This window comes from Eulemur rufifrons, chromosome 15, assembly GCF_041146395.1.
Source record: "Eulemur rufifrons isolate Redbay chromosome 15, OSU_ERuf_1, whole genome shotgun sequence".
NCBI lineage: Eukaryota > Metazoa > Chordata > Mammalia > Primates > Lemuridae > Eulemur > Eulemur rufifrons.
This window is the reverse complement of record NC_090997.1, coordinates 81,267,136-81,411,314: the sequence shown is the minus strand read 5'-3', so window position 1 is coordinate 81,411,314 and position 144,179 is coordinate 81,267,136. Positions and strand designations below refer to the sequence as shown.

Genomic DNA, 144,179 nt, shown 5'->3' with positions numbered 1-144,179 from the left:
CTGCTGGGCTTTGTCATCATGCCGTACAGCATGGTGCGCTCAGTGGAGAGCTGCTGGTATTTCGGGGATGGCTTTTGTAAATTCCACGCAAGCTTTGACATGATGCTGAGCCTGACCTCCATCTTCCACCTCTGCTCCATTGCTATTGATAGATTTTACGCAGTGTGTTACCCTTTGCATTACACGACCACAATGACGACCTCCACTATAAAGCGACTGCTGGCATTTTGCTGGTCGGCCCCAGCCCTTTTTTCTTTTGGTTTAGTTCTATCCGAGGCCAATGTTTCTGGCATGCAGAGCTATGAGATACTTGTGGCTTGCTTCAATTTCTGTGCTCTTACCTTCAACAAATTTTGGGGGACAATATTGTTCACTACATGTTTCTTTACTCCGGGCTCCATCATGGTTGGTATTTATGGCAAGATCTTTATCGTTTCCAAACGACATGCTAGAGTCATCAGTAATATGCCTGAAAACACACAGGGGGAAGAGAAAAAAAACCTTTCTAAGAAAAAGGACAGAAAAGCAGCTAAGACTCTGGGTATAGTAATGGGGGCATTTCTGGCTTGCTGGTTGCCTTGTTTTCTTGCTGTTTTGATCGATCCATATTTAGGCTATTCCACTCCCATAATAATACTTGATCTTTTAGTATGGCTTGGATACTTCAACTCTACTTGCAACCCTCTTATTCATGGCTTTTTTTATCCATGGTTTCGGAAAGCTCTCAAGTACATAGTGTCAGGAAAAATATTTAGCTCTCGTTCAGAAACTGCGAATCTATTTCCTGAAGCACATTAATAAAAAGCCATTATGAAAATGAATAGAATATTGAAAATGAGATTGTTGTTATTTTGACCTGCAGAATATATCTTAAACCCCCAGATCACTGCAAACCTTATACTATCAAATTTCAGTAATCTAGGTAAGTGTTCTATAATCTGCACAAAAGCTATGTTCAGTAGCTTTGACTGGTCAATAAATAAACCCATCATTTATTAATTTTTAGCTATGTTCCAATCCATATTCACCTCTGACTGATATGGAAAAATGTACAAAAGAAATATAAAACATAGTTTAGAATAAGTTGGTCTAGATTTCTAGATTTACATACATGAGTCAATTGAAGACCAGTATAAGAATTTTAAAAATAAAGTGTGTATGGTTTTCATTGCTATTTGATTCCACTCTAGGAATTCAGAAAAGGGAAGGTCATTGTGAGCTGCAGATCTATGAAGGAAGATGTCTTAAGGTTGATCTTTATTATCAACTAAAGGGCCACCTTATCATTTGGCTTGGGGGAATCATTACCCATCATTATATAAATTATTCAGTTATTTCCTGAAACCCTTAGGCTGACTACCAAGAGTTACCCACAGGAGAAGCAGATTGATTACAAATCATTATGAGAAATTCGAGCTTTTACCCTTGTGATTTTTCTCTTTATCATTTATATTTGAAATGACTTTCTGTTTCCTGTGTCTCTAGCATCTTAATCGGCGTGGTATGTCTACATGATCAGCCAGCAATCACAAGGCCTCTCCTTGTACTTGTTCCAACCACTTTCTCTGAAAGTCTCCCCAGGGCCCCGCCAAAAAAGTTTTGCCCACACCCCAATTCCTATTACATAAGTCAGATTGTTAACATTTGGTGAAAATCCTTCCAGTGATTTTTTGGTGAAACATTAAGAGACAAACAGAGCCAGCCTTCCTTTTCTTTCTTTTTTTTTCATATATATATTTCTGTGTATATATATATATATATATATATTCATTTTTATTTCAGCATATTATGGGAGTACAAATGTTTAAGTTATGTATATTGCCCTTGCCCCCCCCAGTCAGAGCTTCAAGCATGTCCATCCCCCAGATGGTGCGCATCGCACTTATTATGTATGTATACACCCATCCCTCCCTCCCCCTCCCATCTGCCTGACGCCCGATGAATGTTATTCCTGTATGTGCACTTAGGTGATGATCAGTGAAACTAATCTGATGGTGAGACCATGTGGTGCTTATTTTTCCATTCTTGGGATACTTCACTTAGTAGAATGGGTTCCAGCTCTATCCAGGATAATACAAGAGGTGCTAGATCACCATTGTTTCTTACAGCTGAGTAGAACTCCATGGTATACATACACCACATTTTATTAATCCAGTCGTGTATTGATGGGCACTTGGGTTGTTTCCACATCTTAGCAATTGTGAATTGTGCTGCTATAAACATTCGAGTGCAGATGTCTTTTTTATAGAATGTCTTTTGTTCTTTTGGGTAGATGCCCAGCCTTCCTTTTATTTCATCGATTGGAATGTGTATGATCCCACCTGCGGTCATGTCCACATCCTCTCCTACCTGGGATTATGGTGTGGGAAGGAGAACGAGGAGCAGAAGGAGGGTAGACTGTTCCTCCTTTCCGGAATCCAAGTTCAGCCTTAGGCCAAACTTTGAAATAGGTTAATTAATTTTGGCTTTTCTTGTCTTTCTTGTCTTTTCTTTGTCTTTCTTCTAAGTCTTTCTCTCTCAATACTCAGACGATCTTTGTCCTAGACCCAGCCATGGGAAATTGATTCAGTAAGCAATATGATTCAGTGAGGGCTACCTCCCTGTCACTGTCTTTATAGTTTTCGTTGCCTAATAAATGCATAACTGATAGCAGTGAAATGTTTGCTTACTAAAAGATGTTCCTGTCTAACTGCTCATCTCGAGGTGAACAATTTAGTCTCTGTCTAGGAAGAGACTTTAGTACGAGAAACACTGCCAGACTCCTTCTTCCTAAGAGTCTCGCAGGACAGTAGACATCGCCCAGACACGCCTTCCCTTCAGGGGCTGAGATCATTAACATTGACCTGCCCCCCTTCAGCAGTCACAGTCAGCTTGTGTCCAGTGATTCTTCTACTTTTGGCTTCCTCTCAATTTCTGCTTTTAGAATTCTCATCTATTTCTCTACTTCTGACCTATTTCTCCACTCTAAAACTTCTGTGTGTGTGTATGCGCATGTGTGTGTCCCTGTGCTTCTCATGGCAGCAGCACTGGAGGGTTTAAAGAGGGAAGAAAGCATATAGGGGACATTGGTGCATGGTTGTTAGACTGAGGACTGTCTGTAGATGTAAACCTATCTAGGTATAAATGGGATAACATATTTGGATAGACCTAGCTGACAAGCTGCATAAAACATGTCGCTATACAGCTGTCTGGAGCCTGTTTATATTCATTGAAACACACCTTGAGTACTCAGTGAAGGATATAAAAGGATTTATTTAGAGATTCATCTGCAACACATGCCTCCCCTCCCACCCATGTTAACTAGTCTTCCTGCCTCCAGGTCCACTGCTTTCCAATCTACTTCGCCCAGTTTTCAGACATTGACACTTTTCTCTTAAATATCTCGTACAGTTTCTACGCTAGATGCTTTTTTCTCCCCTCTCTAGACTTCTCCACTCACTTTGTACAGGAAGCTGACCTACTAGACTGGCTGAGGGATTCCCTTGCCTAGAGTTTAAGATGGCAATTCACCTACGGGAGCACCTCCAGGAGATCAGCGGGTGGAAGGAGGGTGAGATCAGGCAGCCTTTCTGCCAACTTGCCCCAGGCTGGCTGTGTTCCTCCAGGAAAGGCCATCTGCAGTCCCCCTCCACACAGCCATCCTCTTGGAATTCCTGTGACTGCTCCCTTCCCCTGCCACTTCCAGTCTAGCTAGGGCCATGCTTCCCTGCTGTTGCTGCCCCTGGGTACTAGGCTGTTTCTTGTTGTTTTCTTCAAACACTATCCACGCCCTTGTAAATAGTTAACAGTAGCTTTATGAAACTCTCCTCAATCACCCAGGTTGATTGTGCCATCTGTTTCCTGTTAGACAACTGATGAATGTAGCTTTTCATTGCTTTGAGATTGTGTTTTGAAATTCCTCCCAAAGGCGTCAAGCTCTGTACATGCCCAACTTGGTCTTTCTTTGAACTTCTGCATTTAATCCCTCCTCCCAGCCCCACACCCCTCTGAAGGAATTTTGGCCTCCCAGTTGCTCATTCACCCCTGTTTTCCCTACCTGGGGGGCTACTCACCCTCCTCCTCCACTTGGCTGACTTCTTTTTTATTTTTAAGATCAGTCTGTCCGTTTGAGATTTCTAGTGTCCTTTTGTGTATAGAAAAGGTTTTTCAAGATAATTTTGGCTTTTTAAATTAATATTTTATTTATCAAATAATATTGAAAACATAGTTCTTGCTTAAATTTTAACTTGTAACTTTCATCTAACTTACATTTATAAACTTTATTTAACTCATATTTATAACATATAAATAGAAGTTATTCTGTTTATACATTTGGCAACTTTTCGTCACTAGAAATCCAATGTGCTATCCATTATACCACAGAGCCACCTACATGGCAACTTCTAAGGGCAACTACAGCCTAGTTAATTGAATCCCCTTTATATTTTATTTGTATTTATTAATTAAAATGTTCAAGTTCCCTTTTTGATAATTTAATTGTCAGACACATAAAACCTTCTCTACTATTTAAATAACTCCTATAAATTTAATGACTTCCTTAAAAATATGGTGATTTTGAAGATTCTTAAATATTATAATGCCATTTATAAACTTAGCAAACTTCTCTTGTGCCTTTCAACTTAAAAATCACATCTAGATCAATTATTTTAAAACTTCTAGTTGGTAATCACAAAGCTATTGTGGTAAATACTGCAACATGCTAAATTCTCTTAAACATCACCAATATTTAAAATGACAAATGTAGAAAGATAATTTCTAAACTGAACACAAACCATATTAATACTATGGGTTTGATTTACCTTATGATTCCTTTTTTTAGAGAAATTTATTGCTCATGCACACACAATATATTCCTACTAATGCAGACATCCTTAGATTTATGCTTGAAGAAAAATGGTTTTGATTGACCATATATTCTTTGTATTAAATTACAGTACCAATTTTCCATCATCAGCTTTGTCCCTGATGGTTGCTTTTCTGTGTTCAGCTGATGGTTTTCTTAACTCTCGTTGCTGCTGGACTGGAGCAGGGCCCTGTTTCTTGCTGAAATGTCATCGGAAACGTCTCCATGAAGTTGACTGCTTGCAGCTTCAGGGCCTCTTTAGTGTACATATACTCTGCTGTTCATCTTAACCTTATGAAAATAAAACAAAACATGTTTTTTCATTCATAGCCCTAACACGTTCTTTGCAGTACTTACCTTTTTGGTGGTTTTTTTTTTTTTTTTTTTGCTTTCTAATTCTACAGGTTTTAGAACTCCGGATGTTCTGTACATATTTTTACTTGTACTTTGTCATTGCTATATGTAATTCTGAGCCTACACAAACATAAAGATAAGCGTTCTTAGATCTTCCCTGTGGCTAAAATAAAGTTTTAATTAAATTATGTTAAATTAAACAGTTTGGTAAAAATAAGTAAAAATAAAAATTAAATAAATTAAAACTTATATTTTAAAAAAGCTGACACGTGCATATCAAAAAATGCAAAAGGAACCAAAGTCTATACACTGAAAAGTCTTTTAATCTTGGTTCCCTGGTCTTCCAGACATCTTCCTCAGAGGCAAACACTTCTTAAAGATATACAGAAACACAGGCATAGCCATAATCATACGTATATACATATTGCTCCCACACACTTTATAAAAATGGCAAAATATTGTACATGCTGTCCTGCATCATGGTTGCTTCACATAATCTTATATCTTGGAGATTCATTTCATATCAGTAATATATATGCCTAATTTTTTGAAAAGTCTGCAGAACGTTCCATTATTTGGAAGTATCATAATTTATTTAACTAGATCCCTACTGTTTCTGATCTTTTGCTATAACAAATAACGTTGCAATAAATATTCACATACATGTTTCTTCATGGGAACTTATCAGTAGATACCTTGGTTGTCTGATTTTTGAAATTTATTTTACCGCATTTCAATGATTATATCACTGCTCTTTCTGGGATTGAATACAACACATGTTTCTTGATGCCAGCCAGTGGGGGATATAGTGCAGAACACAACAATAAACTAGAACTAAACTCTGTCCTCCAGCAATTTGCAGCCTGGTAGGAGAAAATAAAACAGGCGGACAGATGAACACATATTTTATAAGACTTTGACCAATAAAGTATATAAATCTGATATGAATCATTTGAATTTTGTACTTAATCCAAATTTATTTGTTATTTGGTACATGAGAAAAAAATCTATTACAAATTCAAGTGTTCAGTTTATGAGTATCTGTTGGTCTGGTGTGTTCTTTCCTTCCTAACTCTTCATTTATTTTATGTTTTTACCTTTATTTTACATTACTTTATTCTTCTTGGGGGATAAGCATTTGTGAGTGGTTTACTGATATGGTAATGTCAAGGAAAGACATTATCTTTTTAATGTCCAAAGCATGTAATTATCTTTTCTTTTGCAAATTAAACTTTGTAGCCCCTACTTTTAGAAATAATTAAGCCCTGGGACTCTAAAAGTCATTTTATTCTCCATAGAGCCCCAGCAGAGAGCTGTCAGAGCAGCTCCTTGCAGTGATGGGTTTGCAGAGGTCCCCAAACTTTTTGGCACCAGGGAGGGGTTTCATGGGGCGGTGGTGGGGGGAGGGGAAAGGGCAGAGAGGTGGAGCTCAGGCAGCCGGTTCCTAACAGGCCCAGGGGTTGGGAATCATAGGGTTAGAGAATTCAGAGCCTGTGCATTATGTTTTGTCAGGTTGGAAGTTCACTGAGGAGCTTTCTCTGGGCTAAATCATTTTATTCAGCTGAACACCAGTGAAACATTTGTGTCCTTCTCTGGGCCTGAACTTGGTCAAATTCCTAAAGCCATTAATAGATCCACTCCCTCAAGTAAGACTTGTAAATGTTTAAATCATTGTTAAACTGTAAAAATAATGAACCAGCCCTTTTGGTAAAATAATTTATACCGAAATAATAATAATGACAATTCACCTCCATAAGAGGACTCTTTCCAGGCTCCTGAGGAACCAGCTGTAGCGTCCCCCTCTCAGAGGTCTGAGAAGCCATTGTGAGGGCCCCTGCTCTGTGCTTCCAGGTTCTGGCCTCACCACTGCGTTGGTCCCCCACCCTAGGGGGTAGATGCTTCCTACAGTTACTGTTAGTGTTAACGTGTTTGTTGTTTTGTTTTTATTTGTATGTTTTGTCTTTTTAGTTCTCTAATATCTCTTAAAACAATTTCCCAAATTAATTTCTTTCTAATTTTCCTGACTGGACCCTAACTGAAGCAATTAAAATTTATAAAAATATGCTGTAAAGTAATTAGTTCTCCATCTGGGAAGAAGTTTGGAAAGAGAAATTTTGTAAACGCAGGTGAACATAAAAAGGAAACCCAACATCTTCCAGTCATCACCATTCACCAAGGCATTTAATTTTATGAAGAAAGTCCTCAGAGAATGTAATGCAGTTAGATTTTACCAGTTGATTTAAATGTGAATAATGTGATTCTATTTTTACAAATATTTAAATTCTGATGTTCTCTCAAGTGTTGTGTATTTTATTTTATTTTACTTTTTTGAGACAGAGTCTCACTCTGTTGCCCGGGCTAGAGTAAGTGCCGTGGCGACAGCCTAGCTCACAGCAACCTCAAACTCCTGGGCTCAGGCAATCCTCCTGCCTCAGCCTCCCGAGTAGCTGGGACTACACGCATGTGCCACCATGCTAATTTTTTCTCTATATATTTGTAGTTGTCCAGCTAATTTCTTTCTATTTTTAGTAGAGATGGGGTCTCGCTCTTGCTCAGGCTGGTCTCCAACTCCTGAGCTCAAGCAATCCTCCTACCTCGGCCTCCTAGAGTGCTAGGATTATAGGCGTGAGCCACCGTGCCCGGTCTAAGTTTTGTGTATTTAAATGTGATGATTTTGTGGTCTTGATGGCTGATAAAATTATCAATGGAAACTACCTGAAGCTTAGTGTCTGGAACTATGGCACATTGATAGAAATGCCTTTCCCAGTGATCATAAAAATACCCAGGTGGTGATTGAAGATTTCAATTTTCATCCTGGTTGTTTCAAAACATTGCTGTTTTTGCTTTTTACTTGGGCTAGGACCTTTATTTGAAAAACTGTAGATTTAAGGAACTGCCGTATGAAGGAATATCACTGACTTGTGCATCATAGCAAAAGGAAAAGACAGAAATTGAGTCAAACTTTCACTGGAGATTAAAGAATTAGCTAGCCAATGAGCTTGTGTTAGATTTGAATTAAATTTTCTCCTTCCTCCCTCCCTCCTTCCCTTCTTCTCTCCCTCTCACTCTCTCTCCTTCCCTCTTTTATGTTCTTCCCTACCTTTGACCTTGTGTGAGGCTAATCCATGTCAGCTGTCTGAGGCCATAACAATGATAAGGCAAAACTGATTCCCCCTCCCGGAGCCAATTCTCTGGTGACTTACTGTAATCTCTTGCTGGCAGCACACTGAAGGTTGTGAAAGGACACCTGTCAAAAGCAGGACACAAGGTACTGCTGCCTCAAGAGGCATATTTTGTGCATAAATACTGATGACAGCACAGTCTGCAAGGAGCCTACCTACAGCAGTGTGGGCCTAAGTGCATTTACTGGAGGGAAATGAGCAGGGAGGAGAGCGAGGGAGCACAGTGCTCATTTGCCTGGTAAGAAACCTTGGAACAGCAGATAATTCACCTTTCAATGACGTTAACTCCAAATGACCTAATTAGCCAAATTTTAATCAACCAAAGGAGACTCTATTAGGAGAGAAACAAGTCAGCTAGATTTATTTTTTGTTTGTTTACTTGCCATTTTGAAAGAAACCACACTTAAAATACTGACTTATAAAAATGTCTGGATCTTTTTTTTAAAAAAATCACTGAGATTCTAAAGGGCAATGACAGGAAGACCCACAGCAGGTCTTTCTTAAATCTTATTCACAAATAATCTCCTTTTCCTTTTTAGGAACTATTGTATGAGTGAGATATACCAAAGTAAGATAAAAATTATTAGTTTTGCCGAAATGGCCCCAGAAGTGGAGTGTTTGGGCTATGAAACCATTAAGAAAAGAAAAAATCATGCCCGATAAAACAGGTGTTTAATCTCTCTCCTAATTTTTTTCATTTATTTACAATGCATTATTGTACTTGTTATATATTTCTCCTTCTTATTTGAGGGAAATACATATTTCCTCATATGATTTTAGGCATTTAGTACTTAAGGGAAAAATTATTGCCTAATTTCTTTTTTTCTTGAAATTCTGAAAAGTTTTTACATTTTCATAATCATTATTTCAGAGGCCTTTGTCTGTTTCATTAGTCTGCAATCTTTTCCCTTAAAGAACTAAATTTGAACTAAAAAACTACACAGTTCTTGTTCTTTTCCTCTACAGAATTGTTAGCAAATGTGTCTTTCTGCCTTCTAGAAGAAATAACTAATAATTTCCTATGCTTTCTGATTGTTTGCAATGTAATAATTAATTTTGTCCTTTGTTGCTGACTCTAGGGGAAATGTTATTGGTAAAGAAAGAAAAAGATAAAACAATGTCCAATGATAAAAGTGAGATATCATACACGGGTTAACTTTATTTTATTAAAAAATTGTTATGTATATCTTTTTTGAAGATGACTCTCCAAAGAAAAGGAATCTCTATTCTGTTAGGTTTTTTTTAATTTTTATTTTTTTTTTTTATTATTTTTTTTTTTGAGACAGAGTCTCACTCTGTTGCCCGGGCTAGAGTGAGTGCCGTGGCGTCAGTCTAGCTCACAGCAACCTCAAACTCCTGGGCTTAAGCGATCCTACTGCCTCAGCCTCCCAAGTAGCTGGGACTACAGGCATGCGCCACCATGCCCGGCTAATTTTTTGTATATATATATTTTAGTTGTCCATATAATTTCTTTCTATTTTTAGTAGAGACGGGGTCTCACTCTTGCTCAGGCTGGTCTCGAACTCCTGACCTCGAGCGATCCACCCGCCTCGGCCTCCCAGAGTGTTAGGATTACAGGCGTGAGCCACCGCGCCCGGCCTCTGTTAGGTTTTTATGTAACAAACAAAACTCTAACTCAATTTGATTTCCTAACAATTCCCTTTTAATAAAGTAGTAGTGTAGCAGTCATATTTGTGTTTGGTTGCTTGCTTTTTTAATTTTAATTTTTGGCCAAGAGCTTAAGATATGGATTTAAAATTATTCTTATGTTTGACATTACCTTAACAATTCACCTATGTAGTAATTTTTAAAATAAACATGTGTGTCTATCTTCTTGTCTTAATCTAACACTTAGATGTTTAAATATTCTTCTGTATATTGAACTATACAACAGGAATATAAGAGAATACTGTTCATTTCTAGAAGTTGTTTCATTTCATGTTTTTTTTTTTTAAAGAAATTCACTATATAAACTTAGGATTAGGTTTTTAAAAATGAAATTTAAAACTTAAAAAACTACATAACGAAGTATACTATTTTGCATGGGGAATGCTATATCTATGGATATATAGTGACAAATTTTTAATTAATTTTGTGGTGGTTGTTAGCTATGTTTAGAAATAATTTTAAAAAGAACTTTAAAGTTGATTTAATTAGGTGTTTAAGTTTTCATTACTTTCAGCCTCTTAGAGCTTAGGAACCAAAGTGGAAAGTGATCAAATAATTTGTGCTGTGTGTTCTGATTCATAATCTGTACTTTATGAAGGAGCTGAATGATTCTTTGTCCTTCTTACCTGTTACTTCCCTATGGTTTGATTCCTCAAGTTCAACTCAATTGCATAACATTTAATTGGTACAATTAAAAAATATCTAAAGAAAAGTGTAATCTGAGAAATTAAATTACTGTATCCAGAGCAAATAAATGTGCCATAATCTTAAGATTTCAAATAATATAAAGGCATTGGAAATAACTGCTGGGGTACTCTAACAAATAATGGAAATACTATTTTCAAAGGTGCTTGTATTCTCACTAATATCTTTTTCAAGCAAATCTGGTGAGGATGTGCTCCTTGTGGTCCATTTCCCCGATAGACCAGTGAGTTTTAGTCTATTCTCAGGCCAAAGTCCACTTTGGCCTTAGATCACACAAATGCTTGCCATTGGTCAGTAGAATTACACGTCCAGCTCTGACTGGAAAAACAAATGAAAACCCATGTCATACTCTGGGTGAGTCAGTCTCATTATTTTCACATTATAAAGGCAATAACATAAATGATTCGAAATGACAGATTTAACAATAAGCCGTCATGTATTTTACATTTGTTACCAAAGGTGAAACTTGAAATATGAGGACAAGGGGACCTCAACCTGAATTTGGATTCATGAATGCATCTGCTAAGTGAAAGGAGATAACCCCCGAGATTTACAGAATCTATTATTTGAGGTATTTTTCCTCCTTTTTTTTTCATGTATAATCTTATCATCTTTTGCATGTATTTAGTTTGCCATAATATTGCTCTAAGTTCTAAAAACTGCTCTTCACCTTGGAAAGAGAAATGTTTCCCTAATCGAATAGCACATAGTAAGTGACAGGATCAAAAGCACTGGCAAAACAAATGCCCACAGAGAAATTTTTTTAAAAAAGAAGCAGCATAATTTTCAGATCATAATTATTGCTTAAGCTGAACATTGAATAATAGTTCCACAGTTCTTGAGGGGATTTTATCCAAAAAAATCTGGCTAATATAAATGAGACGGGAAAAATTCTTGATCTGCCGTGAATTTGGAATTCGAGTAAGGGCTACATATTAGCGCAACTGGAACATGCATTCACTTATGTTACTTACACATTGGATGATTGAATACGAATTCCATTTTCTTTAACCTTTTCCTATTCAAGGAGCAGTCCTGGGACTAATAGCATTGGCATCTCCTGAGAGCTTGTGAGAAATGCAGACTCTCAGCCCTACCCCAGAATCAAAATCTGTGCTTGGAAACGATCTCTAGGTGATTTTTGTACATATGAAGTTTCGGGAAGCAATACTCCTGGTCGGTAGGGAATTCAAACTTGGTTTGGAAATGCAGGCTAGCTGGGCCTCTCTAAAACATTGTCTTGCCCGTGAATGCTATTGTTTTTGTTTTTTCTTACACATAAAGGAGAGGAAATACCCACTGGACAAAGATGATGTATCCACCTGACCTCCGGAAACCCCCGGAAGTACAGTTTTGCTTTGCTTTGGTTAACAATTCGTGCCCTAAAAATGTGAGGTCTGTGCCGAGTGTCTGGGCCATGTACATGGTCATGATCGGGGCTATAGTGATGACCATGCTGGGCAACGTGGTCGTGATCATTTCTATCGCTCACTTCAAGCAGCTCCACTCCCCGACCAATTTCCTGATCCTCTCCATGGCCACCACTGACTTTTTGCTGAGCTGCGTGGTCATGCCCTTCAGTATGATCCGGTCCATCGAGTCTTGCTGGTACTTTGGAGACCTCTTTTGCAAAGTCCACAGCTGCTGCGACATCATGCTCTGCACCACCTCCATCTTTCACCTCTGCTTCATCTCAGTGGACCGCTACTATGCTGTTTGTGACCCTCTGCATTATGTCACCAAAATTACCATTCCTGTTATAGAGGTCTTTCTACTCATCAGTTGGTCCATTCCCCTCGTTTTTGCCTTTGGCCTGGTGTTCTCGGAATTAAACACAATTGGTACAGAAGATTTTGTTGCAGCCATTGACTGCACAGGTTTGTGTGTGTTGATATTTAACAAGCTCTGGGGGGTACTGGCCTCTTTCATAGCTTTCTTTCTCCCTGGGACAGTCATGGTGGGGATTTACATACACATTTTCACAGTGGCCAGGAAGCATGCTAAGCAAATTGGCATAGGTCCAAAACAGGCTGGGGCAGAAAGCAAAATGAAGGTATCATCCAAAAGAGAAAGCAAGGCCACCAAGACCCTCAGCATAGTCATGGGAGTGTTCGTGCTGTGCTGGCTGCCCTTCTTTGTCTTGACCATCACGGACCCTTTTGTTAATTTCACAACCCCGGAGGATTTGTACAATGTCTTCCTCTGGCTGGGTTATTTCAACTCCACTTTCAATCCCATTATATATGGCATGTTTTATCCTTGGTTTCGCAAGGCATTGAGGATGATTGTCACAGGGATGATCTTCCTGCCTGACTCTTCCACCCTAAGCCTGTTTCCTGCACGTGCCTAGGCTGTGCACCTCATTCACTGAGATTCCTTTCTGGCTGAGAATCCTAGATGCCCTCTCTCCACAAAAGTAGGAACATGGCTTGACTAGACAAGGAGGTTCTTCCAGTTGGTGTAAAGGACCCCTAAGCAGGAGCAATGGGTCTAGCCTTCTGGGCATACCAGAGCTACAAAGGTGGTCAGTCCATTTCTGGGCTTCTGGGGAAGGCACCTCCAACAACAACAACAACAACAACAACAAAGCTTTCTCCCAAAGCTTACTGATTCCTGAAATTCCAAAGTTAGGGATTTAGATTTTCACTTCTTTGGCTTAAATTGAATAAGAATTTTCTCCCTTTAACTTGTAAACATTAGACATGGAGACACAGTCTTTCCAATGATTGATGGCCGTATATAACTGAGTTTATCTAAATCTTTCTTGAGGTTATCACTACTTATTAGGGGAGTGGGAGAGAGCCTGAGAACACTGGAAGCTTGAGTTATGGAGCATGGGAGTGACATGGAAGAGGAGAAGGAAGCAGACAGTTGTAGTTACTTCCAATTCTGTCTTAAACCTCTTCTCAGAAAGAATCGATGTGAGATTTGCAAATATTTGATAAAATTAGACTGTCTTCCTAAATGAGAAGAACAAATAAAGAAAGAGTTTAGGAAAATATTCTTTCTCCCAATATATACTTTTGATCTATGCATGCATGCATCTTGTGTGTTTACATACAGGGGACATGCCCATTGTCTTTGGATGTGTGTGTACACATGTTTATTATTCACCCAGATTGAACTTCATTCACAAAACTGAAGCCCTTTCCTTCCCCTAGAGTTTTAGGATAGTATCTGTAGACTCAATGAACATATCTTTTCTGTGTCTTTTTTGTTCTTCTCTTCTTCCTCTTACCCTATGAACTTATTTCAGCAAATTTTGTCCTTTATAATCTTCTTTTCATCTTTTACACCATCTCTTTGTCTTTCTAATCCAGTGGTTCTCAGCCAGGGCCAATTTTGCCCCTTGAAGACATTTGGCAATGTCTGGAGACATTTTGGGTTGTCACCTAAACATGCTATGATGCACAGGACAGCCCCCCACAATGAAGACTTATCTGAAAAAAATTTCAGTAGTGCCATGGTTGAGAAATCCTGTTCTAATCTAATTTCATAGCTTCAGTCACCACCTCATATAGATTACTCTCAAATGCATTTATTTTCAGCCCTATCATTTCCTTCAAATTCAAGCCCCTCATTGCTTACTATCAGTGGAGTATCTTTTTGCATGTTCCACCAAGATCTCAAACTCAACTTATCCAACATCTTTCTTCTATGCTCATCCCCACAAGCCCTAAAACCATCTACTTTGTAACAGAGTTGGTTGTACACAGGTATGTTGGTTCCTCATTTAGACTATAAGCTTCTTGTGTGAGAGACTATGTCCTGATACTATTCACTTCTGTAGCCAATAGTGTCTGACATAGTACCTTTCCCATAAAAATCTCTTAATACATTCATGGAATAAAGGAAACAACATTTTGAAAAAAACAGAAGAAAGAAATTCAAATTCACAGAAATAAACAGCAATTAGAAAACAAACATGGCGGGGAAGTGAGGGCTCCTCTTGGGAGAGAAGACGGAGGAAAGATCCTATTTGTAAATAAAATATTAAACTGAATTTATTTATTTATTTATTTATTTATTTTTGAGACAGAGTCTCACTCTGTTGACCAGGCTAGAGTGAGTGCCGTGGCGTCAGCCTAGCTCACAGCAACCTCAAACTCCTGAGCTCAAGGGATCCTCCTGTCTCAGCCTCCCGAGTAGCTGGGACTACAGGCATGCACCACCATGCCCGGCTAATTTTTTCTATGTATATTTTTAGCTGTCCATATAATTTCTTTCTATTTTTAGTAGAGATGGGGTCTCGCTCTTGCTCAGGCTGGTCTCGAACTCCTGAGCTCAAATGATCCGCCCACCTCGGCCTCCCAGAGTGCTAGGATTACAGGCGTGAGCCACCGCGCCCGGCCTTAAACTGAATTTAATTTCTGTTTTCATGGGCTTTGGTCACATGTGCCCTTTGTTGCACTGGGGACTTTCAGGACAGGGCTAGAGGGGCACACAGTGGAAAATGACTAACCAACCCAAGAATATTTGCCACACCCAGCATGAAATTATCATGCCCACATAGTGAGCTTCCCAAAGATAGAAACTAAGTTTTCCCTTCCCTTTCCTAATGCCTCAATAGTGCAAGTGGTTTACGGAAAAGTTTGGTCATGTGGAAATAATGTTGACTATTCTATGGATTGATAGATTCTTTGGGAACTTTCTTAAATGAAGTTGTTAGCTAGAAGGACACTTTCCATCCAATAGAACATACCCATAAACTTAGGATCTGTTTATATGGATCTGGAGCAATTTATTTGTCAACTTTTCCCTATTTTGCAGGAAGCAATGTTGATTTTTATGATAATAACTTTAAGACACTGGTAGGTTGCAAAGAGAAAACATATTACCATTACTACAGGTTTAATGTTAGGGATATTTTATTGCATATTAATTCTTGTAGTAATATAAGAACATTTAGTTAATCAAACTCTCTTCATCCTCTGACCTGATCAAATGACAGCACATCTCTGTGTAGGACATCTTGTCCTTAAAGTTTCTAATGTTCATGTACCTCAATCCTAAATGCTTTTATGAACCATTTGCTTTTTTGAATCTACCCTTGCTCCTGTATCTATTTGGAAACTACTTTTTACTCCAAAATACCTTTAATAACATCTTTAATCAGTGGAGAATTCCCAGTACTCTCTTGATCTATGTGTTCTTTAGAACATCTGTGGATTTCTGAGGTCAGTACTCGTAATTTGATAACCTGAATACAACATTTTAGGAGCTGAGATGTTTCAGTAAATTGCTATAATTATCACAGGATAGTATTGGAGATAAAAATTGGATTTTGAGATGCTTAGCAGAATGCTGGTTTATTCTCTTCTGATTATAGTAATTTAATCCTTTAGGAGATTTCCTTTGCTCCTAATCCTGAAGGCAATTCAGAGGCTAATGTACTCCTCCTTTTGAGGAGTCAAAGGAACAGAGTTCCTCAGGCTTCAGGCCCAGTTAGACCTCATCCTAGGTCCTGATGGGACAGTAGAGGACCCTATGATGACAGGAGCATTTTATAATTCCCTTTCCACGATCAGCTTCCTTTCCTCTTTGGGAGTTAAACAAGGATTTAAACTACTGAATCTGAGGGACTGAGTAGGAAGAACAGCCATTCATTCAACACATACTCATTTTCTTATTTGATCTTCAGAATAACAACACAAAATGTGTGACTTAGTATCAAGGAACTGGGGTCTGAGGTCATAGCATGGTACTACTTATACACCAGCATTCTCTTTTGCCCAGTAGTAACAGAGCTAAACAGAGGAGAAATGAAGGAGCAGGTGGAAGCTTCTGCTGCGGTCATAATCATTTCATAACTTACAAAGGACCTTTGCAATTAGCAAGGGTGTCCATGAACATTAGCTCAATTGTTTCTCATAACAGCTGCACATGCTCTTCCTCGGCTAGTTGAAGGCGAAGCAGCCCATCATTATTCCTTATCCAACACCTCTCTTTCCAGGACTCACCTAGGTTGAACAGAGCAGCCAGTATCTCAGAAGGATGGTGACTACCACAGACACTTTGCCATCTGTATTAAAAGCCACTCAGTTATTGAGCACCACTAGATGCCAAGTGTTGCACTGAGTTCTTATGGTTCAGAGATGTATAAAACTCAAACCTTGGCCTCTGAGGACTTATGGCCTAATAAAAGAGACCATAGCCATTCAGTTACAATGCAGGGTAATATGTGTTACCATAGAGCCAAGCACAGGAAGCCACGAGAGCATGGGGAAAATAATTTAGCCTGGCTTGGGGTTTCAGAGAGACTTCCTGCATTATAGGCCAAAGGAATGTGTCATCAGGTTGAGTAAGTGAACCAGAGCTTCTATTAGAGTTGGGAGAAAAATTGGGGAAGTGGAGTTGCACATCAGAGAAGTCACTAAGCCAACTTCCTGAAGATTATTAGCCCGAGGGAGCAAGTTGGAGGAAGCACTGCCAACCACTGAGATGGGACTATAAAGATGGACCTTGGTGGGGAGTCTGTGGTGAGCTATTTCCTCTGGTTATGTACTGCTCTGTGATCCTTATCCACGAATTTGGTGGTAGACCTGAGTCCACTGTCGCTCAGCAATACCAGCAGTCAGGAAAGGTGCAGAGTGGAGAGGAGTGAAGCCAGGCTGGAACCTGTTGGGTACCTCTGTCTGTCTGTCCGTCATAGTCTCTGCCTGCAAACACCTTCAGAAGAATGGCCACAGCTTCATGTCTGCTTTCCAAATCTCACACATGTTCCTCTAGCCTGGAATCTTGCCCATTTTTAATTGGATTATTTATTTGCTTTTTTGCTGTTGAGTTGTTTGAGTTCTTTGTGCATTCTAGACATTAAGCCCTTGTCAGATATATAGTTTGCAAATATGTTCTCCCATTCTGTAAGTTATCTCTTCACTATGTTGATTATTTCCTTTACTGTGCAGAAGCTTTTTAGCTTAATATAGTCCCATTTATATATTTTGCTTTTGTTGCCTATGCTTTTGGGTTCTTCTCCAAAAAATCCTTGCCCAAATCAATGCCATGAAGGTTTTCCCCTGTTTTCTTCTAGTAGTTTTATAGTTTCATGTCTTAGATTTAAGTCTTTAATCCATTTTGAGCTGATTTTTTGTATATGGAAAGAGACAAGGGTCTAGTTTTATTCTTTTGCATCCAGTTTTCCCAGCACCTTTTATTGAAGACTGTCCTTTCTCCAGTGTGTGTTCTTGGCACCTTTGTCTAAAGTTAATTGGCTGTAAGTGCATGGATTTATTTCTATGTTCTCTATTCTGTTCCATTGGTCTATGTGTCTGTTTTTATGGCAATACCATGGTGTTTTGGTTACTATAGCTTTGTAGTATATTTTGAAGTCAGGTAGTGTGATGCCTCCAGCTTTGTACTTTTTGATCGAGATTCCTTTGGCTATTCTTTCTTTCTTTGTTTTTGTGTCTGGTTCCACATAAATTTTAGGATTGCTTTTTCTATTTCTGTGAGGAATGCCATTGGTATTTTGATATAGATTGTATTGAATCTGTAGATGCTTTGGATAGTATGGACATTAATTCTTTTAGTCCACGGACATGAAATATCTTTCCATATATTTGTGTCCTCTTTATTTTTTCATTTTTTCATATTTAGTCTTATTTCATTTTTAGAGATCTTTCACTTCCTTGGTTAAATGTATTTCTAGATATTTCATTTGTTGGTAGCTTTTGTAAATAAAATTGCTTTCTTGATTTCTTTTTCTGATAGTTTGCAATTACTATATAGGAATGCTACTGATTTTTGTATGTTGATTTTTTGTCCTTCAATTTTACTGTATTTGTTTATTAGTTCTAACAAGTTTTTTTGTGAACTATTTAGGGTTTTCTAGACACATGATCATGTCATAGTAGCACAACTTCTACATTGGGTTGATCCTCATGTCTCGTAACAGATTTGGTATCTGGGTGGTAGGAGAAAAGCTGCTGATTAAAGCCATACTATTGAGTGATTTATTGATAGCATTCATACAATGTTAGCTTATTCAGGGCATAATCAATTACCTGTTTTTTGTGTGACTAATATGTGCCAGGCACTGTGAGAGGCATCAGGCTATACTGGTAAATAAGACATAGTACCTCTTGCCATAAAGATTATGCTTGATGGGGGACCAGAAGTAAATGGTAACTTACAATCCAGTGCCTTAAGGGCTGCTATAAAAGAATGAAGTGCAGAGTGTTAAAGAAGCACATGGATGGAACACATCTGGAAATCAGGAATTAATTATTACAACATGTAAGTGCAGTGCAGAGGAAGCTATGTAAGATGCAGTGGGTAGATTTGAAAGGGATCAAAAAGTTCCTGTATTCAAGACCTTTACCAACACACTGGGATAAAACATGAATTCCTTAAGAACTATTAAAAAAACAACATAAAAAAGAAAATCAAATGGGTGATATAGAGTATAACTTCAGAAAAAACGCAAAATAAAGAATGTAGAAGAAATTAATATTTATTGATTTCCTACTATACTACAGGTGAGTAGTATAATTTGTTTTATTTAATCTTCTTAACATTTTAGTACCCCCTATATACCTCTTATTATTAATAGAACACCTAATCCTTAGGGAGGTTAAGTAACTTTTCTAAGATCACATAGCTAATACGTTAGAAGCAGGAATCAAAACCAGGTCTATCTTTCTGTAAAGCCTGTGCTCTTTGCATTTTGTCTAATGTTTACCAGGGTTTCCCCTTTATGTACATTTAGTTTATCTTATTGGATTGCAGAGGCAATACTAAAAGCAAGTATTCTTGTACTCCATAAACAAGTTTTGGAATTGCTTCTTAATTTGTATATCTAAGAGAGTTGCTTTTACTATTTTTTTCTGTTAAAAATAAACCCTCACTCCATCAGCCCTTTGTAATGGTAATTGCTATTTAGATCACAAATATGATTAGAGGCAGTTCTTGAAAACTCACTAACTGCCTGTCCCAAATACTGCTGAACAAGTATGGGTTTCATGAGGGGCCTCAGCTAGAATTTTCTTCCCTCTAGATATTTCATATCAGCCTTTCTCTCCCCCTTACCAACATTTAGAGCTTATTTCAGGGGAGCTTGACACTTCCTTTTATTAGAAAAACAACATTCCTGTCCTGCAGCCTAGCCTAGTAGTTTTAGTGTTATTTAAATAGCAAGTATACTGTTAAAATAAAATCCTAAATCTAAACAATATTTTGACTATCTTGTAAATATCTTCCTTCTCCCTCATTTCCCATTTCTAAAATACACAACTTCTTTGATAAAAGCTTTTCACTGGAGAATCAGTGAATCCCTTAGGTAAGCAAGAAAGCTTAGAAGATCCAGAATCCAATTACTTTTCCTTTTGATTGTGAAGTAACTGCAATGTATTTCTAAAAGTCAGGGTAAGAGCGGGTAAGAGCCCTAACTTGAAAAAGTTAATGGTGGATCTCAACTAGATTTCCATTCATAGTCTTGCCTGCCTAATTCAACTTACTACAACTTACTATATAACAGAGACTATTCTTAGCACATTATGAATTTTAGTTCATTAATTTCCACAAGGTGAAATTTAATTGTATTATATTCAATTGGTAGATGAGAAAGTTGGGCACAGAAGGGTTAAGTAATCTCTGACATAGAGATCATACAACTGGAAACTGTCTATAAAATTCTACATTTCCAAATACATTTGTGATTACATACTGAATTTAAGTAGGTTTGATGTAACCTATCCCAGAACCAAAAGCCTTTGTAGAAGTTCCCTTCTTCAACCCTATTCCAGTTATAAGACATTTGCTTGTGTTTTTCACAGTTCTTAGTCAAATGAAATATATAGGGCCACAGAACTCCCTGGCAGATTATATGTAGATCATGATTTTTAAGCTAAGGGGGTATCATGGTACATAGTACTGCAGGATCCTTTCTTGGTTTGATTATGTGCTGGAATCATAAATCTATTTATAAACACATAAAGTTTTATGTGTTTTATATGTGAAACAATAAAGTTTTATATGAGAAACAAGGCAAGTTGCCAGCAGCCACCAGGCCACAGGGAGCTTTGCTCTGGAACATACTGGGCTGAGCCAGGGCTTTGTAGAGAAGGGAGAGGTGTAGGCCAACCCCCTCCCTCCCCCCGCCCCAACACACACACACACACACACACACACATACACATGCACTCACACACACACTCTTTTTGACCTGCCCCAACTGCTCCTGTAAGTCCCTCTGGTAGATGTAATCTGGCATCACTTTAGAATTCTGTAATTTTCACAACATCAGTTGGACATATATTGTGAAATGATTTCTCCCTGACCATAAAGAAGCGTGCCAGCTTCTAGGATACCAAGAAACAGAGACAGCAGAATATTATGGAACCTGTTATTTTCAGCAACAATATCCCTGTAAGATAGACATATGAGTATAATCGTATGCTCTCTTACCAGTGGGGAAACCAAGGGAGAGGTTAGGTGATGGTACAGGAAATCACAAAACAGGATTTTACTATTCTGCCTCCAGGTGAACTGTTTCATGTACCATGCTTGCTTTCACTATGACAAAACATAGAACTCAAAAAGAACACCATGATGCAGCCCACATGGGGGTCACTAATCTCCCCTTCACGAACCGAAGGACTTGCGATCAATTATTCTCAACTATTTCTCATGTTGAAAGAAATGTACACAATAATTCAAAAGCAAAAAGGACATATGGAATTTACTAAAAATGAAATTAAATGAAAGAATATATAGTAGTCATCAGCAGGTAGGAATATCTTCATAAATATCCCAAAACTTGGGAGTTTAAAATATACATATATATGTATATATGTCTCCAGTGTCTTCAAATTTCATCTCTAATTAACAGTCAGGGTAAATGATCTTATATTGAGAAGGAAGCTTAAATAACTGAGACTTGTGAATAGTGCAAACTAGGTCCCTTGGTACCCCTTCACTCCTTATTTGTATCACCCCACATTAAGGGGTAGTTTCCATTGAGAGTATATAATCATTAACTGATCGCACACCTACCATCTTCGTTGATAGAAGAGGACTCTACGTTTCTCATGTCCACCTGCTACAAGAGAGACTTCTTCCCATGAAGTGATTCCTATTCGTACCTGTGTAAGTAGCTTAGAAACGCTGAATTCAATTTATTAGAATTTGTTTATTAGTGCACAAGCTAGTGTTGATAGATAAAATTCTACTTTATATCAGATAGTTCTCTCAAAACGGGTAAACACTGTGTATTATCTTCAGAAAATGTGCAGCATTCAAAACTAAAATAAGGCCATTTTCTATTTTTTTTAGTTATTTGCATGCTGCATTCTTCTCTTGGAAACAGTTGACATGTAATTAAAACCTTAATCTGATTATTTTGTTGTCAATTTATTTAATTCTTGAAGGGAGGAGCTAGAAGTCACTCCTTCCTTAAGTAATAATTTAGTAACAAGAATTAATTCATCACTTGATTCAGATCCTTTAAACCTCACTTTACATTTGACAACAAGTACCTTATCAAAATGGAAGAGACATCCTCTCAATACTTTTATGCTACCTACCATAACATAATCAGTTTTTCTTAGGGAAACATTTAGCTTATATCATTCTTTTTCCTTAAGGATATTGTCTACACTGGTTTCAAAGTGCCTGGTCATATGAACCAGGGCTACCATAAGTAATTCAGGAAACCTTGACTTCCATGCTGCCTTTGATTTTCAGGGCGCATTTGATTTGGTACCCAGGGAAATTGTACTAGATTCCAAATTGCCCTTTAGTGTCCTCCTCTTGATCTCACTTTCTGCTTGTTTAGCAGATAAGGAATTTTTTTCTAGTGGAGAAGGTGGCCGGTTCCCAGACAGAAGGGAAGAAGAGAGACCATAAATGAGAGCTGTCCTCATCCAAGCTGTTGAAGAACACCCTACAGCTTTCTGCTACCAGGTGAATGGGTCTTGCCCCAGGACAGTCCATCCTCCGGGCATCCAGCTGGTCATCTACCTGGCCTGTGCAGCAGGCATGCTGACTACAGTGCTAGGGAATTTGTTTGTGGTGTTTGCTGTGTCCTACTTCAAAGCACTTCACACCCCCACCAACTTCTTGCTGCTTTCCCTGGCCCTGGCGGACATGCTTCTTGGTCTGCTCGTGCTGCCCTTCAGCACCGTTCGCTCCGTGGAGAGCTGTTGGTTCTTCGGGGACTTCCTCTGCCGCCTGCACACCTACCTGGACACCCTCTTCTGCCTCACCTCCATCTTCCACCTCTGTTTCATTTCCGTTGACCGCCACTGCGCCATCTGCGACCCCCTGCGCTATCCCTCCAAGTTCACAGTGAGGGTGGCCCTCGGGTACATCCTGGCGGGGTGGGGGCTGCCCGCGGCTTACACTGCCTTCTTCCTCTACATGGATGTGGCAGAGGCAGGGCTCAGCCAGTGGCTGGAAGAGATGCCTTGCGTGGGCAGTTGCCAGCTACTGTTCAATAAGTTTTGGGGCTGGTTAAACTTCCCCGTGTTCTTTTTCCCCTGCCTCATCATGATCAGCTTGTACGTAAAGATCTTTGTGGTTGCGACCAGGCAGGCTCAGCAGATCAGCACGTTGAGCAAAAGCTTGGCTGGGGCTGCCAAGCGCGAGAGAAAAGCTGCCAAGACCCTGGGCATTGCTGTGGGCGTATACCTCTTGTGCTGGCTGCCCTTCACCGTGGACACCATGGTCGACAGCCTCCTTCACTTTGCCACACCGCCACTGGTCTTTGACATCTTTATCTGGTTTGCTTACTTCAACTCAGCCTGCAACCCCATCATCTACGTCTTTTCCTACCGGTGGTTCAGGAAGGCACTGAAACTCACCGTGAGTCGAGAGGTCTTCTCGCCGCAGACACCCACTATTGATCTGTACCAAGAATGACTCCTGCCACTAACTGCAGGCAAGGGGGAGAGTCTCAGAGGATGAGTGGTGTTGCAGCCTGGGCTGGGTGGTGTCATGAGTTTGTGAGACTGCTTCCGGGGCAGCATGCTTTGAGTGGAGGAGGACAACAAACTTCCTAATTTGGAAAGAGGTAGAGCACTCCTCTCGTTCAATGTTTCTATAGTCAAATGCAGGAAAAGGAGAACAAGAAGTCCTTTTATCCGCTGGATAAGCCAAAATGCTGCAGATGTTTGGCTCCTGATTTGTTGCTTCCTTGAAACAACTAGGAGGCAGGGATGGGAGGAAAAGAGCACTGATTTCTGAGTTCTCACTGTGTGTGGTGCTGCCACATGGCAGTGGGCGGGTTAGACTTTGAGTCTTTGTATAATCCCCCCTCCTGCCACAGAGTTTTCTCATCTAGAAAATTAGGAGTTTGTACTGTTTCCTTTCTAAAATGTCCTTAAGTGAAAGTGTTGCATAAGGTAACTTTGGGAAACCTTGTTGGAACCATAATTTCACTTCATATTTCATAATCATAGTCAAGTGTTTGGAATGTCTCATTTTCAAAATGTTCATTTTAGAATCCCTGTGTCCTTGGAACCCAACCACTAAACAGATCTGTAAGCCAGGTTGTCCGTTTTAATGCTCACGGAGTAAATGTATTATATTCTTAAAGAGATATTTTCATCTTTTAAAAAATTAATTGAAAATTAAAATCTTTTCAGTTTTAATTATTCATATTTTGGCATTTTAATATTTCCTCCTTTTAATTTTTATCACACAAGTTAGACCTACTATCTTTCTAGGAACACCAGTACATGGTTTTCTTTAGAAAACCAGGTGCTTGTGCCACATGCTCGCTCAGAATTGAGCTAAGGGTTCCTCAGCAGCGATTACTAGTAGAGGTACTGGCATCTTCTATGTTCATCCTCCCTGTCTTCGTCCTGAATATTTTCCTAAAGACTTTTAGTTACCCTGCTTCCATATTTCTTACTGATTTTTTTTTTCAAATTAATAATTGCTTATTTGTAAAACTACTTTGTAAATTGGTTTGAAGCCTCCAGAGTAGAGATACATAGATAGGTGTGATAAAGAGATACATAGATAGGATACAGATACAGATACAGATATATCAATCTCAATAAATAAACTTGGACAGGGAATGAGTGAATGTGTTTCAAAAACAATTCATATGTCAACACTTATAGAGAGTGATTAAACAAATTGCTTAAAACAATCATTTGCATGTCAGTAATAATCTTTGAAGAAATAAAAGTCTTATTTTGTCAATAAAGTTTGCTGAAATGGGTTTATTTTGTTATATATCTACATATATAAATATATAGAGAGAAATAATTATATATAGAGAGGGAGAAGTAATTATATCTATTTATTTGCTAGAGAGATACCCTCTATTGACCCCAAATTTTCTTTTTATTTTTTTAAACTATTATAAAAATATTTTTTTCTTTGTATTTTTTAATGCTTAATTTTTCTTTGGAACTAACTATTCTTTCTTTTTCATTAACTCTTAAGCATCATTAAATAATTAAATTATGAATGGATTATGAATTAAAACTTATCCCAGTATATACAATTTTGAGACATTAAGAAGCTAGGAATACTGCACCTTAGATATAACAATAAATATAATTTGCAACATACATGTCAGTCGTCACTTTAAAAAGCATACCTTCTTCTTTTTAGAAATGTCACCCCCATTCCCAATCCACTGGACATGGCAGTCTCTATCCCGGAAGTGAAAGCACCCGGCTGGTTCACGAGGTGGAACCCTGTGGACTAGTCACTTTCACAGAAGCAGGAACTGAGTCTGCTTCTTGCATATCTTATCATCTTCTGTTAGATGGGGAAGACTATCTTTGCCAGATAGGCCTCCATGATGGAGAAAAGGGAAGGATGAACAGGGAAGGCACTAACATTTACTGAGAACCTATACTGTTTTGCATCCCACTTAATGACCATGCACCCTGCAAGGTGGATATTATGAACCTTATGTTGTGGACGAGACACAGAGATTCAGTAGTTTACCTTGGTCTCCTTACTTGAAAAATTTTAACTCATTTTTTATTTCTCTTAGATATTAAAGGAAATTGGACAGCTAATAAATCTGTGAGTTGTACTAACATTTAAAAGCAGGCAGGGGACTTTAGTTTGTTATGAATTGTAGAAACATGAAGACATGAGCATGTGTTGTGAGGTGCAATGCCAATCATCCTGGAATAGTTTGAATCCACAGGGAAGGCTTTCTTTAAAACACATGTTTTCCTATATGCCTATTCAATTCTTCCCACCTAGTGCGGCTGAGACTCCCCTGTGGGCTTGGGTTCTGATCGGAAAGCCCAGGAATGCTGAAGGCCTTGTGTATGTTGCCAAAGGTCCAAAGTATATGACTCTGGCTTGCTTCAAATGCTGCAAATATGATACTTTTTTCAGCTTCTCAATTAATGTTTATTAGAACTTACTATGTGCAGAGCATGATGCTAAACTCTGTTGGATCCCAAATTCCTGAAATGTCAACACAGCACTTAAAAACTTTAGCCCAAAGGAACAGAAATAACTACAAATTTAGAAAAAAAGGGTAACACAAAATCAGGTCTCAATAAAGGCACAACAAAGAGCTACAGTAATCAGAAGAAAGAGTGGTCTTTTATTTCCAGAGGGGACAGTATTTAAGAGCAAGGGCCAAGGAGTCAGACGGGCCTGGCCAATATCTGATCTAACTCTCCTTTTCCTATAATCTTGGAGGAGTAACTTACCTCCCTTCAGCCTTGGTTTTCTCATCTGTAAAATGAGAATAATATTACCTACCCCACTGTGTTGTGAAAATGAGGTGAGATAATCATGTAAATTAAATGAGTTTCATAGCACTTGGCACATAGTAAGCGCTCTGTAAATTGGCACAATCACAAACACTTAAAAGAGGAATGGCATTTGAACCAGGTTTTGAAGATAGGTAGCTTCCTAACAGGTAGAAAAAGTAGAGAAATATTTAAATTTTTAACATATATAAATTTTTGATATAAAAATTTTAAACGGAAGGGGTAGTAAAAAAAGTAGCTCCTTAAAAAAAAAAAAAAATAGAAAAACAAAACCAGCTTTACTGAACTTGAATACTTACACTCGAAAAATCTCTGCAAAGGAGCAAGGTTCAGGTAGGTTAAGAATGTTGTCCTGATCCACACAGTCAACAAGGAATAGAGCTGAGGCTTGGTCTATCTGTGCCCTCCTGCAGTGCCTATGACTTCTAGGACACAGCTTGCCTTTTTTCGAGGAGCAAAATGTAAAGGACTCACTTAGCTTGGGTCTTGTTGGACATAGTTAAAGTTTAGAGAGCTGAGTAATTTAATATATATGCAACAGTACAGATGGTGTGTTTTTGCTTTTTTATTTTTCTTTTTTTTTTTTTTTTTTGAGACAGAGTCTCACTCTGTTGCCCAGGCTAGAGTGAGTGCCGTGGCGTCAGCCTAGCTCACAGCAACCTCAGACTCCTGAGCTCAAACGATCCTCCTGTCTCAGCCTCCCGAGTAGCTGGGACTACAGGCATGCACCACCATGCCCGGCTAATTTTTTCTATATATATATTTAGCTGTCCATATAATTTCTTTCTATTTTTAGTAGAGATGGGGTCTCGCTCTTGCTCAGGCTCTTCTCGAACTCCTGAGCTCAAACGATCCGCCCACCTCGGCCTCCCAGAGTGCTAGGATTACAGGCGTGAGCCACCGCGCCCGGCCTATTTTTCTTTTTAAAATAAGTTCTTTTGTTTTTAAACATTACAATTCATTGCATATATGTGTAATTTGTTTAAAATGAAACAAATGTGTTATTACACTGTTCTTGAGGTTAGAAGTCAGCAATGGGTTTTATAGCGCTAAAACCAAGGTGTCATCTGGGCTCTGTTCCTCCTAGAGGATAGAGTGGTAAGGGGAGGCTATTTCTTGCCTTTTCCAGCCTCTGCCTGCATTCCTTGGCTTGTGGCCACATCACTCTGACCTCTACTTCTGTCATCACATCTCCTCTGACTCTAACTCTCCTGCCTCCCTCTTTTCCTTACAAGAGTATTCTATTAAGTGCATGTTGATAACCCAGGGTAATCTTTACGTCTCAAGATCCTTAACTCAATTATACCAGCAAAGTCCCTTTAGCCATGTAAGGTAATATAGTAACAGCTTTTTGGGATTAGGACATGGGCATCTTTGTGTGGGCCATTGTTCTGCCTACCTAAGGAATCTAGGATTCTCTTCTCTTGTATTTAATCTAAGATCTTATATGTTCATTATTAGTAACATTGAAGGCTGTACTGTTGAGGCCACACATTCCCACAAGCTCCTGACTTAATAATGACTGAGTTCTCTGGACTTCTGGTTACACACCTTCAATTCTAGCTTCAAAAAATGTGGGTTTAGCCTGAAAGCACAGCACATCTACCAAAAAGCACTAAAGAAAGCAAAATTTCAAGCAGGGAGACATTTCAGTGGTTGGGTGCATAAGTCCAGCTTTCTAGATAACACCAGTCTGAGAAATAACCAGTAGCTTAGACAACAATTACAGATGGGTTTGACTTTACTACCATGCAGTTAAGTAAAGGGAATCCATTGGCCTGTCACACCCCCCAACTCTATCCAAGGACTATTTCTGCATGTTCCTTTGTTTTAGGAAATAGGCTAAAAACTCCCCAGGTCTCATCACTCCTCTTTCCCATGGATCCAGGTAGTTCATATTCTGCTCCTGCCACAGCACTGGCCAGGCTGGCCTCCAACACCAATTTCTACTCAGTCTTCACTAGTCTCCTTTTCTGTCTTCCAATTTTCAAATGACTCTTTTCTGTATTACAGGAGGCTCTCCTGCAAAGTGTGACAGACAGCTCATGCAGGCAAACTTAGATCATCTGCTTTCTGATTTACTATCTCTGGATAATAAATGTAGAATGGCATTTGCAAGTTTATGTATTAAACTCTCAGGGGATAGAACTCTAAAATTCTACTTTCTGTTACATTCTGACACTTCTAGATACCCCTTAACTTAGTTCTTTGGTGCACTCTGGACTTGTCACTCATCCATGCTTACAGATGAATTCCTTGCCTTGTTGGAGCTCATTTTCCATTACTTCTTCCCCTGCCAGGGCTTAGGGTAACCTTTTCTCCTCTTTTTGTTTTTGTCTGTTTGTTTTAATCTTAACCCTGTTGATCAAAGCTGTGATCCCAAAGTTGGCCTGACCACCTACCATCTTTCAAGAAACTTGGGTTATCATCAAAATGGGCTCCTCAAGGCTAGTCTTGGCATCCCAGACTCCCACTGTGGGCACACAGGAAAGCCCTGCTATGTGACTCACATGTACTCGGTATTAGAATTTTTAGAACTGGAAAGAAATTCAGAGGCCATCTATTTACATCCTATTATTTCACACTGGGATCCATTAAGGTGAACTGACTTGTCCAGAGTCCTGCAAACTGTGAGTAGTAGAGCCAGAATTTAAAACCCAGAAACCTAAGGTCCCTACAGCATGCTTTCCATCACCCCAATCCTCCTTCAAAAGAGCATTACACAATGATTAAAGTAGGGCCTTTATAGTTGATGGAGCTGGCTCCAAATCCCAGTCTGCCCCTCACCAGCACCATGGTCTGGGCCATGCTGCTTGGACTGTGTAGGCTTTGGTACCTTGTAAGAGTACAAGATGGTAAACATCTGAGAGGTTTCTCTGAAAATGATGAACAAGCAAAAGTAGTTTAGTAGTAATGAAAATAAACTCATGAGTGATTCAGGTCTCAAATAGTTTCTCATAAACTCTTTAGAAAGATTTTTTATGTTGGACAGTGAGTCTTTTGAAATAATTTTCTATGACCTATATTGATTGAGTCCTAGGAATGACAAGGCTTGCTGAACACTACATGTTGAAAGATTTAATGACACATTCAACAATCATCTTCAGATAAGGCCAACCTAGCTAGTTTATTTTTTTAAAAAAATGCATCTAATGCACCCTCTTAATGCTGAGGCATGGATTTCTATATTATTTATTCACTCAACTAACCAACGTAAACAACAACAAAGAAACAAGACAAACCAACAATAATCTGATTTACTCACAGCAGTACTTAGGAAAGTGCTTGACCTCATGGAGCTTACATGCCGTTGGGAGAGACAGACAGATAAAACACAAGAAAATAAACAGATAAATAAGATTGTAACAAATTCTGATATGTACAATTAAGGAAATAAGAAACAAGCAAGGTGAATAAAAGAATTAAAGAGAGATACCAACATTAGCTGAGACACTGATTTTTCTGAGGGAGTGATGTTAAATCTGAGATCTGAAGGACTGACAAGGAGTCAGCTCTGTGAAGATCTGGGGAATGAGTGATCTTGTAGAGGAGATAGACTGTGCAAAGCTTCTCAGTGATCCTGTAGAGGGGGTAGCCTGTGCAAAGCTCTTCAGTGATCCTGTAGAGGGGATAGCCTGTGCAGAGCTCCTCAGTGATCCTGTAGAGGGGATAGCCTGTGAAAATCTCCTCAGTGATCCTGTAGAGGGGATAGCCTGTGCAGAGCTCCTCAGTGATCCTGTAGAGGGGATTGCCTGTGCAAAGCTCCTCAGTGATCCTGTAGAGCGGATAGCCTGTGCAAAGCTCCTCAGTGATCCTGTAGAGGGGATAGCCTGTGCAAAGCTCCTCAGTGATCCTGTAGAGGGGATAGCCTGTGCGAAGCTCCTGAGGCATCCTGTGGGGGTGGCTGAGGGGCTGGGAGTGGGCAAGCATGGCTGGAGCATAATGAGCCAGGGGAGAACAGAATAGGTAGCGGGTAGAGAGTTTTGCAAGGGTAGGACTGTATGAGGCCTCACAGGCCATAGTCACCATTAGAATTTGATTCTAAACACAATAGGAATCAGGTGTTGGACTTCGAATTATGAACTCGTTACAGACCACAGAAACCAAGCTCTGATGCTGGGGCTGATCAGGAGTCTACAGGACCAGGTATCTTTTTTGTGTGTGCTGTTGTGGCTGAAACTCCACAGCCTCCCCTGCCCTCCATCTCCTAGCTCTGCATGGTGACTCTCATTGGCCACTGGGCACAGGGTGGCCCTACCCATGAAATTTTCATTGTTCTTGGATAGGCTGGTGGACTTTAGGTAGTTTCTGCTGATTGCTCAGACATTGCAACCTACCTGGCCATTGCAAATTCTGGGAGCTCTGTCCCTGGTGCTGAGCCCTTGTGTGAGCTCCAGCAAGATGTCTTTGTCCCCAAATAAGACTGGCTGTCTTGGCTATGTTTGTCACCACAACCTTTTGGGGAATATCAAAGTGTGTGGGGAATATCTATTGAAGTGGCCAGGACTCATTCACCCTCATGTCTTCTGCATTGCCAACAGAGTGTTTTCGACATAGCACATATCTAATAAATGTTCATTGGTTTAAAAAAAAGTACTAAGTAATACCAAAGGAGAAGTTTAAGAAAAAGATGGCAGAGAGGCCTTTGAGAAACCCTCAGTTATTTTTTCTCACTCTCTTTTTCTCAGATGACTTTCTTGTGGATTTATAGAGCAAACACCTTTGGGAGGGTTTGGCAAGAAGTTTTATTTTCACTTGTTAGATTTCATTTCCCAGATTACTTCATGTGGCAGAAATGCTTATTTATCACCTGATAACCATTTTCTTCTTCCTCCATAGCTTCAGAACCTTCCCTCCTTCAAAGAAGCTGAAGTTGTTGAGTGGGACTCCAGGAAAGCCCCTCTTCCTGGTTCTTCCTCCTCCCTGCTTCCAGAACATGTGTGACTTGGCTGCAACTTCAGTGGCCATTTTGAAATCATTAAAAAAATATCAGGAAAATCACAGCATCCTTGACTGTAACATACTTAAGTCACCCGGCCAAAGCCAGCAACTACCTAATTGAGGCTTAGTATTACCTAACTAAAAATAAACCTTAAAGAGTTTAAAACATTTTCTGCCGAGTTTGAGCCCTGGGAGATACAGCATACCACACAGTGTGACATTCCTTTCACTAACGCAGTGTTTGGCAGAGGTAGCATTGTGCGGCAAGCACTCCACTTGCTCCCCTACATTTCCCCAGCCATTAGATGAGCTGTCTGCTTGGTTTTGGCTAATAGGCTGAAATGCTAATGTGTCCTTTCAGGCTGAAGCATAGAAGAGGTCTCTTGTTAAAAAGATGGAACTAGCACTGATTTCAGTACAATGTAGCAATGGGTCTCATGTTTGCTAAATGGAAAAAGAAAATTGATGAATACCTGAATGCCTCTTATTGATATATATTCCACATGGCTTCTCAAACTTGCAAATTCTCTGTTACAATTAAGTTTTTCTATAGAAAAAGATAGAAAACTAGACACTGCACTCGAAAGACATTTCTTCCTAAAGGAACAATATTCAGTATATATAAACTGAATAATGAAATATAGAGTGCTATCCATACCAGCTCTTTACACTATTTTGTGCAATTGCAAGAACAGCAGCCAAATAATCACTGTAACATCATTCTGGAGAGTACAATGGCTTCTGCTTCCTACTTTGGGGAAGAAAACAATGCCATAGGATGATAGCAACTTGTCTGACCATCACAACAGCCTGGTTAAGATAATGTCTACATTGCAGATTGTCTCCCCACATTCAGCTCTCTTGCAAGACTGAATAGATTTAATTGCTACCTAAGGGCCACCATTTGGAAAATAAGCAAAGCAAAAAAGCAAGAATTTGGTGAAGGCTAGTCACAGATGAAATTTTTGGCAGGCTTGGAGAGAGTAGAAAACTTGGTTAAAAAAAAAAAAAGAGGAAAGGGAATAAAAGGAAAACAAAGATATTTTCAGGAGACATACTAGAACTAAGGAAAGAGTCAATGCATTAAAGAAGGAAAGAAAGGAAAAAAGTATCTGCAGGAGTTGGGTATGCTGTGCTCTGAAGCAGTTAACAAATAGGGATTTAACATTTATTAGTCAAGTAAATATTTTTAGAGAAGTGACAGAGAAGTGCACATCTTAAAAAGATTGGAAAACATTGATTTATCCTATTTAATTTGAAGAACAATTTATTTGATCTTCATTAATAGTCTTGCTTAATTTTTTAAAATTCATTTTGAAGCTATCTTCAACTTCTTCAATGCAATTGCTTACATATGTTCAGAGAACAAACTCATAGTGGCTGAACTGTTCTTTAAAACCTGACCACTCACAATAACTTTTATGGCTTTCCTAAACCATGGGTAAAATAAAGCATAAATCAAAGGATTCATGGCTGAGTTATAATAAGCACACCAACAGCAAATCTCATATATATAGGCAGGGGTGATAAAGCCCATAAAGGCATCAATTAACGAATCAATACTATATGGTAACCATGAAATAGTAAATGCTACCACCGTGACCCCCAGGGTTTTAGCTGCTTTTCTCTCTCTCTTGGCCACTCTGGCTTTGTAACTCTCTGAGGACGATTCTGCTTTGCCAGCAGTATTTTCAATCTTTTTAGCCTGTTGTCTAGCCACAAGAAATATATTACTATAGAGAATTATCATAACAAGCGTAGGTATAAAGAAGGATAGGAAATCTATCAACACCCAATTTTGATTTACAACTGTCTGACAGCCTCCTATACAGTTGACAGCACTGGACAATTCCTCCAGCCCATCGTCATAGGCACCTGTGTAGAACACAGCACCGCTGTACACGACGGGCAGGAGCCAGGAGACGCTGATGCAAATTCCTGACACTGACACCGTGAACTTGGTAGGATAGACCAGAGGGTCAGTAACAGCAATGTACCTGTCGATGGAGATGAAGCACAAGTGGAAGAGAGAGGAGTAACAAAATGCCACATCACAGCATGTGTGGAAAGTACAAAAACCTCTCCCAAAGTACCAGCAGCTCTCCACGGACCTGACCATGCTGAAGGGCATCACGGTCACACCCACTAAAAAGTCAGCACAGGCCAGAGAGGCGATGAGAAAGTTGGTTGGAGAGTGCAGCTGCTTGAAGTGGAGGATTGAAATCATCACCAGGAGGTTTCCAAACACAGCCAGCGTAGCCCCTAAGCCGAACACAGAGTACAGAATCACCCGCGAGCCAGGCGAGTAGGGAGTTTTCACACAGGACCCGTTCAGGTTGGCATAGCACAGCTGCACAGCTGCAGGCACGGACGAGCTGCCACTCATGATGCTGTTATTTACCTGTGGGGAAGTTTTGTACTTCTTGGTTCTCACAGAAAGTATAGGATTCTGAATTTCAGTACTCCTGGAGGAAAAAACATATTCATATGTTATTTTGAATATAATTTTCCATTTTTATTATAAATTATGAATGTTTTCTCTAACAAAATAAAATTTAACAAAAAGTACATTGTGCAAGATTACCAGAGATGGATGTCAACTAACAGACACCCCATTTCCTTAACTTGATAAGATTCCTTTTCAGTCTTAAATATCTTTTTATATCTTATTTTTACCTCTCAATTTCCTCTGTGCAAAAGTCACTAACATGGGATGTAATTATGGAGTTGAAGATTGCCTCTCGTTAGCTTTATCTCTAAGTTGTCTGTACTGCATTAGTGCCTCAAGATGCAGGCCTTCTGCTAAATAAATAAATGCTATCAATGGGAAAATCCCTCGATGGAATCCCTGTAGTGCAAGGTGTGAACTAGTAAGATTATTTTCAGCAGTGATTACGAGGAAAGTTATTCTACAAAACAACTCTCTACATTAAATTCAATTATCATTATGTATTTTAAGCTAAAGATTTCTTTTTCCTTAGTATACTGATGAACATTCCCCTTTTCTCAATCATGACTTAGCTACCTTATTGGATTTTTGTTTCAAAGGTACGTAGGGTGCAAACAGTAAGAGTCAACATTTGGTTCTGTTACGAAACATTTTTGCATCTGCATTGGCTATCAACAAGCAGAAGATGTAATGTGCAGTGAAGGCAACTTGAGATTGGTGACATATATTGCATAAAAGCTTAAAGAACTACATGGTGTTTAGATGCACCAGCCTTTCTGAGGTCCTGGTAGAAAGGAGATCAGTTCTCCTCTGAAGACATTGTCACTGGCAGCACATCTGTGACATCTCTCTGTCCATGTGACACGTGGGCAGTAAACACTCTGACTACACGTCTATTTGTAGTTCCTTGTGCTTGGTCCTTCTACTCGAAATGCTAAGTCAAAAAAGGAATAACGAGCATGAAGCTGGAAAATAGGAACAGATTCTTTGGTCACATTCCCAACCCTGGAATGTAGGAACACTGTCAAATAAGGAAAAGCATTATTCAGCTTTCCTGAAGAAGGATTCAAGCCTCTTTGCAATGCAGGGCTGTAACTTTAGAGATATCTGCAAACTTGTTTTTCCAGTTATCAAGAGTGATAGGTATTAATATTAATCCATCTGGCCACCTGATCCTTAATCAATAAAATTAATGCTCCTAGTCAAATATTGTTTTCAGATTCTTCCCAGTATTTTTTTGAGTGTCTGATTTTGTGAAATAATGTCAATTGCTTATGCAGGCAAAACCCTATGCCAGGATTTCTCAATTTGGGCACTACTGACATTTGACTTCAGATAACTCTTTGAAATGAGCAGTTGTCCTGTATATCACATGGCATTTGGCAACATCCCTGCTCCTAGATGCCAGTAAAATTCTTCCAGTTGTGATACCAAAAATGTTACCAGAACATTGCCAAATGTCCTCTGGGGGCAAAATCAGCACCCCCCCCCCCCATTGAGATCATTGTTCTAGTCAATAAAAAAGTATCAAGTGATACATGCCATTTGGAGTGGAAATAATATCTCCCTTCACCATTCTGAGATTCACTAATTAATTGATTCGTCTAAGCAGCATAGATTTATTAAAGGCCAGTAGCTGGGAATAAAGTAATGAACAAAACAGATATGATCTCTATCCTCATGGAGCTTGTAGTCTTGAGAGGGAAACAAATTTTAAACAAGTAAATAGAGGTGGATTTATGATTCCAAATTATGGTAAGTCCCATACAGGTGAAAGACAATAGCTTCTAAGTAAGCACAATGACAGGCAGGTGAGACAAAGGGGTCCCTAAAAACAGGGTAGAACAAAACTGCTCCTTCAATATTTGTAGAATTTTAAATATTCTATTTTTTATTATACTATCTAAACTTATTAAGGATTCTATTTTAGTTTATACTTTCATGTTTGGGATTAGTCAACAAAGAGCACTTAGGGCAGTGCCGTGATGACATGTTTTTTTTTTTTTTTTTTTTGCGACAGAGTGTCACTTTGTTGCCCTGGCTAGAATGAGTGCCGTGGCATCAGCCTCGCTCACAGCAACCTCAAACTCCTGGGCTTAAGCGATCCTACTGCCTCAGCCTCCCGAGTAGTTGGGACTACAGGCATGCGCCACCATGCCCGGCTAATTTTTATATTTTTAGTTGGCCAGATAATTTCTTTCTATTTTTAGTAGAGACGGGGTCTCGCTCTTGCTCAGGCTGGTCTCGAACTCCTGACCTCGAGCGATCCACCCGCCTCGGCCTCCCAGAGTGCTAGGATTACAGGCGTGAGCCACCAGCACCCGGCCGATGACATGTTAATTGGAGGGCATTCCCAAGGACTCCAAAATTATTGCACATATACAACTCTTTTGATCTTGCTCATAAAACCGTCATAACTAAATGGATTTGTTTCAGATAAGATTAAGAATAGGTGGAAGTCCTGTTTCCCAGGGGTTTGTGATTTTAACACCCAGGACAGGACTTGGAGCAAACTTTTGATTGTCTTGCATCAGCTAAAGTTTTCGGACTCATTTCTACACTTGATCTTTACTTTTCAGGTTGTAAATTCCTCAAAGACATTCTTAAAATAAAAGTCCACTAAGTAAACTATCTCCCCAATGACCAAGAGTGTGAAACATTCCCCATTATGACCAAGGTAGAAGAACGATGTGATAATGATGCCCTGTGGCCATTGCAATACCCAAACTCAGGAGTTTGTTAATGAGAAGAAGGGGAGAGAAATGTTTTGTAATCTTGTCTCTTTGGATTAGAGGCTGAAAGCAACCAGACACAAAGTAGGGTCAACGTGTTAAACTGTAAATGAGGAGCAGAGGGCATTGATTAAATGCAATCAATTGATCTAAGTAATGGTCTAAGCAATTCTTCAAATTAGTGTATAATTGAGTCACTTCTTAACCTGATACATTACATAACCATTTGCATTTGACAAGTATTTCTTAGAAATATAGATTAACTGGTTATGGAATACTTTAAGTAGGGAGAGAAACAATACAAAATTACTTTTCTTCCAATTATAGCCTCTAAATACGCTCTAGCAAATCTTTCTTTTTTATCCCTTTGTTGCATCTCCAACAGAACTCATACTATGCAGTCATGTTTAGTGTTGAAAATTTTAATTTTGGTCTACTCCTGTGTAAAACTGTAATTCATATCTACTTGACTATCCCTGTCCTCCCTGCCTGCAGTGCTACTCAGGTATAAGCTTAAAAGGCTGATTTTGAGAAAGGGCCATATTTGCTTTTTTATTCCTCATCCTATCCTCCTTTTCTGCTTCTCTATCACGGAGAGTAGAAGAAAGCAGAAGAAAAAGAACAAAATCATTTTATGCCAAATTTGATCTGCTTGTAGCTTTCTCTTGGTGATCATGACCTTTGTGTAGTGACCTCCAAATCATGTCTGGCCCATGCAGGGCAAACTTTAATTCTTCAGTGGTCTCTACAGGAGGCATCCCCATTCTCCAGTTCCCTGATGCTTGTGATCAGTGCTTGTTTGACCTCTTTTAACATCTCCAACTCCTGTGTGATGTGTCACAGAGTCTAGGTGCACCCTGAATGGGACACCTGCAAGAAGAGCCAAGCCTAACTAACTATCTTCCACATGTTCTGCAGACACATGAAACTCGCCCACCTTTGCACCTGAATCAGTGACATGTAGGCTTCTCCCCCTACTGGTCTATTTCTTCTCCCAACCATCTCTCTCCAACTCTACTTTCCCTCTGCTTAACATGAACACAAGACGCATCAGCAGAATACTGAATAAGCATCTCTAAACAGGGACTAAATTTTGAAACATCGTACCAGTACCTTCTTCAATGGAGTGGTTTCCTGGACAAAGTGAGCCCAGAAACAACGGCCTATACAGTTTCCTCTGCTGGACAGACTCTAAAGAGGAGGCGAAAGAGGTCCACTGCACTGACTTGCCCACAACAGGGAACTGTACTTTTTTTGTGTTTGTGATGCACCAAGTTCAGATTGTCCCGTAACTAGTGACATGTTCAGTGAGTCAGGCTTCACAATACAACTAGAGGGAAGGGTGAATCTGATGACTAGAGTTTCATTCCTTATGCTTGTCTTGAATAATTTGAGAAGTACTTCTCACCATTCTACCATACACTTTGAGATATCTTATTCATTTATTAGAAAGAAAATAATAAATCATCTTTTGGTAATTTTGAATTCATACTTAATTTTTTTCTTCTTTGAGCTAGACTATCAAAAAATAAATTTGTTGTTGGTAAAGTCTTCAAATTGTGACCAAATGATTTTTGGGCCAATATTCAGATTTCACATTCAAACACTAAAATGCTGGCATGGCAAGATGTGAGCAATGACTGATCAGAAGAATGCTATTCTGAGAGGCAGAGCAAGCCCTTGAGTTGCCCTCCTTTGTTTTGCATTGATCTTTCAGTCTCTGCATTATGAGGTGGCTTGGCTGGTATGTGAGAAGGAGCGGGGGGAAAGGTTGCATGTGGACTTAGGGCAACAGATATTTACTGGCAAGATTTAAGCATTTCAACATTTTAATAATTGGAATGGTTGAATCAGTACATATTATCTGAACATCAGCCCTGTCAAGTTAACTGAGCACATAATTTTAATTATCTTACTCCTAAAATCCTATTGAAATCCCCTAAAAAGTATATCTGAAAGATAAAAAGCAGATGGGAACAAATTAAAGAATGGAGTAGAGAAAAACATGACCCAAAACACACACGATAGGAGGTTGCCAGAGAGGTAAGAGCTGTCCTTTCACGAGAGCTGGAAAGAGCTCTATTGAAATAGAGCTACGTCCCAAGAAGACCAAACAGAGAGAGTGAAGAAAAGAAAATAATAAAAGCAATTTATTGCTTTTGCTAGAGAAAGTTTCTTCTAGGATAAAGAAATATCTAAGGCTTCAAATCCAAAGTGTCTTCCAACTGAAAAGAAGACAAATGAAAAAAATTAGACACTAAATTTAGCAGAGTATAAAAAAATAATTTTAAAAGCTCCCAAGAACAGGGGTCAGAGAAATCTAGCTTAAGACGAAAGAATGAACATCATACTAGCGTCAAACTTCTCATCAGTATGCTTTGTCATAGAAGGCAACGGAGAAATGCTTTTATTTATTTATGTATTTATTTTTGCAGCCCACGGGAGAAATGCTTTTAAAGTCTGAGGATTTCTTTTTGAACCAGAATTCTAAATCTAGTTAAAATTAAAGTATAACTGAAATCCTATTAAAACCTTCAAAGCTAATTGAAAATTAAAATATATTATAAAATATACATATATATTTTATTATATAGCAGGGAATAGCCATGAATCGGTAGAATCAGGCAAGCCAGATCTAAGGAGGGAAATTGAGGAAATGCTCAGGAAAGAGAGGTTGCACTTTGACCAGATGTTGGAGCAGATGAGGGTGAACCTCTGGGCTGTCCCTGCAGGGCCCAATCCCAGCCTGCGGACAGCCAGACACTGCTGGAGTATGGCCAGCCTCCTACCTGTACTTACAAGACTTGCTCAGGTTACTTAAGCTGTGTCCTGAACTAAAAAAAGGATGGTTTAAATCAGATCATTTTACAGATAGTTTCAGTCCCAATATTTTGTGTCTCTTATCACAGTTTAATGATTTGGTGGTAAGGGAAATGTGAGAAAATACAACATTCTTGGTTTGCAAATTTTTCTATCCCTTGAATTCAATAACCAACGTCCTACAGTTAGAGAAGGCAGCTGTTTCCAGAAGACAATTCAAGTCAAACTTATTTCCATGAATGGTCACACTCACATGCCACAAAATTAACATGTATAGTGCCTGCAACTTTGATAAGATAACCACCTTGATGCATAAAAAGATCCATTCAGAATCATATTTACTTAATGTAACTATGAACATTCTTACATAAACTCATTAAAATATTTCTATATTTAAAGGAAATTCACACTTATTTAGCAAACATATGTTTATTGACTATATATTATGTTCTAAGTATGGTGGAAGGTCCATGCTGGAGGTATAAAGATGAGCAAGAAGGGACATTATCCTGAGAAACACAGTTTTTTGGGGAAAATAAATATACACAACAGATCAGTAGAATGCAGAAATAATGTGATATTCAGAATGAACATAGTGGTTCCCAAAAAGGCAGAGGCCACATGGAAATGCACCCATAATCATTTTTGTTTAAAACTCTTGGGCCAGCAGCAGTGGATCACACCTGTAGTCTCAGCTACTCAGGAGGCTGAGGCAGAAGGATCGCTTGAGCCCATGACTTTGAGGTTGCAGTGAGCTATGGGTGTGCCACCACTATACTCCAGGCTGGGTGACAGAGTGAGAGTCTGTCTCTAAAAAATAAAAAAAGAAATGATCTTCGCCTTGAGTATATGACTTCATCTCTTTATGTCTCAGTTTCCTCATTTATAAAGTAGAAGTAATAATATTACCTTACCTCATAGTGTTATTTTTGAAGATGAAATGAGTTAGTACTATTAATGCAGTCCCAGGCACAAAATGAGTGTTTCATAAATTTAGATATAATCATTATTAGATTTAAATTGTTTCATCTTAAGGTTAATGAAATAATTATGGGACATATACATCTTGTAATTTGTTTCTACAACAGGGAAAGAGTTGTTGATGTCTGGAACTAGTTCTCAATGGTAACAAGGAGGAATTAGATGAATATATTTTTAGTCATATCATTTGCAAATAATATTTTAACTTTCTATTTTTAATTTCTATATCTATTTTTTCTCTCATCTAGTTGTATTAACTAGTATTTCTAAAACAATATTTATATGTTGTGAAAATATTGGAACATCTTATCTTTATCTGGATCCTAAAGAGAATGCTTCTAACGTTTCATATCTAAGTATGTGTTGAACTTTGGTGATAAATATATTTTTTATCATATTAATGAAGAAAACAATAAAATAGATCTTAAGTAATATCCAAGGACCTTCATTCTAATGCTCAGTATTAACATGATTTGGTGTCTTAGTTCATAATCTCTTGAGTGATAATGTGATGGACTTAACTAAGCCTATTGATGAGTTTCCTGGAATCCTGTGTCCAACTCTAATTTGATCATCTATGGCCATGGAGGTTATTGTGTAATAACAACAAAGGCACTATATGCTTGTATAATCAGAAAGCCATGATCAGCACATCTGGGATAGTCATATTTAAGATTAACAAATGTTCATCTCTTATCTTTTCTCTCCTTTGTGAAGTTCCACATACCTACTACACATTCAAAAGAAACTTCATAGTTAGAATTGTTTTAGAGGTTTTGGCATCATTTATAGCAAAATAATGTTTTGCTTGCCCACAGAATGAATTTCAATGATTTTTAATTTACCTTTGAGTTTTGATCACTTTCATTATCTATAATTTAATTTAGCAACAGTGCAAGTCTATAGGATATTTATTGAATAGAACTATTATCCAACTCTTTCCTTTAATTTTTTCTATGTTTGTCCTCTATACTCTAAAAATAGGGAGCATTGTATCCTTTTTTAAATCTGCCACAGGCTGATCTGTTGAGTATAGTTAAATGATAGCATGAAACTTTATTTATTGATTGTTATCACGCTACTAATCTACTCATTGCCTTCCAATTTGCCAAGCCCAATCCTCCTGTTAATTATGGAAATTAATCCTTCTATTAAAAAGAGGTTTCCACACTCCTGTCTACTTGTTGCATGTCCAAACATGCTTGAAGACCAATCAAAAGTGCTTTCTACTCAAAAAATAAGGTCTCCTTTAACTCCTTTTTATAATCCCTCAGGTTATGAGTGAGAAGACAATGTTATAGGAAAGACCAGCACCAAGAACTAGTCTTGTACTGGTAATTGGTCCTCTGTTCACAGAACTTAGCACCCCCAACACTTTTTTTGGCCTCCATAAAGTAATTTAAAATATGTTGTTCATATTACCCTCAAAATTATTTTCCTTGAGGCAAATAATATATATAATACAATTTTTTCCTTAGCCATTCCCAACGCAAGTACTTATACATAATTAATACTAAAAATTTATTTGAAAAGAATTAAAAGCCTCATTGGAAACCAATGAGAAAAAAGTACTTTGATAATCTTAATTCAATAAACATAAGAAAAAAGAAAAAGGTTTATACCCCACTACTCAACTACAATTTAGTTTCTTTATACAAAATACCCTAGACATGCATTCCAAAATGACTTTCACTGAATGAAGAGTGTAAAATATTCCAGAAAGCAAAATATAAAATTGTAGTATGCAGCGTTTATCCTCTTTGTAACATACTTTTTTTGCCTTATTATCATAGAATTTTTGACACTGAAATATCTGAGGAGATGAGAAACACTGTTGAGAAAAGTAGTGGAAATGAATTATACACTATTGTCAAGTGATAAAAGTCGGTGTTGAAATGACAATTGCTAGTGATAATTGATTATTCTTTTGCAGAGTTTCCATTTGCTAAGGACCATTGTCCCAGGCTTTCTGTGGTAGATTTTTTTCACTTGCAAAATTTCTGGGTAACATGTGTAGTTACTACCAGCTCCCAAGGCTGAATTATTGTCCCCACAATATTGTGGATGGAAATTCCAAGGTTCTGCCCAGCCATGAAGCAAGAGAGGCTTATCTGCTGCTCCTAAAACTCCTGGAAGGTACAAACATTAAGACACAGCAAGGAATAGTTACAGAAAGAGCAGCAAATAAACAGACCCTTTGGTAGTGTCATCTCACCTGGACTGTGTCTGTTATGGGCTGAATTGTGTCACTCAACATTCATATGTTGAATTTCTAACCCCTATACTCCAGTCTTTAAAATGAAGTCATTAGGGTGGGTCCTAATCCAACATGACTGGTGTCCCTATAAGAAGAGGAGTTCAGGACACAGAAACACACAGAGAGAAGCATGTGAGGGCACAGAAAGAAGACAGCCATCTGCAAGTCAGGGAGAGAGGGCCTCAAGAGAAACCAACCCGGATGACAACTTGATCTTGCACTTCCAGCTGCTAGAATCATGAGAAAATAAATCTGTGTTGTTTTAAGCCACCCAGTCTGTGATATTTTGTTAAGGCTGCCCTAATAAACTAATACAGTGTTGCAAAAGACTCTTAAACAAGGGCCACTTGTAGATAAATGAGAGTTGAGCATAAAAGAAAAGATGATTTGAAATTTCACATCCGAAAATGAGATTTGGGTTCATCAAATTGGGAAATACATGTGGCAAGGATGTGTATAAAACATTGAGTCAGGGGACATGTGTAAACCACTTTATTATTTATTATTTAATGCAGTAAATATCTTTTGGAGCATTTAATGGTTTAACCATCCTGTGACTTTTTTCCTGGCTAATTTGAGAAAGTAATATATTTCCCTAATTTTGAAATGTTTTATTTATTTCTTATATTTAAAATCATTGTAAATTCATAATTTTGAAAATATCCTTAATTTTCTCAACCTAGTGCTAACACTTATTCTGCAAATAAACTAATGGTTGATGAGTTATCCTTTAAAACTTCCCCACTTAAAATAAGTTTTATGGCTTTCCTAAACCAAGGATAAAATAAAGCATAAATCAAAGGATTCATGGCTGAGTTATAATAAGCACACCAACAACAAATTTCATAGATATAGGCAGGGGTTATGAAGCCCATAAAAGCATCAATTAGTGTCTCGATTGTATATGGTAACCATGAAATCATAAATGCTACCACTGTCACCCCCAGAGTTTTAGCTGCTTTTCTCTCCCTCTTGGCCACTCTGGCTTTGTAACTCTCTGAGGATGATTCTGCTTTGCTACTAGTAGCTTCAATTTTTATAGCTTGTTTTTTCACTATAAGAAAAATCTTACTGTAAAGAGTTATCATGACAAGGGTAGGGATGAAGAATAACAGAAAATCTATCAAAACCCAGTCTTGATTGACAGCAATTTGACAGCCACCTACACAGCTGAGAGCACTTACTAAGTCCTCCAGCCCATCGTCGCTGGCACCTGTGTAGAACACAGCACTGCTGTACACGAGGGGCAGGATCCAGGAGATGCTGATGCAAATGCCTGACACCGACACCGTGAACTTGGTAGGATAGACCAGAGGGTCAGTAACAGCAATGTACCTGTCGATGGAGATGAAGCACAAGTGGAAGAGAGAGGAGTAACAAAATGTCACATCACAGCAACTGTGAAGGGTACAAAATTTGGCTCCAAAGTACCAGCAGCTCTCCACGGACCTGACCATGCTGAAGGGCATCACGGTCACACCCACTAAAAAGTCAGCACAGGCCAGAGAGGCGACGAGAAAGTTGGCTGGAGAGTGCAGCTGCTTGAAATGAAGAACTGAAGTCATCACCAAGAGGTTTCCAAACACAGCCAGCGAAGACCCAAAGCCAAACACCGTGTACAGAATCACCCGAGACCCAGGCGAATAGGAAGTTTTCAGACAAGATCCGTTCACATTCTCATAGCAAAGCTGCACAACAGGTTGGGAAAAATTGCCGGTCATGGTTCTGCTGTCCGATGCTTGCTGTTTCTGTCCTTCCTTGTGGTAGGGAATGATACTTTTGAATTCTGAAATTTAAAAAAAAAAAATCAAACTGCATATCTGAGTAACTGCTTTCAAATATTGTGTTCTATATTCTTTTTCAATTTTAATTATAAAGAAAAAAGAAATTCAAAAACTCAAAAATCATTCTGTCTTCAATCACATAACTATTTCTATGTCTAAACCTCATAGCTAACCCCAAGCAAATCTACTATTAATTTTCGCTAGCCCAGAAATCACATTATCTGAATAATTGAAGAAATTTAATTTACATACCTTGTTCTTTACACCCATGAAGCTCTTACTTGCAAAAGATAATCACATAATATAATTATATATTTGAGAACTCACCTTTTAATAGGCTTTTACCCCTAAGATGTTTTAGGAAGCCAGCCAATCAACCTCACCCATTATAAATTCTTCACAAGGAATCCCTACAGTGTAAGGTGTGAATCATGAAAGAAACCTACTTTTGATAAATATAATTAAAAAGTTCTTCTACAAAATATGTTTCTCTATGATGTACTACTTTGTAGAAATAATTATAATTTCTATAACCAAGAGATTTGTTTAAGTTCAACTGTCCTGAAATAGCCTAGGCCAGGATTTGACAATAATATCACCTATTCTTTATTGATATGATAAGTCTGTTTACATAATTTGCGTGGCCTAGCAAAATAAAAAACGCAGACTTCAAAGATATGAGAAAAAATTGTCATTAAAGGTACTGAAGTATGCTGACTCGGGAAAGGGGGGGTGGGGAAAAAATATGAAACTATTGTTTTTAACTTGCACTGTTCACTTAATAATTTATCATGAATATTTCCCATATTATTTCATATCATTGTACAAGAAATAATGTATACATTATGAGGACATACTGTATCTAACAAGATATACTGTTAGACTCTTTGATTCTGTAAAATTAAATAAAAAAAAAAAATAAAAATAAAAATAAATAAATAAATAAAAAAAACAAAAAAAAAGATTAGTCATGGGTTGATAATTGTTGAGCTGGTTGAGTTGATGAGTCCATGGGGGTTAATTATAATATTCTGGCTACCTTTGTACATGTCTGCAACTTACCAAAATTAAATTTTTAAAAATTCAGAAGATCACATGGCATTATTTACGTAGGATACCATAAAAAATGTATAACCTAGATCTAATGATGAGGAAACACCAGATCAACTCAAAATGAGGGACATCTTACAAAACAACTGGCCTGTATTTTTCAAAAAACGTCAGTGTCATGAAGGACAAAGAATGACTGAGGAACCACTCCAGAATAAATATGCCAAAGAAACAAAAAAAAAAAAAAAAAGGTACTGAAGTAGAAGGCTTTTTCTTTTCTTTTATGGTTTCTCTTGATCTGCCATGATGTTTGATATTTGCTATGTAATGTCCCACCCCTTTGGGCGCAGAGATATTAGCACGGCAAGTATATGCACATGAGCCACCCACTGCCGAGTTCCCCCTCCTGCCAGCCACTGAACTAATATGACACGGCCAGGGTTGGGTAAAGGAAACTGAGCTAGGCATCTCACGGGCCTGTCACCGCCACCACAGGCAGACAGGTGCCGCCCCCCCACCCCCAAGGGATTGCAAACTTCATACCAGAAAGCACTTGATGCTTGAATTAGAGATGGTGAGAGGCTTGGCCCTGCCTAGTAGCGCTTGAAGTGTGCTATGGCCCTACCAGCCCGGGATGGGGACAACAGCCTATGCTTTGCCCTGACACTGTAGGAGGGCGTGCCTGACTGCAACTCTCCCTGTGCTGCATCCAGCCCTCTGCAGGGGTGGAAGGAGGATGGCAGTGGTCACTGGTCAGGGTCGGGAGGGACAGGTTGGACAGGGGCCAAAGGTGCCAGAGGGCAGGGAGAAGGGATGAGGTGTAATGCAGGATTGCAGATGATTTGAGGTTCCAAGCACCCAGCACATGCTCCATTGTCCCTTCACTTAACAAAATACAAACTGAAAGATGAAATTATGAAGAAATTCAAGATAACAACTACAGGCATGAAACTCCAATAGCAGGGCTCTGTGCCACTGCTCCAGTCACAAGCCGTTAGAACTACCTGCCTATTTCATTTCAGATTTTAAATTACCTCTCTGTAACCTCAGCTCAATGATGAAGCAAAGACTGCTCCACGTGGAGGTAACTGCAAAACTTCCCAACTGGCAGGTGTGGTGGCTGAAAACGACAGCCTTTCCTGACACAGAGCTCTGCCCTTGCAGTATTAACAGGAACTTAGAGAATTAGGGAGGGAGATTAAGGACTGAAGCTCCATCAGAAGGATTTCAGGTCTGGGAAAAGTAGCTATCTTTGATTCTATACAGCATCTATTAAGTAGGAAGTGATAAAGACTTTTGTCCTTCACAATAGCATATGAAGGACTTGAAAACATAAATATGATCTGCCATTTAGGATGAAGATATTAAAAATATGTTGGAATAAATGTAGGAGAACATAAAGGTGTGACATGAAAACAATTGTTCAGCTGATCATCTGCCAAATTCTTCTTGGTAATGCTACCTTACCTTCTCTTTAAATTCTCAAACCTAACTTGATCTCACCCCACCCTTATTCAGTAATCTTACCTCCCTATTTTCTGAAATATGAAATACACGATTTACAGACCAAAAGGATGTAAGGGCTCAGGGGTGCATGATGGACGCAGGAGTCAAGATGATTCCCAGGTTTTTAACTTGCCAACAAGTAAGACACGGTGTACAGGAGAAAGAGCACATTTGGGAGGTAAAGATGATGAGTTAGGTTTGGACTGGTCAGAGGGACATAAAACTGGAGTTCTTCAGTGGGGAGTTTGGCCTATAAATTTTCAGCTCAGGAAAGAAATTCTGCCAGAGACAATCATTTGGGATTCCTCACATTCTGGTATTTTTGAAATCATAGAAGTAAATGTAATTGCCTGGTGCACAATAGCCAAAGTGCCTAGGATGTATCAGATACTTAGTATTTGTTGATGGATTAGAGTGTGCACAGCAAAAACGGAAGGAACCAGAGGAGTGCCAGCCTCAAAGTTATTCCTGCAAAAGAAAGCATAGCCAGAAATACAGATGGAAAACAGGAAAAAGTGGTTCCGTAGACACCACGGATGAAAGAAGTTCAGGAAGAAGGGCATAACCAGGAGTGTCTGGTGGTATAGATGTGTCAATTTAAATCAAGACTGAGAATTGTTTGCTGGCATTAACTAATAGACTGATGATGAGCATGATTGAACTTCTTCTGGTGGAATGTTGGAGACAGAACCTAGATGGCAGTGAATTGAGAATGAACGGGAATGGGGGGTGGGAAAGCAAGTGAGATCATTAACAATGACTGATATTGCTCAACCGTAAAGAGGAAGAGAGATAACATAATAAATAGCAAGAGACAAGGATTCAGAGAACATCGTGTTGCTAATTTTGTTTTGTTTTGATTTTATTTATTTGTTATTGTATTCCGGATGTTAAATAAAAACTAACGAAGAGATGAGACCAAAGATTGGGCTCTAACTGAAAAAGTTTTACTGCCAAGCAGGGAACCAATCAAGCACAGATTTAGACTCAGAAAAACTGGATTCAAAGGAGTAGAAATAGGGCAGATTTCTTAAAGCCAAAAGACCATGAACTGCCTCTATCCTACGTTAGGAAAGTAAATTCTGTGAGTGCTGCTGAGTGGCCAGTGATACCCAGGCTCATTGGTTAGGTAAGCACCTGACACACTCAAGGTGTCTGCAGAATGCATGGGGTCACCTGCTTTGGGATTATGGCATTGTATTGGTTTCCTATTGCTGCTGCAATAAATTACCAAAAATGTAGTGGCTTATTGCAACACAGATTTCTTATCTTATAGTCTTACAGGACTGGAATTCTGGAGGTTAGAAATTTGAAATGAGGTTCACTGAACTAAAATCAAGATACAGGCAGTGCTGCATTCCTTCTGGAGACTAGGGGAGAATCTGTTTCCTGCCTTTTCACACTTCTTAGTATTCCTTAGCTTGTTGTCCCTTCCTCCATCTGTAAAACCAGCAGCTTAGCATCTTCAAATCTCTTTCTGACCCTGACAGCGACTCTCTTCTCTCTCGAGTACATTTCTAATGACTTGTGATTACAATGAGCCCACATGATAATCTCCCCATCTTGAGATTTTTTTATTTAATCACATCTGCAAAGTCCCTTTTGCCACATACAGTCACATACTCACAGGTTCCAGGGATTTGCATGTGAACACATGGGGGAGGGAGCATTTTCTGCCTACCATGAGCATACACCTGCTTCTGCTGCCGACACCAAGTGCAGTCTGTGGATGAGAGACACTGCTGCCGCCATCTCTGTGAGATACCTGTCTCCGGATTTCTGCATCCCGTGAGATACAGAAGTTAGAAGTTAGAAAGTTATAAAGAAGAGCACCTTTTGTCAGGATAGATAGAAACCAAAACCTCCAAGTATTTACCTTTTAAGACCAAAGACCTAGTTCTAGTAAAAAAGTAGATCAGAAAATATATGCAATCGCATAAAACAGGTTTTTCCTCATCCACCTTTACTTCCCAGACAAGACAAAGATTTCATTAGGACTTTCTGCCAAGATGCCTCAATTAGTTCATTCATCAACCCCTGTGCACCAAATGTATAGAAGAGCAGGCATATAAAAAAGAAGAAAATATAAAGTTCAAAGATAAGATAATCTCAGTGTGTGATAAAAGAAACAAGCGCAACATGTGAGCAGAGCAGAAAATGAGGACCTATTGGTTTTCAGGTTCAGAAACAACAATGGAACCCAGGACTTTGATTACTTTAAAGAGATCTAAAAATGCCCCAGGCAGACAGGAAACAAGACATGTTCGCCCCTTAAAGTTAGGGGCTGGAATGAGGCTTCTCACTGTACAGCACGTACAGCACATGTGAAAGGATGCTAAAGCAATGTGACTTTGCCCCAATTCCACCTAGGACTTTGGCTTTTGGAAAGCAGTTAGTCTAGGGATCTATAAGGACACAGACATAGATTCACAACCAGGAACTGGGCTGAGCTGCCCAGTGGCTGATTTCCTGGATCTGTGTTTTTTCCAATATGACAGCAGAATAGGAACCCAAAGCACCATTGTAGAGCAAGATTGTGTTTTGGGAACCTTCAGGGATGGATGGAGACAACTTCAAAACTACCGGGCGCTAATAAATGTGTAAAAAAAAAAAAAACCTATCAAACTTATGCAGCAAATATCTTTTCCTACCATATGGTTTAAACTTTCAGTCTTTATGTTGACTTTTGGTAAACAAGTTTTTTTATTTTAATGTGGTTGAATTTATCAATAATTTCTATACTTTTAGTGCTTTTGTGTCTTATTATATTTCATTTTAGGTACTTTCTATTTGTACTGCTTATTCTATATTTCTGATGGCTTCAATCCCTGAAACTTTCCATAGTTATGGAGCACTAATTTTCACCTGCTTACTCTGATAAGTAAAAGCTGTCTGAATGGAAGCTGCTCATGATCAGATTTTTATGGTTTTTAACCTGTTTCCTCATAGGCTAGTAATCTTTGTTATCCTGTTAGACATTAGTATATTTTTAGTAAATTTTTTCATGTGCAAAATGTTTTAGTGTGACAGTTTGTCTGAACCACTTAGTCCTAAGCTCAAAACAACTTTGTGCTTCTGCAATAAACTTAACTTGATCACAATATTTTATCTTTTAAGATATATTGCAGGATTCAGTTTTGATACATTTTGCTTAAAATTTTGGAATGTATGTTTATGAGTGCTATAAACCAATTAACTTTCTTGTTAAAAAAAAAAAAAAAAAAAAAACAACTACCAGGCACTAAATGTGTGCTTTGGGTGGGGGGTAAATAAAAGAAAAATAAAAACAAAAACTAAAAAAACCCACCCATTCAAAATAAAAAAGCACAACAAAAACCCAAATGACATGAAGCAATATAATGCTAAAATACAGCGAATAAAATCAACTACCAAAACATAAAACTTTCCAAAAGAAATTAATTTTATAGAATAGTTTGACAAAGCACAACTTCTTAGCTGTTTCCATACACATCTCCTGCTCAAATGAAGAGTTCTTTGTAGATGATGATCAGAAGGTCTTCAGTGAAGCTTGAGAGCTACATTTTTAAGAAGCACCTGCAGGTGATTCAGATGCTAATAACAGCAAACGATATTACGAGAGGTAAACTTTCTTTTGCGTTTGATATTAGAATATTAAATTCAGTGCAAAATGCATGGTAGGCCATACATAAACATTTATTGGGTTAGGATCCAGTGTATGATCTATAACTTCATTTTCCTTTTTTGGAAGGCAGCTATGCACACCACTATACCACCAACGCCATTTTCCTTTTTTGTATTATTTACTGTCTTTGGTCTAAATCACCCACTAATACATCTCCTGATTGTTTTTTCTATTTCTTGTTATTAATTGTAGCCAGAAATGAGTCAGGAACAAGGAAAGAAGAAGAGATTTGCTCTCATGAGAAGCTCAGTGAGAAAATGGCAGCCATTGATTGCTGAAGCTCAGGTAAACTCTACTCCCAGCCTCACCAGGTAATGGAGAGGATAAGCCTTTGAATCACCATGGAATGTGTGGACACCTCCATACCCAGAGCCTGTCTCCTTCTGAAAAATAATTTATTCGTACCTGGGTTTGAGTCTATGCTGTCCAATCTTTTTCACTTATTGTACATGGTAACATAAGTACCTCACAACTGGTGGGGATTTGGAGTATCAGTACAAGACACCTGTGAAAATGATACATTTGCTTTATATTATATAATTATTACTATTGACTAAAACATCCAACCATGATGTTCCCCTCAGCTTAACACAGGTTTCTTCCTGACTCTAGGACCCTGACACCCCCCCCCCTTTTCTCAGAGAATTTATTTTAGGAAATTTTTATTTATAAATTCCTTCTCTGCCCCTTGGAGATTTAAGTCTTTTAAAAAAGTTTCTTGCCAGTTTTACAACCCAGGAATGTCTTCCTCAAGGACCTGGGAGCAATCCCTTTGAAATGCGATCATCAAGGAAGACAGATTCCCTGTCTCCCAGTTTCTGTAGGAGGGTCGTAGCCTAATCTGGAGAGGTCATTTCTGCAATTTAGAAGACTGTCAGGAAGATATAAGAAAATTCACTTTTCCTTTTGGTAAGGCCAATTAGCAAACACAGGTGGCCTACAACTTCCCCTCCCTTAACTCTCAGAATCTCTCCAGCCCTTTGTTTCAGTGGAGTTGAGTTCAGACTGAGTTCTGGCCTCTCTCCCCTATGGCATGCAATAGTCTTGAATAAAGTCTTCCTTGACTTTAACTGTGGTGCAATTTTTTGCTTTGGCATAATAAAAATATAGCACAGTGTTCGTCAGTTGGACTACTGCATGTAACAAACAACCACAAATTCTCAATCACATGTAACATTAAGCATTTATTTCTCACCTATCTAAGGTTCATGTGAGTTGACCCTACTTCAAGCTGGGACAACTGGGGGAGAGGAGGTGGGGGCTCTGGTTAATAGTAAAGTAATGCTTCATGTATCTCGTATTCTCCTTGGATCTGTGGGCTACCCATGCATGTTCTCATGGCAATGCATAGGTTCAAGAGAAGAAACAGAAACAAGACCTCAGAAGGCCTGGGCTCAGAACAGGCACACTGTCTCTTCTGCTCTCACCCTGCCTCCTGTGGGTAGAACCGCAAAGTTACACAGCAAAGGTCATGATTACAGTGAGGGGTGAAGAATTAAGTATTTTCTATTTTAGAAGATCAAATAAAGAAGAAGGTAGCAATTGTTTTTTTAAATATAAAAGACCAGTGTTAGACTACTAAGTAACTGATGGGTGAAAATAAAGAAGAATTGATCATTCATTTATTTAAAAATATCTTTATGAACTTAATGAGTATACAACACTGTGCTAGATATGGAAATAATGTGGACAAAACTTATCAGTAAATAAAAAGTACTTAGTAAACATCAAATTACTTGATTTATAAAGCATAGGAATATATCTAAAAGTGGAAAATATCTAAAAATTATTGCTGACATACTGTAACAGACTTAATTTTTAAAACAGAATACATTTTCTGTTTGTCAAAGGGCATATCTGTTGCTTTTAATGCTCACTTCAAAACAATGTGATTTTTAAATTAATATTACTAGTATATTTCTGTTTTTTTCAAATACACAAACAATGCTGAAATGTCATTCTTTAAGACTGACCTTTAAACGGGTTGCAATGTGTTCAAATGAAGAGTGAAAACATAACTGAGTGTTATAACTGAAGAAAATAAACACAGTATCTTAAAAGCTTGTAAACACATGAAGAGTTCATGACATCCAGTTAAGTATTAATTACATCAGTAATAAATGAAGAAACTCTGTTGGAGTAATACACAGTTATATTGGTAGCTCTCTGAGAGGCCCTAGGTGTTAACAGTGGCCTATTCTGTCTTTATGATGTGTTATTGATGGAGTATTCATAGCCCTACCAATAGATAACTGACAAAGTTGCTCTAATCCTGACCAACACTGGGACTAACTACAGCAATTGTTCTAATAACTTCCTATGCATGAGCACTCCATTTCAATATTTAAAAAAAAATACACAGAGCTTCACATAATATAGCAGTTATCCTTTTAATATCAGCTAATGGAGGAAAAAACATGTAGACAAAAGCTATTATGAATTCAGCAATGCTTATAAATGTGTACTTTATTAATAAAAATAAGCATATATTTTTAATAATAGTACATACATATGAGGGACACAGTATTTATATAGCTACCACCTGGGGCATAAGTGGATTAATTACTTCTTTGAAATAGTTCTGCAACCTTCCATTGGCTGAAGCAGACAGTTTGGAGCCAAAGCTCACCAGGATTAAGAGACCAAGCTCAGCAATGTGTTCCAAGGTTGGATTTTACTTTGCAGACAGTCTTGTAGAGTGAAGCCTACTTCCATCCTCTGTCTGTCTTGTTTCAAATATAACCATGGCTCTCCAGCAACTTAGTAGGCAGCTGGCAAAGAAGTTTATAGCTTATTTGTATAAATAAATGAGGAGAGAGGAGTGGTGTTGCACTAATAGTCTAGTTAGTTTGGGGGAAAATAAACAAGTAATTTTTGATCGAAAGACTTTCTTTATGCAGGGCTACAAGAAGAGTGGAAAAACAAGAAAGAGTAGATTAAAAGTGTATTTTCCACTGTGATGTGAGTAAGAGCTTGAAATCATCACTGGATACCACTTAGTTTTGTAAACAGTTCATCTAAAGATTATACTCTAATAGTACAAGTGAAGGGTGGTATATATTTGTAAAGTCTCCCAAACTGTTTTCCTTATTTTTTATGAGTATCAAGGTAAGTTCACACTTGCAATTGAGGAATGGAACACACATTTCCATGAAGACACTACTGACTCCCAAGCTGTGAGCTCCTTCTTAAGGAATGAGAATAAAAGGCCTTAATTGTGAGCATTTGAAAGGTGGTCAATAAACCCGTTCCTCGACTGTTTGGCCTGAAACACAAACAGATACTCTGCTACAAAGATTTTCATATTTCTTTTGTCTTCTTTTACATTTAACCTTTTTCGCCTCCTAATTACTCTCAGCTCTGTTTGAAAAGTATTAACAGACAAATGAGACAGCTTAATCTTCTATAAAGTATTTCCAAACTGGTTCATCTATTAAATATATAACACACAATTTTATGTAACTTTTTACTTATTTACCTTTTCTTTTCATTTCACAAAACAAACATATTACAGAATAGCCTGAAAATCAGCTACGTAAACAAAGATTTAAGGCAGATTCCAGGACTTGAGAAGGCAAACCACCCTATTATTACTTTTTTTTCAAATTTTTGCTGTATCTTGCAAAACTGAAAACATAATTAAAATGAATTAAAACTTATGTTGATTGAGAAATATATGTCAGATGAGAAAACTAAAGCTATTCCTTAAGTGTATAATACAAATTTGGGTATTTGCTATTTTGAAATAATCCTTAATTAGATTTGGATCACTCAGCTTTATACATTTGCAATGCCAAATACAGTGTCTGGTATAAAGTAAGAACTTAAAAGTAAAAAAATGTTAATTTGAATTGGCTTTTTAAAGTAAAATTCTTAATTTACCTCAAATTACTAAAAAAGTACAGAAACCATCTTTTTGTTCACATTCTTATTCTACAATAAATTATGTCTCCAAAAGTAAGAAAGATGTAGTATATAATCATATAATCACCAAATATGTTCTTTGTAAACACACTGTTTGTAAAAGGGAGGGGAAGAATTACTGGGTTGAAAAAACAAGAGGTCAAGTGTTTTTCAGATGATCTCAGTCACTAGAAAGTTTCACATTCCAGCTCTCTATAATGTCTTTTTAGATTCAAAAAGTTTCAAGAATTGATCTCGTGTTTACATCTCAAGCAAGATATACTTTAAAGAAGATTTTTATCTCCAAAGAACCTAACTTACAAGTTAGCAGGATCTTTATTTTCCCTTCTGTGTGTTTTGGACAAGACAACACTGATCATGAGTGTGGGAGAAACTACAAAGCTTCAAATTATTTGAAGAAACAAGTAAAAATATCAGAGGAGAAAGTAGAGAATCAGAAAACTATAAGAGAATACAAGAAAAGAAGGAATCAGCAAATCTTACTCACTTATAAATTCTAAAAAGTACCCAAATTTATGAAGACAATAAATGCTTTAGAACAACTGTTGAATGTAATGTCCTCCTACTTGGCAAATACTACTCTTTCTTCTCCAGATTCAAGTGTTTATTTTTGCACTTGAACTTAAGTCCAAGTTAGTTTTGAAATCCCTGAAGTAATCTTTTTAATCTGTATCTACTTCTTCAGAAAATAAATTAATTGTTGATGAATCACTCCTTAAGACTTTGCCGCTTACAATAAGTTTTATTGCCTTCCGAAACCATGGGTAAAAGAAAGCATATATCAAGGGGTTCATAGCTGAATTATAATAAACACACCACACTAAAATCTCATAAACATAAGGAGGAGTTATGAAGTTCATATAAGCATCAATCACAGCATCAATAATGTACGGTAGCCAGGAGACAAGAAATGCTGCCATAGCAATACCCAAGGTTTTGGCAGCCTTTCTCTCTCTTTTTGCTACTCTTTCCTTGTAGCTCTCTGAGGAGGACTGTGCCTGGCTGGCTGTGCTTTCTATCTTCCTAGCCTGATGCTTAGCCACCAAAAATATCTTCCCGTATATAAACACCATGGCAACAGTGGGTACAAAGAATAGAAGAAAACAAAGTAGAACCCAATTTTGATTCAATGGAGCCTGGCAGCCTCCTACACAGGTGAGAGCAACTACTAATTCCTCAATTCCTTCTTCATTGGCCCCTGTATAAAAGATAGAAAAGCTATATGTGACCGAAAAAAACCAAGAGAGAACAATGCATATTCCCGAAACCGACACAGTAAACTTGGTTGGATAGGTCAGAGGATCAGTAACAGCGATGTATCTGTCGATTGAGATAAAGCACAGATGAAATAAAGAAGCAAAACAGAAGGATGTATCAAAACACGTGTGGAATTTACAGTAACTCTCCCCAAAGTACCAGCAGCTCTCCACAGACCTCACTGTGCTGAAGGGCATCACGGTGACGCCCACCAGGAAGTCGGCACAGGCCAGGGACGCGATCAGAAAGTTTGTAGGTGTGTGCAGCTGTCTGAAGTGAAGGATAGCAATGATGACCAGTAAGTTCCCAAACACTGCCAGCACAGCCCCCAAGCCGAGGACAGCATACAGGATTGCTCGGGGACCCGGCAAGTAAGGGGTTTTAATGCAGGATCCATTCACGTTCTCATAACAGAGCTCCACGGTGTCCGCTTGGGAGAAATTGTTCACCATTGCCTTGTTGTTTGGATTAAAGTTCTCAAATTCTTGATTTCAGCAATTCTTATGAAGGAAATGGCAATTTTAAAGTCTTCTGGGGAAAAAAAATCTCTAGTTAAAATGATAAAAGTTTATGATTTTCTACCTCTTAATCTTTCCAAAAAGTATTCCCACATTTTTAATATATTAATATTTAGAGTGGGAATATGTTGCAGAAAGCCATTAAAAACATTGTCAAATATATTGCTAAATAAGTGGTTGCCAATACACTTAGTCCAATGATATCTATTGCATAATATAATCTGCTAATCACTAGAAAAACCCTTTTTTGTGTCTTACTTTACCTTTTGACAATATCATCTGTAACCACTTGAGTTAAGAAATAAATAGGCTACAAAAGGCTGAGTTTTATTTTCTAAGTTATCTCCCCAGAGTAGCTACTTAAGCAGTAATGACAAGCTATATTTCATTTTTTTCAAGAAGGAAGAAATAAATTACATCTCCTTTACAAATATAACTCCAAAATCCCTATAGTATTGAGTGTGAAGACCGAGGAAAAGTTTACTCATAATTGCTTCAAACTTACTTTATGAATACATTTTTCCTATTGCTTATATTTGCACAGTTTGTGGTTTTTTTTCTTTTTGTATTCATTCCTGGTTCAGACAGCTTGAGTTGATTTGGAGAACGCTTCTTATTAAATTGATACTAAAATAATCAGTGTGAAAGTATTTTTCAGACTAATAGTTTTAGGTGTCTAAAATCAATAAGAATTTGTTAAAATAAGCAATAACTCCCCTAGAACCTCACCTTCCCATTTTTAGAAAAACAGTATCATTTTAAACCTATCACAGAAGAGTAGGCAACAAATGGACTGAACTGGAGTGGTATTTTTAGGTAACCTGAGTCCCTGGAAGAATGGATTCATGCTAAGTCATCCAAGGTTCAAATAGAGACCAAGTTGGTTTGTCCACGTGTTTGAGTTTGTTCTTATGGTGAGGCTATGGTCTTAAGAGGGATTGCAGAGTTCACCTAACAACAGGGAAGAATTATTTTTTACTTGAATAAGTGCAACCTTGCATCTGGATCTTAATCTTTGAGCTAATAACTGGATTACTTTTATTGTCATTTACCCCATGCTATAGGTCTGGGCTCTGTTGAAAATACAGGATCCTAGAAACACATACGCATACACATATGTGTGTGCATTTTTTTAAAATCTATATAGCTACACTTTTAGGTAATAGGCTTCACAAGACTGTGAGTTTTAAATGGCATATCCATGGTATTTTCAGTGTTTTCAGGCTTCACTATTCTGTGAGTTTTAAATAAATTCATTTTTACTTTTATTTCCCAGTTCATACTTACTTGAGCTTTCACTGGTTTGATGGGACAAAATTAAATCTCTTCCTTCTCCTAGGACTCCCCAGATGGGTGCATCTATGTGCTCACAAATCAGTCTACCCAATAAAATCACATTTGACTTCCCATATTCTCCTCTTCTGCCCCAGATTTCCTGATAAGGCTCACCACATCTCTTGTTTTGTTCTCAAGATGGCTAAAGGAATTTCATTATTGACGCATAGTTGGTGCCCTGCCTGAGAGTTTAGAGTCTATGTAAAGGATGCTGTATCCCTAAGCTTTAAAAATCCTCACTTCACTAGTGCCCAAGTAATGCTGCTTTTGTGCAAAAGGAGAATGACACCTTTTCTCAGTTTTTATACTCAAGCCCTAAAAGAGCAGCCTTCAATCTCACAGAGTGTCTTAAAACTTACCATTTTGTAGAAGCCAAGACACTTGAGTAGCAATAAGCATGTCTAAGACCCACATCTTGGTGTTTAATACTTTTAATCAGTAAGAGGAACTAAGGTTTCTCAAAGAAATCATTCATTCCAGCATGGGATCAGTAAGGAGGTACAGGAAGAACCTGGAACACATTTTTACGCCAGAAATTAAGGAAGAGATTTTTTTTTAAATGTTGGAACAGTTCATAAGGGCAATGTTGTCAGCATGAATGGGTTCCTACTGCCCGAATCCAGGACAATTTGAGTTCTTAAATAATCAGGAAAAATAAAAAAAAAAAAAAAACAAGCCTTTGAAAAAATGGGAATCAAAGAGGCTGTATTAATTATATATAGATAGATCAATAGATCCATAGATAGAAAGACAGATAGATCGACAGATGAAAAAGGAGGGATGCCCTTCCTTACAATAGACTGCAAAGTGCCAACTGATACATATGGAGAGTGATGGATTTGGAACCATCACATTAATATTGGTTTTGGCAATGGATGATTCTTGGGGGAAGAGGAGAAAATTTTAATAAGAATCCAGTGGTATCTGCATAGTTAAAAGTGTTTTCCAGGGATTTCTTATTATTTGTAAAAGAAAAAACAGTAGCTATACAGTGGAGAAATCAAACAAGATCTTGACCAGATGATCAAAATTAGCATCACCGATGAAGGTCAGATGGCCAAATATGCCTCTGGGTAGGACACCCTGAGAAACACACAGTATACTGCATGCAGTATCCCAGTCAGGAATGCACAACATGGATCTAATCAGGAAGAAATTTCAGACAAACCCAAGGTGAGAAACATCCTATTTTTAAAAGGTAGAGGGTTTGGGAGGCAAGGTTATATTCTGTAAAAAATGTCAATGTCATAAAATGCTGAAGAACTTTTCCAGAATAAAGGGGACTAAATGGCAAGACAGTTAAAAGAAATATATGATCCTAGAATGGAGTACATTACTGGGTCAATTGACGAAATTGGAATAGGGATAGTAGTTGGCAAAGGTATCATATCAATGTTAAATTACTGAAATATGTAGGGCTCAACTCATTCTCAGATGTTCTGTCAGCACCACCATCTGTCAGCCTAGTGAATATCTGATGCACCATCGTGGTACCCACACAATTTTGCTTCTGATCCAGAGAGGTACTGTATGTTGACAGAGTGAAATAGTAGGCTGACACTGTGGGATGCGTGCTTGTATACTCAAAGACCCAGCATCAGCTCACCTTACGGACTGCTGGGATGGTCTATTGAAGACTTTAATGTAGTGCTAGTTGAAAACGTTTTTGGGGAGGGTAGGATATTATCCTAGGGAAGTGGTCTATGCTCTTACTAGCTAGCAGCACACAGCGCTTTTTATCCCGTTGCCAGACTGTGAGTCTTAAAAGTCAAGAGTAGAAATGGTGGTGATATTTCTCCTAAATACCCACTTGAAATTTTTGTCTTCCCATAATAACAACTGTGGTCTCTGAGGGGTTTAGAGATTTATCAACCAATGGAGGAATGCTTGCACATTAATATCAATAAATTCAACCAATAGTTTCATTGAATTTGGAGCTGAGATTGCCATGTGGCCATTTGGGTTTCTAATGTCACCGGGCAAATCATTATAAAAGGGGGTTAGGATATTTGCTGTGGCCCCAATAATCCTGGGTTGCTGCTATGCAGTGAATACAGTAAACTGTATGGCTGGTACCCATGAATGTTAAAGAAATGGTAAATGTTAAAGAACGGAATAACTTCATTACCCAATAAAGGTAGGATTCCTGAAGGCTCAATTTTCTCAGAAATGAAGCACCACCACTGATTAGAGAAATCTGACAGCTGAGCTGCTGATGGAAGATGGAAAAGATAGAGGGAAAGAAAAGACAACTTAAACTACAACCCCATGACCGATCATAGAAAAGAGGATTGTTCGTTTAACATAATTTTTACAATTTTCCAAATTTTTAAAATCATATAGTATGATGACTTTTATAACTTTATAATTTCTTTTACCTCCCTTGATTTTACTACTTTTTATAGGGTATATTAACAGATTGAGTATCCCTTATCCAAAATGTTTGGAACCAGAATGTTTTAGATTTCCAATTATTTTGAATTTTGGAATATTTGCACTATACTTGCTGGTAGAGCATCCATAATCTGAAAATTCAAAATCTGAAATGCCCCAATGAGCTCTTCCTTTGAGTGTCATGTCAGCACTCAGAAAGTTTTGGATTTGGGAGCATTTTGAGTTCATATTTTAACATTTGGGATGCCCAACATGTAGTGGTATTTAAGTGCATAATTTAGTCCGTAAAGTATTGAATATTGAGAGAGGATTGTAACTGAACTAAAGGAGCAATGTATGCCACCCAGAAATCATGAACTTGAAGCCAGAAGCAATAATTTGGAGAACTGAGTTGCCACTTGGGTAAGAAGTGCGTGTGTTATGGGTAATATAAGGGATTATTTATTACAAGAAGTGGAAGAGAAGCATGTTTAAATGTAAGTATGGAGAAAAAAAGGTGTGTGGATTGTAGGGGACATGCATTAATTTGAGTGCCCAATATTCAAATATTCTTCCTATTGGCAAGAAATACAAGAGAGGGGAAATTGGGCCCCGAATTATACTATCGGCCCCCTCTCTGCACCATTCCTCCCCAGTGTCTGCAGTGTTCATGCAAGTGCCACTCAGAATTGAGAGTGTGACGCAAGCACAGTGTCAGTGAGAGACTCTTCACAGCATTTGCAGTGACACCGTCCCACAGTCATGGTGACAGAGTTTAACTAAGATTGAAAGTTTGTGTGGTGGCTTTCTAAGTAGATCACTCGGTGGAATCTTCACTTGGTTCTTCTCTGAACCTGGTTCACTTGCCTTCCTGTAGATTTTGGAATCTTCCCTAAACCTTTCTAATGTGTTAAATTTTTGCCTAAAACAACCTGAAAATAGATTCAATGTTGTGGATAAGAAAGAATGAAAATTACAGGATGATTCCTTGCATTCTGGCCTAGATAATCTGGTTGGTGGAGGAGAAAGTTTGGGTAGAGGGTGAGGAGGGGAGAGGATTTCCAGTTGGGATGTGTGTTGAAGCCGAGATGACTTTGGACAATCAATGGAGATATGTCCAATAAATAAATGGATAGATATGTACAGAGCTCAAAAGACTAAAGAGATTTACTTGGGGGCCATCATCTTATATGTCATAATTAATCACCTGGAATGTTAAGGGAATGGTTATTTAGTATGAATCTACTGTGTGTCAGGCATCTACTAAATGTCACTATAAAATAATGAAACACACCAAGGTGTGGTGGCTCATTCCTGTAATCCCAGTACTTTGGGAAGCTGAGGTGAGAAGATCTCTTGAGGCCAGAGGTTCAAGACCAGCCTGGACAACATAGTGAGACCCCATCTCTACAAAAAATTTTTAAAAATTAGCCAGATGTGGTGGCGCCTGTCTGTAGTCCCAGCTACTCAAGAGGCTGAGGCAGGAAGATTGCTTGAGCCCAAGAATTTGAGGCTACAGTGAGTTATGATCATGCTACTGCACTCCAGCCTGGACAACAGAGTAGAGACTCTGTCTCTTAAAAAAAAATAGAAGAAATCAAAACAAAAAACCCCACTTTTTCTCAGGTCACATGCAAGTCAATTAACAACTTTACAATTCCATACTGTGATCTGAATAAAATTGTTCAAGATGTTGGATTTTTATTTTATAAAGCATGGGACAAGTTAGGTGTAATAATGTTTCTGAAATTTCCATTATTAGATTCTTTCTTGACCAAAATCTAATTGATAGAATATTCTCCATCACATATTTCAAATGATATAATGGGTTTTTTCAAGCAATTAAAAAAATTTCCACTTCTTGATCAGAAGATATCTTTAGTTAGGATAATTCCCCCGACTTAAAAAGTTTCCAAACACTTGTTTTGGTTTTAAGGGAATTTTATCCACGATTTAGAAATAATTTACCTAAAAAAAATATAAATTATGATGCTTGAAAATAAGACCCTCAAAAAATTAGGTAAAAGTATGAAAAGGATTGGGCCATATTACTCATTTCTTGGCATTTCTTTATTATTAAACTATTTCAAAGGTAATAGTTCCATTCTATTGTAGGTCCCTCTTATTTTTCCCATACTCTGCTGCCCCTTTGTGGCCAAACTAAGCAATGGTGGGCTGATCAAACTGAGAACTCAAAAGCTAAACAAGTAAATGCCCAGAGGGAAGTGTCTGTTTAAAATAAGCCCCACACCAAACACTTTAAAAGCATGCCAGTTAGGAGGCTATCCACTTTCTCCCTCCCAAGCCACCTCTTCATAAAAATCACTCAAAGAAAAACTTTTGAATTGTTATCTTCATTAGAATCCCATGAAATTCTCGTTTAAGATTTCTAGGTCCTACTCAGAAGTTACTCAGGAATAATCTCTAGGTCTGAAGTGAAACCCAAAATATGCTTTCTAAATCAAGCACCCCAAATGATTCTAGCATTCCACAGACCGCTTGATGAGAAACACTGCTACTTCCGGGAGACGTAGCACTATTATAAAGGAAAGAGCTCTAAACAGGGAATTAGAAAAATCAGGTGCGTTCATTTCCATTCACTCTTGCTAATTACCTTCTGATGCTAGGTATCTATACCAGGTACTAAGAATGCAGATAAAAGGCACAGTTCCTGGCCTGAACAAGTTCATAGTCTAGTCTGGGAGAGGCCAAGTAAACAATTACAAAGCCTTGAGATAAATACTCTGGAAAGAGAGAGAGGAACACTCCTGGGAGGCGGGGGAGGGCCTTGGGGAGAGCCACGTTGAAGGCATTCCTTATGGAAAGTTCTCCAGTCAAAGGGACTCTGAATTGAGTTAGTAAGGGACAAGTGGCATTCAAGTTTCTAATATGTATGACCCTGCACACACTCCCAAACTCTCTGAGCTTCAATTTGTTATTCATATGAGAAGAAAACAGGTTATATACATGTGGATTTATAATTGTTTGGCTGCTTCTGGGGATTTTCACTTTCACTTGGCAGTGCATTTACAGTTTACAGTCATTACAGTGTGTTTGTAATAGGTAAAAAACCCTAAGATGCCATTCACTGACGCCAAAGTGCTGACCCAGTGCTTTTTGATGTCATTTATATACATGATTCACATGTTTTAGGAAGAGAAGTTTGCTATTCTTCCAACTAAAACAGGTAAGATCCTAACTGCTCATCAATTTTCATTGTTAATTTCACAACAAACTACCCAACTGATAGTCTTGCCATTGATCATAGAACTTCAATTGAATCTCCTTAAGGTCCAAATGAAAAATAAGACGAGATGATGATGTGAGATGAGCAGAGAGTGGATCCACAGATGAGATGGGGTGAAAAGAAAAGGATAGAAAGACAAAGAAAGGGACAGAGGGAACTGGAGCAGTGAGTCCCACCACACCCATCTCCACATTCCAGTAATTCTTCCTCCTTCTAAGCCCAGCAACACCAATGCCTTCCTCCTTCCTGCAGTCCTTCCTGAAGCAACATCACCATCCATGAATGGTGTTTATGTCTTGCCTATGACTCTTATAGTAATGAGAGCTAACACCTGTTAAGTGCGTACCTGATGCTAGATACTCTTACAAATGTTTTACATTGTGAACTCATTGAATGGTCAAAACTGTGTGATGTAATATTATAATCTCTACTTGACATATGAAAACCAAGGTGCACAGACTTTAAGTAATGTACTCAAATTCAGAGAGTAAATGGCAGAACTAGAATTTGAACCTGTGTTCTTTCTTCTACCCCTACTGTGAGCTACTTGAAGGCAAGAGTCATAACTAGGAATATTCAAGGCCAAGGCTTGGCTGGTTTTCACTGAACCTTTAAATTGTGAATTAGCAGATTAACTATTATAGGAAGTGCTTCAATATTCTTAATAATTATGCTTTTAGAGACTGCACACTAATCTGCCACAAAATGAATCTATAGAAATCATTCTTTCTTTAACCATAGTGACCAGAGAATTATTACCTCAGAGCCCACTACTGTATGGGCCTGACCTATGGGGTATCCCATCCACCCTACTTCCTGATTATCTGCATATCTTTTATTTATCTCCAAATAGAAGATGATTTTATTTATTTCCTTTATGTGTTTTATTAAAACAAAAAATTGGACAGTTCAGAAGTATATGTAGCAAAAAGTTATAGTTTGCATGTGTATTCTTCCAGATATTGCTTTTTCTATATATATTTTTTTCTAAAAATGCTTCCATAACACATATTTCATTTTGTAACTGGATTTTTATATTTAATATATGGCACACACCTTTGGATGTCAATAATATAAATCTAATACTGGCTATTCTACGACGTTTATATTGCAGTGCATGCAATATTACATGTATTAACTCATTTAATCCTCCCATTGAGCCTAGGGGGTATATACATCTCTGTTTCATAGGGGAGAAAACAGAGGCCCAGAGAGATTAAGTGAATTGCACAAAATCACACATCTCCAAGTGCTAGTGCTGGAGTTTGAACCTAGGCAGTCTGACTCCAGAGAACACACTCTTAATCACCATGCTTTCTGTTATCTTGGTTAAGGGTCACATAATATTTCATTGTTATGTGTGTGCAAATGTCCTTAATGAATCCCACTAGCAGATATTTATATTGTTCCCATATGTTTGATATTTAAAACAACACTGTGATATGTCATTTCAGCATACTTGTCTGAGCATTTCCTTAGTATAAATTTCTATAGGTGAGGTTAATGGGCTGAAGAGTTAGTACGTTACATTTAAAAATGGCAGAAAGTCTGCAGCAATTTCCAGAGCTGCCACACTGTAAGAGAGTATCCATTCCACACACACCTGTCTTTTAACAACACCAGGTATTGTCATTCTTTCTTATATTGCCTGTGTCTTAGGTCTGACCGTGCTGAATTTAATGTGAGCCCTGTGATCCTGGAAGACAGTGATGATTAAAGAAATCCCATGTTTTGTGACCTGGGAAATGACAATAGCAAAGAAGCACCTTCCTGCATGTGACTTAGATAAGACTCATGGATGCCCCTTTGTATTCCTATGGCATGGCCAGACATTAACCCTCCAAATTCCTTGCCTCATAAATGATTAGCTGAACGTCTGATCTCCACCGATCAATAAGAACAAAATGCTCATTAACAAAATTTCAGTTAAGATTCTCTCCTTTCCCCAGGTCCCTGAACTTTGGTCCACCCCCAGCCTGAGCCAGCACACAGCCAGCTCCTCCTTAATAGCCGCCCCAATAGGCTGGATCTATGTTTGATCTTGTCATTCCCATTCACCCCACTTCCCCACACCCAATTCTTCCTAGTCTTGTTTACTATTCTCTATAAAAGCCCTTTTACCTAACTCCTGAGACACTTGCAGATCTTATGGTCAAAATGTTTTCACTTTCATAATAGCTCCTTCCCCTCATTGCAGTAACTTTTCAGCCTCTTCTTACTAAGTCCAGATTTATTTGTTTTTTTTGTTTTTTTTTTCCAAGCCTAGAACCTTCAGGATTTTTTTTTTTCAGATTTGTTTTTTATTTGACAAGTCAGAGCAACAACAAAAAAACAGCTTGTTTTCTTTTTCTTGCACTCTTCTCTGTGTACCTTTGTTTGCTATTCATATGTGATTATTGGCTACTTTGGTTCCTTCCCACACAGTTTATAGACCTCCCCTGATTGATTTAGCCCCAGGTGACTCCAGAACTTCAGCCATTTGTTCCCAGGAGATCCCCCTTACCAGAGCCATTGTCTTTGTTGACTTAAAAGGGAGAAGTTGAGGCATAATTAATATACAGAGTTTATTTGGGCCAAGGTTGAGGACTGCAGCCGGGACACACTTCTATGTGGCCTTGCGGAGTGCTCTAGAGGCTCAAGTTTTTAAACATAAAAGGACAAATCAGGAGAGGGGGCTATTACAAAAGTTGTTCATCAGGAATTGTCAGTGTAATTGTCAGTTACAGAAATAACATTGGTTAGTGATTTACTATGCATTGTTGAACTATAGATAAGGGTTATGGTGTCCAGCTAATGACATTTTATGGCTATTTGGTGTCAGTTAGAGCCTACATAGCAAGTGGCTCTAAGAGGTAACTATTTAACTCAAGGAGAAGTGAGATGTGACTGCTGTTTCATTTAGAATGCCTCTCTGGGCCTGATAATTTAAAGGGGTTTGCATTTCTCAGATTAAAGATTTTTTTTTTTCCCTTCTCGCCTTATTAACCCCGCTGGGTCTCTGCAGCTCCCCTGCACTGAGGCGGGGTTTCCGCAAAGCCTCTGTTGTGCTGTGAGCGTGAGCCACAGCAGCACCAGCGCACAGTTTCCAACCAGTCCAATCCACAGAGGCTGTGGCTTCTCCCCGACTCCCTGCCTCGAGCAATGCACAGTTCTCTGCTTTGGATCTGACTTTCCACAAAGCCTGGGTAACACAACCCGGAAGTACAGGGGGCTTAATGTGCCACAGGGTGAACTTTGATCATGAGAATCAAGGGAAGGAAAAAAAGCAGCAGTAAATTCCTGTCCCTCTCCCCTATCCCTCACAACCTTCCACATTTTGTTGCATGGAACAGTGGTTCTATAAGGCTTGCCTGGAAGATATCCCAAGCCACTGGTCTTAAGTGGCAAAGCCATGATACCTTCAAGATGCATCACTGTGTATTTGCTGTTCCTCCCGTCCAGCCTTGCTTCCCTTTTACCTTGCTCTTGCTGCCCTAGCATTACTGTAAAACTTAAGCAAGTCAAGTTTTGCCTTAGGCTCTATTTTTTAAGAAATTTGAACCAAGACTTCTATGAACTGTGTATTCTGAGCTAATTTTTCTAGTGTGGTATCTTAAGTTGGTTTGTCTAGTAGCAGAGACCGAGGTGAAGAACAGGAGAATTCGGGAAGTATGTTCACAGGAGAAGGGGAGTAAGGAAAGTTGGATGGTCAGCAGAAAAGAGCAAAGAATGTGGTCTCAGCTGGAGACTAGCTTAGGTCGGATCCCACAGGGAAGTTCTGGAGCACAAGTTGCACCACAGAATTAGTTCTGCCCTAAGTCCAGGGACCAATGCCAATTTGTCATTGGCTGAGGTCTGGGGGGATTAGAGGATATTGACTGTGGGTGGAGCAGCTCCCCTTGGGCCAAGGGCAGTTTTCCAGAGAAGGCAGCTGGTTGGGGAGTCTAGCACGTGAGGCTTGTCTTTCTTATGATTTATAAGAGGATGTAAACCATTTGGTATTAGAGGTTGCAAATATTTTCTCTTCATTTGTCATTCTCTTTCACTTTGTTTATGACTTTAATAAGAAAATGTAAAGTTTTATGTCATAAGTACAAATCATCCTCTTGAAGGTGTCTGCTTTTCTTGCCCTTTTACTTACCCTTTTCATTCCAAAGGAAAAAAATGGGTAGAAAGAATATGATGTAGGTTATAAACTTAGGTCTACAAAAAGAATTGGAGAGATTCAGAAACGGAATATTTAAAGGTAAACTTTATTTTCATTTGAAATTTTGCTAAAAACTGAATGACTGTAGCAAAAATAGAAAAATATGTTGTGTTTTTCAAGTATATATGAAAGTGAAATGTATGACAACAATAATACAAGGAGAGGGAGGACTTGGGAAAAATACTGTCAGAATGTCCTTACATTATCAAAGGCAGATTCAGATTTATTTGAAAAAGAGGTATACATTTTTTTAAACAGTGGTACACATAAGAAGTCAATAGGCCGGGCATGGTGGCTCACGCCTGTAATCCTAGCACTCTGGGAGGCCGAGGCGGGTGGATCGCTCAAGGTCAGGAGTTCGAGACCAGCCTGAGCAAGAGTGAGACCCCGTCTCTACTAAAAATAGAAAGAAATTATATGGACAACTAAAAATATATATAGAAAAAATGAGCCGGGCATGGTGGCACATGCCTGTAGTCCCAGCTACTCGGGAGGCTGAGGCAGAAGGATTGCTTGAGCCCAGGAGTTTGAGGTTGCTGTGAGCTAGGCTGACGCCATGGCACTCACTCTAGCCTGGGCAACAGAGCAAGACTCTGTCTCAAAAAAAAAAAAAAAAAAAAAGAAGTCAATAGAAGAGATAAAATAGAATCATTTAAAAATTCTTAATTAAACCCGGGAAAGAAAGAAAAGGAAGAAAAATAGTCAAAACAAATAGACAATAACTAGAAATATTTTGATTCAAACTTGTCAATAACTTTAAATGTGAATGATCTAGACATACCAGTTAAAAGACAAAGAATTTGTTATAATAAAAAGCAAGACATAACTGTATGCTGTCTATAAAATACTCACTTTTAATGTAAAGACATAGGGTAAATACAAAAAGGTAGAGAAAGATATACCATGTAAACCCTAATCAAATGAAATCGGAGGTAGCTGTAATAACTTCAGACAAAGTAGATGTCAAAATAAAGATTATTATCAGACAGGAGAGGCACTGTATGATGACCAAGGAGTCAGTTCACCAAGAAGATATAACAATCCTAAATATGTATACACGTAACAAAAGAACTTCAAAACACATGAGGAAAATCCTGATAGATCTGAAAGGAAAAGTGTCAGGGACAGGTGCAGGTTGGCAGCACTTACCACAGGAAAAGAGAAAGGGCCAAAAACGAGGAGGCCAATGAGCATGTAGGACCAAACCCGCAACAGCCCAAGCAGGGAGCCAAAGAACTGAAACAACATCCCTCAGAAATCAACCGTGACAAAAAGTAGAGAAATCGACAGTTACAGTTAGTGACTTCAACCCTCCTCTCTTAGTATCCGATGAAACAAGGAGGCAGAATATCAGTCAAGTCCCCCCAAACACTAGCAACTAAGTTGAACCAACTGACATTTGTGAAATACTTCACCTAAAAGCAGCATTACACATTCCCTTCTCGTGCACTTGAAATAATCATAGATTATATTGCAGGCCATAAAACAGACCTCAACAAATTTAAAAGGTAGGAATCATACAAAGTTGATTCTCTCACCATAAAGAAATTAATAGAAGAAAAATATCAGAAACACCACAAATATTTGGAAATTAAATAACACATTTCTTAAAGAAAACACCATTGGTGAAAGAGGATGTCTCAAGGGATATTTTTAAAATATTTTGAAATATTTATTAATATTTTATTAAAAGTAAAACTACAACACATCAAAATATGTGTGCTATAGCTAAACCAATGCTTAGATGGAAATTTATACCAGTAAATGCTTACATAAGAAGAGAAGAAAAAGACCTCAAATAAGAAACTTAAGCTTCCAGCTTAAGAAACCCGAGAAAAAAAGGAACAAATTAAATTCAAAGCAAGTAGAAGGAAAGAAATAATAGAGATTAGAACAGAAATCAATAAAATTGAGAACAGAAAAATAATTTTAAAAATCAATGGAATCAAAAGCTTAAAATAAAAGATCACTAGTATTGATAAACCTCTATTCAGGCTGACCAAGAAAAAAAAGAGAAGATGCAAATTACAATATCAAGAATGAAAGAAGAGGCCAGGCTTGGTGGCTCACGTATGTAATCCTAGCACTCTGGGAGGCTGAGGTGGGCGGATCGCTTGAGGTCAGGAGTTCGAGACCAGCCTGAGCAAGAGCAAGACCCCATCTCCACTAAAAATAGAAAGAAATGACCTGGACAGCTAAAAATATATATAGAAAAAAATTAGCCAGGCATGGTGGCACACGCCTGTAGTCCCAGCTACTCAGGAGGCTGAGGCAGGAGGATTGCTTAAGCCCAGGAGTTTGAGGTTGCTGTGAGCTAGGCTGATGCCACGGCACTCTAGCCCAGGCAACAGAGAGAGACTCTGTCTCAAAAAAAAAAAAAAAAGGAATATTTAGGAAGTAAAGTGAGAAACGACTCTACCAATAGTCATGCTACAATTGTCCACGTAAGAGTTTCATCAGATGAGATGCCTATTTATTACCTCCATGCCGGAGCAAAATCTATTCTGTGTTTGACATATGACTGGGCACTTGTGTGGTCTTGAATAGAAACAAAGTAGACTGTAGAGAGACAAGAAAGGTGCTTAAAAATAAAGCACAACTAAACTAACTCTTGATTATTAAAATATTAGTTTAAGCTAGCACAGATTTCTTAAAACAGCTATGGTTTTTCCATTGTATTCTAAATCAAAAACAAACTTTCGTAAGTCAACGTGTCCCTCACATTTACTAATAAGTTCCTATGGCTATATTTACCTTTCTGTGTCTTTTACTTCTTTGGCTTTCCCAGCAGATCCCATAGTGTCCATTTAAAAAATATTTTTAGTTCAGTGACTATTAAATGAACAGGTAATTATCTCCTATTCACTGGATTGCTATTCTGGACACTGGAGATTCAGTAACAGGTAGTTCTCTGTCCTACATGGCAGAGGTTATATAGGTGGTATTTATGTTAATATGAACACAACAAGTATGCAGATAACATTTTGCATTAAAGAACTTCTGATTGCCCTTCAGTATTTCTATAAGAAGGCCCAAATCCCCAAAATTATTAGCTCTGAAAAATCCCAATTACAAGCCTTCAGCCATAGGTAACCTCTGCACATGTAAAGGATTTGTTTTGGGAGAAGTGACATTATCACAAGTCTAATCAGGAGACTTTTTAAGCCCTACCAGTTTCCAGGCATCTGGCTGAATTTCACTTGGTAGGAGGCAGATGCTTAGATGGAATACTATAAATGTCAGGGACTCTTTTATAACTCATTTATCTCTAAATGTTGCAAGATTATTTTAGACTATACTTATTTTTTTCCACACAAAAGGGTGAAATCTTATTTTTAGGTTTTCAAAACATCTGGACGGAATCCTCTCATATTTTAATTGAGACACATTGGAATGAGCCCAGGAGGAGGATTCAACCAGCTAAGCTTTGGTCCTAGTGCAGTGAGTAACCAGTAGGGCAGTTAACCTAAGGTTCTTCTTCTGTAGTGTATTATTGTACCTTCCCCTCCCATAGCCCAGGTTCTACCAAAGGTAACATGAATGGATGTTTGGAAAGTCCACTAAACCTCATGCAGATGTAAGGTCTTTTCATGAGAGTTCCTTTGATGGTTGAAATGCCTCTTCCTTAATTTCACCAATCACTTCCTAATTCTCAAGCCTAATGCTCAACTTTCAGTTCTGTATTTACTTGAACTTTCTGTGCCAAATTATATCATAGACCATTCCTTCTTTTTGAAAAATTTTCCTTCATTATCTAATTTAACTTTTCCTTGTTCATTTCCTGTCTCACAGATTATTCCTTTTCAGGATTTTTCTTTCCCTGTCCATTGCTTAAATACATAACATTCCACACTTAGTGCACTCATCTCTTTCCATAGCTCCATTCGGAATTCTATCCTGAACTCCAGCTCATATTTTCAAGTACCTATAGGACACTACACATCTCAAATTGGAAATCACTTTCCCAGAATCTTAAATATGACAAATCCAAAGCTAAATTCATTGTCGCTTTGCTCTATCACTTTACCACCTGCATCCTCAAACTGCCTTTTCTGTATTAGCAATCTTAGATCTCACGGAGTGAAATCATGTTCAGCTCAGTTTCATGTGTCTTAAGAGTAGGAGTCATTTCTTTCATACTCCATATCTAGTTGATTTCCAAGTCTACTTAAACATTGCTGAAGCCAGTTTTTACCTCTTCTCCAGTGTATTTTCCTGTACAGTCCTTTAATATCTCCGATATTGGGGAGACTCTTGCTGGGGACATGCTATTACTGCAACAGCTTCTTCCATGGTCTCTCTCTCTCTCTGCCTTCAGTCTCAGTGTTGTTTCCTTATAATTTCCCCTACTTCCCCAGAGTTTTCTTCATTGCATGGAATTATGAGCACATCACACCCTTGCTTAAAATCTTTTAATGGTTTAACGCCTATTCGATAGTCGCTTAACATGACATAGAGGCATTTCATTATAAGAACTCCACCTGCCTTTCCAGTCTCATGTCCCTGCAATCCATTCACTATGCTTTATCTAAATCACCTTATATACAGATCCCTAAAAGTCTGCACTTGCCTATGATAGTATGAATTTGTGTGTGCTCTTCTTTTTGCCTGGATTGTCCTTTTCCACCTTGTCTTACTGGTGAATTCTTATACATCTTTCAAGATTCTGTTAACACTTCTTCTTTGGAATTGTTCCCAACCTCACAATAAGCCACCCTGGTCACTGAGCTTTCATGGTGCTTTGTATAAATCTATATCATAGCACCTCCTACAGTGTCCTGGGAAGGATCCCACTTTTTGAGCTCCTTGAGGGAAATTCTATACCCTACTCATCTTGGTATCTACAGCATCTGGCACAGTACCTGGCACGTGGCAGCCTCTCAATGAACATTTGCTGAATGAATAGTATGGGAGAAAAACCTCCAGATTCTGAATTAGGATATCTGGACCTGTGATACTTACAATTACTTATGTGACTTCGATTAAGTTTCTTTAATCTGTGAAATGAGGAAGTAGAGCTAGATTTTCTGCAAGAGCCTCTCCAGCTTTAATGGTTGACACTATCGCTCACCATAGAGGTTGAAACACATTTTGGCTGATCACAGAATGTTTTATAGAAATGTAAGAATATTAAAAAAGGGAGAGATTTCACATAAAAATATGGATTTCCACTACATCTTGAAAAAGCAGATATTATAATTTGACTATATTGGGCCAATATTCCTTTAAAAGTCCACGATGGCTCTCGCTGAATCGCACTGCCCCTTTAGATGGGTGTGTGTGCCTTCTGCTTGGTCGGCACACTCACCTCTCTCTATGGCCCCCATTTCAGGAGGCAGAGCAAAAAGGTTGTTACTGATCATCACACTTGTGCTTGTAGTTTTTGTCAGTATAGAAAAGATACAGGAAATATTTCTTGTAACCATTGTTCTGTCAAAAGTAGAAAAACAGACTGAGAAGCCCTTGTCTTTCTTAGCCCTGGCAGACATCACTCATTTATGTACATATGTATGTAGAATATAAAACATCCTAGAATTTGCTCAGGTAGTACCAGTTCAAAATATTTTGGCTTTTGTTCCCCGCCCCCCCCCCCACCGCCAAGTGCATCTGGACTTTTGATATCACATGTCTTGATGATCCATCCTTTCAGAAAATAGTGTTGCCTTACTATATAGGCAAAGGCTAAGCCAATCTATCTTCTAATTAATTTGGTGAGGTGTTTCTTTCACTTGAAGCAACTGATGCTTTTCGTCTAATAATTGCGTTGTTTGAATATTTATCACTGGAACCGTCTCTACTTGTTTCAAACCCTGTGAAAACTACGCCCTGCCTTTCAAGGATGCTTAGAAAGACTTGTATGTGCTTGGAAAACTTGTCGACTAAGTGAGCACTCGGAGGTGACTCTTCATTTATCCTTTCATTGTTCCTGCTAGGATTGCGTATTTGCGTTTGCGTTTTTAAATGGAGCTGAGAATACGGTCTACTGCAGAGTTAAAGGTTAGGAAACAAAATAGGCATGAGCTGATGGGGCGGGGTGAAGACCCGGGTCCGGGGAGGCTGGCTTCACCCGATAAAGAAGACAACTGCCCTCCATCCCCTCTTCTGTTTTGCACTCCGCCTAAGGCGTTCACCATCTGTACGTCAGGCTTCAGTGAACCGCTCCGTTGCAATTTTGCTGATACCCCCATTCCTTAGCTTGGAACTAGAGGGGGCGGGAGAGGGTCGCCGTCACTCAGCCCCACGGGCCAATGGGAGAGGTGATAGCCCCGCCTCCTAACCTGGGCTGAGCTGCGGGCATGCGCACTGGGCGTCCCAGCGCCACCGCCCATCAGCTGAGAATTGGCCCTGGGGGCTCCGGGGCCCGCGGGTTACCGTGGCTGGAGGAGGAGGACGTGGAAGCCGAGGAGGTCGGGGTAAGAGAAGCCTGGGGAAGGGGTCCCTGGCCCAGCGCCTCGGAGGCGCGGTGCCACTGCGGCTGCTGCGCCTGATTCGTGCGCGTTGTCAGGTGGCCGCCGCCCTGCGCCCTGCGGCAGGCGCTCGGGAGGCGAAGGGCCGGCGCTGCCTGGGCTCCCGAGCGCCCGCTGCGCCGCATGCCCCCCGGCCCGGTGCGGGTGATCACCGCGTTCCGCATTCCTGACGCGGGGTTATGGTCAGGCGGCGCCCCGGGCCGCGCTCCCGAGGCGCCCTGGCCAGTGGCGCGCACCCGGCCGGACGGGCTCCGGAGCCGGCTCGGGCCCAGCTCAGGAATCCAGGTTCTGCCTGGAGCAAGACACGACCAGTTGACCTCTTCCTCTTTTTAACTCTCGGGTTGAAAAACACACTTTAGATTTCTCTTCCCGAATAGAGAGGAACTGAAAAATACATGGCCATAGCAAACGAACCGTATACGTTTAAACAAATGTTTTACATCTGCTTGGCTCTTATTTGTAAATAAATTAATTTTTCTTTACTTCAGGTCATTGCTTTCTGACTGTAATTATATATAATTTAAAACTTGCCCCAAATCTGGAAGAAAGGTAGTAGTGATGAAATGCTGTGCTGTTCAGTGATGTTGGAGGTGGTCGGTTCTTCTGAGGTGCCCTGAGCCGCACCTGGACAGAGGCTGGGAAGTGTGTCTTGTGATGTGAACGAGCCTCTGCTTTGCAAGTCACTTTGAGAAGTTGACCTCAGACTTGTGACTCGTTAAGAATTGTGGTCTAGTTTCAACCTTTCTGTAGAAGTTAATACGATAACATATTAACTCATTAACGTCTACATCATTTTTCTTCTGATGTTTGACTTTTGCTGCTCCTCATAATAAATCCATTTTGGTTATGATCTCAAACTTGAGCCAAAGTTCTGGTGGTAACAAATTAAATTGTAGAAAACATCCACAGTAAGCCTGGGTAAAGTTTGCTACGATTCCATTTAGCTTGAAAGTTTAGTGTGTGAAAGGGTGAAAAAAAATCCTTGGTATTGTGAACCAAAAGCAAATAGTGTAAATAGTTCTTTAGCTGAGCTAAAGAATACAGTTATAGTTTGTATAGAGAATACTCATGTTGTAGACTGAGCACCCTCACATTCAGTTACCGTCTATGTTCTGGGCACTGTAGACGCCACAAGATGACAAGGTTGTCTCTCTCCTGTTCCAAAAGTAGGAATTGATAACAAACAGTATACTGATTAGATCTATTATGCTGTTAGACCTAATTATACTATTTATTCTCATTAATTAGTGATGAGAGTTATGAAGTAGTAAGTTAGAGAAGAGATTGACAGAGAGTGGCGGGGTGGTGAGTTCTCACTTCAGATCAGAGGGGTCACTGGAGGCTTCTCAAGCATGTGATGAGATCTTGCTGGGGAGAAGGAGCCAGTCACATGGAGATCATGGGAAGAGCCTTCTAGAGATAGGAAATGGCACCCAGCAAAGGCTCAAGACAGCAAGAAGCGTGGGACATATAGGATCTGAAAGAAGGCACTGGAATTCAATGTTTCAGAAATGGCAGTATTTACTATAAACTAGGTGTGTGTTCTTAGGAAGCAGGTATATTTATTTAGTCATTCTTCAAATATTCCCAGGTACTGAGAATAGAGCAGTCCACAAAATAAACAAAAAACTGCCCCCTCTCCCCCAGTAACTTGACATTTTGGGGCACAGGGTGGAGGGAAGTCCAGTTGTTTATGCTGATGCTCATGATTAAGAAAGTGATAAGGACCGTTTCTTTGTGCAGTCTAAATTTATAAAGCATGAGATTTATATTTAATAGAAATCTTAAGCATTCCACAATATATCCAATAGTAAACGAGGGGAGTGTTTGACACTTTAAGAATCCATTTTAAAATTTCCTTTGTTCATTCTTTTGTGTTCTTTAGACTCAGTCTTGAGAAGAATCTCATTATGAGCGTTACACTTTGATCCTCCCTTCCCCTCTTTCTTTTTATAGTGTTTATATCTCTTCATAGAAAGATAATTATTGAGATGTTGTGATGAGCACTGTGCAATAGAACATTCTGTGATGACAGAAATGGTCTATACGTGATCTGTCCAAGTTGCTGGCCACTAGCCACATACAATTTTTTCAGCATTTGAGAGGTGTCTAGTGTGACTATGGAACTGAAATTTTTATTTAGCTTAATTTTAATTTTTAATTTTAAGATAAAATAGGTGCAATGTAACAAGTGATACACAATATAAAAAGAGGTAAATTGTGACATCAAAAACATGAAATGTGGGAGGGGGCAGAGGAAAAAAATGTGATTTTTTAATTTAATCAAAGTTAAGTTGTTCGCAGCTTAAAGTAGCCTTTTATAAGATTTTTTTTGCTTTTATTATTTCTAATTGACACATAATTATACATATTTATGGGGCACATGTGATATTTCAATACATGTGTACAGTGTGTAGTGATCAGAGTAGTTAGCACATTCATCAGCTCAAACATTTATCATTTCTTTGTGTTGAGAACATTCAAAGTCTGCTCTTTTAGCTATTCGAAAATATGCAAAAAATGTTTATTATAGACACCCTTTAGTGCTATAGAACACCAGAGCTGATTCCTCCTGTCTAGCTGTACCTGTGTCTGTTAACCAATCTTTTCTTATCTCCCTTCTGCCCTCCCCTCCCCTACCTTTAGTGACCACTATAATTTTAATAGCCCATTTAGTTAGTGGCTACTTTATCAGACAGTGCAGTTCTAGATAGTGAGTTATATAATTATTATTCTGAGCAGTGAAACTAGGAATTCTGAATGTGCTTTCACAAATATTTGATAAGAGCATTTTTTGTATATAGCAGCTCTGGACTAGGTACTCCAGACTGATGTGGAAAGCAAACATCTAAATAACGGGGCATTTACGTAGCCTGTATGCAAAGATCATAAACTTTTAAGTCAGTTTATAGTTGACTATGTATGTATTTGTATATATTTTTTTTTTTACAATAAAGGTAGCCATTTGGCCCCCTTTATTTCTCACGTCTTATCATCAGAAGAGACAACCATTGTGGCCTTTTGGGTTTCCCTTTATTAGCAGAATAATAGAGAAAAGGAGAAAGCTAGTCTGCTATGTTAACTTGATCAACTGATGTAGCTATCCCAAACCTGCTTCTTCATCTTAGGAGTGGGGATAGCAAAACTTCATATGGGGCTGCAGAAAGGTGGTAAATTTGGTTTTTGTAATTGAATGAGTTCACTTGACCTTAATTTTGTTATGCAAGAAAGCATTATGGTTTAGTGTTTTAAAAATATGGGCTCTAAAATTTAGTTTCAAGTTTTAGCTCTTTTGCTTATCTTAAGTTACTTATTCTCATTATGCCTCAGTTTCTTCATGTAAAAACATCACAATAATAATTATACTTATCTCATAGGCTCGTGGTAAGAATTAACTGAGAAAATAAATGTAAAAGTCCTAATTGCAATGCTTCAGAAATAGTAAGTTCTGAGTAAGTGTTGGCCAGTGTTAATCTTGTTTTATTTTTACATATCATTCTTCTCCATCATTAGCAAATTATTTTACATTATTCACACAAGACTGAGCTGGTCACCTTTGTGTCCTTTCTCTAAGGAAATTCCAGACAATCCAAAAGTAGCAGCTCTTTGGGTGAATGAAGCTCAATTATCTCACCAGCAGGAACTTTCTTAAATTTAGTTGTTTGAGTAAAAGGGTTGAGAAAAACTGATTGTGTTCGTGACTAAATAGTAGATTCTCTGGAGAGGAAAAAAGGTGGCCCTAAAAGAAAACAGGAAGAAGACTTAGCTAGACTGGCATGAGTTTTGAGGGTTAAGGAAAATGCTACAATACTATGCTTGAATTGACAGGACTGTGATTATACCCTCTCTTTGGGGGAGAGAGTAGGCCTCAGGTGATTGTGTGGTTGTGTGGTTCTGAGGCAAGTGAGGTTGTCATAGTCTCGTGCTGATGCTGGTCCTGCAGATGCAAGAGCAGATCATACCTTTCCTCTGTGTAGGGTGGAAAAGCACTTGGTCCCTGGATGTGCATTATCTCTTCTTGATCCCAGCAGCAGACCCAAATGCTAAGTGTCTCACCTAAGGTCGAGATTTCTGGTTGCCAGTTCCACTGACAGCTGAACAGGCAGTTGGTGATTTCTTGTAGCTTCAAAGACATGTAGACATTAAGAGAGAGTTAAGAATATGACTTAGAGAGACATAGTCTCCTTGTTAGACTCATTCATGTATAGTAAAATGGAACCACGAGGGTGGGGGAGCTCCCCAAGGAGAGTACATTAATAAGAAACAAGCATTTTTCTTATATAATATTTTTCTGTTGCCTGTAAGCCAATTTTTCCAGAGATCTAGTTGATAGAGAGGAAGAAGAAAGGAAGATATCATCGAGCAAGAGAAAGTCATCTTTATCCATACGGTGGACTATTACTTGGCAATAAAAAGGAATAAAGTCCTGATACATGCTACAATACAGATGGACCTTGAAAACATGCTAAGAGAAAGAAGTCAGTCACAAAGGACCCATACAGTACGATTCTATTCATATAAAATGTCCAGAATAGGCAAACTTACAAGGACATAAAATAGATGAGCAGTTACCTCTGGAGGGGGAGAAGTGAGGAGTGACTGCTAATGGGGATGGACTTTCTTTTTAGAGTAATGAAGGTGTTCTAAAAGTGATGCGGTGATAGATGTATAACTTGGAATATATTTAAAAAAAAACCCGACAGTCGGGATTGTGGTGGTGCTGGCAGCACAAGAACCAGTGGCAGGGACTCCAACAGTGTCTGCCTGGCCCTCTCCATGATGTCCAAGGCCAAGGAGGCCAAGAAGCTGGCAGGCCACATGGTTGTGGAGAACCACGTGAGGAATAACCAAGTGCTGGGAATTGGGAGTGGTTCCACAGTTGTCCATGCTTTGCAGCGAATAGCTGAAAGAGTGAAGCAAGAGAATCAGAACCTCGCCTGTATTCTCACTTCCTTCCAGGCCTGTCAGCTCATCCTGCACTATGGCTTAAACCTCAGTGACCTGGATTGACACCCAGAGATTGACCTTGCCATTAATGGTGCTGATAAAGTAGATGCTGATCTCAATCTCATCAAGGATGGTGGAAGCAGCCTGACCCAGGAAAAGGTTGTGGCTGGCTATGCTAATTGTTTCATCATGATTGCTGATTTCAGGAAATATTCAAAGAACCTTGGGGATCAGTAGCGCAAGAATCCCCATTGAGGTCATCCCAGTTGCCTATGTCCCAGTGAGCTGAGCTGTGAGCCAGAAGTTTGGGGGCATGGTTGAACGCCAAATGGTTGTTAACAAGGCAGGTCCCGTGGTGACAGGTAATGGGAATTTTATGTTGGATGGGATGTTTGACCGGGTATACAAATGGAGTGAAGTGAGCATAGCTATCAGAATGATCTCAGGTATGGTGGACATAGGCCTGTTCAACAACATGACTAAGAGAGTCTACTTTGGGATGCAGGATGGCTCGGTGAACATAAGAGAGAAGCCTTTCTGTTGACCCTGCAAGGAGTGGAGTGTGTTTGCCTTGAGTCTCCAGCCCACAGCCAAGGTGGATGGATCTCTCTAGGAGCCTTTGCCTTAATGTATCTGTGCCAGGGTGAATAACTGGCAGGGTGGGTGGTAGGGGGGTGGTATTTAAATCTAGTCTTCTGAAGTATTGTTATTAAATGTCTTTTTAAGAAGGGAAATATAAGCATATATTTTTACTAATAAAATATTCAGTTTTCTTAATGAGTAGAGCTTGATTTCATGTTTTATATGAAACATTCCCCTCCCCCCCAAAAAAGGGGAGATGAGGGGACTGTCTTTAAAACCTTTGACTTGAGCCTGTTGGTTAAGCTTCTGAATATTGGATTTACTGAGAAATGAAAATGAAAACTTTTCTTTAAGCCAGTAAAATGAAGGGCCCAGCCAGCAGTGATATCCTGATGCTTTACTGGACACTTTGTTTACTTGTCTGCCACTCTCTTTTTTGTTTTTAGTTAGTTTTCATTGTGAGCATGCACAACACCTAGTTACATCTTCAGATGAGGTTTACAAAAGTCTGTTGGGTAGAGCAGTGTGGTGTAGAGTGACTTGGAGTATAAGCTGTCAGGGAGAAAATGTGGTTGCATTTTGCTAAGATCAGGGGGTTTCTACAGCTCCCTGCTATTGGAAGCCTTCACCAGAAATGCTTGCCAGTACTGCAGAAGCACTGCTGGGAAATGTGAAATATCTGTTTCTTTAATGATTTTATTGTTAATTTTCTTTTTCGGTTTCTTTATTACTACTTGCATGGTTTGGCATCAGAAGTCATCATCTTTTTATATTGTTTGCAGATTGAAATAAAACAGTGTGGTGCCAAAAAAAATAAAAAAATAGGATTGTATACTTTAAATGGGTGAATTGTGTGGTATGTGAGCTCAATAAAACCATTTTTTTTTTTTTAATGCAGAATTTAGAGATCCAGTTGGTGGTTTGTAGTGCTCAGTTAGTGTTGGCCACATTGAATCCCCCAGTCTGGTCTTGTTCTGTCTGAGTCCGAGTCCAAGGCTATCTGGAAGAAAGTTTATTTCTGCTGCCCCACTGCAATGGTCCAGCTGTCTGACTTGAAGTTTGAATTTATCCTTTTACGAAATTGGTTTTGGGTTTATCTCTAGGGTTTGGTGGGAGCCAAAGTAGATAAACTGGACATGCAGATGAACTGGACATGTAGAATGATGAAGGAGATTGGAGAGCATCTTAAAGCTCTCAAGACTTTCAGGGTGGCCAGGCACATACCGTGATACACCAGAGTTCCAGGCATGGAACCTGTACTGTTCTTCTACTGATCTCAACAGTTCAGTTATTGTACTTCCTGCCAATACTATCTGTTAGAACAAAACACATACTTCTTTGTGACCTCCTTTCCCCTACCAGAAATCTCTAGTAGTTTCTTCTTGAAACATATTTAAACTAAACCTAGCATGCAGGGCCCTCTCTCTTCTGTGGCATTAGTTCTGTGTGGTAGCAAGCCTGGGTAGCTTGGGAATCAGACCCCTGGGGTTGAATCCCACCTCTACCGGTGGGTTGTATTACCTTGGACCAGTTACTTAGTCTTTATAAGCCACAGTTTGCTCATCACTAAAGCGGGAATAATGCTGCCTACTTTAAGGGGGAGGTTGTGAAAATTAAATTAGTCTATGTGAAATACTTTTCATTTCACAGATGTGTGATAAATGTTAAGTCATTCCTCGCTTTCCTTTTCTGTGTAGTCTCCCACTTGCCCCAGCCATGAATCATCTGATCCAGGGTTGGTCAGGAACCTCCCCTTCCTTTGGTAAATACCCGACTGTGTGCGCCCTTTCCATATGTTCTGGGTCTATCCACCCCAGTCTTCATGTCCTTGTCTTTGTTTTTCTCCATACCTGTCATACCCAAGCATCCAGATCTTACCTTTCTGTTTCATAAATTCTTTCTAGGCAAGAGCGATAGTGATATTTCATATTTGTAGTCTCTCTCACTTTTGCCTAGCATGTAACCTTATATTGACTTGAATTTTTTTGTTGGTTTACATTATTAACTTTATGCTAAACTTTTCTTCTACATGACAAACTTGATTTGCATAGATACTTTATCTTTGTTTTTTGTTTGTTTTGTTTTGCTTTGTTTGTGTCTCCTAAGTGCTTACTAGAAAGCTGGGTGTGTAGCAGGCCCTTAGTAGTGAGTTGGCTTACAAACTAACCACCAATAACTCAGCAGTATTACAGCGCACACTCAGTGAAAGATGGGGTAGGAGTAATTGCAGTTCTTTGCTGTGCACAGTTCTGTAAGCGGGGACATCCCTTTTCAACCTTCTTTCCAAACCCTGAGTGGTGTGTTGTGGATTGAAGAAGGAAAGAGCGTCATCTTACCTCCTTCCTGTAGCGGTATCCCAGTATCCCTTTTATCCTGAGATGCTGGCTGCTGGAAGAGGGAGGAGAGTCCTTCGTTCTCCTTGCTCTGCCAGGAATGTGTGATGAGCATTTTATAGGACATTTTTTCTCTTCCCAGTAGTTGGCTCTGCTATTTCAAATTTAACCTTTCCTGTTAAAATTAGAGACCTGTTAGTCATATGTTCCTGAGCTGTTCCTGTGTGTGTTAACTTAGATATAATGAAATTTCTAGGGATAGCCTGAAGTCTGTGTTCCGTTTAATAAATATTTAAATGCCTGTTCGATGCTAAGAGTTGTTTTAAATGTCGCAGAAAGATAAATAGCATGTGGGCCCTGACTTATAATTGTCCGTACTTTAGTTAAGGAAAAAATTTATAAATAATTAAAATTATACACAGAACAGGGACTTAATAATTCTTCCTTAGAGAGATCGAAGAAATTTTCAAACGGAATGTATAATTTGAACCTATTTTAATGGCTTAACATGTAACATGACTCTCCATTTTTTTTTTCATAGACATGAGAGTTTTGCTATCTGATGTGCTAGTTGGCCAGATTTCAACCTTGTTGGGTTAATCAGGTTTGTTCTTGTAACCTCCCAGATTGATAATTTGGAAAATATAAGCCAATGACTTTAAAAATATAATTATGTGTTTTTTCTTTTATATTATTTAGGTGACTGCTTAAGAAAACTGCACAGACCGCCAACATCTGATGAAATTAGTGAATAAGCAAATCAGTCATGTCCTACACTCCAGGAATTGGTGGTGATCCGGCCCAGCTGGCACAGCGTATCTCTTCCAACATCCAGAAGATCACACAATGTTGTGAGTTGAGTTTTAAATTGATTTTACTGATTGTTTAAATTCTTATCTAGACTTAGTGGAGGTTCATAAAAGGACAACTCTAGTGAATGAGAGGGCGAGGAGCATTCGCCTAAGAACAGATTTTAAAAAGTGATAACTGTTTAGAGTAAATAGAAGAGAATTATATTAGAGATAATACTTCTTGCATTTTTCTGTAGAGAGCCAGGGGCAGGCACATAATACATTATTTCACCAGTGAACTAAAGATTTAAAAGAATAATAAATACTTATATTTGCTTTAAAATCATCTGGTTCTAGATGAGATGATGAGACTGTTGACTCAGTCCCATAGGTTTGGAACTGAGGAGCGCTATGCCACCAAGAGCTTTAGGAACATATGTTCATTAAAAATAAAATCTAATCAGATATTGATTAGGTTGATTTTGTAAAGGGCAAATACATGGCACATTATTAAGGAGCAGGGAAGAACTAAGGAGGTGATGTTTTAATCTATTGAGGCAGGTATGATAGAAGATCACAAGCTCCATTGCCCACAAATTATCTTTTGCTACGCTTGTCAGAGGCAGAATACCCTAGACTGATCTAATGTGGCACTTTGTTAGAAAGTATTCCTTCTCAAAATATGTATAAACATTAAAAAATCCACTATAGCAGATTTGAGCCCATAGGTTTTTTTTTTACTTTGTTTTTCTTTCTAAATTATAGCTAATCAAATACCATGGATTATTCTAGTCATCTTGCTGTCGGTATTTGACCCTCTTGGCATTACCTGAACTCTTTCAGAGAACGTTAATAAAGTTTAATCTGCAGCCTGCTTCCTTAAGGCTACTGTCTTTACACGGATGGTAAATTGGATTTTACAAGCGTGGCCTCATCTCCATATTCCAAATGTAAATGGAGTAATAGAGGGAGACAGAGCTACTCTTAACCTTTTAAAGAAACTTTCCAGAATCCTACTCATTTCTGTTGTGTTACTGACCAGGTACATGGCCACACTTAGCTGCTAGGGAGGCCGAAAAAGTCTTTGAGCTGGATTTCAGTATGCTCACTAAAACTGGGCCATTTGAGAAAAAAAAACACGAGAATCAATATGTATTAATAGTAGGCAACTAGCAAACTCTACCATGGAAGGAGAAAGGGGGTCAAAGAGAGGGTTGCATTTTCCACCACAAAAGGGAGAGACTAGTGAGAATATAATTGCAAAAGAAACATCTTTGAGGGTGAGAGGCAAGAACCACTAGGAAGTGGTTTACCTTTCATCAGCCATAGAGAGGCCACAGCAGTGTGTTGCAGATGAAGGTCTGGTGGGCAAAGGCGGAGGAGATCCTGTCTGTGTGGGTCTGTTTTTACATGAAATATGAAGCAGAGTCGTCAGATAGAGAATGGGAGGGAAAGCTGTTGGAAGTTTATGGAAAGAAGAGAAAGTGGACAATTGAGAGAGGAGAAATAGAAAGAAGAGAAGGTTTTGACACTTGAGAGAATGAACCTCCTAGGGAAGTAGAGAAGGAGGTTTGGCAGGCAGAGTACACATTTGAGATTTGGGATTGTGAATTTGATGAAACCAGTCATCAAGGTGTATTTTTCTAATTCTGAGATTCAATGTCTAAATGAAGGGGAGTTTAGATTTATCTAGAGTAAGTTATTGTTAAAAATGTAACCTACCATCCAGTAGGCATTACTGATAAGGGCTATGCGAAAATCACGTGAAAGGCAGAAGTGTGAAATTTCAGTTCACTTTTTTCCCCACCATCTGGTAATGCTAATAATACTAAATGTGAGAATAAAGTGGTACTTTGCACCACATTTAGGTTCTTCTCTTCACAGTACATTTGCATCTTTTGAAATTGTGTCAGTACAAATTATCTGATTTTACAAGACAAATCTAAAGAGAGGATCCTGTAAGTAAGGTAATATGTAGTTAGATTATGGGCTTCTGTTCAACTAAAGTTAAAGTCTTCCTGAGTATTGCAGTGGGAAAGTTTATTTTCACATTGGTTTTGATAGGTAAATGAAAACTTATAAAATATTGAGTTTTGTGGTTTAATGTGTACCAAAATGGAAAATAGCAATTAAAAATTTTTTTCATTCTGAGAGGAGCCCAAGAATAACAAATAATAAGATTGGAATTTTGTGTTCTTTTACTAGTATTATATTCTAGCAGTTCTGTTTTGCAAATAATAGGAGAGATGAAACAAAATGTTTTTAAACTTAAATGTTGTGCGTTTCTTTGTTAATCACTTTTTGTTAGAAATAATGTGTAGTTTTATGCATTTGCTTCACTAGTAAAGCATTCAGTAGTAAACCATATTATAATGATACAATTTATGTTAAACATAAAATATGTAAATATTATAAATGCTTACATATAAAATATATTAGAAATATAATTATATTAAAATAATGCAACTTTTAAAGAATAAGTTAAATAGGTATAATACACTAGAACTTTATTACAGATTTCTCTGTAGAGAATTTAAAATGATTAAGAAAATATTTTTCTCCTATAGGAGAAACTGTTCTGTTAACTCTGTCGGTAAGGAGAGTCGGTAAGGCCTTTGTGCTACCCATGCTCCATCCTTTGCCCATGGCGTAGACAGTGTTCTCTGCTGCTGGCCTGGCATGGCATCTAGTCTTTTTCAACCCAGTGCTCCAGGCAGCCATTCCCTGTAGACTGGAGTTAGCATGCAAATAAAGCCATTTGTTATCCCGGATCTAGAAGATCGTCATGTATCTAAGAAATGCTTAGATTTAATTCTCAAACTTTGGATTGAGATGTTCAAAAGTAACATTTTTATTAGCAACATCTGGAGATGATATATGTGTGTACCCGTTTACCTTCTCTCATCCCTCTGTGTTTTCTTTGTGACAAACTCCTGTGATATATGGTATGAGAATAAATAAGCCTTTGTGGGTTGAAAGGGCTGAGCCTATTATATAGGTAAGGCAGAGTAGCATATTTTCACAGGGGCTATTCATTCTTGCCCAAAGACAAACAATATAGAAGAATGTCTTCAGAACACACAGAACTCACATTTTTAAAAGAGGCAGAATAAATATATTGAAATTCATCACATAGATAAAGATGGGTTTTTTAGGTCAAACTTTTTAAAAATATCAGTATTATGTATATATTGAGTAGTACCCAAATTATTAGTGTATAGCTCAATGAATTATCTCTTACAGTGCCACAAATGTTAAGGAATAGAAATTATCAGCCCTGTGAAGCCCTTCTCATGTCTATGCCCCCTCCGTGCTCTTTAAAGATAACCAGTATCCTGACTTTTAACATTACTGGTTAATTTTCATGTTTTTTTGTAACTTTAATAGGAACAATGATTGTGTTTTATTTTGTGTTGGGCTTCTTTATCTCATTATGTTTCTCTCATTATATTTGTGGAGTTCATCCGTGTAGCTGCAGGTCATTTGTTTTCCTTACTCTATGGTATTCAATATTTAAACATGCTTCAGTTCGTTTATTCATTCTACCGTAGATATCTGTAGAGTTTTAGATATTTTGTTTTGTTTTGTTTTTTGCTGTTATGAACAGTGCTTCTCTGAACATTCTTGTATGTTCTTTTGTTGCATGTATAGGAATTGGGTTGCTGGCTCATAGATATGTGTATGTTTAGCTTTCATAGATAAAGCTAAACAGTTTCCTAAAGTGATTCTACCAGGTTATACTCCTACCAGACAGTGTATCACAATTCATATTGCACAAAATCCTTACCAACGTTTGGCATTTACAGCCTTTTAAATTTTACCCATTTAGCAACAGTTTTATCTCATTGTGATTTAATTTGCAATTGTCTGATTAGAATCAGATTTTTTTTTTTTTTTGAGACAGAGTCTCACTCTGTTGCCCAGGCTAGAGTGCCATGGCGTCAGCCTAGTTCACAGCAACCTCAAACTCCCAGGCTCAAGCAATCCTTCTGCCTCAGCCTCCCGGGTAGCTGGGACTACAGGCATGCACCACCATGCCCAGCTAATTTTTTTATATATATTTTTAGTTGTCCAGATAATTTCTTTCTACTTTTAGTAGAGACGGGGATCTTGCTCTTGCTCAGGCTGGTCTCGAACTCCTGACCTTGAGCAATCCTCCCACCTCAGCCTCTCAGAGTGCTAGGATTATAGGCAAATGTAGCTGAGTTAGGAAATCAGTGAGACAATAGGAAAAGTTTCTAATCAGGCAAGCAATATGTGCGTGTAAGTCCATTCCTGAAATCAGATCCAAATGGCAGTGTGGCCTTGAGTGAGCTGTCAACTTTCCAGGACGTGATTTTCTTGTGCATATTTTTGTGGGCTAGATTATGGTATCTTCCAGCTTTAACAGGCTATAATTCTAATTCTAACCAAAGTTTTAAAGAGTCCTGAACACTCTTCTAACATATGCAGGATTATTCTTTTTGCTATTAAGAGGCCACTTGCCATATCTGGATCCATAATGCTTGCTCACAAAACCCCCTAACAGAAGCAGCCATTCACAAAACCAGCTAGAGTTCCATCAAGACTCCCCGAGACTTATTATTTCTAAGTGTTAGGAGATGGAGAGTTGTAGCACAGAGGTTTCTGGTGTGAGTCTTGGGAGAATTAACAAAATTATGTATTGAAGGAGATTGAAAAATAGAAATGAGAATAGCTGACCATGAAACATTGTCCTTGAGATAAAATATTCCCATATATAACATAGTATAGTAAGTTTTACCACTAGTCCTAATGAGAATTCTAGTATTTGAGTAAGTATTGTTTTAAACAATAATATGCAATAGGAATTAGCTACTAGAAAGTGAACAAAACAGGTACATTGGATATGTAAAATCTCATCAGAATTTATGAGTGCAGAAGTTTCTGCTGAAATATATATCATTCTTTGCATGTGTTTGTCTGTTTGTTTTCCAGAAAATTTGGGAAGACAGGGCTTTCTAGGGGATCATAAAGTATAAACTTAAGCCCATGTTATAAATGATAAGAGCATGTGACTGAAAAATATTTTTGTTAAATCTTCATTTATTTCTTTTTTGTCATGTATCTCCTGCAGATTAAAGTTGCTCAACAGTATTGTTTAGAGTTGAAAAAATACTTTTGATTTCTGTGTTGTAATTAGCTTGTCATGCTATGCGTGTACTGCTTGTTTATTAAGGAGGATCATTCTATGGCTCTTGTCCTCATAAGGTTCTTATGCCTTTGAGATGAAATAAAGTCTATATAAACATGTGAACTCTTTTGTTACTTTTGAGAATGAACACAGTTCTTTCAATTAGGGTGTGGTGAAGGGGACACCTGTTTTTGCACCTTAACACATAACTGCACAAAAGGGAAGCTAATATCATCAGCTTCTCTTTTTAAGGGTGCCAGGGCAAGCTTTTGCTTATAAAGGAGCTGCAGTCCTCAGAAGTTAATGAATTTATTGGAACTGTATGTTTACTTGGAAATTGAGAATGTTTCTTTTTTTTCTGGGGTAGTGTCTTGGTAGGATGGGAAGGCAGTTTATAGAGGAAAAGGAATTGAAAACTTACTCCTTCCCACTCCCTTAAAATGCTGTTGGAGATACTTACTTTTAAGGTCACACATCTGAAAATACTCGGTTAGAGGTTTTTTTTTCCCCCTTGAGGAGAAAAACCTCAGTAACTTTGATTTTGTTGTGATTTTCTTCATGCCTAAGGCATTGACATAAAACAGGTGTGAAAATTAATGTCTTATCCATGGGAATTTTAACAGAGCGTGACAACTTTTTCTTCTCTCCAGTGACTTTTCCTATGTGAACATGAGTGGTGTTTATGACCAAATGGGAATGAACTCTTTTTTGTTTGTTTTATGAACTAAATCTTTCAGATGTGGCCCCAGGGTGCTTCAGGGAGCTTTATCCCTCACTGCTCTTGTCTGTGAACCATCCACATTCCTCTGCCTTGAACATGAACTTTCTGAACCCTTGGTTCCAACCCCAAACCATGATAGTGGGTGTCTTCACTCCCTATATTCAATCCAAGCGCAAATTCTATTGGTTCTACTTGCCAAATTTGGCTGTTTCTATCTCTGCCATTACTGCTGAGGTCCAAGCCACTGCTATTTCTTTGGATTACCGCAGCCTCCAAATTGTTCTCCCTGCTCCCATTCCTGTGTATTTCAGTCTTCTCCACATAGTAGCCAAGGCCAACTTTTAAAACTATAAATCATATCATGTCATCCTACAGCTTAAAACACAACAGTGACTTCTGTGGTTCTTATAATCAAATCTCGACCATGCCCACACCATCCCCCAAGATCTGACCCCTGTCCCCATTCGTCATCTACCACTCTCCCCCGTGGTGCTGCCACATTCCAGCCACATAGCCCTTCTTTCTGCTTCTTGAACAGCCCGGCTCATTCTGACCTCAGGGCCTTTGCACTTGCTACTCCTGTGCTTCAAGTATCTTCCCAGACATCATATAACTGGTTCCTTCTTGACATTTGGGTCTTAACGCATGAAGCCCACTTCCTTAGGGATGTCTTCCTGACCTGTCATGTTGCTTCCTCCAGTCATTCTTCTTCTCATTAACCTGTTTTGTTTTTATATTTTCTTTTTACCAGTAAATTCAAGTACTGTTATTGTTTACTTATTTTCTGTGTTTCCTATTAGACTCTTGGCTCCCTGACAGAAAGGGCTTAATATGTCTTAGCTGCAGAAGTATTTACACCTTGTTGTAGTCTTTCATTTTTTTTAATGAAAATGAGATCACCCTATGTATATTTTTTTGCTGCTTGGTTTTTTCCTCTTATATATTAGCTGCATAATTTTCCATTATATGGATATGTGACACATTATTTAATCAATCATCTGTTAATGGACATTTTATCAGAAGATTATCTGTTTAAAAGTTGGGGAACTTATCATTTATGCTGTTTCCACAAATGAATCCTCTGAATTCTATATAGATTAAAACAAAGTACAATGCTGACCATGTAAAAATCCTCATATGTATGTTTTTACACTGCATTTATTTAAAAATTATTATAATTATTAGTTTTTTCACCATAAATATAGTCAATACTCAGTAATTGTGTTGAAGTGTAGCTTCTCTTTGATTAAAATATAGTTCATGGTTAGTTGTGTAACAGCCACTCAGCTGCCCTGTGAGGCTGCTCCCTGTACATTTTAGTTGGCTCAGTGCTGATACGGGAGTTGAACAGTAGAAGTTAGGTATGGCTGGTTAGTTTTGGTTTCCCACAATAGTTTTGACAATTCTTGTCCTCATCTCTTTGATCCCTTTTTGTTGTTTTTACTAATTACTGAGCAGTATTTTTCTTTTCTTTTTTTTTTTTTTTTTTTTTTTTTTGAGACAGAGTCTCACTCTGTTGCCCGGGCTAGAGTGAGTGCCGTGGCTTCAGCCTAGCTCACAGCAACCTCAAACTCCTGGGCTCAAGCGATCCTCCTGCCTCAGCCTCCCGAGTAGCTGGGACTACAGGCATGCGCCACCATGCCCGGCTAATTTTTTTTTTGTATATATATATTTTAGTTGTCCATATAATTTCTTTCTATTTTTAGTAGAGACGGGGTCTCACTCTTGCTCAGGCTGGTCTCGAACTCCTGACCTCGAGTGATCCACCCGCCTCGGCCTCCCAGAGTGCTAGGAATGAGCAGTATTTTTCATTAAACAATAGTTGCCTTTTATATTTATTCCAAACTAGGTTTTTTTCTTAAAGCATTTATTAATTGGTTTGCCTGTTAGTTGCTTAGGAAGAACCCAAATATCATACAAAACAGTGTTCTGCAAGTCTGGGTACATTTATTTTTTCCCAGTCTTCCTTCTTGTTATAGTGTCATTACCATGATCATTATTTGAAGAACCTACCAGTGCAGTAGTGTATCAATAATACTGAATATGACCACCTACTTCTCTGTGATAGTTTGCTGTTCATCCCGTGTAAAGTTAAGAGAATGCCCACACACATCACCGAGATCCCCTCCAAATCTGAGGAGTATTATTCTCCTATTTGGGAGAATGGAAGCCTTCAGCTAAAATCCAGCCACAGCCAGAGGATTTGGGAGAAGAGTGGGGCAGGGTGGCCTGAATACATCCAGTGATTTTAGTTGTATAGTGTTACCTATACACCCTGCTTTATTCAACAGTCTCTTTCTGGAAGATATTAAGCTAGTATTTTTTTTTTACTATTTCTTTTATTAATTGTTTACTTTGAGCCTTGGACTAGGTATTTTGTATCCCTTTTTTCTCCGTTGTTATTTGATCTTTCAGTCAACCCTGTCAGATGAGAAAATTTAAGTTTGGAGTGGTTAAGTCACTTGCTCAAGTTCATAAGACAGTGAAGTGGGAGGGCTAATATTGACAGGACAATCTGGTTCATAGACTGTGCATTTGGATCATGTCTGATTATATGTTATACCACGGAATTGTGCATTTATATTCATTCACTCCATGTGTATTTATTAAACACCTGTGATGTGTTTGGGACTGTCTGGATGCTGGAGACAGGCAGGTATTTTTTGCCTTCATGGAGTGAACCTTAGTGAAAGCAGATAGACATAAAATAAATAAGTAAATTATATAGTATGTTAGAAGGAGATATTAAGTGTTATGATATGGAGCAATGACAACATGCTGGTGGGGCTCCAGTGTACTAGAGAGGGGATTGCATTGATAGGGTGCACCGGGAGTCGGGATGGGCCTTACTGAGTTGATTGTTGGGCACATATTTGAAGGAAAGAAGGGAATGTGTCCTGTAGTACCTGGGGAGTGTTTTAGATGAGGGAACAGCATGTACAAGGGCCCTCAGATGGGAGCATGCCTGGTGTTGGAAGAGTGGCGAGGAGGAGGGAGCGTCAGAGCTGGGCCAGGTTGGGTAGGGTCTTGCAGGCCGAGGACTCAGGCTTTTGCTCTGGGTGGGGCAGGGGCTTTCAGCAGAGGAGTGCAGTGCTGGTGAAGAGAGGCACATTGTTGGGCTCCACCAGGGTTTTAGGTTTGTCAAGTGGTTAGAATGAAGGGAGAGAGGGCCTAGAGGATGTACCCAAGGACCTGGATATGGAGCTTAAATTGGGTTGGGAGGCAGGTGGGGAAACGTGTAGTGGCAGCAGGACCAAGAGATGTAGGTTGGAGGCTCCTTGGAGTTGGGGCCAGAGGAGGGAGGTGGACACACAGAAGCTGGTGATCTGTAAGTGGAAGTATGAAACCAAGATTACAGAAGTATGACAGTTATTGGCAGTGAGAAGGCATTTGATGTGATTATAGAGTGTGTGGCTGAGGTGGGGGGAAGATAGAATCATTCAGGGAGAAGAGTGCAAAGAATTGAAGCCAGGAGGGCGGAAGGTCCATTGATGTGTGTATTAAAATCGCAAAAATTAAGACAGGCAGTCCTGTTGGACAGAATGACAGTGAGGCAGGAGCTACAACCATAAGAAAGTGAGGAGGCAGCCAGAGATGAGGTCTGGTGCTTTCTGTATGTCTGTTCTTTCTTGTGCTTCTTGGCATTTAGCCTTTATTTCTGAATTTGTCTGTTTCTTTCCTGAGTTCTGTTAGTCTCTACTTTGTCACTACACATTATCTGGCCATCTTTTCTAGGAGTTTTTTTTTTTTTTTGGTCTTCCTTTAACTGCAGTTGTCCCATTGCGTTTTTATTTTTTTTAATTCTTTGGGTATTTTGGGTTATAATTTTTACCTTATTCATTTTGTGGCAACATTTTTTCCTGCTGCGTGTTCTTTGGAGGAAGTTTCACTGTTCTTTTCCATATTTTTAAATAGTCTTGTGTGTGGTTGTTGTACCTATTTTTTTTGTTACTCAGTGGCATGAGTTTGATTTTCCTGGCGTGAGATTCCTGTGAAGGGAGAGGGAAGTGCCCAGTTTCTCTGCTCGGGGTCCTTTTCCCTCCTCTGTATTGCTCTGAGGGACTCTCTGCCCTTTGCTGCCCCCAGCACCTAGCATGGTATGGGAGGGCCTTCCCCTCCTGGTCATGACTTTTTTGCCAGTGACAATTTGGAGCTCTTCCTCCCCTACTTTCCTGTGCAACCCCCATATTCCCTGTCCCAGCCATGTGGCTTCCTGCTCAGGATCAGCTCTTTTCTGTTGCTTTTGGCCATATTTACACATTTTTGAGGATTTGTCTGTATTTACATGTTTTATGATAATTTCTCTGAAAATGTAATTTTTTTGGGGGGGAGGGGGGGACAGAGTCTCACTCTCTTGCCTGGGCTAGACTGCCCTGGTGTCAGCCTAGCTCACAGCAACCTCAAACTCCTGGGCTCAAGCAATCCTCCTGCCTCAGCCTCCTGGGTAGCTGGGACTATAGGCACACGCCACCATGCCCGGCTAATTTTTTCTATTTTTAGTTGTTTGGCTAATTTCTTTCTATTTTTGATAGAGACGAGGTCTCGCTCTTGCTCAGGCTGGTCTCGAACTCCCGAGCTCAAGCAATCCTCCTGCCTTAGCCTCCCAGAGTGCTAGGATTACAGGCGTGAGCCACTGTGCCCAGCCTGAAAATGTAATTTCTATGTTTTTTTCCCTCCTTTCTGTTTTATATGTCTTGAGGAGGGAAGAGTCGGAAACAAGCTTCTACCAGGTTCCTATAGGAAGCAGAAATCCATTTTCAGTGCTTTAGAAACATCTGAGTAGGCATAATATATATTGGCAGTTAGAACTGATCAGAAATGAGGACTGAAGGTTTGGGAATCACTGCCAGAGTAACTGGAGGTGAACTCCTGACATGGCTAATCCTCAGCTGCTTTTGGAGTATAAGGAGAATTATTGGGCCATCTAGAGGGTGACAGGAAACAAGTGTATTGAGGACACGGCAAAAGGGGCCTCAGGAAGATTGGAGAACTGGAAGGCGCAGGGCCTCACCACTGCCGGGTCAAGTCCTTGCCTCTTTGCTTCTTTACACTAATGACATTCACAAGGAGCCGCTGTTACTCTTGATTCCAGACTTCCTCAGAGCAGGTAAACTGGGCAGGTGTATGTGATAAATGATGTTAGGACTTACCTTTGCTAAAAGAGACAGCTTGTCATGTTCCAGCCATCTAGAAATCCAGATTATTGTTTACATACAATTTTTAAATGACTTGTTTTTGTATTTTATTTTTAAGAATGGTACCCACAGTTTTAACCTTTTATTAATCTACAGTAGCTTTGAAGTGCCCTAAATTTCCACTTACTTAGTTAACCTCTATTCCTTTCTACCTTTAAAGTATCTGGGAAGAAAACCAATGAAAACTTTAAAATTAAATGTGTTCTAAATTAAGTTTTCTTCCTGGAGGTAGGATATGCCTGCAGAAGTTCTGTGCTGGAAAGGAGAGCACAGTAAACTTGGACTTGGCCCCGAGGGTAGAGGCTGTCCCTTCAGAAGATCCTTCTCCACCTCCCTTCTTCTCTCTGCAGTTCGCATTAGTGCTTTTACCCACAAAGAAGATAAGCTTTCTGTTTGAGTCATAAGACAGAGCGTATTGAAAAGAAAGCCACAATTATTTTAGTAGTTGTCTTTCAGATTCTCCAGGAAGTTCTTCCAGTTGTGATGTGCTTTTGAGAATTATAATATACTTTTCTTGGTTTTCCTTGATTTAGGAAATAGGTAGACTAAGTTCACTTGATTTCTTTTTCTTAGAACTTTTTGTGTTGATAATTTACTTATTTGCAACTAGCTGATATAGATATTTCAAATGATGTATTTCCTCTGCACCTTACACTCTATAGTGAACCTGGATTCTAACTCTAACCATAGTAAACTTACTAGTAGTAGCATCTTGTATTCTTATAGAAATCTATGCCATTTCCAAAATGTTTTCACATATATCATCTTGTTTAATACTCTCTCAACCACCCCTTAACACAGGTAGAGGGTTTGACAGATGAGGAAAGATTGGAGTCTAAAACAGTTTGTTTCTTTTAATATTTAGGGTTTTTTAAAGATCTTTTCCAAGTATATCACTTATGTAACTGCTAGATCCGTGCCACTGTCAGAGAGGAGCTGACTTTTCCCTCTTAATTATGGGATATAACTATTTTGTATCAATTGATATTTATAATTATCTCTACAATTCTAGTAATTATGTCACAGATTATTAAGTTTTAGTACTCTTCAAGCATTATTTATGTTAGTTTAGGTATATTAATAAGAAGCTGAATTCTTAAAAAAAATACTTGATAGAACTGTCTAGTAAGAAAGCTCCAAAATACATGGAACAAAAACTAATAGAACTGCAAGGAAAAATACCCAAGGCCACAATTATAATTTTCAATTCCCCCTCTGAATAATTGATAGAACCAGTAGATGGAAAATCAGGAGAGAGAAGATTCAAACTGTTAATCACCTTGATGTGATAAGCCATTTATAGAACACTCTACTCAGCCACAGTAGAGCACACATTTTTCTCAAGTGCACATGGAACGTTTACTAAGATAAAATGGACCATATTTCTGGCATTAAGCGACTGTTTCAACAAATTTTAAAAGATTCAGGTCATACAGGGTATGTTCTCTGACTACGATGAAATTAGATTAGTAATCAATAACAGAAAGATCCCTAGAAAATCCCCAAATGTGCTAAAAGTAAACATACTTCTAAATAAGCCATGTGTTAAAATCAAAAAGGGAAATTGGAAAATATTCTGAACTGAATCAAAATGAGAACACAACATATCAGAAGTTTTTGGATGATAATAACTCAGTACTTGGGGGGACACTAAGCACCTATATTAGAAGAGAAGAAAGGTCTCAAATTAATGCCTTCAGCTTCCATCTTAAGAAACTAGAAAAAAAGCAGATAAAATGCAAAGTTAGCAGAAAAAAGAAAATACAAATCATACTGGAAATCAAAGAAAACAAAACAAAAAAGTAGAAAAAAAAATCATTGACACCAAAAGCCAGTTCTTTGAGATCAGTACAACTAATAAACCTCTAACCTTACTGAACATAAAAAAAAAAAAGAAGCAAATTACTAATATCAGGAATGAGAGGGGTCATGTCATTACAGATTCTACAAATATTGAAAGGATAATAAGGGAATATTATGAACAACTTTATAACAGTAAAGTTGACAACTTATATGAACTGGATAAATTCCTTGACAGACACAATTATTAAAGCTCACTCAAAAATCAATAACCTGCCTAAATATGTATCTATTAAAGAAATTGAAATTGTAGTTTAAAACCTTCTCACAAAGAAAACTTCAGACTCAAATATCTTCACTAGTGTAATCTACCAAATAATTCACTAATTGTACACAAACTGTTCGAAAAAAATTGAAGAATTCATTTTATGATGTCGGTATAATCCTAATATCAAAACAAGATAAAGATATTTAAAAAAGAATATTATATATCAATATCACCTCATGACATAAATGCAAGCAATATAAACAAAATCTTAGTCAAATCCAACAATATTTTAAAAGGATAATATATAATAAGAAAAAGCATTTGGCAAATCTTACTTCCATTCCTGACAAAATTTCTCAGCAAACTAGGAATAGAAGTGAACTCCTCAACCTGATAACGGGCACCTGTGAAACTGACAGGTCACATCATACTTGATGGTGAAAGACAGAATGCTTTCCTCCATAAGACCAGGAACAAGGCAAGGATGTCTTCTCTTCCCAGTTCTATTCAAAACTATGTTGGAGGTTCCAGCCAGTGCAGGTGAGCAAGAGAAACAAATAAAAGGTCTCCAGATTGAGAAAAAAGAATTAAAATAGTTTGTATTCATGGATATGATTGTCTATGTAGAAAATCTCATGGAAGTACCAAAAAATGCCAAAAGCCTACAAGAACTAAAAGGTCAGTTTAGCAAGGTTGCAGGATACAAAATCAATGCACAAAAATAAATTTTATTTCTCTATACTGGCAATGAGCAATCAAAATCAAAATTTGAAATTTAAAAAGAAGGCGTTCACAGTAATATCAAACATTATGAAATACTTAGGGGAAAATGTGACAAAATAAGTGAAAAACCTATATACTGAACAGTACTAAGTATTGCTGAAATTAAAGAAGGCCTAAACGTTTGGAAAGATATACCTTGTTCATGGATTAGAAGACTCAGTATTTTTATTTGAAGAGACATTTCACCAGAGAAGATATACAGATAGCAAATAGCACATAAAAAGATGTTCAACATCAGTAGTTATTAGGAAAATACAAATTAAAAGCACAAGACACCATTATACACCTATTAGAATTGCAAAATTTAAAAGACTGACCATACGAAGTGCCAGAGAGGATGTGGAGGAATAGGAGCTTTCATGTACTGCTGGTGGGAATGTAAAATGGTACCACTTTGTAAAACTGTTTGTTTCGTAAAAAGCTAAATGTACACCTACCATACTGTCCAACCTTTACACTCCTATTTATCCACAAAAAAAGGAAACATATGCCCATATATAAAGATTTGTGCATAGATATTCATAGGAGCTGTATTTGTAATGTGTAAAAACTGTAAACAACCCAAATGTCCATTGCAATATATCATACAGTGGAATACTTCTCAGCAATAAAAGGAATGAACTATTGGTATATACAGGAGGGACGAATCACAAAACAGTTATGCTGACTTAAAGAGGCCAAACACCACGCTCTCCAAAAAAGAAAGAGAGTAAATACTATATGATTACATTTATATAAAACTAGAAAATGCAAGCTAATGTAAGAGAACAGTACATTAGTGGTTGTTTGGGGGTGGAGGGAGGAAGAAACAGAGATGTATAGGAGGGAAGAAATTACCAAGTACAAATAAGAAACTTTTGAGGGTAAAGGATATATTTGCTATCTTGATTGTGATGATGGTTCTGTAGGTGTATACATATGTCCCAACTTACAAAACTATACAGTTTGTATATAGGAACTTTATATGTCAATTTTATCTCAATAATGTTTTTTAAATATAAAAGATATGTTAATATTATTATTGTTCATTTCCGACCTTCAAGAGAAAAACATAAACCACTTCATAGTGTTAGCTCTCATTTATTGAGCTGTTACTCTATGTGGTAGAAGGTGTTTACCTGCATTGTTCTCAGTTAAAGTTTATGACAACTGAGAAAGAGGTGATTGCTCTTCATTTGGCTGTTGAAGCAGTTGTAGCTTGAAGAGCTGCCCAAGGTCATCAGCCAGGAGGAAGTGAGATCGAGTTTCCAAATCAGGCTGTCAGGCTCCAAGTCTACTTGCTGGTCAGCATTAAATTCTACTTTTTCCTCATGGCACAGTGTGATGTGTGTACACAGTGTGATGTGTGTGACACTGAATCAGAATCTCGAAATCACCTGCCCAAGGTTTTACTAACCATTATTTATTTCTGTGATGGGCTATTACAAGCTCGGTTATTTGGGGTTGAGCAACAGAGATGTTTTCTGCTAAACGAGAAGGTAGCCGTAATCTGTTTTTAGGTATTTGGAGACAGTTATTTGAAGGCACTCTGTGTGCGTGTTAGGGCGGCCTGTGTGGTAGCCTTGCAGCCTGGCCACTCATTGTCAGACAGCATCCTCAAGAGTTCCGTTCCCTCGTTGCCTCTGACAGGTTGTAGTATTATGTAGCCCCTGATACCAACTTCTGTTTACAATTGCTATAAAGCTTCTTTCCTTAAGTAATCCACTAGATGGCAGCAGACCCACGTGGAACAGAATGGATCTTCTGTGCTAAAAATGATGAAGAGCCAAAAATGGGACTCTTTGTTTGTGATGAAACAAGGTGTCTTTTTTGGATATGTAGGAAATACTATACTCTTTCTGTTATAAAAAATATAATATATTCTTTAAAGTCACCTCTCTGGAAGCGAGTAATGGTACAAATAATCCAAAATTGTAGATAATGCAAAAATAATTTGTTCATTGTATTCTCATAGAGGTACATCTTGATTTAATCCTACCTCTATTAGATATATTTTTATTCAAGAAACTTTATGCTTAAAGAATTTTTTTATACTTGGAAAAATTGTTTCTTAATTTTCATGTTTTATGAGTTCTTTTCTTTTTTGGTTGGACTTTATGCCAATTAAAATACAGTGTGACTATCCTATAAACTCACAGCACCCTAGAGTAGATAATGAAATGGAATCATAAAGGCTGGACTTGGAAGAAACTCAGAAGATTATCAGTGTTTCCATCCTGATCACCATCCTGCTTGTCATCTGCCTAGAAACCTCTTGTCTCTCTCTTTCTAAGCTTATTTTTCTCAAGGATTTTTGAACATGGTCAATGAGGGTGTGGCAAAAGATCCTATGAACCACTATCCTACTATTTTTACTTTCCAGAAGAAAAAGAACTTAGGAGATAGCCAAAAACTAGAGAGTAGTAAAATAATAAAGGGGTAGTAATATAGCAATTATGCTACAAAAATGCTTTTCCAATACAATGAAAAAGTAACTGTAATTCTTTTTCTAAATTAAGAGCAGTAGATAGAAATAACCTTCTCAAGCCAACACCTATGATACACTGATAACATATTCTTTCTGAAAATTTCAGAAATTTAACTCAGTATACATACATGTTCAATGGAAATTTTGCAATATTGTTAAATATTTTACCAGGTAGACTTAGTAACCTAATGAATATAGTCACCCCTCCATATCTATGGGTTCCTTATCTATGGATGCAATCAATTGTGGATTGAAAACATTCAGAACAAAATAAAAATAACATAGCAATAAAAAATACAAATAAAAATAATACAGTATAACAACTATGTACATGGCATTTACATTAGATATTAGAAGTAATCTAGAGATGATTTGAAGTATACAAGAGAATGTGCATAGGCTATATGCAAATACTGTGCCATTTTACGTAAGGGACATGAGCATCCGTGGATTTTGGTATTCATGGGAGGTGGGGGGATGCTGGAACCAATCCCCCAGGGATACTGAGGGATGACTCTACGTGGTACATTGAAATTAACATGCTGAGTTGAGTTTGTGAATACAAAGTTTTAGCAATTTTTAATAATTAAGGATAAGGATCAGCCAACATTTATGTAAAGGGCCAATTATTTTAGGCTTTGCAAGCCACCTGTGGTCCCTTGCATAGTCTTCTTTTTTGGTTTGTTTTATTTATTTTTTTTAACCCTTTAAAACAGTAACAGCTATTCTTAGCTTGCAGTGCTGTACAAAACCAGGTTGCAGGCCCCTGCAGGCCATAATTTGCTGACCTTGGTGTAGGAGGTAATGCTAGTCATGTAAAAGAAGTCTCTGGAATCTTGGCAGTTCATAAAACCTGAAGAAAGGGCAGCCCTTTATTTCTTGATCATTTTCAGCTGGGAAGAAGGACCCTTGTAATTGGTGGGACCATAAACCTTACTATAAGCACTGGTGGAAACATCTAAGCATCTCAGCTCAACTCCTTTAAATTACTTCTTGAAGCTAGACACACTAATTTTTTGTTTTTTTGTTTTGGCAACTGTCACACACCTGGAATATGAAATAGTCTTTTTAAAAGTCTTTTACTTTCAGTCCTTTCAGCACACTGAAAAGTATTTTTTGAAAATCCAGAAATCTACATTCTAACTATAGTTCTGAGACAAGTTACCTATTGTCTCTGATTCTCAACTTCTTTGTTTGCAAAATAGAATTGAACTAATACCATATGATATTTTTTCCAAATTTGATTTGGTAATTTTTGATTTATGTTTTCGTAGGCCCTTTTTCACCTGGTCAGATGATGCCTTTAATTGATCCTCAAGTGTAGACATATTCAAGTTAGAAGAACGCCACCAAATTAATGTTGATGTCCAAAAAACCCTCCTACTTTGTGTGCTTGGCATATAGTAGATGCCCAGTAAATGTTTGTTGAATGAGTGAATGAATTTATTAATGAGCATAACTACCTTCTTAACTTTCCTCTTGTTTATGCCTTATGTTTTAGAAATATATATCATTTCTTACATAAGTCTCAATCTTGCCAATGCTCTTTTATGGTTCAGTTATGAAAATATTCATTGAAGGGTCAACAGTATAGTAAATTCTGGAAATACAAAAATGAATAAAACTTATCTTTCCCTTTAAGGGGTTTACCTTCTAGTTGGGGAGACTAATAGGTAATCCTATCATGTTAATTTATGTCTAAGTATGGTACTAGAGGTTTGAATCTCCAAAATAAAGTGTCCTGTTTCTTACCCTGCAAAACCAATACAAACGCCACCTTCATTAAAGCTTTTTGTATTGTCCTCCAATAGAACACCTATATTTCAAACAATGAGACAATTTTATGGCATTTATTGCTACTGCTGCCTCTTGGGGTTTATATGGTGTTTGTACTTTTTTTCCCCTTTTCTAGATTGTATAGCTACATAAGTGTAGGGGGCCTTATTTTCCATTTGTCTTCATGAGAGGAAACTAGCACTCATTAATTAAATGCATTCTATTAGGCAATAACATAATGACTACATTCCAAAGAAATTTCATTTTATATAACATTGTGTTATTTAAAAAATTGTTTCCGAGTGAAAAGAAGGTTGTTAGCCAAAGTACTTGATTTGTAAGACATTTCAGTATCTATAAAAACTAACACTGAGTAAATCTAGCTTTTGATTATAACTAGCTTAAGAATCTAGCCTTTCTTTTGTGATAATTACTAGTACTTTCATTGTTAATCACCTGTATTATTCATAATGAAAGTAAGCAAAGCCCACCTCAAAACAGTTTTGTTGCTTTAACAACCAGTTCTTTTCCCTCTCCAAAGACTAGTTCAGTGGTGCTACTTCCCAGTCCATGGTCATGATATGACCAAAAAGATCCCAGTGTAATAAAAATTTGGGGTATTAGGTGGCCAAAAATAAATTTCTATTACAGGTCATCCCTTTTGTTTCCTACAATGAATATATTTCCCTTTTTTTTTTTTTTTTTTTGTACTTAAGCTTTTTTAAAAAACAAAAAAACAAAAAAAAAAACACCCCTGCCTAATAGGCTGCTACTTTCCCACATACAACCAGAACTCCTCTTCCATTTAAGGGTGAAACTGGCCTATTCAGTTTCTGCATCCAGTGCCAAATCTAGTGGGTGATTTCCAGTCCATTCCTCCTCTCTTTGAGCAAAACCAAGCGGCAGGATTCATTAGCCTGTGGAACAAAGTCTGAGTGTAACCACTAACAATACACCCTATATAAAACAGTGGGGGAAATGAATAGGGAAGGAGACAAATAGTTAAAATATCTAAATATATACATTGATGAGCAAGAAAAAAATATTGGCAGGTGCTATAGTTGCCACTCTGTTGCTGCTCACAGGCTGCAGTTTGCATGAATACTTTGCTCCTGTAGGAACCATTTCATGTTCCTTTTGCTTTCCTTCAGCACCTCAGCTGTTGGGGATAACCAGGACTTTCAGTCCTGAGTCCTTGTTCCTGCTCACATGCTATGTCGTACTAACTTTTATGATTGGAGGTGATAGCGTTATCAGGTTCCCTCCAGTTCATCTCCAGAGGTTTATTTACACCCTTCCATCTTACTTTTGTATGGGCATACCCTTACTTCCCCTAAATAGTAACCTCAATCGACATTATACTACTTTGGCCCCAATGACCAGATGTAGTCTCAGCTTTATGAAAATATGGTTGTATTCCTCACTTGAATATTGTCTCTGAATCACCTTGAGGAATGGCAGAAATTTTGCAAATGGATAATTAGGTGTAATTGTGAAATATTTCAGTTTTACCCCTTACTTCCCAAATCTAAGTTTCTTTCTGGCTGTGGGTGAAACAGTACCCTGGAGTGGTTGTTCTTTGAGACCATAAAGATCCTATAGGACAGCACTTCAACTTCCCAAGTTATGGTCTCCCAGGTGACACCATAATTGAGTCTTCAGCAGGCCATTAAACATTCTAGAAGTCTAGCAGCTTCTGGATAATGGAGCATGTGGCAGAGCAGTGACCATTATTCCTTGGGACATCTGTTAATTTTTTTCTCTGTAAAGTAATTTCTTGACCTGAAGCAGTGGTGTGTGGAATACCACAGTTGTGACTAACACATGGTTTAGGACTCTGGTAGAAGCGTGACAGGGGTAAGGGCAGAGGAAGCATAACAGAATCCAGAGTGCTACTGCTTCAGTGAATGTAACATTCTGCCTCCTCCAAGATACAAGCATCATAATTATTTTGCCACTGGCCAGGTGGCTGATACTCTCAAGAGTGGCACTGTATCACCAGTTTTTGATGGCTGTTGCAAATTAGTATATGGCAGCGCCAGTCATCGTGTCAATCTAAGTAAGGGGAAGTGCATGTTAGTGACCCTATATGTGGCTTTTATTCCTATAGCCATTGCTAGTTTCTTATCCCATTGATCAAGTTCTATAGGAGGTAGAGTGAGGGACAGGCTGACTGACAGAGCAAAACATAGAGAGGGTATAACAGCAAGGTAACATAACACCCAATTCATGGTGGACAGCTCAAGTCACTTGGTTCCTGGTGTATCATTGTTTACTCTTTATCCGGGGCTCAGTAACAAGGCCAGAACAAGTCCTCAAAAGGATCACATTGTTTGCCAAGAGAGCATGGTTTTGCTCCAAGATTCTAGGGACTGTTGTGTTTTTCCTATTGTTACTTGCCAGTAATTTTCTGTAGTGCCCTGATACTGCACAGGCTTGTTACCACTGGATCAGCTCGGTCATTAAAAGCAATTTGTAAAGCTTCTTATACTGCCACTTGAATTAACTGGATAGGCTTTTCTTTTGGGGGGTTAAAGCTAAAGCCAGTAACCTTTTGAGTCATTCAGTAAAGAGTGGGAGCTACATAAAAGGTCTCACCAAGCACTTTCCTCCATTTGTGCTTGAGGCTGCAAAGAAAAGCACTCTGCAGAATTATGTCAACCATCCATGCAGATTAATTGACCAAAATTCTTCACTGAGAAAACAATACCCTGTATTTCCATGGAATTTGTTTTCTACCTGCTGGTATACTTATCCTTCCTTCCCAGGGATCTAAGAATACAAGTCACTTCCTGCTTTTCAGGCCATAAAAGCAGATGTAACGAGTGTATTGGAGTAGTGTAGTGTCCTGTAGAAAGGGGAAAACTAAATTGTAGTATAGAGATAGAGAGTATACATAACCCTGAGATATGATTGTAAACACTCGCTGCTGTCCCGTCCGACTCATAGCAGATCCCTTCTCATGTTCTCTATTTTTTAGGACTGAACAAAAAATATTTGCCATTTCAGCAGGTGTGTACAAAGTGCCAGAGATTGCAATGATCAGTTGTAGTAGATGGATCACAGTTTGAGGACCATTGCAGTTGGAGTCACCATCTGAATAAGCTTCTGCTAGTTGTCCTGTTGCTGAGTATATCTGTTCAGAAACTGGGGAGTTACCACGGGCTGGATTTAGGCTCCCACTGGCTCTGTTAGAAGTCGTTCTATTTAATTCTTTTTAATGGTTAAATAATTTTATGTAGCGTTCATATAGTATAATTGTTTATTCCAAGATTGACATGCATTTCAGTCTTTTTTTTTGTTGTTATTCAGTTTATTCATGAATATTATTAAAGTTCCTCTTCTTTATCCATTTTTCTACTGGATTGCCTGACATTTTCTCAGTTATTTCTAGTTCTTCATATATTATGGATATTGCTCCCTTTTTTTTTATAGTCCCTACCTTTTGATTATAATATATTTTCACCTATTTTTCTTAATTTTTACCAACCTGAAATGTGAAAAGTGATCAGCAAAGTTGAAATTTTGTCATATTTATTTGCTTTTTGTAAATTGCAAGATTATAACCTTTGTCCATTTTTTATTGGGCTGTTTTTCTATTACCAATTTATAGAAGTTTTATGTTTTTTTCCTGTATTAGGGATATTAACCCTTTTTCTCATTGTATACTGGTTATTTAATTTCTCTCATGTATACACTATACACACATACACACACTTAAATGTATTTGTATATAAGTACATATTTTTTATGTAACACTTAACAAACTTTTGTTATGTAGTTAATTTGTCAGTGTTTTTTTTTTTCTCCATGGTTTTTAGTTTTGTATCATGCTTAGCTAATATTTTATCCCTTTCTCCAAGATCATATATAATATCATTTAACAAATATTTATATTTTCATATAGCAGTTTAATGTTTTACATTTTAAATTAATAATTTATTACAAATTTATTTTGCTATATGATGTGAGAGTAGAGTTCTATTTTTTCCCCCAAAATGGTTAGTTTTCCTGCTGTCATTTATTGAATAATCTATTTTTTCTCACTTAATGTGACTTTTTTAAAAACAAGAACGCTTAGAGTTGAGATAAATACATGCCTTTATTCTATAGAGGCCCACACTATAGTTTGCATCATCAACATGCTTTTTTTTTTTTTGATAAAAGCTTTAATCCCCTATATAAGGCAGTCCAAGAAAATATGTTCAGGTTGAGATGGAAATACATAACTCATTGCAAGCAGTTGTAAAAACAGCAAACAAAATTTCTTCATTCTACAAAAGGAAAATTGGCACAAAAAAAGCAAAAAGAAATTCATTTGAAATTAGCCAAATGGTAACAGTTGTTAATACGTGGTATATGATTCCTCTTTAGTCTTTCTGTTTTTCAGCCTTGACTTGAAAGCAATGTTTATTACATTATCCTCAATAAAAAAAGTTATCCTGCTTTTTGGAATACTTTATCATTCCCTTGAGCCCATAAATAAATAATTGAGTATTTAAAAAGTGTTTAAGAGCCAGAGATAGGTGTGGTGGCTCACGCCTGAAATCCCAGCTACTCAGGAGGCTGAGGCAGGAGGATCACAAGTTGGAGGCTGCAGTGAGCTATGATCCAGCCAGTGCACTTTAGCCTGGGCAACAGAGCAAGACCCTGTCTCTTAAAATATAAATAAATAAATTAAAATAAAAAAGCATTTAAGCTGTATAAATAAACCAGTCATTAAAATAAAAAGAATGGGTAGGTTGGAATGTTTTTCTCTAATTCTTGGACATGAACTAGAGAGAGTTCTTTGAGACTAATTTTCAACTTATTTCTACTTTACTTTTTATTTATATACCCACATAACATAAAACTTCGCCCTTCCCTTTTTGTGAAGAGCCTTTTTTACCTTTCATTGCAATGGTCATAGATTCCTGGATTGTGAGCTTAGCATTACTTTTAACCCTGCGGTTTTTCATTTTAAAATCTTTTAAATATTCTAAACATCAAAAAAATTAAAAGTATAGTATGACGAACCATTTACCTGGGTTCACCAATTGTTGACATTTTTCTACTTTTGTTTAATATATTTCTCTCTCCATATTCAAATTTCTGTAATTGTTCCTATAGGTTTTTTTTTTTTTTTAACAGTGCTTGCTTTTTCCTGATTCAGAATCCAGTCAAATATCATACAGTGCCTTTTGGGTGTATTATTGTTTTGAGTACTTTAGTTATTTAATTTAGAAAACTCCCATGCCTTTGTCATATTTTTTTTTCTTTTGTGACATTGATGTTTCTACTGTTCTAGGCCACTTGTCTTGTAGATTATCCCACAGTCTAGATGGGTCTGATTTCTTCCTCATGGTAAGATTCAGGTTAAACATTTTGGCAAGAAATGTACATAGGTCATATTGTAACTTTCTCATTCCATCATGTCAAGAGGTTGATAATGTCAGTTTTTTCCATTGTTGGTGCTAAATTTGATCGTTTGTTTTTAGAAAATAGATTTATCTATTATGAAGTTATCTCCTTTATAATTAATGACATCTCTGTGGTGGTAATTGGAATTGTGTGAATGTCCTGTGGTTTTAGCATTCTTCCATGGTCTTTGCCTGAATCAGTTATTATATAGATAATTGAAAAATGACTTTTTAAATTCTATAATTCCTTCCTCATTTATTAACTATAATCTATTTACTTTATTTTCTAATGAAATATGTAATTGTTACAGTTATTTTCAAGACAATTTTCATGCCTGTAAAGTGATAGTCTGTGTGCCACTGTATTTATTTAATGTCCTGATGGAATAGGGAAGAAGATAATAGTTTTGGATCATAAGTACAGTTTCACAAATGTTCCCATACAATTTCCTCTTGAAAATTAATCCATTTTTGTTACCAATTAGATATGAATAAACCATTTAGTTATTTTTTCTCAATTAATGTTTGCTATTTTTATCTGTTTATTTTTCCATCTATTTTAACTGCCCAATTGTTTGTAGGTATTAATTTATAACTTATTATTTCTATTGCCCTAACATTTGTAGCAATCAATATGTTAATTTTCTATTATAATAGCTGTGGAAATACAAAGAGCTCTGAATCAGCTTGGAACCCCTCAGGATTCACCTGAATTGAGGCAACAGCTGTAAGTATTTAATTAAACAAGCAAAAGTGAAAGAAAAAATAAAACGTTTTGTAATTATTATGTTGTTTTGACAGGGTACTGTATAGTATTTATTTACTCGAGGAAACAATGGAAAATTAATGAAATTTTTCTTCTACCATATCCATACGTTTGCACCAAACTTTTGTGTAGGTTTTTCCCTGTTCAGGGTAGGCAGGTATTTTTCTTTGTTTTAAAGATCTTGCTTGCTCTATCAAAGCAGAATTTCTTTAGTTGCCTTTTTTATACCTCTTATACTGGTTGTTTCTGACAGCCTTTGAAAAATTATCCTCTAGCATCTGAATGTATGTGATTTACTTTTCCAATTAGCAATCCCTGCAGTGACCAGATTTTTATTTGGTTTAGCTCCAATACATATCCAGTTATGCGAACTATCTCCCCAAAAGTTTATACCTACTTCCTTGAATTTTAGGAAGCAATAGCTTCTGTTAGGAAAAAAAAAGTTATAATGAAGTTATATAATACATATTCCAGTAAATTAATATGATATTAGTAGAACAGCCATAATATTTTATCTATGGTATGTTAAAGATTTTACAGAATGTTTTTACATATTTTCTCATGTACTATATGAAATTGGAGTGGGATAGATGATCAAAAGAACTATTTCCATTTTGTTCATAAGGAAAATATGTCTCTTGTAGGTTTGATGATTTGTCTAATATCACTTAAGACCTATTAAATCTTATTTATTTTGGTGCTGTTATGGCTATAAATTTAAAGTAATGTATATCTAGGAAGTGATATTTCCGAACAGTATTAACTATAGAAGGAAAATTGCAAAGAGGAAGAAATTAGAAGACAGGTAATAGGAACTCATATTTTTATGAAATACAAGGTGAAGAATTTACAATCATCTCTAATTTATGTTGCATTTTTTTAGGTTGATAGGTGTCAGGGTGGTAAAAATGCTCCAAATCTAAATAGTAAACCATCATTTATTAAAATAAAGTAAAATGGAATAGAAATATATGATTCTTAACAGTTATAATGTTTTGGTAGAGTTAATAGTGAGGATTCTGAATATGTAGACATGATCATTAAGATCTTCTTTTTAAAACTTTGACTATATTACTATTTCCAAAGATTTAACAAAAACATATTAAAGATAAGATATTTGGTAAACAGAGATATAAATAGATAATTATTTTCCCTTATCAGTCAAATATAGATATCTATACTTAACCATATTCTTATGTAGTATCTCCTTATTTTAGAGGATTCTAAGTGTGGCCAATCCACATTTAAAATGAGAGGTAATATATATGAGAGGTACTGATGTTGTAATTTGTAAAACAGCACATTAATGCAGCTTATTTTTTAGTGTAATGTTTTTTTAATTAGAAATCTCACTTTTTACTTTATAAGCTAGATAAAGTATGGTATACAGTTGGCCCTCCGTATCCACTCTTTATGCATCCTCAAATTCAATCAACTGTGGATCAAAAATATTCAAGGAAAAAACCATAAAAAATAATACAAATTAAGCAATATAATATAATAACTATTTCCATAGCCTTTACATTGTATTAGGCATTATAAGTAATGTAGAGATAATTTAAAGGATATGGGAGGATGTGCTTAAGTTATCAGCAAATACTATGCCATTTTATGTCAGGGACTTGAGTATCTGTGGATTTTGATATCCACAGGAGTCCTGGAACCAAGCCCTCATAGATACCAAGGGGTGACTGTAATTTACTTCTTTTATTGTGTTTTGTTCCCTTTACAAGAAAATGCTATTATTTTTTCCACAGCAAATTTAAATAATAGTAAACTTGTACTATTATTAGCTTTTTCTCTCCCCTTTTAAAAAAAGTATCTATAGCATATAAATGTCCACTTAGAAATATAAAGTCTAGGTATACCTAAGTCCTGTGAGCTGAATAGAGTCTAAGGCAACAAATCTTTACTTGCTCAACTGACCTCCCAGGTGTGGGATGCAGATAAAAGGCACCCATACCCCCCAATCTCTCAAGCGTAAAGGATGAGACGTCCACTGATCTCTCAGTTAAGTTTCCTTCTGACTTATGTGTGTCTCTAAATGGCTGCTGATGTTTATTTCTCTAAACTCAGTTACCCTGTGTGAGTGAACAACCTGCCATGTAATATTTGCTCAATATTTATCAAAGAATAGGACCTGAAAATTTTGTTTTGATAGAGAAAGTTTAGTGCTAGTCTATGAAAAAGCAATTTTTCTAACATCAGGGTTGATTCAAGTGGCAGAGTTGTAGCTTAAAGAAGTATGTTAGTTCTTTGGCTGTAATGTGTGTTTTCTCACCTTAGGCAACAGAAGCAGCAGTATACTAACCAACTTGCCAAAGAAACAGATAAGTACATTAAAGAGTTTGGATCTCTGCCCACCACCCCCAGTGAACAGGTATCAAGCTTTAAGACACATTTTTGATGTATTGAATGTGAAAGAAATCAAATGCATTGTAGGATCTTTGAACTATTATGCTAGAAAGGAAATTAGGGTACTAAAAAATTCTATTTGAGATTAGTTCACAAAACACAAAACTATATTTAATTGCTCAGGTAGTATCCTGTGGTTCAATAAAGCAAAAATTATTTCCATGCAGTTGCCCTGACCCATAATTAAGTAAGCTCTCAGAAAATGCTTCCTGAGTAATTGTTTCCTGGCCTTCCGGGACTGACTCCACGCAACATGCACACTCATTCGAGATGTAAGGTGTCCTAGGGGCACATACTTATTTCCTTGGTTACTTAATGGAAGTTATTACTTAGGTAAAAGTATAAGGCTTTATTTGCCCAAAAAATAACTACTTTAAAGTAACCTCAAAATCATCACCCCGTTTTTAGCAACATGAAAATTTGAGGTGAGAAATCCAGGATTATGGGCCTTTTGCCTTAAGATAAATATATATAGTGTTTGAACATATTGTCAAAATGTTATTGAGAGTTAATTGGTAAGGCCTTGTAATTGAGGAGTGAGTGAAAATTTCAGGATTTGAACTTCACAGCTTGATTCTAGTAGGCTTTTTCTCTCTTTCCTCTAGCGTCAAAGGAAAATACAGAAAGATCGCTTAGTGGCTGAATTCACAACATCACTGACAAATTTCCAAAAGGTCCAGAGGCAAGCTGCTGAGAGAGAGAAAGAGTTTGTTGCTCGAGTAAGAGCCAGTTCCAGAGTATCTGTAAGTATTTTAAAAGGCATTCTAAAAACGAACACGCTGTTTCTAAGGGTCCCATATAACATAGCATGATGTTTTTAAGTCATAAAAATCTGTGACTATCTTAGAAATCAACATTTGAATATTAAATTTTATTATTTATATTTATTATTTTTAAGAAAGATGATGGTTATGTATTACCGTGGTTATTTTGTCCATGTTGTAGAACAAAAGATTATATAAAAGTATAGAGACATATTTTGTCAAGAAAGATTAGAGATCAAATCCTGAGTAGTATCCTCACATTGCCTTGGCACTGAGGCTTCCCATTTGTGTACCTGCTAGTCTAGACCGCACTCTACTCCTGGATTACATGATGCTGATGGAGATGAACAGAGCAAATATATTGTATGAATGTGGAATATAAGCCTGGAGAAAATAAATGAAAGGAAGATTTACAGTAGAATTCTGAATTAATCTAATTTTAAATTTCCTTAGAAACTTTTACAAGTTGTTTCCTTATTCCTTAACATGTGAATTCCAAGCCTAGCCAGGCATGGTGGCGCATGCCTGTCATCACAGCTACTCAGGAGGCTGAGGTGGGAGGATCACTTGAGCCTACGAGTTCTTTGGGCAACAAAATGAGATCCTAGGTCAAAAAAATAAAATGAATTGATCTGCCAAGACTACATTAAATTTTAACATGATAATATTTGTTATTTGGCCCTTGAGAATATTTAATGCATTCCTTCCATGTTATATGATTATATTATTACTTGAAGCAGTTGACCTAAAAAATTAGAACAAGAACTTCCCTCTCTTTCTGTACACACACATATATGCACACATATGTACATAAATCAGTTTAAATTATTATAAGGGAAAATGTGATGTTACTCATTTTTCTTATGTTTGCTTTCTTTGTCCTTGTCAATCCATACTATATTATTCAGGGTGGTTTTCCTGAGGAAAGCTCAAAAGAAAGGAATCTTGTATCCTGGGAAAGGTAAGAAATATAAAGCATTTTATAGATCAAAAGATAATTTTTCAAATCTTATACATTATAGTCCCTGCAACAGAATTAAAGCTGTCAGTATATTATATCATAAATATCCTAAGTTATTTACAAATTGAAAACAGTAAGTTGAAAATTTTTCAAAATAATTACAAAGTATTTGTTATAAAACATATAAAGTATCCAAATAAATATCTATTGACTTGATTTTTAATATAGATTATTCCCTTATGTGAGGTTTACGTCAGCCAAGAAGAAATATTCAGTTGCCAAATATAGTTTCCAAAAATTAAATATAAACTCTAAATTCATATTAGGTAAAATAATATAAATGGAATGAAAAATGAATAAAATTTGATTAACATATCTATTATATTCTTAGAATTTTTTTAAGTCAGCAGTTCTGTGACTTTGAAGAACAAAATATCCTATTTAGTGAGTGTATCTCAAATAGGAAATGAGTCCCATTGTTTTAAATACCAGTCTTTGTTTTTCCCGTATTCTTTTCTTTCTATTAGTCAAACTCAACCTCAAGTGCAGGTGCAGGATGAAGAAATTACAGAGGATGACCTCCGCCTTATTCATGAGAGAGAGTCTTCCATCAGGCAACTTGAAGTAAGCCTTACATTATAGAGCTGGGCTGCTGCTCTGTTCCTAAGATGCTTAGATAATGCTGGAAGAGGGGTCAAGAAAGAAAGTTCAATAAATATGTCAATTTGGTGACATTTCTAATATATGTTAGAATAATTCCTTTTTTAAAAAAATAATCTCTTTAGTGTTTGTGCTAGAATGAAAGAACATACTTTCCCCAACCCCAACTTTTTAAAATTCTATTAAGTCATCCACAGGTCACCTTAGTATTGAGAAAATATCAGTCTAGAGATAAATGTCTGTCCAGAAAGTCTGGAGTCTTCCCTTGGCAAGTGATATACATCATACCTGCATGAATAAGGATTTTTACAAGGCTTTGAAAGTATTTTCTCTTTGCTGTATTTATGACATCAAAGAGATTTAAAGGACTTAGTTAAGTTATAGTTCTTATGGAACCTACCTAGTTCTTAGAAGATGGCCTAATAGTAGTTAACAATGACTGCAATTTATTGAAGACCTTCCTTGTACTAGGTGCTATGTGATAAATTCTTCATGTTAATGATCTCATTTAGTCCTCATAGAAACTCTATGAAGTAGTTAACTGTGTTATGCCATTTTACAGATGAAGAAACAGTCTGGATTCTAAGACTATATTAATTTTTAACCAAATACTATTTGTTTTTTATTATTTGGCCTTTGAGAATATTTAATGAATTCCTTTCTTGTCAACTTAGGATCCTAAATATTGTATATTTTATTATTATTTGAAACAATTGACCTAAAAAATTAAAACAAGAACTTGGTACTTGTTGATGAGTATATAAATTGCTCCATCCACCTGAACAAAATATTTAGGCTTTTCTCTTTAATTGGACAAAATATTAAATAGTAGTTATATATTGAAGAAATAACTAAATTTATGACTTCTTTATCTAATAAATTTATAATTTCACTATCCAGTAATGACATTTATAACTTCACTAATCCATTGCATGTTCACATTTGTTAATGTGAGATTTTAAATTTACACCTACTAGTTTTATTGTTATTTTTTTATTTTTTAATCATCTTGAGAGCATTAGACATTTTATTCTTTTAAATTGTCAAATTAATGTATAAATTTTTACTAGAAACATGTCATAGAATATTTTATAGTCTTGTAAGCAGTTACTGCTTGTGACAACAAAACTATTAGTGAATTGCGTAAAATAAACTCAGTCTCCCATGGCCTTTTTCTGTTATAGATCCTTCATTTCCATCCTACCTCACTTGATGTTTCATGTCACAAACATTTTAGAGAACTGGTAGTGGTTGTTCAAAGTGTTTTTAATTATGATTGCTCATTGTATAATATTTTCCTGATATTTCCAGAACTTATGTGTTAAATCTAGATGCATGCTCACCTATATGTGGGTGGTGGTTTGGGGTTTTTTAATATTCCCCTTTTGTGGAGTGGGGACTGACTTTCCGATTATAATAATATATGCCTTTTTCTCTTAGGCTGATATTATGGATATTAATGAAATATTTAAAGATTTGGGAATGATGATCCATGAACAAGGAGATGTGATAGGTAAGACCTACTGATTCAGATTTCGGGTGAGGGGGGAGCAAGCTACATGCAGTTTATCTGTGATCGCTTTCTCACACGAGAGCAGCTACTTCCTCTCTCTCTTGGTTTCCCTGATATCAAAACATAGTCTCTGCAGCACACAAAACGTCACCCTTGGCGCTATCTAAAATGGCACTCGTTTTTAGCTTTTACTGGTTGAAATGACCAGCTTCATGTACTTCAGAAGCCCAAAATTAATCAAGGCCTGCTGCTGCCAGGACCATGGACGGCACCATGTAGCATCATTCCAGCTTATTTCCAGGGCCTCTGCTTTCAGTCCTATTCCAATTTATTTCTCAACATGCCAAGGACTTTTGGGCGAAACTTGTGGTATTTATAATTGTGTATGCTATCTTGTCTTTTAGCTCATAGCCTATGGAATAGGTAGCCATTTGCCTGGTCATTCATTCTAATAGCTTTTTGGTAGGATAATTTAGTAGCGTTACTTAGATAGATGCCAGGATTTCTTTTTAAAAATTCTTTAAAAAAAATTTACAAAGAATCCGTTTCAGTTTTGAGTGGAATAATTCTTCAGTTAAGATCCTGATCAGCGTTGATCAGGATCCTGATCATTTTTATCATTTTGAAATCGGGAGCCATCTGTGGATATGTCTAGAGATGCATTTTATGTATTTTCTGCATTTGGTTCAATTGAAGTATTTGCACCTTTAGTTTAATATAACAATTCTTTGTTCGTTCTTACCCTCCTCTGTATCCCCAGTAGATAACAGTAAAATTTCAAACACCAATTTCTTCATCCAATGTTTATTGAATGCCTACTATAGTATATCCAGGTGCAAATCTGGGCATTGGGGATCCAGCTGAAATTAAAGAACAGATAAAAGACCCTGCTTTCATAGATCTTATAATTGGGGAAGAGAGACAATTTTTTCAAAAAGGAAAGAAAAGCAAATAAATGGTGATAAGTCCTATGGGGAAAATAAGGCCAGGGTAGGGGGATGGGACTGCTTGGGGTAGAGGATGTTCCTGCTTTACACAGGGAAGTCAGGTAAGGCCTTACTGATAGGTGACATTTTCATGAAGCCTTCTTAGAAGTAAGGGAGCAAGTAAGAAAACATGCTGTAGGCAGAGTGAACAGCAGGTGCAAAGCCCTTGAGGCAGAAGCACACTTGACATTTTTGGTGAGCGACAAGAGCAGGAGAGAGGTGGAAAATCATGTGCAAGGTCACAGTGGATAGCGTTTATGTAGGAGCCTGAACCACTGTAAGGAGTTTTATTTTTAGTAATGAACAAGAAACCATAGGAGGATTGGCACAGAGGAGTGTTGTGACCTGGCTTAGGTTTCAAAGGACTTGCTTGGCTGCTGGAATAAGACCAAAGGCAAGGAGACCACTTAAAAGGCTATTGCAGTAATCCAGGTGAGCAATCAAGTTGGCTTGGATCAGGAGAGAAGCAGAGAGGTGGTGAGAAGTGCTGGAATTCTGGGTATTTTTAAAATGCAGAGCCAAAAAGATTTACTGACTGGCTGGGTATGGGTGTTATAGTATCAATTCAAGGGTGACTCTAGGTTTTGCCTTCGCCCACTAAAATGGTTGGAGTTAACTGTTTCTGAGATGGAGAAATCTGTAAGTGGAGCAGGTTTGGATGGGCATAAATCAATAATTTTTGGATATGTTGAGTTCAGGGTGCCCGTTGACACCAAGTAAAGGTTTTGGTAAAGTGAACAGGGACTCTGGGCTGGGGATATAAATTTAGGAGTTATCTGCACATAGATAGCATTTAAAGCCATGAGATTGGGTGCGATCACGCAGGAAATAAGTCTACATAGAAAAGAGAAGGGTCTGAGGACTTAGTCCTAGATCCTATGTGTATTTAGAGCAGGGTTGGCAAACAGCGTCCATTCATTTATGTATTGTCTATAGCATAGTTGAGTACTTATGACAGAGATCATATGACCTGTAAAACTTAAACTGTTTACTCTCTGGTCCTTTGTAGAAAAAGTTTGTTGACCCCTGAGTTAGAGCCCAGAGAGCTGAGGAAGAACCAATAAAAAAGACTAAAAAATAATAGCAAGTGAATTTATTGTCATGGAAAGGAAATGAAAGTGCTTCAAGAATGACGGCTGGTCAACTGTTTCAAGTGCTGCTGTCAGGTCAAAGAAAATGAGCATTAAGAATTGACTGCTGGATTTAATGATGTGTGGGGCATAGGTGACTTCAATAAGAGCTGTGCTGGTAAAACGGTGTAGGCAAAAGCATGATAAAAGTAGGTTCAAGAGAGACTGGGAGGAGAACAATGGAAGATACCAAGTACAGAAAACTGTTTCAAAGAGTCAAGAGGGGAAGTGGAACAGAGAATGAGGTCATAGCTGCAAAAATGGATATGGAATAAATGAGAGATTTTGGGGGTTGCTTTTAAGACGGCAGCTGTGGGATTGATGAGAATGATTTACCAGGGAAAGAAATATTGATGGTAAGTGAGGGATAGAGGGAGTTCATTGGACTGAGGTCCTTGAGTTATGTGATGAGGAATGGGATGACATGCACAATGCACAATGGAGAGTTCGGCTCTTGCTCAGGGCATGACAGTTCCTCCCTGACAACCAGAGAGATGTCAGAGCACACAGGTAGCGCATACAGTTGGTAGATAGGATCATGAAAAATATAGAAATATCTTCTGATTGTTCCTATTGTCTCAATGAGCTGGAAATCAGGCTTACTGTCTGAGAATGATAATGCCTGAGGAGGCATGAGAAGTTTGAGGGGAGAGGAGAAAGTGTGACATGGTTTTCCAGGAGGGAGAGAAATGAGGTTGGTAGTCATGACAACAGCCAATGGCAGTCATGACTTTAAAGTGAAATAAGTTAGCATCAAGTTAGTCTTTTTTGCATCTGTGATCATCTGCATGGGTACTGGTTGGGGTTTTGTCATGTAAGTGTGACTGAAGTAGAGGGGAAGGGAGCTGAGGATGAATGTGATGCTAAATGATTGTCCAAGGACTCTAAGCTAGGTGAGGAGGGAAATGAGGACACGAGGTATGTGAGGGACAGTGAAAAAGTGGTAGGATCAATGAAGGTCAGAAATTGTTGGAGTCAGGGTGTTAGAAAGAGTGAGCTGTAAAGATAGCAGGTGGTGATCAGAGAGTGAGACTCTCGACATTGAGATTGTGGAGCAGCTGCAGTTATTGGTAATGATAGGTTTTGGGGTGTGACCGTGGAAGTGGGTGGCTGAGGAAGGGTAACACACAAAGTGTTTGAAAAAAGTTTGGTCAGTGAATTGAGAGGCCAGAATATATTAGAAGGGTCAGCAATTGAATATTGAAATCTCCAATATGTATAATAAGAGAATTGTTGAAGAGAGCATCAGTGAGTCAGAGGCTAAAATATTCAAAGAATGAGAAGAGATGATTATATCTATAGATGTCTGCAACAAGGAGGGTTGGCTGAGTTTGATAGCATGAGCTTTAAAACTGAGCGTTGGTAGCGAGGAGGAAGATACAAAGGTCTCTCATGCTGCAAAGTGACACCTATTCCACCTCCAGGTCAGAGGAGGGCAGGAAGAAAAACTGCCATCACTTGAGAAGGCTGCATGGGCCTTCAGTGAGAGCCAGGTTTCAGCACACAAGTAGAATGATGATGGCCACAGAGCAAATGTTTTTCAGTATTCTATATTTACCCTAAGTAAAAGTTGTCAGATGCTTGGTACTGAGTTGGCCATTATAGAACACAAACTGGGTAGAACAGAGGTGTTGGGCCATGATAATTTGGATTGCATTTCTAAAGACAAAGAGGGCTAAGAAACTGGAAAACACTAAGGACTAACAGGACAATTTAATAATTAAATATATATAGATAGAGATATAGATACATAACAGACAAAATTTTAGCATTTGGGCCATTTTTTAGTTTCCCTTTGAGGAGATAGCAATCTTTGAAAAATCAAGGTACCAAGTTTTTCCTTTGTGGTGAAGAAAATCCTGAGTAGTGGGAAGAAGAGGACTGATCTCCTATTTTGCACGCTGGTCTTAAGATGTAACAAGCTGAGGAGTTTGAGACTGAGACAAGTCCTTTTGCTGACACTGATTTGGTAACTGCAGGGTGACAGTACTCTTCTGGGGTTGCCGGATAGAACTGGAGTTGCGCCGTAATGAAGATGGTCAAGGTTCTTTTCTTCAAATGGCTGTGTGTTGCTTGGAACACCTGAGAAATAGTATAAGGAGGAATAGCCAGCTTAAACTACATTCGCCTTTGGTGTACTACTAATACTAACCTTTGAATAATAAGCATATTTAATCTTATCTTGAATGAAATGTAGTGATTTGTTACTAGAACATCAATGCATGTTTAACAGTTTTGTGTATGTGTGTGTGTTTTATCTTAAAGATAGCATAGAAGCCAATGTAGAAAATGCAGAGGTACACGTTCAACAGGCAAACCAGCAGCTGTCAAGGGCAGCAGATTATCAGGTAATATTAACTATAATGAATTTTCTTGTAACTTAGCCTGAGGAGGGAGGGAAAGGTGGGGGGGAAGAGAATAAATGATAATGAATGAGAATGATCAAGTTTAAAGTGGCTGGCGATGTAAAATTTTAACATTTTAAATTCAGACCCCTACGAGGGCTCAGAAGTAATGTCAGTCAGCTTAAAACCAGTTTCAGCCTGTGTATATATTCTCATGGTTGAACTAGACTTGTTGTGGCCCACAGGGAGAGACAGTTTATGTTTGAGTTGCAGTAGACAACTGCAGGCTTTTCTGATGCTGGTGGTTTCTGATGTCCTTGTGACATTTCTGCTCAGAAACCTCTTTGATAGACTTCTCCCTCCGTTTCTCGCTGTTCCCTTTTACCTTTCCTTTCTTTTTGTCGGTGCCACTCTGCACTACAGAGGCAAAAATTCTTGTCTTAGAGAGATATCTTCAGGTCTTATGGAAATCAAGTCAGCTTGGAGTGTCATATTCATTATATGTTCTGTCAACATTCAGCAGACCCTTCGCCAGGAATGAATTTCTTTCTTAAGTGAAACAGGTTATTATAGGGAGTCCATATGTATGTGTCAAATATAAATTGTGTCAAGTACTACACAAATATTAGAACCATGAACTATTAATATATCATATAATATGTAGGCCTGTGATGTTCAGCAGGGATAAAGCCAGGTTCTTTGGGAACCCCTAAATACCATGTAGCATTTGATTTCCGTTTTAGAACTCCCTTTTCTGTTGTTGTTCATGATTATCATTTTCCTAGACCTTGTTAATGTCTTACAAGATATCTAAGATATTGTCACCTTGTTAGATATTTTCAATTGTTTTTCACTTTTCTCACCGACCTTGGAAGTTGCCTTTCATTTCACTGCCATTTTTTCCCTGGACAAATTACTGCATATTCAGTGACATGTAAATAACAATGAAGCTGGATAGAGATTCCTGAGTTATAAACAATTGTATTCACTGACAGGACAGAGTGACTCCTGTTTGTCATCTTTGTGCATGTAAATCAGATATGCAGCTCAGCAGAGTTGATATCACTGTGTCATGGACTTTAGGTGTCCCTCATGAATAGTTGAAAACACCACATACGTACACACACAACTGTGCACACACACGGTAATCTGCAAATGCCAGAAGTCTTATGGAGCTGTTAGCATATAACTGCTGAAACTTAGTGTTTAACAGGATTCATCACTGACTAGGTTCACATGTTTTTTTGTTTTACTTTTGGATTTTGGGGGGATGTAGATGTATCACCAAGTTTTACTTTTCCTCTTCCTTGTGGAAGGACATGCCTACAGCCGCCCTGAGAAAGAGGCACATGTCTTCCCAAGCTGCACCCTAGATCTGGGAGCTACCCCCAAACTTAATTCCTACAGGCCCCAAAGGGTGGGAAGAGGGCCAAGCTACACAAATGCTGAGAAAAGTGGCGGCTTTCCAATAGTTCTACTTGGAAGCCTTGATATGTTTGGGTGAACCATGAGCATAAAGGAAGGTAATAAATGCTCTTATCACTGCAGCACCCAAGAACCTCATTACCCCACACTAGGGGGCATACCCCTGGGCAATATATACCACAGTGGAATACCCACGATGACTCAGAAAGGTACATTACACATTTGTCTGTAGTAACCAAGTGGAGTCTGAGGAAAATATTTATGCATGATATTGAAATGCTAAAGAAATTGTGTTTAATACTTAAGGAGTCTTCAGTTGAAAAATTAGATGAATATGTGGAATATTGAAAGTATTCATGGTTTTCAGGGTCATTTCAGACTCAGAAACGTATCTTTTTTTAAATTTTATGGTGCTTCTAATTAACACAAAGTAAATTTACAAATTTTTCTACTTTCTAAGAAAAAGGATTCCTGCTTGTTGGTGTGAAATACACAACCCATTAAAGAAATACAGAAATCTACTACTGGGCCAGGAATGAAGAGTGGAACAAGATTCTTAACCTTTATAGTTTAAATGACAGCATTATAATTTTGTTTGCTCTTTGGTTTTTATTTGTATTTGAGAATTTTGAATGCAGTTTCTATTAATTTTAAAGAATGGAAATAATTTTGGAAACTAACAGATAATTACATTAGGAAAAGTTGCCAAACATTTATACTTGTGGATATTTTCAGAGAACTCATTTTTAAGAGAAATTTTTAAATAAAAGTTAAAGAACTGATAAGCTTTGAAGCTGTTCTTTGTTTTTATACATAGGCATACTTCAGTCTGTTAAGTCAATAACTTTTGTTTCTCAATGTCTTCTGTTTTAAGCCCAGGCATACCCCCAAAAATATTACCAACAAAAGTTGAAAAATTGCTTCCTGAATTATAGCATTAATTCAAGAAGAAGAACATTTTTTGAAAGAATAGTGCCATATATATTGAAGAGAGTTTTGAGAAGCAGCAAACACAGCCAAAAAGTTGAGGGCAAAAAACTACTATTGATTTCACTCTAGAAATGAACCAGATTATTTTCGGTTGCTACAGAGATACTCTACTAAATTTGTAAACGTTTTTTGTTTTTGCTTCTGCAGCGCAAATCCAGAAAAACCCTGTGCATCATCATTTTTGTCCTTGTCATTGGAGTTGTGGTTATCGGTCTCATCATATGGGGAGTGCATGGCTAAGATTATAAAGGAGCACACTATTGCACTACATTATCTAAATTATGTAGGAAGATTCCTATAATTATGGGGGGTTTTTAATTATTATTTTAAAGCTATTGTGAAAAGGATGGTTCCCATACTTTGTTATTTTTATGGGGGCGGGGGTTCCTTTGGATTAAATCTGATATTTTCTAATAATGAAAGTTTTTCTAAATGTTGCTGATACAACTTTCATGCTTTTCAATGTAGTAACTCTTAAGTTTTTGCCCAAATTGTATATGCCTTTCATTTGTAATTTATTTACCTTGTTTGACGTAGTTTTTGGAATTAGTAAATTTAAAGATGTGTGTGTTCTGTGTGCATCTCTCTGTCACTATGTAACATGCACCCAGATATGTGTTACTTCGATTAAAAGAATCTCACATTTAATTTTGATTTGGTTCAGCAGAGAAAATATTCTCAATAACTTAAAAAAATTAACATGCCCTTTTGTGTTTTGTTTTTTTCCTGGTTCCCAACAGCACAAATTTTCTATTTCACTTTTACTGTTTTCTTTTAAAACCCTTGTTTACTCTGAATGAAATGAGTGAATAACTTCTTAGTATATTTCATACTCATGATTGTATATATTAAGCATTGCTGTAGATTGCTTAGTAAAATTACTAAGGATAGATTGTTTTTACATATGGTCTATTTAAGTCTGATGTTTACTAGGGAAAGTGTAGTTACTACAAATGTTTAATGTAATTTGGAGGAAGAGTATGAAAAATCAACACCAATACTTACTGTGTTGGGATTCTAAAAATCCCAACTTGTTATTCCACTAAACTATCTTAACAATACCATTTGGTTTTGTGAGCCATTATTTACCTTCCCTATGTCCTATAGAACAATGGTTACATAAGTATCTTTGGATCAAAATTACTTTTGGGAAGTAACTTCCTCATAATTACTGTTTTTGAGCACCTGACACTTAAAATTTAGTGTTTACCTTGTGTGCCCTTTTGTATTATACCATCCTTCATTAGAAAAGCAATTGGATGTTTGCCAGTTGACTCACCTGCTGTTTTCAATCAATGTTGTTTTAATGCACTAATCTAAATACTATAAAGAGCATTATCTTAGTTTATAGTTTGTATTTTATAATGTTCTTATATAGCAGTTTGGTAGTGGAGGCAATGTTTAACATGGGCAAGCTCTGCGACTTAAAAGGGGAACAAATAGAACATTAAGAAACTAAGTAAACGGTATCTTTGCAACCAAAATAAAGGTGATTTAAAAGGTCTCTGGATAGACCTGTTTCACGACGACTCTTCCTTCCAGGAGACCAGTGCTTACCTCCCATTGTGGTACTGTGCTACCCGAGGTCTCCACACTGGAGATGTAACCACATGCACTGTAGCCATTTTACATCTTTCTGGAGCATTGGTTTACTCAAAGTTTTTATTTGGGGTAATCAATAATTTTACCTATTTTGTCTCTAATAGGTAGAAGCTGCCTTTTGCATGTCAGCAAAACTCAATATTTTCCACAAAAGAGACTATAGGAGACTTTTTTGTGAGTGAGTGATTGGAACTTAGAACCTTCACTTTGCCAGAGAGTTCACACAAATACCCCTCGTTCCGAGGTCAGTGCCAGCCCACCAGGCCTGCTCGAACGTGGTCTTTCTTTGCAATTGCTCAGAGGTGTGTGCTGTTTCATGTGCTAAACTGCCATCTTATGTCTTTATAGAAGTCCTGATGGCTTCCACAAATCAGTTCAATTTTTCTTTTTGCCACAGTTGTACTTGATAAAATGTTTATTCTGACACTGGCCAAGTACATTTACCTTTTTTCATTTCACAATGAGTTCCCAATAACAACAAAGGCATTTAAAACTTGGCATAACTTTAGTACCTTTGTTTAAAGTAATAATTTTAAATTATTGCTTTAACTGGGACACTGATCAGTGATTTAAAACAGGAAGTTTAGTGGCTTCCATTCGCTTAAGAAACTTTGGGGGAGAAATTTATACAAAATATTTGGAACACAAAAAGAGCAGTCTTAATTAGAAAAAATTAAATGAAAAAAATAGTACAGTAGCCAAATAAAAAAAATTCTTGAAGGTTTCCCTTAGGTCAGTTTTAGAATTGCTGTGAATGGTGAAGATTACACTGTGGAAAATAAAATTAGAGTTGTTTTCATGACGGACAGCGTGTCTGAATCTGTTTGAGTCAAACTGAAGAAGTTTCCTTATCAAGTGACACATGTTTATTTTAGTGTGCTCAAAAGAAATACTTGGACACAAATTGAGATTATTCAGTCTCATAAGTTGAATGACAGTGTGGCATTAAGTATTTGGCTGTTTTGGTCATTAAATGTTACGAAAATGTTTTGGTTTTGTAAAATGATGGATGGCAAAAAAGTAACTGGTGTCATTTCAATATAGTGTGGCTTGTTTTCAGTAGGCATGGGATCATCTATTAAAAACAGTATAGATGTGGGCACAGATGGAGCTGAGTCTAGGATAGGCGCCGTGGACATGGTGTCTGGAGTCACGCTCGCTGGCTGCCCCGGCAGCGTCTACGTCGAGGACCGAGAACACTGCACCTTGAAGAGGTTGCCACTGGGTTGTAAAGTGTCTTCACTGCTTTTGTTAAAAATGGTGAAATTTTGTACACAAAAAAAGTTGTGTTTTGAATATCCATTTTTTTAGACAAACCTATAATGAAGAAAAATGACTTTCAAGGCTTCTTGCTCCATGAAATAGGTCTGTGGTTTATCAAGTACAGAATCGTTTTTGTAGTTGGTGTAATTTTTATTTGTATCTTCACGTGGAAAAAGGAATGTCATAATAAAAGATAAAACATGTATAAAGAAAATAAAGTCATTGTCCACCTTTATAGCTAAGAGTCAAAAGGATAACTTAATTCAGCATTTTTTGAAAGTCAGAATTGAATGTATTTCTTACACGTGGCCAGTTTGCTGCAATATAAATAAAGTTTCAGAATGGGCTGAAGCAAGTTGAGTGGGGAATTTATGAGTTGAATGACATTTTCAGCTTATTGATATTAATAGTAAATAAAGAACATCAGTCATTTTTCTTTCCTCAAAAAAAAAGTTGTGTATTTTCATGATTCGTTTAAAAAAAAAAAAATGAGCCTGTGATTCTCAGACCTATTAGGTCTACCATAAGATTTTAGCAGTTTGACCTGCCAGCAAGGAAACACACTTACTTAATTTTACACCAGCAGAAACCTGAAATTGTTGCAGTGTACCACTTCTCTGACAAAATTCATGACATCTCTACTTAACAACTACCCTAACATAGTTTATAAATCAGTGAAGATAAAACCATTTTCCCCAAGTGTTTAGGAATTTGTATCCTCAAAATACTGTGACACAAATTACCTGGAGATAGGAAAAGAAATTATCTGGTTGCCAAACATGCAGGGTTATCTTTCTTCATTTCAGCTGGATTTTCCAATGTCACTAGACTCTGTGATGCAGCATCTTTGACTAAGTTAACAAGACAGGTAGGAAACTTTTTTCTTTAATGCTGATGTTAAATATTTCAATATTTTGGTTAGGAAAACTAACAACTCGATGCATTGTAAGTGTAAAATGTTTTAATATAGGGAATTAGAAGTTTCCAACATCAGAAGGGTGGGTGAGGGAGGTATCTGTAGCACCAAAGTGGGTAGATCTCAGGAGCTGCCCCAGAGACTGCTGTGAATCTTGACATCCAGAAGCTTCTGCTGTCTCAGCCTGCAGCACTGACACTGTGAGTCTCAAGGAGCTGTCACCAGCTGTCTCAGCTGTTAACAGCACCAAAGCAGGCTCCTTGCAAGAGATCTTGAAGCTGCTGTGAAACCCATGTCCGCTGCCTACCCTCACAGCCTTGGAGGAAGGACAGCCTCTCCTTTTCTCTGTCTTCCACAGTTCATGGAAATGTTTCTTACTGGTCAACTCTTAACTTAGAACCAGAAAGCAAAGAAGTTTGTGGGAAGTGTAGTTTCTGGCTTTCCCTGCAATCCGGAGGATATTCTAGAAGGTAGGGAGCAATGATGTTGAGGTGACAGTCCAGCACAATAGTGAAACAAACACTGTGATATACAGAGAGTATAAATCACATGAAGCAGAATCTCTTCTCTTCCATTAGGGATTCTTTGATGGAAAAATTTAGAAGCACTGCTTCTAGATGGTATGCTAGTCAATTTTCCCAATCAAAACAAAATCTGAAGACTCCGGGACCCCAAAACCTAGCACAGTTTCCTTCCTTCCTTTCCTTCTTCCCTCCCTCCCATAGTAGTTGCTCAATAAATACTTGACTTAATGTTGCACTTATTTGGGGGTCAGTTTTTTGCCAGGCTGCTACATGCCTGGGCACAGAAGGTTCAAGAGTGAACCTAAAGAATATGGTCCCTGCCCTCAGGGAGCTCACAGTTTGACATTTGGCATATAAAAAGCACTTAATGTGTTTAAGTGCCAGGTGAGAAATTTCAGAAGGCAAGGATGGAAGAGAATGTGTGAGAATTAATTCATCACTTTTTGGACCACCTAGTACCTATCATTTGGGTACCATTCACTCTTAAGGACCAGCCTCCTGTTTATCCTATTTTCCCCTTACCAATTAATTGAATTTCATTTTCTTTTCTCAATTAACAGACTAGTAAATTGCTAGTTTTCTAAAGATAAGCTACTAATTTGAGTCATAATTTGTGTGTGATGTCTCTAAAAAGGAGCTATTTTTTTTGGTGGCAGCGGCTGGATTCAGAGCTAGAGCATCCTGTTAGGGCTGACATTTTCAGGACATGTATAGAGTTATTGCTCCCAATAGAGGGCAAAGCACTGGAAAGAAGGGTGAGAGCTGATGGAATTTGGAGTCTGTATTTCGTCAGAAAGCACTCAGCAAAAGCATTAAGTATGCTTCTTGTAAAACGTACCTTAAAATGTTTTAAATTTAATGCTATCCCACCCCTTGGCAAATTTTTTTTTAATCAAAAGGGAATAAAGAAGAAAACTGTCTAAATGCCTCATGCTAATGGCTCATGCCGTTTTCTCATAATTCAAATACTGAACCAATATGCCAATTTTAATTCTTTGTTTTGGTAATCATTTGGTTACCATGAAAATTATGTAATGTTTATCTCCAAACAATCTTAAATTTGAATGCAGAAATAGAACTAAATAGCACACTAAATAGGTTTTACAGACACTGTTGCTTCTGGCAAGTTTTTAAGAGGTTGGTCACTTAATTACTCAGAGTGGGATTCCTGTAGGTTTTGTGTAGTGATGGCATTTCTGCTTAGAATGTAAGTGGTAGAAGGCAAAACCAGATTTCCTGTGCAGTCGTTACATGCATAACACTCCTACTTGTTTTAGAGGGAGTCTGCTAGAACTGAACTGTGTCTTTAAATAAACTTGAAAGGGCATTAATTCCCACTTTGGCCAACCCAAAGTACAAATTTTTAAGTGTTTACTGTAAGTACTGTTAGACAGTAGTTACTAACTCCAAAACCTATTAACACTGGTAGAAAACTTAGAAATGCAGTTATTTAGCCTCAACTAAGACTTCACTGATCCCTAGTTTCACTTTCTGGAAGTTCTATTTCAACTGTGTAATGGTAGACCTGAATTACTGAGCTCAGACTAGGAGAAAGAGAATCTGTTTTCTAGAAATTAGAGTTTCAGCCCAATAATAAGATGCAAGCTTTTGCTTTTTTATTAACTTGCATAGCTACAAGACTTGATGGCTTTCATATCAAAGTTGTTTCTTCTGTCAGTAATAATAAAGCAAAATTTTAGTGGGGGATATTTTATTCTTTTTTTAAACTTAGATGCTATGGTCATTTTGAGTTCATTTGAAGGCATTTTCAGTGTGCCTGACAACATCTGATCTCTTTTCAGGGCCAAATTTAATGTTTCAACTTCACTAAAGTTTACCATGGTTTTAACATTTAATTATTAATATTATCTTGCAGTGGAGGGTATATATCAAAAGTTAATAAGATAACCTTAGTAATATTCATATTAGTTCTATCTTGGATGCAATAGAATATTTCTTGTTCAAAATTAGAGCTACCCTGTTGTCTTTATGTCTTTTACTGGTCTGTGGTCAAACAATTTTCTTAATAATTTAGAAACTTTCTACGTTGTATTAAATTTTTTTAAAATCTGAAATGGAGGCAAGTGACCAACACCTTTCTTTGGAATGGCATGGATGTTTTAAACAAAGAGCCCATTCTTTATAAAATATGTTTAATGCTAATATTTTAATTAAACTTTTATTTGAGATACTATGTTCGCATGCACTTGTAAGAAATAATATGGAGCTCTCCCTTGTATACCTTTCACTTAGTTTACCACAAAGTGAAGATCTTGCAAAATGATGGTACAATATCACAACCAGGATATTGGCATTGGTACAGTCAAGATGGAGAACATTCCCACACAGAACATTTTCCAGCACAGTGGTCCCTCTTGTTGCCTTCTGTAGCCATACCCACTTCACTCCCATCCCGACTCCCTCCTTAACCCTTGGGAACCATAATCTCTCCTCCATTTTTATATCTTTTCAATTTCAATAATGTTATGTAACTGGAAACGTTAATAGTATGTAAGCTCTTGGGATTGGCTTTTTACATTTAACGTAATGCTCTGGATTGTTGTGTGTGTCAAGTCTATCAGTAGTTCCTTTTGAGTGCAAGTATTATCCTATGGTATGGGCGTACCTCAGTGTGTGTAACTATTCACCTGCTGAAAGACACTGGGCCAGTTTTGGCTATTAAAAATACAGTTGCTATAAATATTTGTGTAGATTGTGTGAACATAATCTTTATTTTTCTGAGACAAAGCCCAGTAGTGCAATTGCTGGATCATATAGTGATTGAATGTTTAGTTTTTAAGAAATTGCCAAACAGTTTTCCAGAGTGCTTGTACCATTTTACATACCCATCAGTGGTGTATGAGTTATCTTGTTTATTCATGTCCTTGTCAGCAGTTGATGGTGTCACTATTTTTTGTTTTAATCATTCCGATAGGTATATAGCAATATCTCATTGTGGTTGTGATTTACCCTTCACTAATGGCTAATGATGTTGTTTTATATGCTTATTTGCTACCTGTATTTCTTCTTTAGTGACATGTTTCTTCATGCCTTTCCCCATTTTTCTAATTGGATTTTTTATTGTTTTGAGTAGTTCTTTAAAAATATTTGTTCTCGATATTAGTTCATTGTTGGATATGTGATTTGCAAATGTTTCTTCCCAGTCAGTAGCAGGTCTTTTAACTGGGGTCTTTCACAGAGCAAAAGTTATAATTTTGATGAAGTCTGATTTATCAATTTTTATGGATCATGCTTCTGGTATCAAGAACTCTTTGCCTAGCCCTAGCTCACGAAGATTTTCTCTTTTATGTTCTTTTCTAAAAGTATTATAATTTTACATTTTACTTTTAAGGCTATGATCCATTTCAAGTTAATTTTTTATAAAATGTGAGACAAATCTAAGTTCATTGTGGGGGGGCATGAATGTTCCGTTGCTCCAACACCATATGTGATGAAGAGGCTGTCTTTCCTCAAGTATTAGTAAGTATTAAATCAAACAGACTGACTGCTTCCACTGCCACTCTAGTTCCTTTGTCTTTCCATACAAATTCTAGAATCATCTTGTCTGTATACAAATATCTTGTTGGGATTTTGATAGGAATTATGTTAAATCTGTATATCAATTTAGGGAGATTTGACATCTTTACTATGTTGAGTCATCCAATCTGTGATCACAGGATGTCTCTTCATTTACTTAAATCTTTGATTTTTTAAAATCAGTATTGTGTAGTTTTCAGCATACAAGTTCTATACATGTTTTGTTAAATTTATACGTAAGCATTTTATGGTTTTTTTGAGAGATTGTAAATGGCATCATATTTTTAAATCCATGTTCACATATTTACTGTAGGTATGTAGAAATACAGCTGATTTTTATATTTTATCTTGTATCCTGAGGTCTTGCTGAGTTCACTTCATTTTAGGTTTTTGTTGATTCTTTGGGTTTTTTTCTTACATAGACAATCATGTCATCTGCAAATAACAGTTTTATTTCTTCATTTCTGATCTCTTTGCTTTTTATTTCCTTTGGTTGCCTAACACTGTTGAATAAGAGCAGTGAGAAGGGATAGCCTTGATTTGTTTCTGGTTTTAGGAGGAAAGGATTCAGTGTTTCGCCATTAAGTATGGTGTTAACTGTAAGATTTTTTTGTATATGCTCTTGATGAAGTTAAGGAAGTCTCTCTTTATTTCTATTTTTCTGTGAGTTTTTATCATGAATTGGTGTTGAATTTTGTCAAATGCTTTTTCTGTATCAATTTACATGATCATGTTATTTCTCTTCTTTAGCATGTTAATATGGTAGATACATTGATTGATTTTTGAATGTTAACCTTATATTCCTGGAATAAATCCCACTTGTTCATGGTGTATATTTTTATATATTGCTGAATTCCATTGGCTAACATTTTGTTAAGGATTTTTGCATCTGTATTTACGAGAGATAGTGGTCTGTAGCTTTTTTTATTTGTAGTGTTTTGTCTGGTTTTAGAATCAGGGCAATACTAGCTTCAAAATGAATTGGGAAATGTTCCTTCCTTTTCTGTTTTCTAAAAGAGGTTGTTTCAAACTGGTGTTAACTCTTTTTAAAACATTCTACAGAATTCTCTAATGAAATCATCAAGGCCTAGAGATTTTTTGGGAGGGAATTGTTAATGATTAATTCAATTTTTCTGAAAGCTATCGGGCTGTTTAAATTAACTATTTCATATTGAATGAGTTGTGGTATTTTGTGTTTTTGGAGGAATTAGTCCATTTTATCTAAGTTGTCAGATTTATGTGTATATAGAGTTGTTTTTAGTGTTGTTATGCTTTTTTTTTTGTTTGTTTGTTTTTTTTTTTTTTGAGACAGAGTCTCACTTTGTTGCCCAGGCTAGAGTGAGTGCCGTGGCGTCAGCCTAGCTCACAGCAACCTCAAACTCCTGGGCTCAAGCGATCCTCCTGCCTCAGCCTCCCGAGTAGCTGGGACTACAGGCATGCGCCACTATGCCCGGCTAATTTTTCTATATATATATTTTTAGTTGTTCATATAATTTCTTTCTATTTTTAGTAGAGACGGGGTCTCGCTCTTGCTCAGGCTAGTCTCGAACTCCTGACCTTGAGCGATCCACCCGCCTCGGCCTCCCAGAGTGCTAGGATTACAGGCGTGAGCCACCGCGCCCGGCCTAGTGTTGTTATGCTTTTGATGTTTGTAGTAATAGCCCCCATTTTATTCCAGATATTGTTAATTTGTGTCCTTTTTCTTTCTTTTTTTTTTTTTTTATAAATCTTGCTAGAAGTTTGTCAATGTTGTTGATCTTTACAAAGAATCGGCTTTTTGTTTCATTGATTTTCTATGTTGTTTTAATGTTTTCAATTTCATTGATTTCTACTTTTATTTTTATTTCTTTTCTTTCTTTCCTATGGGTTACTGGAACATTTTTTTGAATTTCATTTTAATTTGTCTATATTGTTTTTAGAGTGTCTTATTGTATAGCCCTTTTAGTGGTTGCTCTAGATATTACATTATAAATATATAACTTAAGACATCTGTGGTATCATCACTTTATCAGTTCTAGCCAAGTGTAGAAATCTTACCTCCCTTTATGTGTCTTTCTCTCCTATTTATGATTGTCTTAAAATTTTCCTCTATATACACTGAGAATTTCTTTAGTGTTGTAATTTTTGCTTTGACCATCTACCATACTTAGAGTTTGCAAAAGAAGGAACATCTATTGTATGTATCCATGTATGTGCTTACTGCACTCATTCCTCCTTTCTGATATTGTAAAATTCCTTCATTTATCATTTCCTCTCTGTTTCCAGAATTTTTTCTAGCCTATTATTATTATTATTACTATTTTGGCAACATAATCTCTTAGTTTTCCTTTGTCTGAAAATGTCTTTTGATTTTTCCTTCATTCTAGAAGGATTTCACTAGAATTCTAGGTTGATAGTTCTTTTTTTCAGCACTTGAAAATTGTTGTGTCACTTCCTTCTGGCTTTCATAGTTTCTCGTAAGAAATTCGCTGTTTTTTCCCTCTAGAGATAAGGTGTCATTTGTCCTTTTCCCAATATATACAGTTTACAAAAGACAAAAGCTTAAGGGATGGAGAAAGACAAAAAGTAGGATTAGGGAAAATAATACAATAAGCAAATATAGTCATAAAAAATGTAGCCTTTTTATCTGGTGAGGTATGCCATTTATATTTATTGTAACTGTTCATTTACTTTGCTTTTCTTGTTCTATGCCTTTTCTCTTTTAGCTTTTTTTTTTTTTTATCTAAGAAAGTCAGGATTTTTGAAAGTTGTTTTCCTTATTTCAGAATATTTTTCTCTCTACTAGTTTGGAAGTTATACTTTGTTGCTATTTTTTAATGATTATCCTTGAAAATTTACCATAGCTACTTAGATCGACAAAGTCTATCTAAAGTTACTTGTTATCTTAACATCCATACTAAAGTATATAAAGTTCTTGGAGCACTCACACTATACATATTGATATATCAGTATCAGCTCTTATAAATATTAAGGTGAAAAGCATTAATAGGGATAAAGAGTCTCAAAAATAATAGAAGTTTCTACTAATGAGGCTGATATAACAATTCTAAACAATTAATAAAGGAGAAAAATTAAAAATTAACAGAACTACAAAGAAAAGTGGAGAAACCTATTATATTTCACATACCTCTCAATTTTTAACTCAAGCAGCAAAAAAGTAAATATTTAGAAGAACACAATAACCAAAGTTGATTCAATTGATACCTAAAGAATGTGTGTCACAAAATTAGAGAAAGTACATTTTCTTCAAGTATGCATAAAAGATTTAGAAGGAACATGACAGAAGAATGTTTTTATGACCTCTGATTAGGGAATGATTTCTTAGAAAATATGCAAAAGATATTAACCACAATCTATATAAAGTCAGCCACAATTTATTTAAAACTTCTCTGGAAATAGTATTAATTGATTAAGAAACACTCCAGGCCAGTCAGCTGGTCAGTGTCTCGTTAATCTAAAAGTTTTTCCACTATGCAATAGGTGACATCTGATTTTAGAGTCTCTTTCTTAAAAACAAATACATCGTGTCAAATGTCACAAAAAAAAAGCCTATTAGTATTTTTTTACTGATATAAAGGAGATTTTCTTTAAACCTTAAGAGATTTGGTATTATTTCTAGCACAGTTATATTTATAGTTTTCACTGAGTCATAATAAAAACAGAAATTGTCAATATTTCTTGGTTTCCTACTCAGCATCTATGATGCCCTTGTCAGGTCTTAAAGGCTCCCAGGCTTTCCTTTGGAGTATTCTCTGTCTTCTGTTGGTTAGCCATATGCTTGGAGTGGAATATACTCCATCCTAACTCCAGAGATAACAGGGACTGCTTTACATAAATCAGTCATGCTAATTACATTCCTTTTGCCACAGAGATTGGTTCAGGGATGGGCAGAAACCCACTCTAAGCAACCACCTTGTGACTTACTCTCCACCAACTGGTGGTCCAGTTAGCACAGTGTGTGGAATGTGGTGCTCTGGATGTGAACCCAGACATTAACGAAACGTTTTAATACTATGACGGAAGAGACGGCTTCAGGACAAAGACATGAGGTTGGGTAGAGTCATTTATTCAATAAGCGTTTGGTGAGTGGTTAATAAATGCTGTGCCCTGAGAAAAAGCAAAATCTTATTCAGTGCATTCTGACACTGGGGACAATGAAATAGTTGATAGTTTACACACTTCATTAGAAACAAAGATTATCTCTTAAAACCTCATCCTTGTATCTAGGAAGACTTTTGTTTTCGCAATCAGAAATTTAAGTTCCAGAAAAAGAACAAGACAATGAAAACATTGTATGAAAGGTTTCTTTCAAAGTTTTTTCAATTGACAGTTTTTCACCCCAATCGTCATGATGCTGAGAGGCTTGAGAAACACAAGTGACTCTGTGTTCAGACCAAGTACTTGGCCTCGGGAAGATGAATGATCAGGCCGACTCACCATATGATTATAAGGGTCAGGTAGTTTAAAAAGAAATTACAATCTGAATCGAACCAAGGATGAACAGTGTTGCTATTGAGCTACAAATCCCAGCTAATAAGCATAACCTTGTAAAGAGAGGTTAGTGTTTGGGAAACTGCATGTTCTTGGAGAAGGGCAAAGCTTTTGCAATATAAATAGTTGTAAGGGTACTAGCTTTCATCTTTAATGCCTTAACCCTCTGTGTTTAGAATTTTTGTATGCAGGGCTGAATTGGGAATTCTAGAAGCCCCAAGCACTAAAAAGATGGTGATGACAACCCCATATGCAATTCAAAAGAAAACTTATTTTTTCAAAATGTTATAAAACTCACATGAATACTGAAATGAAATGGCTTTATTTGCAGATTTTATTTTAAGAAACAACGTAACTTCATCAAAGTTAAACCTTTCTTAGTCATTTCTGATTCCTCTGTTTTGCTGGTACCCTCAAATACTCAGCCTGTTGGGTGATAATCCAGCATGGATTGCATTATAAGTACCTACTGATCTTTTTGTAATTTTCTAAAATATAGATGGAGAGGAAGAATGCCATTTTAGAGAGGAATTGGATCACTTATTGCAAACAGTAGGCTTTGATTTTGGCTCCTCTAGATTCATTTTCTTCCTGAATAGGCCTACTATGGAGCACCCTTCAATCCTGAATGTATCCTTCTATTACACGATGACAAAGTAATACGGGTTTTAGAAAAACATTGCAGGTGTTCATCTTGACATTGTAAGATGTTTAGTTTACACTGAACATGATTGGAGGAGACACCTAGCTAGGTGAGGGTCTCTGTGATTCACTGTGATTTAAAAGGCACATCAGGCCTATTGCTCTGGCAAAATTTAATTCCTAAGACTTGGTAGAAATGTGCCTCAGACGAGGAGTGTGAGGTTGAGCCAGTCATTTCTGACTAACTAAAGAAGAATGCTTGAAGGTTTGGTCTTTCCTCATCTTCAAAGCTGTTTATGATTTGCAAAGTTTTCTCTCTTTTTTTTAATCATAATATTAAGAACAAATTGAAAGACTCACAGCTCCTGCTTAATGATTCCAATATTACATTTGATTATGATTATGGGGATTTTTGTTTTTTGGGGTTTTTTTTGGTTGTTTTGTTTTGTTTTTGCCTAAAACCTCCCAGAGCTCTGTGGAGCAGAGCAAAGAAAAACTGACTCTTTTTTGGTGGGAGAATGATTTGTTAGCTGGAAAACATTTGCCAGATCAAGATCTTTAATCAAAAGTAAATATTACCCTCATTGAGGAAAACAAAAGAATCTCGGTTCTTTACTTTGTATTTCAATACTTTTAACCTAATTTTTGTGCCTCTCTTTAAGACTATTTCCAAATTATCTAAATTTCATGGCATAATTATCTTTTATATAATGATAATATTATTCAGAAGGCATTATTCTTTTTCACTGAAACATAAGTCATTATTGAGAAATAAAGGTGCACACAGACATAAACAAACATAATTAAGTGGCACAATTTTTTGTGATGAATAGCATTTAAGTCACTGTTTAATATGTGGTGCTTTTCTTTGGGTCATCGATTATATTAAGTTCCCTCAGATTCTTAGTTTCTTTGCTTTTGTAATTCCTGTAAAACTATGATGGCTGTTGTGCTGGAAAAGCAGTTCACAGAAAAAGGATGAACAGTCTTTCAAAAACAGTCTTCTAAGGGGATAAGTTGTCCCATTTCAGTTACGATACTCAACTAGAGGATCTCAGCAGAAATGAGAACATAATTGAACCACAGGGCCTCCTAGTTTTGCATCAACACTCTATCACCTTCCCTTTTAACTATCAAGGAGATAGTTTTCTTTTATTAAAACTCTCTCCAGTGAGTATTGACTTCAGTTCCGCAGCTGAAACAACCAGAGGGAGAACTTATGCTTCTTTCTCTTTATAATAACTGTGATAAGAAAAATTACACTGGACAGGTTAGACAGGCAAGGAGGACTTTATTCAAGACTGTTGCAAAAGGGGATCAAGACTGTTGCAATAGGGGAGAGATTGAACTCAACCACAATGAGGCAAAAGGGGAGATTTTTAATCATAAGGTGAGTTAGTGGTAAAATACTGAAGGACATTAGTGGGAGGTTGGTGACTGTGATTAGGTTGTCTGTGTTTGTTAATTGGCACTTACTGAAGTTAGGCTTCTCCCTTTTCACAGATACTGGGAGATAAGGTTGCTCTGTTTCTTGATGATTATGTTTCAAAGGGATGGCTCCTAGGTCTTTGAGAAAGACGTTCCTGGGTTGTAGAAGACTTACCTCTCAAAGGGAGAGAGAAAGAATTTATAGTTATAAGATTTCTAACGTAAGTGATCTAAGAAAAGGGATCTATAGTCAAGAAGAATCCTTCTAAAGTTTAGTTGAGCTGAGGGGAGTGTTAAAGCTGTCTTCATCAATAATTGCTTTCATTTATCAAGCTCTGCATGCCAGGTACTGGGCTACATGTTGTACTTATGTTTACTGGCAATCTTCCCAACATCCTTTTAGAGTAGGTTGTGTTATTGCCTCATTTTATAGATGAAGGGTTTTACAAATAAGAAATCTAAGGCTCAAAGAGTTTAAGTAACTTACCTAAGGTCACACGGTAAGTAGGTACTACAGCCAGAATTTGAATCTAGGGAGCCTGTCTGTCTGCAGAGACCATATTTTTAATCACTAGACAATCCCACTTCATCTGTACTTCTACTGAATGTTTAGAGAAGTGGTAGGATCATTGCTAAGCACTTCTAGAGGAGGGGCTTATAAAACATTTGCTGTTGTCAGCTCATCTCAGGAAAAATCACTATGGCAACACAGTATTTAACATGTTCTTATCTGGACTCCAGAGTATGCCAACAAATGCAATAGCATATGCCTCTTAGTGTCAATTTTAGAGGAACCTCAGTTGATATAGCTCTATATTTGCTCATAAGGAGTAATTCTAATAGGAAAAAATAAGGAAAGACTAGATGTAGTCATTAAAAATATAATGTTGGAATGCAAGTTTGATTTAACATCTAAAAAGCAATTAATGTAATATATAATTTTAATAGAATAAAGCCCATATGATCTAGAAATGCATTTGACAAAATTCAACACCCATTCATGATAAAACTCTCAACAAACTAGGAAGAAAAGGAAACTTCTTCAATCTGATAAAGGGTATCTTCAAAAAACTCAAAGCTAACACGATTATGGTGAAAGACTAAATGCTTTGCTTCTGAGATTCAGAATAAGTCAAGGATGTTCATTCTCATCACTTTTATTTAACAATGCCCTGGTGATTGGAGCCATTGCAATAAGACAAGAAACAAAAGTGCATCCAGATGAGAAGTGAAAAAGTAAAACTGTCATTACTTGCAGACAACATGACCATTTATGCAGAAAATCAGATGGAATCTCCAAAAAAGCTACTAGAACTAGTAAGTAAGTTTTGCAAGGTTATAAGATACAAGGTTAGTATACAAAATTAATTATGTTTGTGTATATTAGCAGTGAACATTCTACAAATGAAATTTAAAAAAATTATTCACAGTAAGCATCAAAAGAAGTATAATACTTAGGAATAAATTTTACAAAAGAAGTATAAGACTTGTACACTGAAAACTATACAGTATTGTTAAGAAAAATTAAAAGATATCTAAATAAATGGAGTTATATTTTGTGTTTAATGATTGAACACTCAATATGATAAACATGGCCAATATCTCCAAATGGATCTATAAATTCCATGCATCTCTATCAAAATCCCAATAGAAATTTTTGTAGAAATTGACATGCTGATTGATCCTAGAATTTATGTGGAAAGGCAAAAGATATAGAGGAGCCAAAATAATTCTGAAAAAGAAGACTTGGTGAACTTACACTATTCAATTTTAAAATTTGCTATAAAGCCACAGTAATCAAGAAAGTGAGGTATTGGCACAGGAATGGGCATATTGATCAATGGAAGGGACTTGAGAGTCCAGATATGAATCCTTACATTTCTGGTCAATGGATTTAATTCATTTTCACCTCATAAAAACAAAAAACTTTTGTGCCTTCTGTGTCTGTCCCTGCAGGACCATCCTTTAGTAAGCCATAGCCTGAATGGGAGCCAGACAATAGCTTGTGTTGGACAGACTAGAACCAGGTGGATGGGCCCTTTTTAAGAAAAAGAATATAAAATTAGCTATGAATATGAGTGAATATTTAGAATGAGAAAATAAATCAGAAAAAATAAAAACAAATAGCACAAAAATCACAAAATCCAGAAAAATAAGAGTTATTAACTACCTACCTATCACTTCTATAACAATTTTTTTCCTACATTTTTGGGCTGCACACCCTTTTATTGTCTCTGCATATGAACAATTTTGTAATATTTTCTCTAGAGAGACTGGAAATATAATTCATCTTTCCTCTATCATGATGGGTGGAAATGAGTTCAGAAAGTTTTCTTGCAGGTTTGCCATTCATTCTTTACTGGTAATGCAGCCTCTGAGTTTCTGGCTCAGGCAGAGCTCAGGAAAGTCATGGGAAAACTCTGCCCCTTTGATATCACTGGTTATGGATGACCGCTACTATGCAGATGGTCCACTTTTGTTAGGTCTTTGCTGCCACCTGTTCCCACTGGGAAGTACCTAAGAAGGGAAGTGAGGGAAACAGAGAATTTTCTTGTATCCTGGGTCACAGTGGCTCACAGGAAGACATCTCCCTGGTCATTTCCCCTTAGGGTCAAAGATTGGGTTCTGCGGCCCAAAGTTATGTCTGGGGGCTTGGCTGATATGGAGGTATTGCTGGCAGCCTGCTAGTCCCACTGTAGTTCCTGTACCACCCCCAGATTGTAGAGGGTAAGCTCTGACTGGGCAGTACTTCATGTCTCCTGTGCATGGCTGAGACCAATGCTTCCCTCCTGATTACCCCAAGAGCACACCAAGTCTTCAGATAGGATATTGCAAGTGAGAAGCCTTATAGCTTAAGCTTCATTAAGAACCTGGTAAATCTATAGACACTCCTCTGACCACAGCTGACATCCCTCTGGAGGATGTCTTGTGTACATTGACAAGCACAGCCTCCAAGCTTCTCTGCACAGAATGTTAGAAGGCAGTTAGCTATGTATTCTCATTAGTGTGACATTCCTATAAAAGACCTTGCAGTCAGTTCAGAGTTTGGATTTAGTCAAAAGGAGATGTGCCAACAGCCAGACTGAGTAGAGCAAGAAGGATGGGGAGTGTAGAAGTGAAGGAAGACAGATAGCAGGGAGGGGCAACAGGGTGCTTTGGGGAAATCCCCAGTTGTAATTAAACTGGCTATTAGACTCATCAACAGTGCTGGAGTGTAAGGAGAGAACTGTGGTTTGTTGGCACGAAAGAGAAGAGCAGAACAAATTGCCACTGGCGCTACTTCTCTGCTGCGAGAACTTCCCTGTGAAAGGCTGGACACAGGAAGAGGACAATGTTTTCCAACTGGCGGAGAGAGCAGTCAACACTAGGGATCAGGCTTATTGCAGACAGGATCTCAGAGAGGGGACAGCAAAAGTGAAAGTGTCAAAGGTGTCCTGGGGCAGCACAGGCCAGGTCTCCATTAGCATGGCCATAAGCACGGTTTAGCTGAGTCAAACAGCACTATTTAAAGTCCAGGGACCTGCAGGCAGCTGGGGGAAGAACGTAGACACCCAGGAGATCACACTGAAGTCACTGTCACCCAGTGGGTTCCCTAGCCTGCCTGGGGGCACGTGCTTGAGGCACTGGATGTCCTCCAGTGCAGATGGCTCTCCTGAGGGCAGAGCATCTGCTGTGGCAAAGGGACAAATGAGCTGGCTCGTTGAATGCAGCACATTCTTTCTGTTACCTGGGGAATTCCAGACAAACACAAGAAGGAAAACCTGAGGTTTTGTCACTTGACAAATCAGGGATATTCATCTTTCAAATTTAGAGTTAAAACTCACCATACATGAGAAACTGCTGTTGGCGGACAAAAGGGACCATCCGACGACGTACTCTGAATTGTCTACACACCAAGAATTCTCCAGGGAAGATCCACCTCTACTGAGAATCACCCGGTTTCCCCCAGACCAAGAAATGCCCCCTTCTATGTTCCTGGTTCTGGCAATCAACAGCCTCTAGTGGCTAAGGAGGAGGTGCTGTTATTCTGTTTCTCACAAGCGTCTCCTAGCACACGTGGCAGGGATGAAGGATGCTTCCGTGCTCCTAACCACCAGCCAGTAGAGGGAGTGAGAATGACAAAGTTTATGCCTTCTAAATATCACCATCAGCTAAATTATCACTGGGGAATGACTTTATACCAGTAAAAAGAATCATGATCATAAAAATGTCTTCATTGATTTTCATATTGCCAGAAGACCAAGGCCACATTGCCTCTGATCCTTTAAGCTAGAGTATCTTGATGTGCAGTTGAAAGACCTTGAATTGAAATAACCTCTTGTGCCTGTTAAAATGCAGTTTTCTGAGCCTGCACAAAACTTACAGTATCAGAAAGTCCTGTGTTCATGTCCTGGGAATTTGCATTTTAATGACTTTGCCAGAAAATTTTGCAGACTGAACTGTGCTAGGCTATCACATTCCCTCCTTGCCAGCCCTCCGCCTCCTCCCTTCTCCTGTGTTCCTAGTGCTTGGGCTGGCTGTGCCCTCCTGGCCCGGCTTCCCTGGTCCTGCACCTCAGCTTTGCTTTCTGAGGCGCATGCTCATGAAGAACCCTAGGACTTCTGGGTTTTATAGCTCTGCTTTTCCACTTGCTTTACAGAACTGCTTGACTTAAAAAAAAAAAAAAAATCCTACTGAGAACCATTCTGTTGCAACTTTGCAGCTCTCTAGTTCAGCAGCTAGACCCCATCCCCTCTGTCTCTCTAACACTCCCCACTCTGGTCTGCAGCCCACCCACCTTTGGAAGAAGCATGAGGAATTTGGGAGGATCAGTAACATCCACCAATGCTTCCCTGCCAAAAGATCACCGTTGTCTACGTCACATTCCTCTCTTGACATATGACTGAGGTCTCCCCCTTCCCTCCTGCCCCAACCCAATAAAGAAAAGCAAAAGCAGACAAATTATATGTTAAAGTCATCTTTTGGTTTTTTAATTTTAATTTGTCAAAATATTAAAGAAGATTTGCATAACCTCCAGAAAAGAAAGTCTTTCAGGTTTCTCAATTGAATCATCCATCCAACAATATTTATTTAAAAGACAATGGCAATTATATTTTACAAATTCCATATTCACCTTACTTTTAAAGTTTCCCTATGAAAAATCATCAGTTATCTTTTCTATTAAAACAAACAAAAAATCAGGGACATTTTGAGAGTGATTTTCTGTGTTTATCCTCTACATTTTGGGAAGATAAAAATAAAAGTCACCATGCAAAAGCAAGATAACGCTATATATCTGCACAGAGAAATACCTATTTATGTAGTAGGGGTATTCTAATGTGTTCAAATTCAAACACAGACTCTGGTGTACACCACCAAAAGATCATTCGTGACTCAAGGAACTAAAGAATTAGTTAGAGATTGTATTTTCTTATCTCCTTCTATTAATACCTGTAGAAAAGCACTTAACTTGATAACAGAAGATTACATGAATTGAGATTTTTCTCCTCCCTCTAAAATATTTCTGGGCATCCTTTATTGTCTCTGTGACTGAGGGTAAGCAGCTCCCATTGCTCCCCTGCCGGGGGAGAGGGGATTCACCTTGGCTTCCATGACTTGGACTCTTCTACCTACACATTTTGTGAACATTCCAGTTTGGATGTGTGTTCTTTTATGACACTCTCCTTGTTCATTGATGGTTAATTTTGTCTTTATGGGGTGCATAAGTCTAGCATTTCCCAAATAATAAATAATAATATGACAGCTTAAAAAGATTGAATTATTACCAGGCGTGGTGGCATATGGCCATAATCCTAGCACTTTGGGAGGCCAAGGAGGGAGGATCACTTGAGGACAGGAGTTCAAGGCTAGCCTGGGCAAAATAGTGAGACCTTTTCTCTACAAAAAATTAAAAAAAAAAAAAAAAGATTGAATCAAACCCATTAACCTAAAAGTAGCACTTAGCACCCTTAACTTCAAAACTGAAATTTCTTCTGTGGAACATGCTGTCTCACTTGAGAGAAGGTTACAGGGTGGGCAGAGAAAATGATTGCTGCTGCTTCTCAGCTTCAGCAGAGGAGCTCCCAGGTTACTGGTTCAATGGAAAGCTTCAGTGAGTGGATTGACTCTTCTTTCAATTGGAAGACCCGCTAATGATGTCAGCTCAACAGCCTGTGTCAGGCTGGCTCACCTTCATGTTAATCTCTTGGAGGTAGATTGTTGGCTCCTGCGGAGGTACATGATTGTGGGTGCATTTAGCTGTACCTACAGAGATTCATTTAGAATCTTAGCAGTGGTAGATCAGAAAACCTGTTTTAACTGGTTTATAGTTTTGAGGGTATTTGTGTAGTGTTATAGTTTTTAAACATAGGTTCGTATTTCTGTTCAAAGAGTCAAGCTTGCAGGATAAATGGAGGAAGCCTGACAGAGAATTAATACACATGTTAGTTTCAACTATAATACTATGAATTTTCTCTAAAGCAGAACTTGAAAAGTTGAATGACATGCTTATTTGTTTATTCCTAATCAAAATACTTAATTAAATGTCTTTTTAAAAATATTGTAGTTCATATTACTTGACATCTAATTTGATTCAACTGAATACAAGTAAAATAAAGATAGGTAAAGAAGAGACTCCACGGAAAAAAATCAACACAATCAACCAGTTTAGCAAATAACATATCTTAATATTGAAACGCATATTTTAAACCAGTAAATGACAGAATTAGGAGATATTGAATGTCTGGGATAAGGACCACAAAGAATAAAATAGAAAACACCAAATTTGCATTCTAAATTTCTTGACATTTAACTTTTAAAGAATAGTGGGAGTAATGAGACATTTTCTGTTTGCAGCCTCAAATTTTGTTTAAAATAATATTATACAATGGTGATTACTATACCATTTGGCTTTATCTGAAGAAAGACCATGATTGAGTGAACAACTTTTGACATTTTAAAATCAACACTGTTTACATATAAGAAAATTTGCTATGGGTTGTTTTTAATGAATTTAAAGAGATTTATAAACATTTCAGTGAACTGTATTCAATGTTCATATTACTTCTCTTCAATTATATTTTTCCTAAAGTTCAATAACTATAAACACTCTAAATGAAGCCATATGTGCAGAGAAGGCAACAATCATAATTCTCATTTGCATTACACATAAGTTCAAAATGATTTCTCCACTTGAAAATGATTTAAAACACTGACAAAAAGGCGAACAGTTGGTAGATTCATAATTAGGAACAAAGTTATGAATAGAGTAACAAATTGTGAATTTATATTTAAATATACAAATAAAGGAAACACAAAAATATTTTGCCCAGCTAATCTATTGAAGTTCTAATACAAAATAAGGTATTAAAACTGGGGAGAACAGAATGCATTATAGATATAGATGTTTTACCAGTCTGACCTCGGAATTAAAAAAATTCAAAACAAACCAAGACATGAAATCAACTTAAGTGCCCACCAATGAATGAATGGATAGAGAAAATGTGGTATATTTACACAATGGAATACTATTCAGTCATCAAAAGGATGAAATCCTATCATTTGTGACAATATGGATGAGCCTGGAGGACATTATGTTCAGTGAAATAAGCCAAGCACAGAAAGACAAACATCATGTGATCTCACTTATATGTGGAATCTAAAAAATTTGATATCATGGAATTTGAGAGTAGAAGAGTGGTTGCCAAAAACTGGGGAGAATCGGGGAGATGAGATGAGAAGAGGTTGGTCAATGGGTACAATGTTACAATTAGATAGGAAAAATAAGTTCTGGTACCCTACTACAGAATAGGGTAAATATAGCTAACAATAATGCATTTATATTTCAAATAGTTAGAGGAGAGGATTTTGAATGTTCTTGCAACAAAGAAACAATAAATGTTTAAGGTGATGGATATGCTGAATACCCATGACTTGATCATTACACAATGTATACATGTATTGAAACATCACATTGTACCCTATAAATATGTACAGTTACTATCTTTTAACAAATAATAAATTTTTAAAAATTCATAACAGAATGAGGTTGTTCAGTTAGGGATTGAGTTACATTTTTACCCTTCACTGAAAAAAATACGTATTGAGTAATATTAATATGTAGTCAGCCAATACATATTATTTTCCATTTGGAGAGAGCAACTGAGCGAGTATAATTAATGAAGAAATGTCTCAGGCACCCATGTTCTAGGACTCCCAGAAAGCTACAAGTAAAGATTTGTTGGATGCAAATGTGAGCAGGCGTAAGGGGCTACCACCCCTTGAGATAGGAAATCAACTCCTTTATTCTGTATTCCAAAAGCTATCCTAGGAAAAACCATCTTGAGTTCTCGCAGGCTTATGGTTGGCGGAAGCAGGGGCCCAGAGACATAAATACTTGGGAATTTCCATGTAAGGGCTTGGGGTCCTACTTGTGTCTCTGGTCTCATGTTATACACTTTCCTTTTTTATGTTGCAATACTCTATCCCTTCTACAACTATCTCTAATGATATATATTCTAAATAAATAAAGAGAATCATCCCAAGTTCATCTTCCTCATTTGAGTTTAGGGATTCTCTAAAAGTTAGAACAATCTCTCCCTCTTCACCATCCACTGAGACCTGAGTCTATCTTCTCAATGGCTGTTGTCCCTATGACCCAAAACTATTGCTGATTACCTTAGGATCTGTATATAAATTCTTACATTAGTTCATATTAAATTAGTTTAGCTCAGATTTTCCAGAAGACGATAGCCTGAATACCTACTGTAATAGCGTATGCAGGCACAGGTGGCTGGAGAGCTTTTCTCCAGGAAAATGACATATAGCTGGGTTTTGTACAGGCTTAGCAGAAGGTGTTCCATGTGCTGAAGAGACACAAACCTGAGTGCTCAATCTGAGGGCTGCAGGAAGATGACAGATGAAAGGTACGCCCATCTGTGCTCCCTCTCTGCCTCCGTGCACGTTCACATACCTACCATTATTTGCCCCTTTACGCACCCTCAAAAACTTTCTCTTTAGTGAATGTGAGACTGTCCAAACTCATTTCAGAGTTGGCCTCAATACAACAATATACAGCTAATCTCAAAGAAGGAAGAATTTGGGATGTTTTATGTGTACTTATGAATTGTAAAAATGTATCTGCTGTTCCATTTAACTTGACAATAACAATAATGGTAGCCTCATAATTAGAATAAACTCTGGGAAATTGGTCCATATTTTCTTCTTAAATTTTCTATATTATGAAAAACACCCTTGAAAACTAAAAATGTATCCAGTTTTGGTAGACAGACTGTTGATTCCAAGTGATGTTTGATTCTCTGTTGCATCGTTCCACCTCCCTGACAGCTGAATTAATCTAAAAACAATGAGCATTTTCTGTGTAATTGGCTTGGTTCATTTGCCATGTGGAGATCTGACTTTATTCAGCCAAATGACAGTCTCATGACATATTTAAAACATCCAAATGTTCTCGGATCCAGAAATAACCTCCCCCTTCATACTCTGTCCAAGCAAATATTACCTAGTACTATTTCTAAGGGCAATATTGCTTAAATCAAAACCGTTCCTTTGTATTCTTTTAATACAATAAATGGCCATACCTTGATCAGTGTTCTGTTGGCACAACAAAAATCTGTAAGAGGAGAGCAAGGAATAAATCTAATTAGGCTTGTTATTTGGAAACTACAA

At 37.6% G+C, this 144,179-nt stretch overlaps 7 protein-coding genes and 1 pseudogene across 8 annotated transcripts in view; 5 read left to right on the top strand and 3 right to left on the bottom strand.

Annotated features, from left to right (window-relative positions):
* LOC138395726 (trace amine-associated receptor 3) overlaps positions 1-820 on the top strand; it is a 1,079-nt gene extending 259 nt beyond the window's left edge. Inside the window, exon 1 of the mRNA XM_069488611.1 lies at positions 1-820. This exon is cut by the window's left edge and continues 259 nt beyond it. Within this exon, the coding sequence (XP_069344712.1) occupies positions 1-798 (798 nt within the window). The 3' untranslated portion in view covers positions 799-820.
* Positions 821-12,061: 11,241 nt separating this feature from the next.
* On the top strand, positions 12,062-13,102 carry LOC138395796 (trace amine-associated receptor 4-like). Its single transcript, XM_069488718.1, has one exon. It carries the CDS (start codon positions 12,062-12,064, stop codon positions 13,100-13,102), a length of 1,041 nt encoding a protein of 346 aa, XP_069344819.1.
* A 9,440-nt stretch (positions 13,103-22,542) lies between these two features.
* TAAR5 (trace amine associated receptor 5) lies at positions 22,543-23,684 on the top strand. The gene has a single exon (XM_069488801.1). It carries the CDS (start codon positions 22,597-22,599, stop codon positions 23,608-23,610), a length of 1,014 nt encoding a protein of 337 aa, XP_069344902.1. The 5' UTR covers positions 22,543-22,596; the 3' UTR covers positions 23,611-23,684.
* Positions 23,685-32,739: 9,055 nt separating this feature from the next.
* On the bottom strand, positions 32,740-33,777 carry LOC138395559 (trace amine-associated receptor 6). Its single transcript, XM_069488427.1, has one exon. The coding sequence runs from the start codon at positions 33,775-33,777 to the stop codon at positions 32,740-32,742; it is 1,038 nt and encodes a 345-aa protein (XP_069344528.1).
* Positions 33,778-43,287: 9,510 nt separating this feature from the next.
* LOC138395555 (trace amine-associated receptor 8) lies at positions 43,288-44,378 on the bottom strand. The gene has a single exon (XM_069488422.1). The coding sequence runs from the start codon at positions 44,349-44,351 to the stop codon at positions 43,323-43,325; it is 1,029 nt and encodes a 342-aa protein (XP_069344523.1). The 5' UTR covers positions 44,352-44,378; the 3' UTR covers positions 43,288-43,322.
* A 10,842-nt stretch (positions 44,379-55,220) lies between these two features.
* On the bottom strand, positions 55,221-56,280 carry TAAR9 (trace amine associated receptor 9). The gene has a single exon (XM_069488425.1). The coding sequence runs from the start codon at positions 56,265-56,267 to the stop codon at positions 55,221-55,223; it is 1,047 nt and encodes a 348-aa protein (XP_069344526.1). The 5' UTR covers positions 56,268-56,280.
* A 17,494-nt stretch (positions 56,281-73,774) lies between these two features.
* STX7 (syntaxin 7) lies at positions 73,775-120,473 on the top strand. 2 transcript variants are annotated; one of them, XM_069487360.1, is made up of 10 exons: positions 73,775-73,887; positions 82,503-82,654; positions 106,813-106,882; positions 109,208-109,301; positions 109,942-110,079; positions 111,009-111,061; positions 111,589-111,685; positions 113,162-113,234; positions 117,616-117,698; positions 119,581-119,798. In XM_069487360.1, exons 2-10 carry the CDS (start codon positions 82,570-82,572, stop codon positions 119,605-119,607), a joined length of 720 nt encoding a protein of 239 aa, XP_069343461.1. In that variant the 5' UTR covers positions 73,775-73,887; positions 82,503-82,569; the 3' UTR covers positions 119,608-119,798. The 2 variants fall into 2 exon arrangements, with proteins under 2 accessions (XP_069343461.1, XP_069343459.1); XM_069487358.1 differs by lacking the exon at positions 119,581-119,798 and adding an exon at positions 120,258-120,473 and having other exon boundaries at positions 73,803-73,887.
* On the top strand, positions 78,661-79,432 carry LOC138395773 (ribose-5-phosphate isomerase pseudogene; annotated as a pseudogene).
* Positions 120,474-144,179: the final 23,706 nt, after the last annotated feature.

Coding starts and splice junctions, on each gene's coding strand:
- LOC138395555 (XM_069488422.1), bottom strand. CDS start 44,351: ATGACCGGCAATTTTTCCCAACCTGTTGTGCAGCTTTGCTATGAGAAT.
- TAAR5 (XM_069488801.1), top strand. CDS start 22,597: ATGAGAGCTGTCCTCATCCAAGCTGTTGAAGAACACCCTACAGCTTTC.
- STX7 (XM_069487358.1), top strand. CDS start 82,570: ATGTCCTACACTCCAGGAATTGGTGGTGATCCGGCCCAGCTGGCACAG. Junction 82,655..106,812: donor CCAGAAGATCACACAATGTT/GTGAGTTGAGTT, acceptor CTATTATAATAG/CTGTGGAAATACAAAGAGCT. Junction 106,883..109,207: donor CCTGAATTGAGGCAACAGCT/GTAAGTATTTAA, acceptor TTCTCACCTTAG/GCAACAGAAGCAGCAGTATA.
- LOC138395796 (XM_069488718.1), top strand. CDS start 12,062: ATGATGTATCCACCTGACCTCCGGAAACCCCCGGAAGTACAGTTTTGC.
- TAAR9 (XM_069488425.1), bottom strand. CDS start 56,267: ATGGTGAACAATTTCTCCCAAGCGGACACCGTGGAGCTCTGTTATGAG.
- LOC138395559 (XM_069488427.1), bottom strand. CDS start 33,777: ATGAGTGGCAGCTCGTCCGTGCCTGCAGCTGTGCAGCTGTGCTATGCC.